Source organism: Carassius gibelio, chromosome B8 (assembly GCF_023724105.1).
Source record: "Carassius gibelio isolate Cgi1373 ecotype wild population from Czech Republic chromosome B8, carGib1.2-hapl.c, whole genome shotgun sequence".
NCBI lineage: Eukaryota > Metazoa > Chordata > Actinopteri > Cypriniformes > Cyprinidae > Carassius > Carassius gibelio.
Window position 1 is genome coordinate 5,690,878 of NC_068403.1, and position 131,586 is coordinate 5,822,463.

At 36.5% G+C, this 131,586-nt stretch overlaps 10 protein-coding genes and 1 long non-coding RNA gene across 12 annotated transcripts; 9 read left to right on the forward strand and 2 right to left on the reverse strand.

Annotated features, from left to right (window-relative positions):
* Nucleotides 1-1,501: 1,501 nt before the first annotated feature.
* On the forward strand, nucleotides 1,502-19,259 carry LOC127963433 (ubiquitin carboxyl-terminal hydrolase 11). Its single transcript, XM_052563353.1, has 21 exons — nucleotides 1,502-1,712; nucleotides 2,413-2,522; nucleotides 3,326-3,456; nucleotides 3,566-3,683; nucleotides 4,533-4,678; nucleotides 4,938-4,999; nucleotides 8,297-8,393; nucleotides 8,480-8,653; nucleotides 8,831-8,989; nucleotides 9,562-9,786; nucleotides 10,497-10,580; nucleotides 10,757-10,851; nucleotides 11,639-11,845; nucleotides 12,374-12,474; nucleotides 12,922-13,389; nucleotides 13,622-13,692; nucleotides 14,632-14,744; nucleotides 14,905-15,054; nucleotides 15,757-15,872; nucleotides 15,967-16,055; nucleotides 17,003-19,259. The coding sequence occupies exons 1-21, from the start codon at nucleotides 1,603-1,605 to the stop codon at nucleotides 17,165-17,167; spliced, it is 2,991 nt and encodes a 996-aa protein (XP_052419313.1). The 5' UTR covers nucleotides 1,502-1,602; the 3' UTR covers nucleotides 17,168-19,259.
* A 153-nt stretch (nucleotides 19,260-19,412) lies between these two features.
* On the reverse strand, nucleotides 19,413-23,822 carry LOC127963436 (ER membrane protein complex subunit 3). The gene is made up of 8 exons (XM_052563354.1): nucleotides 23,446-23,822; nucleotides 22,647-22,704; nucleotides 22,452-22,545; nucleotides 22,282-22,386; nucleotides 21,075-21,156; nucleotides 20,915-20,994; nucleotides 20,606-20,688; nucleotides 19,413-20,044 (listed from the first exon to the last, which is right to left on the reverse strand). Exons 1-8 carry the CDS (start codon nucleotides 23,598-23,600, stop codon nucleotides 19,940-19,942), a joined length of 762 nt encoding a protein of 253 aa, XP_052419314.1. The 5' UTR covers nucleotides 23,601-23,822; the 3' UTR covers nucleotides 19,413-19,939.
* A 179-nt stretch (nucleotides 23,823-24,001) lies between these two features.
* LOC127963437 (protein UXT) lies at nucleotides 24,002-25,848 on the forward strand. Its single transcript, XM_052563355.1, has 6 exons — nucleotides 24,002-24,511; nucleotides 24,819-24,900; nucleotides 25,086-25,153; nucleotides 25,251-25,358; nucleotides 25,478-25,541; nucleotides 25,618-25,848. The coding sequence occupies exons 1-6, from the start codon at nucleotides 24,444-24,446 to the stop codon at nucleotides 25,678-25,680; spliced, it is 453 nt and encodes a 150-aa protein (XP_052419315.1). The 5' UTR covers nucleotides 24,002-24,443; the 3' UTR covers nucleotides 25,681-25,848.
* Nucleotides 25,849-28,012: 2,164 nt separating this feature from the next.
* LOC127963596 (ETS domain-containing protein Elk-1-like) lies at nucleotides 28,013-47,791 on the forward strand. The gene is made up of 9 exons (XM_052563588.1): nucleotides 28,013-28,877; nucleotides 32,261-32,469; nucleotides 34,000-34,389; nucleotides 34,577-34,732; nucleotides 39,754-39,990; nucleotides 40,145-40,274; nucleotides 41,515-41,732; nucleotides 42,310-42,411; nucleotides 43,868-47,791. Exons 1-9 carry the CDS (start codon nucleotides 28,853-28,855, stop codon nucleotides 43,964-43,966), a joined length of 1,566 nt encoding a protein of 521 aa, XP_052419548.1. The 5' UTR covers nucleotides 28,013-28,852; the 3' UTR covers nucleotides 43,967-47,791.
* Nucleotides 47,792-56,791: 9,000 nt separating this feature from the next.
* On the forward strand, nucleotides 56,792-73,825 carry LOC127962922 (leucine-rich repeat neuronal protein 1-like). The gene is made up of 2 exons (XM_052562532.1): nucleotides 56,792-57,056; nucleotides 69,203-73,825. The coding sequence occupies exon 2, from the start codon at nucleotides 69,297-69,299 to the stop codon at nucleotides 71,529-71,531; it is 2,235 nt and encodes a 744-aa protein (XP_052418492.1). The 5' UTR covers nucleotides 56,792-57,056; nucleotides 69,203-69,296; the 3' UTR covers nucleotides 71,532-73,825.
* Nucleotides 73,826-74,883: 1,058 nt separating this feature from the next.
* otud5a (OTU deubiquitinase 5a) lies at nucleotides 74,884-105,179 on the forward strand. 2 transcript variants are annotated; one of them, XM_052563748.1, is made up of 10 exons: nucleotides 75,576-75,694; nucleotides 78,916-78,944; nucleotides 79,093-79,186; nucleotides 94,654-94,718; nucleotides 94,808-94,964; nucleotides 98,399-98,547; nucleotides 101,152-101,337; nucleotides 101,906-102,113; nucleotides 103,141-103,257; nucleotides 104,627-105,179. In XM_052563748.1, the coding sequence occupies exons 2-10, from the start codon at nucleotides 78,924-78,926 to the stop codon at nucleotides 104,746-104,748; spliced, it is 1,119 nt and encodes a 372-aa protein (XP_052419708.1). In that variant the 5' UTR covers nucleotides 75,576-75,694; nucleotides 78,916-78,923; the 3' UTR covers nucleotides 104,749-105,179. The 2 variants fall into 2 exon arrangements, with proteins under 2 accessions (XP_052419707.1, XP_052419708.1); XM_052563747.1 differs by lacking the exon at nucleotides 78,916-78,944 and having other exon boundaries at nucleotides 74,884-75,694.
* A 1,195-nt stretch (nucleotides 105,180-106,374) lies between these two features.
* LOC127964021 (serine/threonine-protein kinase pim-2-like) lies at nucleotides 106,375-110,356 on the forward strand. Its single transcript, XM_052564161.1, has 7 exons — nucleotides 106,375-106,624; nucleotides 106,893-106,993; nucleotides 107,073-107,123; nucleotides 107,623-107,843; nucleotides 107,922-108,091; nucleotides 108,176-108,352; nucleotides 108,913-110,356. Exons 1-7 carry the CDS (start codon nucleotides 106,561-106,563, stop codon nucleotides 109,059-109,061), a joined length of 933 nt encoding a protein of 310 aa, XP_052420121.1. The 5' UTR covers nucleotides 106,375-106,560; the 3' UTR covers nucleotides 109,062-110,356.
* A 1,576-nt stretch (nucleotides 110,357-111,932) lies between these two features.
* On the forward strand, nucleotides 111,933-113,468 carry LOC127962916 (UDP-galactose translocator-like). The gene is made up of 2 exons (XM_052562521.1): nucleotides 111,933-112,091; nucleotides 113,091-113,468. The coding sequence occupies exons 1-2, from the start codon at nucleotides 111,998-112,000 to the stop codon at nucleotides 113,315-113,317; spliced, it is 321 nt and encodes a 106-aa protein (XP_052418481.1). The 5' UTR covers nucleotides 111,933-111,997; the 3' UTR covers nucleotides 113,318-113,468.
* A 4,029-nt stretch (nucleotides 113,469-117,497) lies between these two features.
* LOC127963108 (uncharacterized) lies at nucleotides 117,498-119,091 on the reverse strand. Its single transcript, XR_008154734.1, has 3 exons — nucleotides 118,826-119,091; nucleotides 118,111-118,176; nucleotides 117,498-117,545 (listed from the first exon to the last, which is right to left on the reverse strand). It is a non-coding gene; the product is annotated as an uncharacterized LOC127963108 (long non-coding RNA).
* Nucleotides 119,092-122,783: 3,692 nt separating this feature from the next.
* LOC127964132 (uncharacterized) lies at nucleotides 122,784-124,469 on the forward strand. Its single transcript, XM_052564290.1, has 5 exons — nucleotides 122,784-122,930; nucleotides 123,313-123,378; nucleotides 123,486-123,563; nucleotides 123,686-123,880; nucleotides 123,968-124,469. The coding sequence occupies exons 1-5, from the start codon at nucleotides 122,784-122,786 to the stop codon at nucleotides 124,439-124,441; spliced, it is 960 nt and encodes a 319-aa protein (XP_052420250.1). The 3' UTR covers nucleotides 124,442-124,469.
* A 477-nt stretch (nucleotides 124,470-124,946) lies between these two features.
* Nucleotides 124,947-127,992, forward strand: LOC127964133 (uncharacterized). Its single transcript, XM_052564291.1, has 7 exons — nucleotides 124,947-125,808; nucleotides 125,932-126,141; nucleotides 126,470-126,706; nucleotides 126,980-127,035; nucleotides 127,145-127,303; nucleotides 127,574-127,842; nucleotides 127,887-127,992. The coding sequence occupies exons 1-7, from the start codon at nucleotides 125,088-125,090 to the stop codon at nucleotides 127,990-127,992; spliced, it is 1,758 nt and encodes a 585-aa protein (XP_052420251.1). The 5' UTR covers nucleotides 124,947-125,087.
* Nucleotides 127,993-131,586: the final 3,594 nt, after the last annotated feature.

Sequence of the window (131,586 nt, forward strand, 5' to 3'; positions counted from 1 at the left end):
TCACACATCAATCAGCTGTCAGTCAGAAATATGGAATTATGACTATGACACATTTGCAAGATTCAGGGGCCACATGAAATTTTTGTGCCAGGGAATAGAATAAAATAATTGAAATTATGTTTTCAATGTATTAATGACTTTGGGAATGTGTGTTCTCAAAGCCATTACGGTATTGTCTAGGTATCCATTTTTGTTACCCTCACCTTTTACAGGAAGAAAATAACTAAAATCCAAGCACTGCAGCCTCTAGAACGTGCTTTGTCAGCTTATATTTATTAGTTTGCATTGTTTTTATAAAGAACATTAAAATCTCTTAGGCCTCAAGGCAAATTTCAACATTGCTTGTGCACACACTGAAAACCCAAATGATATACTACAAGATTAATCAGATTAGTTAAAAGGTCCTTTATTAATCAATAAATCAATCAATTTCTGGGTAATGAAGTTATTCGAGTCACTAGTGTCTGTGTATTTTGTCAAACACTGCCATCTTGTGCCAATTACATGGTCCTACAGCCAAAACTTTAGGTTACTTGCATAACCTAACACCTGTTTTTATACAGTCTATGCCTAACACCCATTCTCTGATAACAAGAATGAAGAAATTAAGTCATTTTAATGCTTTTTATTAATCTATATTAGTAATAGCTGAATACATATCATGTAGCACTGTACATGCCAAATTAAATGTCCATTTTAAAGGTTTAAGTGTTTGAATATTATCGTGACATACTGTAACCTACTACTACTAATTTCTTATAAATACATTATAGCTGATTTATGGGGACATTTTTCAGCATTTTACAACAATAATAGTTAACAGTTAAATTAATTAACACAATAATAATTAATTACGAAAATGTATATATTTTAAAATAAATGTATAAATAAATATAATATATACATGTCAGGTAAAAAAAATGTTAGCCTGAATGCACTGTAAGTCGCTTTGGATAAAATCGTCTGCTAAATGCATAAATTTAATTTTAATGTAATTTAATATAATTGTATAAATTAAATTTTATCTATATAAGCTGAATTTATATAGTAATGCATAACATGCTGCACTAAAAATATTTCCCATTTCCAGTGTTTGAATATTATATTATATTATATTATATTATATTATATTATATTATATTATATTATAATATTTAGATATTGATATTTTACATTTAATAGTTAAACGTTTAAGCAATAGCGGTTACAAAAATTAAATGGAAAAATAGTTCATGCATAAATTTGTATTTATAGATTCATAATAACGAATCTATAAATAAACAGTATATATAAAGGTAGTATAAATAAATAAAATCGAATTTTGCTGAATTAAATTGCAGGATTAAATAAAACAAATATCAGATGGAATGTTTAGGATGCATTTTGTTAAAGTGGGAAGATACTGGTCATATCTTTTTAGATTTATTTAGCAGATTTGATCAAACGCTTCTTCCTTTACACACGCCCTCTCGTCGTACGCCACTCCCTGGAGTTCCTAGCAGGGCGGAAGTTGTCATTCTAACCGCTTCCTACTTCCTGCGTCAAAACATTCCGCTGTGTCTATGCGGCTTTAACGGCGCTTTTCGGATTTTCTGAGTGATTATGGCTGCGAACAGCAGCACCGGATCGTCCACGGAGCCACCGGGACTAGAGACCCAGTGGCGGGAGATCGACAAACTGAACCAGCAGCAGCTACGGGCCGGAGACAGCTGGTGAGGGAAACTTCAGACTTAATAACAAACAAACAAACATTCAATAAACAACAACACGCATAAATCATTGACAGAACTCTGTAAAACTTATAACGCTCTAGAGCTTGTGCGGTTCGAGGGTCTTCAGGTTCTCAAGGGTTTTATTGCAGCCTTGCCAATGTGATAGAGAATTAAATGATTCAGATATCAAATTAAAGAAGGAAACTAACGTACAGGTCAGTTTTCAGGCCTAATTATAGATCGGGTTTCCTGGTTAACAGCTTCCTTGGCATCATTAAGTTTTGACAGGTTGCTTGTCTTACCAGATTCTAACACCATCAACTCTAACTTACCCGCTTTAAACGCTTTAACTTCTTTTAATTTTCATAAAGGAAACGTGAACATGATTAAGTTTTATGGTGTCCAAGTCATTAATGCAGTTGTTTTAAGTTTCACTTCCATCTCTAGAAGGTGTGTCAGTCTGTTATGGGAAAGTTACTTTCGGTTTGTGTTTGTTCCTCGGACAGGAAAGACAGAACTGCTGTATTTCCTTCTCGTCCTTCAAGTCAAATGACAAGTGGTTGGTGTCTTAATCCATGTCTGACACTGGCGCCCTTTACAGTTTACATTAAACAGATTTGTCCTAAAGCTCATTAAATGATGCTGGACTGACACAACCAATCAGGATTGAATGTGAAAGATGCATGTGTTTGTATTGCAGGTATTTGTTGGATAAAAGATGGTATGATCAGTGGAAAGAGTATGTACATGCCGGGGACCAAAATTCTTCCTCCTATCCCGGGAAAATTGATAACACTGAGCTCTATGAAGGTAAGTTCTGCTATTCTGTGTGATGTTATACACAATATGCCATAGTAGCACCATGAACCATTTAATGTCTTGTTCTCTGCAGATCTGTTCGCTTAAAGGAGTAGTTCACAAAAAAAAAAAAAATTGCTGAAAAGTTACTCGCCGTCAAGCCATCCAAGATTAAGTTTGTTTCTTCAACAAAACAGATGTAGTTTTATGTCATTTACTCACCAGCGGTTCCTCTGCAGTGAATGGGTGCCGTCAGAATGAGAGTCCAAACAGCTGATAAAAACATCACAATAATCCACAAGTAATCCACACAAATCAAGTCCACTAATTAACATTTTGTAAAGTTAAAAGATACATGTTAGTAAGAAACAAATCCATATGTTAATATGAGTCTATAATCCATAGTTATTGTATAGAGGCCTTTTTTTAGGACTTAGGACTTATTTTAGGACTTGTATTGGAAGCAATGGTTTAAAGTTAAAAATACTGTAATAATGAATTTGCTTCTTAAAAACAATCTTGCTTTACAAGATGTTAATTGATGCAATGAAGTTATTTGCATTACTTGTGGATCATTGTTATGTTTTTATCAGCTGTTTGGAATCTCATTCTGACGGCACCCATTCACTGCAGAGGACCTATTGGTAAGCAAGTGATGTAATGCTACATTTCTCCAAATCTGTTCTGATGAAGAAACAAACTCATCAACATCTTGAACTGAAAATTTTCAGCAAATGTAAATTTTTTGGTGAACAATTCCTTCAATAATTGTGGAGGTAGAAGATGTTTTGAAATACTATGTATGCTTTCTGTAGATCTGGATTCCTATCATCTGAAAGAGAGGCTGTCGGAAAATGAGGACTTTGTCCTGGTCCCTGCAGAAGCCTGGCATAAACTTTTGTCATGGTATGACATGATGGACGATCAACCTCCTTTGGAGAGAAAGGTAGTGTTAACTTTTCTTTCTATTAAAATTAAATGAGATGTTAAATTCAGAATCGGCGGTGTTTGTCATTATTTGAGGATGATGTGAAATCATCTTCTTCTCTTTGCAGGTTGTTGATCTTCCCAGCACTGTTAAAGTAGAGGTCTACCCTGTGGAGATCTACCTCTGTCTTTCTAGCAACATGGAGAGTACTGTATCTGCAAGCTTCAGTCGAGCAGACAAGATACGTGAGTAGAGGTTGTTGATGGATAGAAAAAGAAAAGTATTTGGACACTTAAAAATGACTTATTAAAGATACAGTGCTTTCTGCATTTAAAATCACTGCAATGAATATCGCCACTAGGGCTTCTGTTTTAAATAACGCAAAATAAGTAAAAATAAATTCGGTCCTCTTTCCAGCAACACTGTAAACGATATGTATCTTTGAAGTTTGCATTCTCTGTGCTAAGCTCAGTTTGTGATGTTAAGATCTTCTAATGATGTGTATGTTCTGTTCGCTGTTCAAATTCATGGAATACACTGCCGTTCAAAAGTTTAGGGTCAGTACACTTTTTGAAAGAAGTTTATGTTCTTCGAGGCTGCATTTATTTACTAACAAAACAAAAACAGTAATATTGTGAATTAATATTAACATTTACAATAACTGTTTTCTATTCGAATATGTTTTAAAATGTAGTTTATTCCATTGATGATCAATGTCACATTTAAAAATGATTCTAATATGCTGATTTGTTACTGATTTATTATTATATATTTTTGAATTGTGCATTAATATTTTTCGTACGGGTTCCTTGATTAAATAGATTGTTGTTATTTGAAAAAGCATTAAGAAAAGCATTAAGTTGTTTAAATGTCTTGAAATGTCTTCTTTGGCACACCAAATGTTAAGCTAAAAAAAACTCTGGATTGCCAGTTAATTTACAGAACATTGTTCTCACAGATCTTCTTTTATTTTTGGCATGTAATTATGTTTTGTAAACAGATGTGTGAAACCCCTCAGGATATTGGCAGCCTGGTGTATCTGAGGTTTACGTGTATGTGTGTAAATCTCTCACATGTGTATCTGTGTTTGATAGACGCTATACATCAAAAGATACGGCAGGATTTTAACGTGTCAGAGACTGCTGAGAGCCGACTGTGGATGAGGAGTACAGATACAAGCTCAGAGAGGCTACGCAACCTTAACATGACTGTCCTAGACACCTGCCTCAGCTCCGGCATGGTAAAATACACACCTTCCATTTAAACTCTGGTTATCTGTTATGTTATGTAACCACTTGGGGACATTTACTGTTATAAGCACTGCCTGCAACCTCACCTGGCAGGTTTGTCATATCAACAAACATTGTTACTATTAAATGAATGCTCTATCATAGGCCACCCTGCATGTGTTTGTGTGTTTGTGTGTTTGTGTGTGTGTGTGTGTGTGTGTGTGTGTGTTTGTGTGTGCTGTGTCCTAACACGCTCTGCTCACTCTGCAGACAGTGATTATGGAGATCAGGAATGCGGATGGTACGTGGCCCACATCTAGGCCTCAGATCATGTGAGTATGAAGACACCAGCTTCCTTCTCTCGTGCATTAATGCAGGTTTCCTTTCTGTTTTTGTTTAGGAAAATGAAAAAAGACACAAGTCTAAAGCACAAAATGCTCAATCAACCACGTATGCATCATCAGCCCCATTCATTTACATTGGTTGCTAGTTGTAGTAGGTTAAATGCTTATATCCTATAGAAATGGCAAGCCAAATGTGATCAGTGTAGCACAAATCAACTTTGATATAAGTCAAATGAACTATCAAAAATAATCATTTATGCCTTCTATGCCAGAGTCCAATAAAAAAAATAAACCATTATAGCAGGTTTTAAAGAGTCTTATCATGAGGAATATTTGGTTTTTGCACTATAAATCTTTCAGTTTCCCAAATCAAAAGACCATTAATTGAACCTTGGCTGCAAAATGACTTGATCTGCACTTTCACAACTTTATGATGTGATGGTCTATTACAGTGTCACAAAGCATTGTATTATAGTCAAGACAAATTGATCCATATAGCGCTTTTTGAAAGCACATTATTTCAAAGCAGCATCGTTTTTGTGTCACTACCCCTATAATGCACAGCATGGTTCTAAAATGACCCGTATTCATTTCCTGTGTTATTTCAGTTAGGGATGAGTGATTATTTGCTGAATCTCTGAAAAAAATGCATTTTATTATTTATTATTTCAGGTATTCATTAAATATCTTGTTTTTGATTTCCACAAATAATTATGTTTATTTGTCTTTTCATTGTCATCAAACACTGTTGTTGTATTTCTAAATGAATTTTACACACGCAAGTCGAAAATAGAAACATTTGGTAATTTTTTGCAAGTAGGAACGTATTTACTGCAGAAAACTATTCACCTGCTCCACATTTCACAGCTCAGCATGGCTGCTTTTGTATAATTGATGCATTTAGACTTATTTTATAATTTATTACCACTGAAAATATTTTATGTATTGTGAAATATAACTGGATAAAATGTTTGAATGTTGGGTTAATGTTGCCTTGACCTTGAAATCTACGAGTGAGAAAGAGAAACATGTCCAATACCATTATCTTGCTTTTTGTTGGCATATTCTATTTTAACTAGCAAATGTTAGCTAAGTCAACAAAATGAGTCAAAATAATAAATTATTTTATACAAGGATATATCATTGCTGTCAGGCAGAAACCTAGTTTCTCAATGTTTCATCCTTTAAATTTTTTTGTCAAATCCGTACAATTGGTCACCCTTTATGTCTGTGTTGTGGTCCTGAAAAGTAATTGTTTTGTACATAAAAGGTTTTTGTCTGACAGTGACAATATATAATCAGTATATACATGATCAACTGCTGGTTAGTATAGCTTATTCCAGACATTCTAGAAGATTAACGGCTGAAATGTTTGTAGAGATGCTGAATGATGAGGAAGATCAGGCAATTCTTAGTCCTGAATCAGAGCATGAAATACTTGATGTGACATAGACTGTGTGCCGCGGGGTCAGTTTGGAGTTGTGGGTGTAAATCCAGGTCTCCTAGATGAAGAAGACTCATTTGATGTCTGATGAGTCCTCAGGCCCAGTCCAAAAGATTTAGTAAAAATGGTTTGCACCTACACAGAGGTAGTCCCATGGTGCTGTGGTACAGTGTGGTAGATGTTCACCTTCGGTGCCTACAGATCCACACAGTCCTGCAGAGTTGAGCTCCAACCCTAATCAAACACACCTGAACAAGCTACTCAAGGTCTAAAGGTTACTAGAAAACAACAAGCTGCTGGGTTTTTATCAAGGTTGAAGCAAAACTCTGCAGGACTGTGGCTCTCCAGGGCAGACGTTGGCCACCCCTTGTCTAAACCAACCTTGATTGTGTGTGGTGTGACCAATGCATGACAGCTATTTAGCAAGGAGCTTGTCGTTCCACATAGAAAGAGGTGTTTGGAGGACACACCCCACCTTCAAAACCACATTTACAGAGTCAATGGGAAGATGTGGGATAAAAAAACAAAACACCATCACCACCCAGCCACAGGTTTGCATCCGACAGAAGGGTCAGTCGAAGAGAAAGAGGTGCAGGATCTGCCCCTGGTGTTCAGTGTGAGGCCTTTTTGTAAGGAGCACAAACCTGTAGTTGTCATTTGTGAGGCATGTAAGCACTGAGATGGCAATTTGAGTGTGATTTTATTTTGTTAGTTTTATTTTCATCTATTCGGTCCCATTCACTACAGTTGCACCACAGACAGTTCAATTTCTGTGTTATCGGCCATCAGTGATATGTGTATGTTATGTGCGACAAAGCGACAGATAAATATATTTCAAGTGTTAAATGGGTTGGTCTAAATAACTGCTAAAATAATTATAAAAAAAAAAAAATGTCAATATTGTTTAGTTTTATCATGCTTAGATAGATGGGTCATTTTTGACCCATGTGTGTAAACATGATGTGGTAACAAAAAACCTAGAAAAAAAAATCTAATATTAATTTGTGGTCATTATAAAATTATATTTTGAATATTCATGCATAATGGAATTTATAGATCAGGGAATATTTAATGCTGGAATTAACTGATTTCAAAGATGAAATAGAATAGGAAATGAATTCGGGTCATTTTAGACCCATGTTGTATATTAGAAAGGATTTTCATAGCTTGTGCAACACAGTGTCTATATCATAATGTCTTCTAGTCCCATTTAGCAGATTAGGGAAATAATGTTGTTTTGTGACATTTGGTGACAATAAAAGTATAGTATGCATCACATTACATGAGTGTACTATATTTATGCAGATGAATTTGCATGTACTTATATTTCCAACATTTTATATAGAACTGGACGATAATAAATATATATTTTGTTCTGTAATAGAATTACAATTACCCATGCTGTTTGTTTTCTTTGTGACAATGTAATAATGCAGTGAAGTTTTGTATATAGTGAATATTGCTGTACGTGACTGTACTGTATGCATGCTGGCCAGTGTTATAGTTTACATTAATATAATATATTTTATAGTCCTGGATTATATGGAATGGTTTGCAAAAGTGCTAAAAAAATAACAAATGCCGGTTACACTGAATTCTTAATGATAACCTATCCCTAAATGTCTCATTTTAACTGTCAAATAGAGAAAAATCGAAAATAGTTGTATGAATATAAATTATAACTGGTTGTGCAGCAAAAGGTTTTACTAACATTATAAACCTACTAGTAAGTCACTGTAAGATTCTTAGCACAAAAATGCTGTTTAGATGGGCAGCTCACTGAGCTCTGAAAGTCACTTTTATTGGATATTTGGAACTGATATGGAATTTTGTGTCTCTAGGCGGAACTCTGCTGACGAGGACTCGTATCGAGGGCCTCCTGGAGTGTGTGGCCTCACAAACCTAGGCAACACCTGCTTCATGAACTCGGCTTTACAGGTCAGAGGTCATGGATTGTTGAACACTCAGTCACATAACTTCTACAAAAGGCTTTTCTTGAAATGAATTGTGCATTTCCCCCACAGTGTCTGAGTAACACGCCACCACTGACTGAGTATTTTCTGAGGAACTCGTATCTGGAGGAGCTGAACTTCACCAACCCTCTGGGCATGAAGGGAGAAATTGCTGAAGCCTACGCAGATGTTATCAAACAGATGTGGTCAGGCAGGCACTATTCTGTGGTTCCTCGGGTATTTAAGGTAACGTAGTTGTAGTGATCATCACTATGCATTGCCATTTTGTAGCGCAAAACCACACCAGTGGAGCTGAAATCAATTGGTCCATTTCAAATCTGGTTCGAATTCTAATATTCATAATAGTTTTGCTCCATTAATAGTACAGAAATTAAGCAGCATTGTGTGTGTGTGTCTTTGCAGACCAAGGTTGGCCACTTTGCATCACAGTTTCTGGGCTACCAGCAACACGACTCTCAGGAGCTGCTGTCTTTCCTGTTGGACGGTCTACATGAAGACCTCAACAGGGTCAAAAAGAAGGAGTATATTGAACTCAGGGATGCTGATGGAAGACCTGACCAGGTACCTTTTACACACACACACTAGTACACACCATATTTATCAGTGTCACGTGTGTCACTTTATCGATAGTTCATTTATTAAATGCTGTTGTCACTCTTGTTTACAACCAAACAGAGTAAATGTGAAAATAAAAGTAATTAATTTTTTACTATTTTATTTTATGGAATAATACATTTTTATTATTTCATAATTACATTTCCATGGTTAATAAGTTAATTAGTCAGTATTAGTAATTGTGTAAGTTTTTTCAGGATTGTTGGATTAAAACTTTTTTTTGGCACAAAAACTTTTTTTTTTTTTTTTACTTTTGATTGGTGGTGTATATTGTTACAAAAAAATTCTATTTTGAATACATTTTGTTCTTTTTCATTTTAAAAATTTTCATTCATCATATAATAATAATAATAAATAAGCTTATTACTATTTTGTTTTATCTTTTTTTTACCCGTTTTTCCAGCTTTAGTCTCTGTTAAATCCACTATTGGTCAACCTTTTAAGTGTAACAATGTTTATAACTCCACATCAAAACAAAGTGTTGCTATGGGAATCACATTTCTATTTGTGTATTGCAGGAAGTTGCTGAGGAAGCATGGCGCAACCATTTGCGGCGGAACGATTCGGTCATCGTCGACACATTCCACGGGTTGTTTAAGTCGACGCTGGTGTGCCCCGAATGCAACAAGGTCTCTGTGACCTTCGACCCCTTCTGCTACTTGAGCGTGCCCTTACCTGTTAGTAAGGAGAGGGTCATGGAGGTGTTCTATGTGTCGCTGGATCCCATGGCCAAACCCACCCAGGTTTGTATTAAGTCATATACTTAAAAAAAAATAATAATAATAAATAAATAAAAAATACCAAAATGCTCCGTCACTTTTGGCAGGAAAAGCAGCATATGTGCAGCATGACATACATGTTTATTATTTTTTGATTTCTTTTCATATAATAGAGTTTATTTTCAAAATATAATTCATAGGGGCGGAAATATTTATTTGATCCCCTGCTGTTCCCCGTTACAAAGAAATGAAAGGTCTGTAATTTTTATGATAGGTTTATTTTAACAGATAAAGACAGAATACCAACCAAAAAATCCAGAAAAAACACATCATATAAAGGTTAGAAATTGATTTGCATTTCAATAAGTGAATTAAGTATTGATCCACTTTAAGAAGTTAAGTCATATACTTAAAAAAAAATAAATAAATAAAAAAAAAAAATACCAAAATGCTCCATCACTTCTGGCAGGAAAAGCAGCATATGTGCAGCATGACATACATGTTTATTATGAGCGAGTCCATGCTATGAGTTTGGCAGATGTGAATGATGTAGCACTGCAGGTTTGTAAACAGGAAGCCAGCTGGTGGTGTGTCATGATATCATCAGAACCAGTTTTGCTTAGGGCCAAGTAGTCTGTTGAACAGAGTTTAATAAGGATTCAGTAAAACCAGTGCTTTACTGTGAGTTTTATTCGTCATGATGACTGATAATTGTGTCTGTCTTCCCTCTGCAGTATCGTCTGATTGTACCTAAAGCTGGCCGAGTGATTGACCTGTGCACTGCCCTCTCTCAGGCAACAGGAGTCCCTCCCAACCAGGTTCGAACAAGCATTTTAACTACGCATTTAAAACACTGGCAAGTTGTGTTTACAAGTGGCTTTTGGCTATAATCTTGGTTTGGTTGATGCTGTGACCTTGTATCCATTATAAGTTTGATTTACTACTGATAAAGGCTGTATTTGTTCTGGGCTAATAAATGATCTGCTCTTCACAGATGGCTGTGGCTGATGTTTTCAATCACCGCTTCTATAGGATTTACCAGGCTGACGAATCCTTAAGCTGTATATTGGACCGGGATGATATATTTGTGTAAGATAGAACTAATCTGAGTAAACGGCTTTAAACGTACAGACATGCCAACACACAAATATACAGGTTTTATAAAGCCTGGTTCATTAAGTTTTAAATATTGTATATTTATATAAAAATCAATTTATATATTTTTTTAAATTGTTTTCCGAGCCTTTAGCTTTAAATGTTGTATATTATATAATAAATGTAATTTATGATATGATATATATCTTTATAAAATTATATATACATATTCTTTTTTTTCAGTTGTTGTTAGTGTCTGACTTTTCCAAGCCTTTAAGATTTTTTGATTTCTTTTCATATAATGCAGTTTATTTTCAAAATAGAATTCATAGTGGGGGAAATATCTATTTGATCCCCTGCTGATTGTGTAAGTTTCCTCACTTACAAAGAAATGAAAGGTCTGTAATTTTTATGGTAGGTTTATTTTAAAAGATAGAGACAGAATACCAACCAAAAAATCCTGAAAAAACACATCATATAAAGGTTAGAAATGTATTTGCATTTCAGTAAGTGAATTAAGCATTGATCCACTTTAAGAAGTTACTCCTAATGTCAGCTCGTTAGGTGTATAAGACACCTGTCCACACAATCCTTGTACAATACCACACCATTGGGAAAGACCAAAGAGCTACCAAATGATGTGAGAGACAAGATTGTAGATCTTCACAAGACTAGAATGGGCTACAAGACCATCTTTTAAGAAAAGAGAACAATATGTATCAAAGCTGCATCTTGAGACAAACGGCTGAGTCTAAATGTGTTTTGTGATGTGTTGACGCAGGTATCAGCTGAGCAGTGGTTGTGTGGATAAGGATGGTGAGGAGGTGGTTATGGCCATCTATATGCGTGAACGCTCCCATTACAGAGATTACGGCTCTGGAAGCAACAACTATGGTACCTCCCTGTACGGTCACCCGCTGCTGATGTCTGTGCCACGCACCCAGTGCACACGAGAAGATCTCTACCAGCTCATCCTCAAAAGACTGGCGTAAGTCTAATCAGTCATGCATGTTTGTAACAAGCTAGTTTTCATTAAATATTGGGATTGTTTCGTTTTTAATACGTTGTACATTTTTTAGTTATAAAAGGTTAACGCATACAATGACCATTATGATATAATTTCTACAATAAAACCAAAATAGTCATATTAATATGGTTATAAAATTGTTAGCTGCTATGTATGCCATTAGTCCTGGAAACAAAATTCATAAATTATACAGAACACAGATGCTTTGTATTTTTCCTTTATTTATGCATTTTTTACTGCATTTTATTGATTATTAAAACAATTTGTACATATTTTATTGCCAGTAGATGCATTGAATTATTAGTTTCTTTGTATAAATCTGGTAACTAACTGCTTCAATATGTTGTTATTGTGCATTTGTATTTCAGGGTCACTGGTTTTTGGGTGCATAAATGTGTCATGATCAGTTTTTTTTTTTTTTTTTTTTTTTTTTTTTATGGCTAAAAGTTGGATTGCCATTCATATGTGTCATAATTGTGTCCTGCACAGGCGATATGTCCGTCCCCTTGACCCTTCAGAAGAAGTAGAGGAGGAGGAAGAAGAAGATGAGGAAGATTTGTACAAGGCTCAAACCAATGGAGTTAGTGATGGTATGAATCAAGGAAATGTATACTTTTATTCTGCAAAGATGCATTAAATTCACTAAAAGTGACGGTAAAGCCATTTAGAATTTTACAAAGTATTTCTATTTCAAATAAATGCTGTTCTTTTTTATTTTCTATTCATCAAAGAATTTCAATAAAATACCAGTTTCCACTAAAATATTAATTTTTTAAGTTTCTTAACAAAATGTTTCTTGAATAGCAGATCAGCATATTAGAATCATTTCTAATGATGCTGAAAATTCACAGGAATAAATTACATTTTTAGATATGTTTAAATAAAAACTGTAATTTTAAAGTAATAATATTTCACATAACTGTTATTTTACTTTTTTTATCAAATAGATGCAGTTTTGATGAGTATAAGAGACTTCTTTCAAAATCTTGAAATGACCCCATAATTGTGTGTACAACCAATGGTTCATTTCTGAACAGATGAGGGTGAGGAAGACTCTGAGGAGGCAGGGCCATCCAAGAAAGAGGAGGAGACTCAAGAAAGCGGCCATGCCGAAGAGCAGAACAACTGCCAATCAGAAGCCAGCCCGAGCAGCGACGGGGAGGAGAGAGCTGAGGAGGAGGAGTCGAGCAGCGAACCGGACCGGGGCAGCAGTACAGAGGAGGGCCAATCAGCATGCGGCAGCACTGACACCAACTCCCAAGATGCCACCGACGGGGACCAAAGTACTGGTGTGGAGCCTTTGGCAAAGGAGGAAGAGGACGAAGATGACGAGGAGGAAGAAGAAGAGGAGGCCGCAACTTGTGCTCAGGCAAACAAGAAGCTTCCGGGAAGACGGCGCTACACTGAGAAGCAGAAAAAAGCCCTCTTTACCATTCAGGCGGTGAACTCTAATGGCACCACGGAGCGAGGGATGGGAGAGGCGGACGGTGGCTTCTCCTTCAGCTGTGAGTACATACTAATGAGAAACTCAGTTTATTACAGACACTTCTGATGCTTTGTACAACTTCAGGGTCATGTGCGCACAAGTGAGGGTCATAACAAATTGAGATTGCGTGTCTTTTATCTCTCCGGCTGCTCAATTCGCATCTTTTCATAGACATGGTATCTTTTAACTCTGAGTGTTCGTAAGTAGAAATGTTCCTGCTCTTAATGGCGTGACTCACTGTTTCTGTTTAGCTCAGCCATACATCGCCATCGACTGGGACCCTGACATGAAGAAGAAGTACTACAATGAGAATGAAGCCGAGGTAAGATTGCTAATGAACTCTTTGATCCTTAAAAATGCTTTTTGTCTATTATTGCAATCTCTCATATACGTCTCAATCCAGTCTATTCCATTAGAAGTTTTGTGTCAAGTATTACTCCTAATGCAGTGATGCGTCTGTATTGCATAACCGCAGTCAATTTAGGTCACCTTCGCTTATGTAGAGCTTTATAAAATACAGATTGTTTCAAAGCAACTTCATAAAGCAAGGGAAAATAACAGAATTGATAATATGCAAATCCTGCTGTAAAGCTTTTTTAGAAAGACTGTATTATTCATTATTCAGGTGTGGTCAGTTCAGTGTTGATTCAGATCAGTAACGGTGTAAAGCAGCTCAATTGTGAAACAAGTTCAATTTAGCTATAAGAAGCTCTTCAGAAGGCTTACTGTCATTTTCCAAATCGTGTCAGTTCAGTTAAATAACAGTATAATTGTTGCACTGTTTTATGAGACTAATTCAATTCAGCTGTACAGAAGACAATATTTTCATTATTCTGCTTAAATTCAGTGAAAGTTTTGTTCTCATCCGATAATGTCAGTGCAGTAAAATAAAAAATGTTACTAAATATCAAGTGTTTTAAACCAGCGCTGCATCTTTTCTTTGTCAGGTGTATTTTTTTAAACCGTGGCTCTCAACCCAACGCAGCACCAGAGTTTATCATGTACATAAATATAAACACACATGCTTTTAAAATGTACAAAAACAGGAACCACTGGTCTGCTATCACAGTGATTTTTTTTTAAAGCTTTTTAATGTGCAAAATATGCTTAAATGCAGTATTTATTTGATAAATTTTAATTGAATGCATATCAAAATCCATTATTTCTGTCATCTTTTGTTACAAAACCTAACCTTGAGTCTTTTTCGAGCTATGCAAACTGCAGCATTTCTGTTGCAAACGTGTTTTTTATGTGTATGCAGAAATATATAAAGCATCAGAGCATGGACGTCCCTCACCAGCAGATCACAGTGCAGCTGCAGGAATGTATAGATCTCTTTACCACAGTAGAGACACTGGAAGAGGAAAACCCCTGGTAATCTACTACTTAAACCTATAACAGATTCTGCTCTTTTTATTCATGACCATGAAGAAAGAGAAACCTATAACCATCTGTTTCATGATTACTGTTGTATTTAAAGAGCCTGATTGCTTCCTCCGCACACATAACTCGTGTTTGTTCATATGGTCTGTAGGTATTGTCCAACGTGTAAAAAGCATCAGCTTGCTACTAAGAAATTGGATCTGTGGTCTTTGCCTGAGGTTCTCATCATCCATTTAAAGCGCTTCTCCTACACAAAATACTCTCGAGAGAAACTGGATACCATCGTGGAGTTCCCCCTGCGGTAAGATGAAGACATACATACACTAGGTTTCAAAAATGTGGGTTGGTAACATTTTTACATGTTTTTGAAAGAAGTAAATTTTGCTCACCAAGGTTATATTTATGTTATCAAATGTAAAGCAAAACAGTAATATAGTGAAATATACTTACAATTTAATATAATGTTTTCTATTTGAATATATAAAACATTTAATTTGTGTGTGATCAAAGCTGAATTTCCAGTCTTCAGTGTCACATGATCCTTCAGAAATCAGTCTAATATGCTGATTTGCTGCTTAAGAAACATTTCTGATTATTATTGAAAACAGTTGTGTAATTTAATATTTTTGTGGATACCACGATACAGTTTTTCAAGAATTTTTAATAAATAGAAAATTAAATATAACAGCAGTTATTTGAAAAGGAGGTCTTTTATAATATTTTAATATCTTTACTGTAATTTGGGATCAGTTTTTTGTGTCGTTGCTGAATAAAATTAGTAATGTCTTTCAAAAAAGAAGGAAAACATCTTTTTGAAAGGTATTGTGCAATTATAAATGCTTTTATTTTTGATGTGATGGTGATGGGGTCATAAATGTTCGTTCACATCCTTAAAATATTTAAATTGATGAGCAACTTTTATATTTTTACATTTTCTATTACATTTTCATGTGGTTCAAATGTTGTTATTGCTCTGGTGAAAAGCATCTCTCTCTGACTGCAGGGATCTGGACTTCTCGGGTTTCCTCCTAAAGAAGGCCGTGAACAGTACTGAACCTCCCTGTAGATATGACCTGATCTCTGTGTCCAACCACTTCGGCGGACTCCGAGATGGACACTGTATGCATCAGTTTCTTAGCCTTCATTAAACAGCATGCTCATTTGATTAGTGACAAAAACATTGCACAAACATTTTCCTTTTTCCCCTTTCTAGATACCAGTTACGCCCAGAACAAGGACAACGGTCAGTGGTATTACTTTGACGACAGCAAGGTGACCTATGCAAGGGAGGAGCAAATAGTGGTGAGATGAATGCACCTTTCTGTGGTTTGCATTATCAACATGAAATCAAAATAGACGTATTATGTGTTTTTATTACATTTCCTAGGTCTTGCCGCGTATGACTCACCAGTGCACGTTCTTCTTAAATGAAATGTTTGTTTTTCCTCAAAATACAATAACTTTCTTATCCTCTGAAATGATCGGGCCACATGTGTCAAAAAAACTGGTCTGTTTAAAATGATATCCACAAGAAATGGTCATAACAGTAGAGTAGAGTTGATTTACTCTACATGAACTCATGGTGGTTGCCAGATTGAGATCATGTGATGTCAGGGCGTAATTTAAGAGTTGGCTATAATATCATTGAAAATACAATTCATAAGTTGACTATATAGTGCTTAAGTAGATTTACAAAAGTACATCTAAACATTTACATTTATGCATTTAGTAGACACATTTATCTCAAGTGACTTACAGTGCAATCAGGCTACACATTATTTTACCTTATAAACAAGTCAAACTATTTAATAAGCACAATATGGGGTATTTTTAATCCACAACGATGCATTCAATTTATTAAAAGTGATAGGTAAGACATTTATAATGTTACAAACTGTTTCTATTCATCCAAAAAAAAAATGTAGTGTTTTCAACATTCATATTAATAAGAAATGTTTTTAAGAATGATTTATGAAAGATCATGTGACACTGAAGACTGGAGTAATGATGCTGAAAATATTACAAGAATAAATTATTTTTTTAAATATATTTGAATAGAAAACAGTGATTTGAAATTTTAATAATATTTAATAATAAAACATTTTTTATTTTATTTGATCAAATAAATGCAGCCTTGGTAATCATGATATACTTTTCAAAAACATAAAAAAAACATGCTAAAGCCAAACTTTTGAATGGTGTTTAAATACAATAGGTCTGTAATGTTTACTCTCCGTCTATTCCTGTAGACCAGCGCCGTCTACCTTCTGTTCTACCAGCGCCAAGACAAGATCCGCCAGCCCACCGTCCCTCCACCCGTCCCCTCCTCCAGCCAGCCCGAGAACCACGTCTCATCCCAGACCCAAGATGGCATGGATGGAGCCTCTTCCTGTGTCAGCATGGAGACGGACTGATTTCTATCCACTTCATTCTTTCTCCCTCTCAACTTCATAATCAACAGAAACTTGAAGCTTCGCCTCTGCTCTGACTCCGACAGGAAGTGCAAGGCAGGGGCACCTCTCTCAGGCTGGTGCACGAGCATCATGGGGTGGGAATGTAGATTTATGTGTTGTTTTTTTTATCTGTATGACAAACTCAAGGAAACGGGTTAGGCTGGTATCGTTGGATTCAGAGATCATGCACTGATTTGTCTGCGGCGTGCTTCAGTGACGATGAGAATTCGGAGAATGAGGTTTGCACCACAGTTCATCGTCACCGACGTGTTCTTTATTTTTTCCTAAGCTTGCTTTTCTGAGCTAGCTCAGCTGCTGTTTACTGTGGTGATGTTTGATCTGAACGTACAACCTTCAGCTGCACTGTTTGGCATCATGAATCTGTTTATCTTGTCAAAAGATCTTGTCAAAAGGTGTGGGTGGAAAAATAGGTGGAGGTAAATGAGATACAGCTTTCTGTCCACTCACTCGTGAACTATTTATTTTCGGAATTAATAGATGCTAATGTGGAGTGAGAGATTATAATTCTAAAGGTCTTCCATTTTTATTTTCTTTCTTGTGATGGGTTGTTTTTTCCGTCTCTCATGAGATTTGGAAAAGCCACTCTGTTGCGGGACACAAATGGAGGCCTGTTTTCCAGTGAGAATTAGCTTTTTTATCTTCATTAAAAAGGAAATGCACAGCAAGATATAAATATTCTTTTTGACTAATTGCGTGCAGTTTATAACAAACTCGATAAGAATATTTCAGCAAAGTGCTTTCTGGATAGAGCTCTTTTCGGGATGATTTTTAAAGCACCTCTGTACAGTATTTTTGTATCGTCATAAATGTTGTATTATCTTTGATCATTTGGATCAGATGCTGGGAATGTGGGAGCTTTCATTTTATTTTGTTAATTATAGATTGAATATATAATTGTATACACATCTTTTGATATGAATAAATGCTGACTATAAAGTTGAGGTTAGATCGGACACATTTGGCTTCCATTTACATGGTTTTTCCTCTGAATAAAAGGAGGCGTAGCTCCTTTGGCAACGGGAAATCTACTCCCCTCGGTTTATTCTGACTGCATATTAACATTTCTCAGCTGCTCAGTGTTGTAATTAATTTGGCCCGCTGCGTAAAGATCTTCTAGAAAATGCTTTTTCAATTGCACTTCCCATTAAGTGAAGTGCTTTATTGCAATCCTTGGATTTTAATGGACAGAGTTTATCGCACTCGCACTCTAATGACATTTATATAAATGTCACTGTATACCTTCAGTATGTTCTAATATAACACAGGTGAATCTCACAAAACCTGCCCAGAACAAAAGACATCAAAAACAAAGGAAACAATATGGAATTATTTATTTTCTATTACATTAGAAAAAGAAGCATTTTGACATTTTCATCACAATTTAGCATTCCAAAATTCTGCTAGTATGAAAATGATAGAATTTGTCAATTAAAAATGACCCGTTGTGTTCTTGACTGCATTTGTGAGATTTACGAACCTGTGACGCTGAAATTTCTCGTAATCCGCTTTACAAATAGACCGTTTGTTTCTAAAACAGCTCCTCAAATGCTTGAACTCATCTATTTCTCATCTGCAGTCTTCCATTTTGTACAAGGTTTAATGAATGCAATGATCCATTTAAAAAGAGCTTCAGTTTTTACTATTTTACAGGAATTAAATGGCTTCATTCTAGTATTTATTTCTGAGATCTTTTACTAGTGCTGGAATCAACAGCTTCAGAAAGCCACAGACAGTACAGCCTAATTTCTTAAATGCAGCATGTTTATCAGAGCTACTGTGTGGCCTGCAATCATGCTTGTATTATTTCAGTGAAATCCATCAGATGGTCAACTGTAAATAACTGAAATATTACAGCAACTCAATTGGTTTGAGAAATAGTCTATTTCTGTCAATGCTACGCAAATTTCTAAAGCCCATTTCACAGTATAACACACCAAATTTCTAATATTTGTGATTTTTTTCATTGTGGGGGCATCTTTTGTATAGAAATTACACATTATAAGTTATCAAATAAAAGCTTTGGAGTTTTGAATATTGAGTATGTAGTATTTTCAATCTAGATCTTGGAGCTTTGTAAGTGTTTACTCAAGAGTACATATGACTCACCTCTGTGTGATTCACAAAAATTATCCAAACCAACCATTTCCTCTCGTCTGATTCAATCAAAGACACGAGTACAAACTGATTTCCTCCTCACCTTAGGGTTCCATATAATGTTTATTAAATATCTCTTGTACAGTTACCAAAATAGTATCAGTTTGACATTCAATTTGCTGTTATAATATCTCTCTGACTGAAATAATGGCTTGTAAATAAAGAACTTGTTATAATAATTACAAACCACACTAGAAGAAATCTGCCGGATAGAGACCGTTTAAATCAAAGATGAAAACTAAACTGACATTTTAAGAACACTTTAGAAACAGCTAACCCAAAAATATATTTCAAGGCATCACTTCACACATAAACAGACATTTAAGACATGAGAAATTCTGAATACGAACATCTCTGGCAAAATGTAGATCTACACAGTTTTACAAGAAATTAAATGTTCATGTGCAACACTCACAGTTCACAAAAACAAATTGTAGATGCTTTGCAGGACATTCACATTCATTCAAACAAACGAAACCCTATCAGGAACACTGGAGTCTATGAATCCTGTGTTAAGAACCACATCTCATCAAAACAGGGATGTTTTTACTGTAGTTCTTAACTAAAGAGTCCTCTGAAGTTCAGATCCTGACACATGAGTTCCTCCTCTACGTTCTCAAGGGCCCATCTGTGCTCCACAATCTCCAGAGCTTCCCACTCGCTCTGAAACAACGCGAATAAATACATTTAGAGCATTGCACAGCTTCACACATCTGAGCAGAGTGTGAACATTTTGCTAAACATCTCCTTTTGTGTTCTGCAGGAGAAAGAAAGCCATATGTGTTTACAACAAGAGCATGAGGGTCAGTAAATGATGACCACATTATCTCTCTCTCCAAGTATATCATTATTCCAGTTTGAGGACTATATTAACTCAACCAACACTGAATCTGCATTCCTCAAGAAATATAATATTTTCATAGTCCTGTAATTATGTGAGCTTCAAAACGGCAACGGTTAAGGTTTCGTAATTATGTATTATGAAATTAAAACAACCAAGTTTCCACATTGGCACTGCTGGGGCATGCATCATCTGTCCACTGGGGCTGTAGGCACTGAATTCCCAAGAAAAATTGACTTCAACTAAATTTTGTGTTAAACACAAATAACTGCTGGCATGTGTTTTTCTTAGATGTGCAGGTTTGTCCCAGAATAAATGCATACACTGAGAATGATCACGTCACATAGAAATGGTTTAATTTATGCAAATGATGTTCTACTCGCCTTAAATGCTTTATTAGGATCAGGAGGCATCGCCATTGCGGCTCCCGTCATTTGATCCTGCATAATTCTTGATTGATCTGCAGCTGAAAACAAAACAATAATAAAACAAACTTTTGCTTTAAATAGCTGAGAAAATCTCAGTTTCACATTTGTCAATTTTAATAGCTTTAAATACAATACAACACATTAGGTAATTGTATATTAATTAAATCTATCAATATTCAATAAATTATCTGACTCATTTCATTATATTAAAATAAAATAATCAGTCATAAAAAGGTCTAAATATCAGAAACAAAAACAACTAACCATTGTCTTGTCCAAGAATGAGGGTGTACATGCTTCTGAGGCCAAACACATTGAGAAAATACCATGATGCTGAACTGACCCTATACGAGTAATACATTCAGATTTTATTCAGTTTCAGCTTCTGGCAACAAATAAAACACATCACATGTGAATACTGTACCAGGATGCATCTAGAGAGATCAGCTCAATTCCTCTCTGTAACATAGGCTTGAATCTCAGAGTCAGAGGAAAGGGAACTTTAGCTGAAGGGGAAACAAGCAGCACAGAAAAAACGACTTTGGTAACAATTCATTTAAATTTTAAACTCTTGCAAGTAGAATTTTTTCAGATAACGTTCACTTGAGATTCACTTAGATAAACAGCAGCCACTACAACTTTTGCCATTTTAAAGTCATCCTTTAAAAGTCATTGTATTTTTGTTTGGTAACGCAGAGAAAAAGCAAAAGTAGCTGCTTTAAGAGAGAACAGAAGCCTTGCATCAGCAGTGGACTGAACAAACACGTAAGTGGTAATCCTACTACGGTGGGAGCCCACTTACCCACGTCTGCCTTTCAGAAAATGAGTTATGAATGTACTGGCCAAACGTTACATCACCCAATTAAAATTCATGAGCCGGCTGTTAAGGTTTAGAATGTCTCCCTTCACATTTCAGATGCTACCTACACCCCTGAATTTAATCACACTTACAAATAATTGTTTTAGAAAGAAAACCACATTCACACAGGCTCACTAGATCCTTTTTCCAGTTTATAGTTTTAAGGGAGTTGCTCTCCCAAAAATGTACATTTGCTGAACATTTACTCACCCTGAGGCCTTCCAAAATGTAGATGAGTGTGTTCCTTCATGGGAACAGATTTGGAGAATTGTATCCTTTCATCACTTGCTCACCAATGGATCGTCTGCAGTGAATGGGTGCCGTCAGAATGAGAGTCCAAACAGCTGTTAAAGACATCACAGTAACCTTCTCTAGTCCATCAAAACAAAAAGCTGTGCTTTTGCAAGAAACAAATTAATCATTAAGAAGTTTTTAACTTTAAATCATTGACTTTCAGCTAAAATAAGTTTTCTATCCATAATACCACTTTTCCACAATGAGCTTGAATTTTCTTCACCCGAGGAAGCGTTACTGTAGATTATGGACTACAGCAATGGTTTAAAGATGCAAATGGTACAAACATGAAGCTTTTTCACAAGACATTACTATTTGAGGGACTGGAGTTGTCAGTTCGGCCTGCTTGTGATGTTTTTATCAGCTGTTTGGACACTCATTCCGATGGCACCCATTCACTCTCCAAATCTGTTCCCAAGAAGAAACAAACTCTACATGAACTATTCCTCTAATTCTGACAAATAACAAATGCTCTTACTTGTGACAAAACCAGAAAAGGCCCAATTGATCCATCCTCCAATCAGAATCATTGGCAGCACATTGGTCAGGTTCCCTTTCATCATGTCCGTCAACATGCTGGTGTCTGGGACAGAAGATGCACGATGTTATGATGAAGCACAGGAAGCCATATGTTAAAGTAGCTCTTACCAGTCATGGGGTTTTTGGGGACCACTTTTCTTTTGACCTTCTTGAAGAATCCAGTCTCAGGGTTGTTGAAATAGTGTTTTCGCATGGCAAATGACTGAAATGGAACAGCATTATTGATCATTGAGAGAAACTGAGTTTTATATGTTTATTCCATGAAAATATACTGGGAACTGTTATTCATAAAGTAATTAATACCTGTTTGGGAAGATATTTTCCATTTTCTCTCAGGATGCGGCTGCGCAGCAACACCTGGCTGTGATTTAAAATGAATTAAAATGGATAAATGGATATGTATTAACAAAATAACTTGCAACGATTATGTATAAACTGCAACAGTTCCAATGAGATTATTATAAAGCCTTCCTTCCTTAAATTTTTTTCCTGAAGTTCTAAATAATTATAATCTTAAGAACTTGCCTAGTATTTAATATTCTTGCAAGAAATAAAACAAACGTATTGTTTTTATTTTCATATTTTGTAATTGGGGCAAATTAAAAAAAGAGCTAATGAACATATTTTGGGCAAACTTTCAGAATTTAGGAAATGTCTTCTTTTGAATTAAAATGGATATTGCATAATTCATTATACCTGTTTATTCCCTGATATCCAGAATACATACTTGCATACAGTATTTCTAACCAATACTGAAAATATTGTTTAATCTGCAATCAAAACTTTTAATTTTGCCAAAACAACTTTACAAAGACTGACAACATTTTTAAATTTGTCAATATTTTTTTAAGCAAAATGTAGTATTAATATAATTAAACAACATTTTAAGACAAAACATTTCATTCATTTATATTCTGCCAAGACAACTTCATAAAGATAAAAACAGGTATCGTTTTTAGGTTAATTATTATTTTTATTACAATCATGTATTGAATATAATTAGAATTTTTCTCGATGGTATTTTTTATAGAATTACAGTAGTCTATATATGTGAGTCTGATACCATGTTTTTGGTTAAACACCTGTATGTACAGTATCTCACCTGTCGGACACCTGCTGCAGATCCACTTTCTTGTCGTTATGAATCAATCGAGTGACGTAATGCCGCAAAACTCCGACGAAGAATGTGATGAAGACTATGGGCAAAACGACCCACAGGCGAATACTAGAGTCGAGCAGCAACTCTGGACCTGCCATTTCCTACACCAAAAATAACCTCTACAACTATCTGACACAAATTTATATTAATATTCAAATAAAATTAAAAAAAATGAAGAAAAGTCAAACTATGGTAAAACTACTGCACTTTTATACGACAGTAGCGACACATTGCAGCATGAACATGCGCCCTATCCACATGGAACAGCTGCTTTTTTGACCTTTGAGCTTGTAGCGAATTTCTATTCTTGACTCGAATCTATTAAATGAATCCGTTGAATCGATTCATGCTTATCGAGTCCTCACTGAACCGAGTCTCTTTTGAACATGACAGTTTTAACTCGTTAACGCAATAGAAATAGTCTGAAAGTAAGTAATAATGTTTTTCATATTAACAGTTTTATTTCACGTTTTGAACATATGAGTCGGGGGTAACGTCATATCGTAAAATAAACGTTTTTAACTTGCTCTTTAAGACGAATTGTTTAAAAGAGCTTATTCATAGCAAATGAGTCGCACTTCCCTTCACTACTTTGAACTGTGAGATATTTACGTTTTGTTTTTATTTTATTTTAACTAGAATGATGGACTTGTATTTATATATATTTATATATGTATAAATATATATATTTCTCCCTTAAAAAACAAGTTAGTTTAACGCAATTTCCGGTCTCGAAGACGTTTCCGTGTAACTTGTAAACAAGTGGAGAGCCACGTGACAGACTGAAAGCAGGTTAGCTTCACACAGTCGAGCATTTTCTATTAAAACAAATTAATTTGTCAACACTAATCTTTTTGTCGCTGAATCGATTTCTGATGCACGTTAATATTAGAAACAGATTAAGATAAAATAAATATCGCAACCATCTTTTTTCTGATATCATGACTCCTGGGGCGAAAGTCTTGCAGTATGAGACGTTTATCAATGAAGTATTGAAAATAGACTTACAGTAAGTATCATCGCCTAAGATACACCCTGAAATAGCAATGCTATAATCATGTTTACATGTTTGAACCATGGTAATCCCATGATTTCTTTAAATATGATCTATCGTTGTAACCAGGTATCATTTGAAATGTATAACATAACATATATGAAATGTTATATGTATATGTAAACTCTCTCTCTCTCTCTCACTCTCTCTCTCTCTCTCTCTCTCTCTCTCTCTCTATATATATATATATATATATATTGAGACAAATATATATAAAAAACTGATGGATTAAAATGATCTTCTACTGTTTTAATTCTGACAGGAAAGTATTGGAGCAAAGAGATGCCATGTATGAGAAAATAGCACAATACCTTCAGCTAAAGAACACAATTAAAAGTATTCAGGTATTTTACCTCTGTCCTTTTTTAATTTATTTAATCATTTATTTATTTATTTTTGCTATGTAACATTGACAAACTCTGTTTGCATTTGTTACTTCCTGTCTCTGTTGTTTTCTTGCTCTCATTCTGTATTGAGTGATGATGTGTATTATAATATGTTGCTTTTGCTGTATTTTATTTATCTTTAGGAAACTGACACCAAAGAACTCAAAACTGAGGTTGACCTTGGCTGCAATTTCTATGTGCAGGCTCACGTGTAAGTATTGCAGGTCTGTTGTCTGTGTACTGTGCGTCAATGCCTCTGTCTCAACATTTATGAAGGGCAAACTCATAAAGAAATCATTCCTTTTTAGACCTGATGCATCAAAAATATATGTGGCAGTTGGGTATGGATTCTTTGTCGAATTCACACATGCAGAGGCTTTAAAGTTCATAGAAAAGAAGACTAATCAGCTGACAGAGTAAGAGAGGATTTGGTTTTATATTTTTGTTTTTGATTTTTTTGAAATGTGCATGTATGCCTTTTTAAATATTTTTACCGTGAGATGTTCAAACATTCATCATTACTTGAAAATTTCAGGTATACTGAGGTCCTTACCAAAGATGCAGCAAAGATAAAGGCCAACATTCGCATGGTTTTGGAGGTACAAATTATAAAAATGTACTTACTTGTACTTTTTCAGTTCATTGTGATGCTTAAAAAAACAGTTTTTTTCACAGGGTTTAAGGGAATTGCAAGGTCTGAAAGATCTTCCAGAGGACAGAAGGAGAGAGGTGTTTTAGTACAGTACACCAAACACAGCACATTGTAATAAATTTGCACATATGACTGTAAATGTTTGTTTCAAAAAGTGTGAACTTTATGGCAGCCAGGTTCAGAGGAACATTGCCTTTTAACAGGTTATACTGTTGTTTTGAAAAGTTTGCTGAATAAAAACATTTTCGGTACAACTGTCAGTGTCATTGTGATCATTTTAAATAATTATATCACTGTACACACAATACATTAACACATGACCTTTATAAATTTCTTCATATAAGATTAATATAAGTCAATGGAAAAAAAATAGTTAGTTGAATCTATAAATGATAAGAACACAAACTATGTATAGATTACCCTGTCCACATAATCAGTTCTTCATCCGGTCTATGAGTATGGCGTTCGATAAAATGCTATCAAACTGTGTGTGTGCTTCTTTTGGGATTCAAGATTGCACCTTCATTGAATTACGTGGCAATTAATCGATTATTAATTTAACTATTTTAGCTGTTCTGATTGATGAAGACAGTGGTTAATTTAAGGTTCTGCAGCATCCATGTGACGGCTACCCTGTCACACTAGTAACAGTTGCCATGGAAACTGGATGTTGAATTGTGGCAGCACTGAAAGACTAGCTTCCTGAAATAGATTATTTTTCTTTGTACAAAGACTCGCTGCCGCATTTGGGCACAATGACACACTATACAATCATTATAATGTGACATTGTCAGCACTGGCTGTGGAATTATAGATTTTACGTTTTGAAATGATATATAATTCAGGATTTAGATGGAACTTTTTTGTACATATGATTTCCAGCGCATCAAATAAAAGATGATTTATGCTTGCTGTATTATTGTTTTACCTATGCAGTATGTATGCTTGACATTATTTTTATTTTATACTAAGTCAGAAGTTTTCAGTGATTAAAATTTAAAGGGGTCATATGAGGCCATTTCAATTTTCCTTTCTCTTTGGACTGTGACACGTTTTTGGTGCATAAAGAAGATCTGTAAATCTGCAAAGACTAAAGTCTCAAACCAAAAGAGATATTCTTTATCAAAGTTAAAACTGCCACGCCCCCCAAAATGGCTCATTCAAACACGTGTCACTATGTGGAAATATTTGCGTAATGCTGCCCAAATGTTCACGCAAAGAAAGAAGACGTGGTTTCAGTAACACAGTTAGCGTTGAAGCAGTCATGTCAGGGAGATGCACTTTATTTGGCCTTCCAAAAGTAGATGCATGCAGGAATCTTTAAGATTACTTAAAACAGAACAACAACGCATTTTGACGGATGACCGTTTCATGAACCTAGGAGAGGAGGTAATTCTGACTTTGCTACAACAATGATGCCGCTTCTGAATCATCTACTGTATGTTTTGTTTATTAGTTTAAGTATTTGCTATTGACTGTTCAAATGCGGAGTTTTGCATGTGTGTGTGTGTGTGTGTGTGTGAGAGAGAGAGAGAGAGGGTCACACTGGAGTCAGCTGTCTTACCCATCCGTGGCTTGTGTACTGCAAACGCATACGAGCATCATGAGCACGTGTCTGTCACGCGACTATTACTCTTTCAGGCTTGAAATGATGGTAAAACTAAGGACATTATTAACTGTCTTTACATTTATTTTAGAAGATGAAGCTTGCGATTATGGAAAGGGGCGTTTCATTTACGACTAGTGCTTGCAGTAATCGGCCAGTCACAATGCACTGGGTCAGTTGGCCAATCAGAGCAGACTGCGCTTGTCAGAAGGAGGGACTTTGTAGAAAACAACACATTTGAGAGGCGGGGCATAGAGGACCTACTATTATGTACAGAATTTGACTTTTTTTTTAACATTAAAGCATATCAACACGTTCTGTTACACCAGATACACAAAATAATGATCTTTTAAAAAACATCATGACCCTTTAAATTTAGCTGTATGTTTTTCTGTGTAAAGTTCCAATGTATACTGTGGGAAAATATATATATTATAAATATCTGTAAAATATATTTGGAAAATACTTTGTTTCTTTTATGTTGCATTAAATATTTTTTTAATGCTTACAGTTAGATGTATGTTCGTTTTATATTTATTCGCTCACTTACTCAAATCTAATTAATATATATTTTAATATTTATTATTTATTTTGATTTATTAAAAGTAAATAATTATTTATATAATTTTTATCATAGATTTTTACCATTTGTACAGTTTTTTTTTTCTAAACATTTCCACGGACCCCCTAGCACTCTCTTGTGGCCCCCTGGAAATCCCCTGCATTGTGTTACATGAGTGCAAGCAACATTTCAGCGCAGTCCTGCAGCACCAACAACCTGTGGGTCGCGCTTGTCAATGTGTGTGGGAGAATTTACGCAAAATTATTCAAGCTCGTATGTATTTTTTTTTCTGCGTAAGGATTTTCACTCGACCTTGCTGCTGAATAAAATATCACCAAGGTCTCTTCACTAGAAGACGGCAACACAAAAGTTTTGCTCTCTTTCATTCATTTTGCTCTTCAGCCGACCCACGTCATGCCTGTGCGGTGACGTCACGACCGCACAGGGGACTCGTGGACCAAAGAGAGGTGAAAAAAAAGAAACAAGTAGTCGAGGCGCTCGTGGAAACAGGAAGCAAAAGGGGAAAGCCAAGCAGAGGTTGTTGTTGTTAGAAAAAAAAAACTTCCGAAGGGAGCACTCTGTCTTTTACCTCCCCGTTATTTTGAGCTCTTTAAACTGACAGTGCAGCCAGTCCGTTGCTTGGACACCGCGCGCTGAAGGAGGGAAGCTCGCGCGCTTCGCGCCGAAGTGGATGGACCTGGTCGGGGTTTCGGTTTATTTGACATTCCTCACCGTCCACCACGCCGGAATTAACCCCTTCTTACTGTTACCGTATTGTTTTTATAGGCAGGGCGTGACATTCCACCGTTTAAAAGCGGCCCTGGTCGATTTTACTGGAGTATTTTGACGTTTGAAGAAGTCTTCAGTTCGTCTGACAGGAACGGTGTAACGTTACGCACAGGCAGCCTGAGCTAACGCGAGCTAGCGACTTAGCTGCTAATGTCAACTAACATGGAGGGAGAGGTGCATGTGTTACATAACAACCAAACGCAACTAAACCACCGACTTTTGACACCCAGCAAGCACAGTTATGGACGTGAATTAATCTCCAAAGAATAAAACTGCCCATAAACACATTTATTTGGGAGAGATGGAGTCGAACCCGCTGATCAGCGGTAAGTTTTATTACACTTCTAGGTTGGACATGGAGGAGTGATTGCATTAGAGTTTAATAAAGTGCTCGTTTGTTAAACAATACTAAATACATTCACAACTCGCTCTGTTTTATCCACAATTTATTCGTACAATGTGCCTAATCCTGGTGTGAGTGAGAACGTTGTGTTCTAATCAATATGATTGTTCAAAAGGTATTGTGTGACAGTAGAAATGAGTGGAATTGACACCTTATTTTGATCAGGGTGGGTTACCATACCTGTTTGAAGCCTGATGCACTTCAACTGTGTTCTAGTAAATGTTTTGCAAGCCAAATGTCTGGTAGTGTGTCTACATGCTGTTGTTTATGAATCAAATAGTGTTTGGCAGACTTGTTTGCCCCCTGGTTATTTCTGAACTAACGTTAATCAGCCATCATCAAGTGTAATTTTAACATTTACATTTGGTTGTTTTATTGTGCACTGAATATTTAGATTTTGAGCTGTCAAACAAGCTAACGTTAGTTTGCAAGGGTTCTTGTTTGTTCTTGTATCTGGAAGGGTGGTTTTTAAATTAAACAATTATTATTAATTATTTTAATTTATTATTATTATCATTCGCTCCCTTTGGTATGTAATGTACAACAAGCCCTTTATAATTACTCTGAAAACCTAAAATCAAATGCATACGAACTTGTTTGATTTGTTTGTGATTGTGCAATGCATATGTCAGCATTTCTTTACTGTGTTTGTGTAAATGAAACCAATGTTATCTTATATTAACCAGCAGACCTCATGTAAACCCAAAGAGACCATGTCGACACCTTGATGACCCACCAGGAACTGTTGTGAGCCCCACTTAATCTGTGTATGTGTGTCTTTTAAGGATTTGTTTGGTAATTTAGCTCTGGATTCATTCTGCTCACATCACAGTCCTGTCTGGCTCTCTCCTCCTTTGGGATCCCTATTCATTCATTGGCTATAAGTCATCATGCAGTCTGAGAACTCAAGATAATTGACTATTGAGCATTGAGGTCCCTGAACAGTCTTAAGGCAATAAGGTCTGATGGGGAAAAACAGATCTGTGTTGTTCAGTGCCTATCTTTGTTTGCTTTTCTCAGATGTACAGGCTGATTTATGAGGCATTAGACCAAGGCAAGCTGTGCAGTGTTAGTCCCTTGATTAGTCATACTGGAGCTCTTTAGCTAGAATGTAACACTGCGAGGAAAATTTGGGAATAATAAACATGTAAATAAGACAAATGTGCATCTGATTCTTTGGTTCTGGCTTCACTATGACATATTTATCTTAATACCGTGACCCTTTGGTTACTTTTACCAGTATCTTCTGATGCCAGATTTTTATAATTTTTTTCTTCTGATTAATCACCATTGAAGTATTTGTTATTCATAAAAGCTTTGATGTGTTGTTGTGCTATTGGGAAAATCAGGCTGTTTGTTTTGCTGGCCTTAACTGTTCAGTTCATAAAAAAAAGGCACAATTTATTATAAAACTACATTATAAAGGGGGTGCTAGTCATTGTTTCACACAATTGGCTTTATTTTTTTCAATGGCTGTTTATTGAGGGAAACACCTATAATCACATTCAGGCTGATGTGGAAAAATCTAGTATTTTCTAATCCATTATTTGTCCTTTTTTGTGTAACTCTGTCTGTACTTAAAGCTAATTGATTGATTAAGTGAATTTAGACACCGGAATGTTATAATGTACAAGATTTATTTTGAACTGAATAGTTGATGAAAGCTATTCAGATAGGTTGCTTTAACAGAGATAAGACATGTATAAGAAGGTATATATAAAGGCTATTAAAAGTTAGAATTATCGGACTAAAGAAATGTGATGTCTAAAATATCAAATATTGATCAATACAATTCAGGAAAACAGTCATTAATTTTGACAGATAACTAGTATGTCCTTATATTATCGTTCATCTATAGAAAATTACATTTGATCACATTTTTGTATTCAATTTACAGTGTAGTTACACAAGCACTTTTAATTGTTATATTTTATTATATGTTTATTACTAGGCATATTTTATTCACTTTTAATTAATACTTTGATTTATTGCTTAAAAATGTGCATATTCAGAAACCTTCAAATGTAATATATTTTGTTTATGAATAACAGTGAGAGTTATTCTTCTTTCGCTGTTATTGGTCAAAAGATTTTCCAGCTGTGATTTAAATTTTTTTGTAGAAAATGTCAGTTGCTAATAGTCTACACATTCTCAATGCATAATTACTGTATGTATATCTAGTAGGAAGAGTAATGGAAAGTGTTACAGAGATGTCTTCAGAACTTCTTTTTTTGGGGGGGTCAACCTGTATGGAAATGAGTAATTTCAGCAGTCTTAGGGTCTCGCAGTGAGATGTTGATTTGATGAGTAGTGTAGATAATATGACATTTAAATCCTTAACCACGTTTTTGAAAAACTCCCTGTTTGCCTCTGTGTGTGTGTGTGTGTAGCTGTACAAGCTGTCCACAGGATATTCTTCTGGTGTTTCAGTCCTAGAATGATACCATTTATTAAAGCCATTTTACTGCTAATGAATGCACTCACTCAATCACTTGCAGCTTGATTTAATGACAGAATTAATTAATGATATTTTATGTGCTAGGTTAAAATGGAAACGTGTTCCTTTCATTGTCATCAGCAATTCACTGCGATTAATTTGGTTCAGTGTGCTTAAAGGGTGGCAGGGTCTCTTTTATTCCTTAGAAACTGTTGCTTAAATGCTTTTACCATGGTGATCGTTTCTAAGGTGTTGCTTATGAGTTACGTAAATGGGAGGGGGGGATTTTAATGGGGTTAATTTGCATTTTCAACATGTTCTTCCTGAACTTGTGATACACATCCTTTGCTGATGGTAGCAGTATTAATTCTGGCATATTTTTCCTTGATTTCACTGCAGATATAGGCTAATGTTCCCTCTCCATTTATGCTCCTCCAATCCAACCGTAAAGAAGAGGATTTAATTTACTACCGAGGATGTGAATTTGATTTCATTGAATGTAGGATTCAGTTAATCCCATAAAGGCTGTTTTTTTTTCTAACATGGCTTCAGTTACAGAACATACTTCTCATGACAATGTAGTATGTTTGATGCATTTTTTTTTTTTTTTTACATAGCTAGTAAAACCAATATCTGTTGTTTTCACAGCACTTATGGCTTAATGGGGAAATATAATTTACAAGCAGGCCTTATCACAACTGAAAGATACTGTATTTTGGTGTGTATTTCAGTGAAAGCATTAGTAATTGCAGGTTGTTTTATGTTTATTTAGTACTAACTTGAGGTTTTTCAATTCTAACACATGATACTATGCACCAGTAGGATACAGACACTGCCCATTTATCATAATCTGTTTTTGTGTCTTGTAGCAATGGATCCGTCCATTACATTGTGGCAGTTCCTGCTACACCTGCTAGATGATCAGAGTCAGAAGCACTTGATCTCTTGGACATCTGGGGATGGGGAGTTCAAACTGCTGGATGCCGAGGAGGTGGCCAGACTCTGGGGGCTGCGCAAGAACAAAACCAACATGAACTATGATAAACTTAGCAGGGCACTTCGTTACTACTATGACAAGGTATTTGCAGGAGTAACTATGAATGATGTGAATCACAGACTTAATCGGTTTATTTTATATATACATTACTGTTTAAAAGGTTGGGGTCTGTAAGATTTTTTAAAAGTAAATTATTACTTTTATTCTTCACAGATGCAAAAGTTACAGTAAAGACATTTGTTATGTTACAAAATGTTTCTATTTCAAATAAATGCTGTTCTTTTGAACTTTCTATTTATCACAGAATCTTGAATAAATGTATCACAAATTTCCACAAAAGTATTTAGCAGCACAACTGTATGTAACATTGAAAATAACACAAAATGTTTCAAAGTGATCGTCAAAGTGGCCGGAAGCCGCTGGCGATTGTGGGCGTCCGGGAGAGTTGAAGTCAGGTCAACTTTATGGTAATGAGCTATGATGTGGTTGAGTAGCAACCAATTGGAATGTAGAAGTCCTCCGCTTGAGAGGATTCCAGGGAACGCATTTCTATAAACTTTGGTTCCGACCACATTAGTTCCCAAGCATTCTCACGCTAGAACGCTTGTTTTTCAGTGGGAATGGAATTAATTTGCTCAAAATTTGACCAAATGCATTTAGACTACACTTCAACCAGGACGGAATGTTATGTAGGCTTCGCACAAATTAAGACCAAGGCTAGTAAACATCTCTTATAAACTAGTAAACGTCTCCTATAAACTGCATGTTGAAATTAGACTTAGCACTTAACACAAAAACACACCACACAAATGGCTTTTATTGGTTTATTTCATTAGCAGAAATTTAACTATAATTAAGTTCATTCCATCGATCAATTTCCTACTTTCACATTAAAAATATTTAATGAGGTTAACTTATCCCCTTACGTTACTTGTTGTCAGACAAGATCAACATACTTGTTCCCTTTGCGGCTCATCTGAATACAAGACCAAGCATTCGATCGTCAGAATGTCCACAAATCTTTCCACAGCATTGTTGGCAGGGCAGAATTTTGACACTCTCGCCGGTGGCAGTGTAAACGCACAGTTAGAATAAGGATCATGTGACACTGAAGACTGGAGTAATGTCTGCTGAAAATTCAGCTTTGTATTACAGGAATAAATTACATAATAAAAAAATGTAAAATTATATATATATATGTATATGTATATGTGTATATATATATATGTTTTTCACAATACAGCCCTAGTGAGTATGAGACGTCTTTGAAATAAATGAAGAAATCTTACCAACCCCAAAAGTTTGAACACTAGTGTATAAAACTGATGTACAGTAATACAATTCAGTGATATTAAATGAAACACTATTTACTCAGAATGACTCAATTGATGTTAACCAGTTAATGAGCCTGGACAATATTTTGGTCCATCACTAGTATTAATAAATTCATAAATATTAACCATTAATAAATATGAATAATTCTGGCATTTTTACTGTCTAACTGCTATGAAAAGGATAGAAAAACCTAAGATGGGAGCATGATTTAGTGAGCATGTGCATATTATTTTTGTTATTATTATAGCTTTTCAACAAGCTTTCATACTTCCACAGAATATTATTAAGAAAGTTAGCGGCCAGAAGTTCGTCTATAAGTTTGTGACCTTTCCGGACCCCAACTCTGCTGATGGACTGAAAGGACCTGAGGATTCCCAGAGGGCCACTACAGGGGAGAAATTGGAGCTGTCCATTCAGAGCAAATCTAACACAGGTGCTAACACCACCAACCCATGTCTCTCCAAGAGCCTGCAGGTTCAGCGCTCCTCCCCTAGCTCAGTGCAACGCAGCTCCCGAAACGATTACATGAAGTCTGGTCTCTACTCCACTTTCACTATTCAATCCCTACAGACGCCCTGCAAAACTGCATCCAAATTCATCAAAACGGAGCATGTCCTGAGTGACAACAGCCCCAAACCTGCTCATCTGGACCGCACAGTGCACGAGGTCAGCTTCTTTCTGGATTTCATGTTTTTGATTTAGAGCTGATGTTTTTAATTCTGCAATAAATCCTCTCATATGATATGTGACATTAAGTGAGTTATCATCAGGCTAAAACCTGCCAAACCTTGTTAAACGCATTGTGTGTAAGGTATTTGATTCACATTGATTATGTATTATGTATATGTTGCAGATGCAAATGTGTCAGACAGAAGCACAGCAGGGAACTGCTCAGGTGCAGTCGACTATGGAGAGCAGCAATTTGCATGTGATAGTGACCCACCCCTCCCCATGTGCTACACCTGCCCTCAGCCCACAGACGCCCTCTGGATCTGTCACTGCAACCATGGTATAGATTTGCTCTTTAGCACTCATTCAGACTTTAAATGCTTAAAGCTGTGCTATTTTAGCTAGGGCTGGTCCAGAATGTTCGAATATTCTTTTGGTTGGTTGGCATTAGATTTCTTAAATTTGAGATTCGAATAATCTTTTTTTTTTTTTACATCTAACAACCACTGCATAACGATCTTCATTCGTGCTTGAATATAGCCGCTTTTACACTATCGGGCCAATTGGTTCTAATGACTGTCAGGTACGGTTACAGTTGTATTTCCACGTGAGCCTGGCCTGGCTGGCCTGGCTGGTATGGCATGATTACAAACCGTTCTAGGCCCAGAATTCTTGGCAAAGTTAGACAACCATGCTTAGCTGTACTGTTCGAGTTCTTGTGCGTGATGTCGCCACTCTGTTGCCTGGCTAACAGTTTTTCATAGCTGACTAAGCGGAAGCACACTATTTGATCAAACAGCCAATTAAACAGCTACGCTACATTCAATGTAAAAAGAAAAAAATGTCTGAGACAGTTTGGTCTGTGGAGGAAACATTTGCACTTATTGATATTATGCACGTCATCACCTTTTGTTTTTTTCTTGTTTTTTTTTTTCACGTCAAGTTTTCTTTTTTTTTTTTTGACCTTTGAAATATCAGTTAAAAAAGGAATCCCAAAAACATAAATATCTGATCATCGTCCATATCAATTGAATTCAATTCTTTTCAAGTTTATTTGTATAGCATGTTTTACAATACAAATCATTGCAAAGCAACTTTACAAAATATGTATTTGCTACAATATTCAGTAGTAGCTTATCAGTGTTGATGTAAATGCTGTGGCAAAACTGAGAAACAAAAAGAGACATGATAAGCATAGCTGCTGTTCCAACCAAGCTAAATTTATTAGTAGGGGTGTCACGATTTCGATTTTAAATCGAAATTGATCGAAATTAAGTCACAGTCTCGAACTTCGAATAAAAAAATGGCCCCATGTTGTATGACGGCAAATCAATGACAAAAATATGACAAAAATAACCGAGCATTCAACTGATGCTGGCGCGCGCGCTATATGGCTTCCGCGAGAGGAAAACTGAATCGGATGCGAAGAAACAGGAGCCCGCGAGCTCATTTCAAACTCTCTCGCGCGCGTGACATGTACTCTGCGCGCAATAATTGCCCTCGCGCGCTCATGCTCATTCCCCACATCCTCGCGCTCGATCATCTCACCTCTGCTCGCGCGAACAATTTTATTTTTGTCAGTCGTGGGGCGGAGCTTGCTGTTTTAGTTGTTATCTCAAATGTCATTGGTTATTCCCCTTTTCCTAAAGTCAGTATTCGACGCCTGTTAGAAAATGAATAATAATTCACTTGACTTGACCCATGACTTCATCAGTGGACCAGATACATGCGAGTAATCATTTCTTTTGCTTGTTTAATTTATTTTTGTCTTTAATGTAATTTAATGCATTTTTTATAGAGTAGATCTTTTGTAGATACTTGATTAACTGGAATTCTTCTGATTGCTAGTGATTGCAGTCTTGTAATAAGAGATACACATATTTTACAGACTGTAATGATGCACACACACACACATACTGTACATACATACATAATATATATATATATATATATATATATATATATATATATATATATATATATATATATATATATCTAAATGAATGACAGTGAAGTGTTTAACAAGCGTTTTATCTTTAATCTTTTAAATTACGATACATCGTAATATTTGAAGGTTAGTTTAGTCATTTTTTATTGTTTTTGTTTGTTTTGTTGTGAACTTGAATATCATCTTTTGTGAAGAAGACTGCACTTACAAAAGAGAAACTGGATGGCAGTTTATTTTAAGTTTTCAATTGACTAAAGATATAAGTTATTGGTACATTATGTTGTTAATAAAAGTTTTAAATTTGACAGTGTAATGTGGTACATTGCAAACAAAGGTCAGATAGTATATTAAATAAAAGTCTAGTTTGAAAAATGACCATCTGTGCTTTAAAGAGAATAAATGTAAAAATCGAGAATCGAATCGAACCGTGACCTTAGAATCGAAAATGCAATCGAATCGAGGATTTGGAGAATCGTGACACCCCTATTTATTAGTTTAACCCAGGCTAAAGAATAATAATGCGCATTTGATCAGATACAACTGCAGTCACAGATTATGAGATGCATTATTCGAATGCTTGGTGAAAGATCTAGATTTAAACAGAGAGAGTGTGTCTGAACCCCAAACATGATCAGGAAGGCTATTCCAGAGTTTGGGAGCCAAATTTGAAAAAGCTCTACCTCCTTTAGTGGACTTTGCTATCCTAGGAACTACCAAAAGTCCAGCGTTTTGTGACCTTCGGGAGCGTGATGGGTTGTAGCGTGGCTAGTATGAGGCTAGTTAGGTATGCAGGAGCTAAACCATTATGGGCCTTATAGGTAAGTAATAATAATTTCTAACTTATATGGTGAGTTTAAAATATTCTAGCGGTCCCCCCAGAGTGAGTTTTTTTAAGACGACCATTATTTTAGAACGTTCCCCTTACTGTTTCCATGGCGACGCGTCAGGCTTGTCACGTGACACACTGCGTCTACAATAACACTGTATGAAAGATGGATCGCTTTTATTTATTTTTTCCTTTTTTTATTTAAAATATTCACAAACTAGCATACCATTTCATGAACAATCTGATATTCTGATTCATAAATATGTGTAAATGAGTGTGTTTTGTCGTTTAAAAATCTTTCTAAATGATCTTGACCATAATCTGTAATGTGAGATGGGTGCCACCACTAGGGAAGTCGTGGCCTAGTGGTTAGAGAGTTTAACTTCTAACCATAGGGTTGTGGGTTTGAATCTCGGGCCGGCAATACCACGACTTGGGTGCCCTTGAGCAAGGAATCGAACCCCCAACTGCTCCCCGGGCGCCGCAGCATAGATGGCTGCCCACTGCTCCGGGTGTGTGTTCACAGTGTGTGTTCACTGCTCTGTGTGTGTGCACTTTGGATGGGTTAAATGCACAGCACGAATTCTGTGCATGGGTCACCATACTTGGCTGAATGTCACGTAACTTTCACTTTCATTTTTGTTTGCGGTGCAGTTCAGAGTTGCTGTCAGTCAGATTTACAGAAGGTGAACTCGTCAATCTCTCCCGAAATACAAGTAAAAAGTGGCGGGGTAATTATTTATTTATTTTAATATCGTGAGATCGTGGAGCACAAGAAAACAACACAGTCTGAAGCTGCTCACTGTAGATGATCTTGTTTCTCTCTGTCTGCACAATCGTGGTGATGAAAGTGCCCTAAAAGATGTTATAATGGACTAGTTTCACATCCAGAGATAATGGATTGGATGATGATGTTACCAAAGAGGAAGAGTCCGATGAGAGTCTGTTATATGCACAGGTTTCTAACTACAACGTACACTATTTGTGCTATCAGAGACTATGCCCATCATGATAAACAATGGAAAACTGTCCTCTTCAGGGTAACGTTAGTATTTTTGTGTAATGATGCAGAATAGCGAACGTTAAGTAGAAGTGAAAGTGAAAGCTGTATCACTTTAAAGCCATTTTCTCAATATTAGATTCATGAAAATCATGGCTATCAGCCGACCTCAGATAGCCATAACTTATGTAACGTTCAAGCTGTGGAAAAAATAACTCCGCTTTCATATGGTATCAATTTCACCATGTGTTGGGTTTTCGTAGATCGCATCACATATGTTCAGCCCCTCCCTCCGAAGCTTTGAATATTAGTTAGTGGATTACGTTCGAAGCTCAAAAATGGTATTCAGACCAGCCCTAATTTTAGCCCAGATGATGGTGTCAACAACGTTTGGGAATCGTGTAAGATTTCTTGCATTAAGCTAAATTGTCTTCAATGGCCCGGAGTCAATTATTCCCGCTTAAACTACAGTTACCACACCTTGACGTCGAGCAGATGAAATATTTAAAGGGAATCGTCTGGTTTTTGTACATCTCTATTGTGAGTAGGATTATTTCTTCTGCATCTTATCCAATGCCTCTTTTGCTAGTTCCAAAATGTAATTTTAAACCTAGTAAAGGAGGCTTGAACCATTGATAGCATTCTAATGCAGATATTAATGAAGATATTCGAAAGCGAGTGAGAGAAACAGAGACGCAGAAAGAGAGAGAGAGAGAGAGAGAAAAAAAAAAGAGAGCTTGTGTGAATTAGGCTACCTCTTTGCATCTCTAAACAGCTGGAACTGTAATGTGGTCAAGAGAGCTGCCTGGAACTATGTTTGCCGTGCATTTCCCAGAAAATAATTGCACAACTCAGAACATTCATCAGCCAATCAGATTCAAGCATTCAACTGCCCCATAGTATAAATCAGAATTATTGCACTTTCACCCATAAATACAAATAAATAGAAAGTCAGCTCATACACATGGTTTATTTGGCCTCATGTAAATTTATTAAATTGTAATTTAAATGATCACACTCTTTACATTATAACTGGCATACAATTAAAACTGCTAAAACTCAAAAACAGTGAAATTCTTAATATTAATAATTTATTTCAATTAAAACAATAACAGTGGCAAAGGTACATTTATTCAGCAACCACAATCAAAAACATTATAGTTGAAATTCATGTTTCAGTTTATTACGGTCAGCACTGAGGCCTGCAACAATGTTGCAAAGAAAAAGGATGTCAATTTATATTTTTCTTCATTGTTTTTGTTAATGAAATTGCACTGAATGGCAGTCGTTCAAGTTATATTCACATCTCCATTGTCAGAAATTGCGTCACAGTCAAGTAATCCCTTTTCCCAATTAACAAAATAAAGCACAACATTTTTAGTTGCACTTAAAAATGTTTAACACTATGGAAGAAAATGAGTTACAATCTAGTCCTTACTCATTGAAGCACTTATTGTAGCCTCCTGGAAATTGTTCATCAGATTTAAAAGCTTATGCACCCAAATTCCTGGAAAATACCATAAAGATTGGCTAAACATCTTGCAATCCATTGTGTGCATAAAATGTTGTTTTCAATTCATTCCACAGAATACTCAAGCACAGAAGAGCCAGAATTTGGGTGACCCACCCCAGATCTACTTGTCCGATCCCAGCTCTATGACCTCGCTCATTCCTCTAGCTCATGGAGAATGTGTTGTCAACCCTTCTCAGCCTGTATTTGTGGTCATAAAACCTTTGCCTGTTGGACTGGCCAAAGAGTCCAGCCTCACGCCTGAAGAAGACCTGCTGGAGATTGTCGATTTGGATGACAAAACAGATGTTGAGGTGAGCAGATGTGTCAATTAGAAATCATTCACTGTACATCATCCAAAAAAATATTGAACATGTTTGGTTGCAATGAAATGCTGGAGTAATTTAGCATTTTATTTATTTATTTTTAGCTTTTTATTTATTTTATTTTTTTATTTGCCATACTCAGCCAGTGTCCACAGTGCCTGTCTCTGGAGTTACAGATGCTCCAATCTCTGTGGATGCTCCATCACCCTCCGTGGAGCCAGTGGCGCAGCCTGTTGGAGAAGGGGAGGTGAAAGAAAAGCCTGAGTTACCCGGTTAGTCAAAATTCATGTCATTGATGCATTAGAAAGACGTTGAACTCAAAAGAGCTGGTGAGGCTTGTAGCAGTTTATTTTTAGTTTTACTGTTTATGAATTGCAAGCAAATCTTTCTATAAGGGGAAGCTTATTCATTAGCGTTATAACTAGATATATAAAAGCGACATCAGTTAAGTTCCATTTGAATATTGGTTGCCTGGCAATGAAAAACAGCCTGCTGTTAAGATAGTTAACTACAATACCTATCAAACTTTTGGGATCAGTAAGATTTTTTTATATATATTTGAAAAAAGTATTTTTATGCTCTGAAGACTGAATTTATTCAATCCAAAAATACGGCAAAAACTGTTGTTTTAATATCATTAAATATTACTACATAACTGATTTCTATTTGAGTATATTTTCAAATGTAATTTATTTCTGGCACAGCTAAATTTCCAGTAGCCATTACTTCAGTGTTCAGTGTCACGTGAGCTCCAGACCAAGGCCGATTGATGGTTATTTTGTATTTCTTCCATTTCTGAATAATCACACCAATGGTTGTTTCCTTCTCTCCAAGCTTCTTGCTGATGGTCTTGTAGCCCATTCCAGCCTTGTGCTGATCTACAGTCTTGTCTCTGACATCTTTGACATAGGGCTGGACAATATATCAAACAATATGATAATGTGCATCTCGTCAGTAAAGCAGTTCCGTGATTAGCAGTAAATCCCCATCACATGCTTTGAAAAGGAGCAGCAGTTAACACACAGAGCCGTAGTTCGCTGACAAGCTACGCTATAGCGAGTTCATTATTAAAGATGATTATGAAATACGAAAATGAACTCGATATAGCGTAGCTTGTCAGTGAACTAGGGCTCTGTGTGTTAACAGACGCTCCAAGCAGGTGATGGGGAATTACTGCTAATCACAGAGCCGGCTTTACCGACGAGATGCACATGATCACAGCGTTCGATATATTATCCAGCACTAATAGAAGTATTAATTTCCTAAAAAAAAATTTACTGCCCCCCCCAAAGTGTATATTACTTGGTAGAAGATTTATTATGATTATTAATAATAAATTAATTATCAAATGACAATGTCTTTTATCAAATTGCTGATCCTACCTTTTCATAAAAGCAATAAGCCACTCCAAGCAATGCTTTGCAGTTATTTGACATGGTTATAGGTCAACAAAACCCGCAGTGCTTAAAAATCAATTGTCAATTTTAGCCTCTCATTCAAAACTGTTTTCAGAGGACACCAATACTGCATCAGCCTCCCTCCCAGCAAGCACGCAGGAAGTCCAGCCTCCTAAATCAAAGAAGCCACGTGTGCTGGAACTGCCATCCTCGTCTACGCTGCTACCCCCTGGACTCTCGCTGGATAAGGTCAATGCAGCGGTGAACAGCCTTCTGGCTTCTGGCAGTGCCACAAACACCTTAACACCCACAGTCATCACCTCCCATGCCCTGGTGAGCCATTCAGTTCAGAATTAAGGTTTATTATATAAGTTTTGCTATTTTCACTATTTTGTGGAATTGTATTGCTTATTTTTTATTGCTGCTTGCAATTGCATTTCTAAGACGAAACCCACATGAACTCATTTCAGAAGATAATTATTTTAAGCAGTTGACAGCCCTGATTTAAACACAATGTTTTTTCTTTTACCACATAGAAGGCACAACGAGATGACTGTTAAATGGCTGAGTTTCAGCATTATCTCACAGTCCTTCAGTGGAGTCGTGCTTGGGTGTTTTTAAGAGCTAAATCTCTGTTTATGCCATAGTTTTGATAATTATCAAAAATATCTGTATTTTTTTGTTTTTTGTCTAAGGCAACAATAGCGTTTGTGGGGTATGAATGGATGCTTCACATGTACCAAGCTTTTATTCAAACAGTCTCAATGTGATTTTTAACAAAGCCAGAGCGATATAAATGCTTGTGTTACCAGATATCCAAGAACAAAGAGATACAACACAATGACCTTGTAAAATGGTTCATACGCACACGCACAACCTCTTCAACTCTTTCTCTCTCTTTCTCTTTCAGACTCCAGTGCTGTTGACACCAAGTCCGCTGCCATCAACCATACACTTCTGGAGCACACTCAGTCCAATCGCTCCGCGCAGCCCTGCCAAGCTCTCCTTCCAGGTGAGACTTCCTGTCCACACAGTTTCCGTCCACAGCATGGCAGCAGCACACCATCTGTCTCTTCACACTCCCTCGGCTCATTGCATGGCTGAGAATTTACTCCCTTCCCAAACCATTCATAACCGTCAAATACATTACAACATATACATTTTATATATTCCACCTTTTCCCAACTTTTAAGATTGCCATGGTAACCAATATCTTATTTACATTTGTGCATTTAGCAGACATTGTGCTTCTATCCAAAAAGACTTGCAACAGAGAAACGTGATTTTCCACAGAACCAACCATATTCATATGCAGTGGCATGTTTATTAGAAAGCTAGATTAGGAAATCAACTGGAAAGAAGCTCATGAAAGAGTTTTTTTTTTTTTTATCATAAAATAGTCTTGTAATAATTTTATATTCTGAAATACAATTTCCTGACTTCAAAGAGGAAATTGGTGTATTACAAAGTATTTTTTGGATGATAAATGGTTTGGTAAATTCTGAATGGATCAGCCACATTTAAAAATGTTAAGTAAGTTATCCAGCTATTTCCACACTTGTGAGCACACATTTGAATTCTGTTATTGTGCCTTCACATTAATACTGCAATGCTTTAGTGCAATAAAACCATTATCTTCAATTAGGCTCACTAACTAATAATTTCAATACTCTGCATTGCAGTAAATTCACAATGTTCTCTTATGCTTCTTGCTTTAGTAGACGTCTTTTTGTGCTTCATTTTGAGAAGGCTTTTGTGTTGTAGGACTGTTCCTCAGGAAAGCATGTGAGCATCCTCTGCTGGACAATAGCAACAAGTGCAGAGTTTGGAACATTAATATATTGTTATTTTTTTAGAGGAACAAGTGCCTTAAACCTAATCCTACACAAGTTCCCTCCTTTCTGTCTTGGTAAATGTTCTTCTTGGGCTAGTTTATATTTTTATTATAGCAAAGTGGTCTTTCCAGTTTATTAAGTTATCCATGTCAAGTATCAGTACCAGCTGAGTATTCCAGGTTCTTAGAACTTTAATGTCCCATTTTAAATGCATGCTGTTCATTTGCACATTAATTTATACTCAGAGGGCTCAAAGGTATTGTCTGTGTGCAAAATGTATATCTTTCCATTACTTGAAGTGCAAAACATATTAGCTGAAATAAAATAAATATTGAAAAAACTTTAAACGTTACGATAAAACAATAAAACAACATTTCTCACTTTTTAGTTTAAGTAGAAGTACTGTACTTAAATAAGTGAAACTAAATAAATTAAAAACTAAAACTATAGAAATGTTTATGAAAAAATTTGAATAAAAATGGCAAAATTACTCAAACTTGAACTAAAATTAAAATCAACTCATTCAAAATATTTACAAAAACTAACACGGTAAAGCAGTGATACTAAAATAACATTGCTTTGTGGAGACGGATAGCTTAAGTCCTAATTAACACCTTCCTGTTATTCTTACAGTTCCCCGCCAACGGAAGCAATCAGATCCAGATCCCAGCACTGAGTGTGGACGGCCTATCCACACCTGTCGTTCTCTCCCCTGGACCACAGAAACCATAATTTGCTATTTAATTCCCTTATCTTCTGCTGTAGCCATTGGCTACCTATCCAGCCAATGAAATGCTGAGGACGGCCAATGAAAGTTGGGACACTCCATATCAGGTTCTGCTGTGAGTTGGGCGAGGCCTCTGCTCCAAATCTGCAAGAGGAGTGCGCTCTCAGCCGTCCTTCACAATTGGTTGACGGAGCAGCCCGATTTTGTGCTTGGTGGCATTTGCAGAAACTATTTGATTTTTTGTTTTTTCCTTTGCTTTTGATATGATCATCAACGGTTATTTATTTATTTCTGATGTTTCTTGGTGCATCGCGAGATGCACATTCCCGAATGCTCATGTGAATTTGGAACTTGGAGATCTCACTTCATTTTTGATTTCTCACAATTCCATTGAGTTATGGATCAGACATGCTATCCTTTGATTGAATCAAGGCATGAAATGCCATTTATTCACAGACTGAGTATAGCTTTCTGGGGGGGGGGGGCATGCATTTGAAATCTGCAAGTTAATTTCTTTCTTTGGCATTACATAGACACAAATACATAATATTTAGTATATGACACACTGTTGTTTTAAACATTTTGTGTTTTTCCATGGACACTTTTTGCTAAAGTGGCATTGAAAATGCCAGAGGAATGTCACAGCCATTCCCAGGATTTGAAGAGGTGGAACCAGGGTGGAAAAGATACAAAGAGATTCTGAACGATATCAGGGTCTGGAATGTTTCAATCTTTTTCTTCTATGACATCATTCCTTTTTTTCAGAACTTTCCTCTTGTAAATAGACATTGCACCCATTCCAAGATTTGAAATACTGATTTTTTTTGTTCTTGCTCTCCTGTTTTTGTTGAAGTTTTTTAGTAATTCTATCAAGGAGCCCTTTCTCTGGCAGCATCGACAAAGCAGGCAAAGGTTTCAAAAGTGTCACAGCGAATCTTTGCAGTTTCATGCTTTTTTCTTCTAAAGAAAACGCCAGAGGAGACCAAAGACCAGCTGTTTATATACAATCTATCTTAGCGTCTCTGTCATTTTTTTTTCTGTTAAGTTTTGCATTTTCTCTCGCTCTCGTCTTTATTTTTACTCTGCCGCATCAAAGGGCTATAAGAACCTTCATGCAACCAAAACACTCACACTTCTGACACTGTATATAACTGATACATCTGACTCGCCAGCTAGAAGTGTAAAACTCAATAATCGTTGTATATAAAGTAATTTATGGCAGAACAGGAAGTATGTAGCTTCAGCTGCTTTTGATATTGTTAGTCGTTTTGCGCAGCCTGCCTCTTATGCTATGTTCGTCTGATGTGTTAAAATCACACTCACGGTTGTTACCTCAAAGCTGTCAACAGCTCGACGCGTCAAAGCAGGCAAGCATATATGTTGCAACTGACAAACAAAGCCAACGATTATTTGCATATCTTCTTGCGCTTGTAGTTTGCGTGTGAAGCTCAAGTTTCCTGTGGGGAAATCATGGTGGTTATATATAGCAGTGTACAGAAAGCTGTAGTCAGTGTTTATGGAGAGTAACTGCCTCCACAGCATACGGACTTTTCTGTATAGTGGTTTTTATCATTTCATTTGATCTGAGTTTGCTTAACTCGCATATACATTAACATCCTTATTTTCAATTTTAGGAACATTTGGGCGTCCATGTCTTTCACTTTAGATTATTTTGTCTCTTTAAGTTGGTGCTCTTTGTTGTTTTAAAGAGTTTTCTGCTTTGATATCTGCGTAATTGTAATGAACTTGGGAGGATTTGCTCGTAGCATGCTGCAATTGCTTAAGCGTGTCACCTCTCTCCTGCATTTTGTGCGCCTTGCGGCTGATTTGTAACTGTTCTGTTGTCAGTGAATGACTGTTTGTTTTCAGATGAAGCGCTTTAGAAAAGACTTGAAGATTAGTCAATGTTCACCACCGCTCTTGGTGTCGCTCTGATATGTACCGATGATGTCATGGATGCCCACACGTCGACACATTGAATGTTCTGTTCAGGTGGGCATTTTGGGAGTCGCCCCCTCACATTACTACTCGCCAAGCTCAGTGACCTGATATTTTCATTGGTGAGTTACTTGTGTTTGTTTTACACCATGGGTTGGGCAAATTAATAAGCCTGCAATATCAAATAACTCACTGTGATGATAAATTAAGTGATTTGTGAGTACTACTTACCCCATTCTTGATCTTTAATGCGGTGTAGTAAGTCTGCAGTACTGCTTTCAGCCGTCCTGTCACTTTCCTCTCAAGCTTGTCTGGATCGCTGGGATTGTTTGTGCCTCTGAACGTCTGTGTGGCTATGCTCTGTAATGTGCTGTGAATGCGTTTTAACAGCTGTCTTTGAGCTAAACTCCTCTTATTTCCCTTGCTCTGCTGCTGCTGTTACTTTTACTGTACATCAGCACTGATCAATACAGTGACAGCATACTGTGCGCGGTTCCCCGAAATGAACTATTACATAGTGCTGACTTCATTTATGCCCAGACAACTTGTTTACAAATCAACAAGATTAAAAGACAGAAATAGAGAGCCATATCAATTTAAAACTATTTCTATTTTAAAAATACAGAAAATACAGTTTTTTTTTAAAGTCAAATATTGTAATATTAACGAGCCTTTGTCATGTTGATGAAATTGCTGCCCCCTTTCAGATAATGAAACTAATGCTGCACGTCTCTGGACCTGTGAAGACTGTTTAGGTATCATAATACCACATTAAATAGGTCTTAAAGTTGGATTTTTGGGTATGTGCTTGTCCACTGACTAATTATTTTGATATTAATACCTTCTAAAAAAACTTTGTTGTTTTTATCTGAAATTATCCCAGAATAAAATCTTCATGCGGAGTAATGTTAATCAGTAATATTTATTGTCCTTATAACAAGCAAAGCTCCAGCTGAAATTTTTATTTGCATTCTATTCTCTTATTAGAACCAAAATTGTGCAGAAATTGTATTTGTGCAAGTTTTAATTGTGCAAAAAAAATTGTAAATGATTGTTGGTAACCAGCATGTGTAATGTTCTAGTCACTGAAACCTTTATGCAAATGAAGAAACATGTTACATAAAAAAAGCCATTTATTGAGTAATTGATTGGACCGTAGAGATGTTGGCTGAGAAGGTTTTTCACCTTTTGTGGAGAAGTCTCTAAATTATTTCCTAATACCAGCATAGATTTCGTACCATGTACAAATTTCCATTGTAGGACAGTCGATCATATCAATATTTCTCATTGAGAAAACCTGTTTAATTCTTGTTACCTGCTTATGAAGTCACAAATCCAAGCACCAAACTGGAGTTGATACTTGCGTGGCTCAAAACTGTTAAGACATCTGCCTCTTTTGCTTTTCAAGTTACTGAATTTGAACATCTGCAGTTGTCAGATGCTGTAATAAGTCTTCACCTTTGTTTTTTCTCTTTGAAATGTAATGTGGGAACTGTTAACGTATTGTATGATTCTATATTCAATAATGTGTTGGGAAATCTTGTGCTACGCATATATTTGTGTTTTTTAAAAAGAAGTCTGCTACTTGTGTGAAGAGCGAATACATGGTCCTGTTGGACTCTTGGACTGTTGGGAAGCAGATCTCTGTGGCCTGAGCTCCCTTTCCCAGATGAGAATCACTCTCTGGGAGTTTATTTCATAAAGGGATGGAGAGGCTTTTATTTTTGTCTAAACTGTCTAAATACTATATTATATGTACTGGAAAGAGACAAAACTATTTTTCATCTGCACATGCTACTTTGTTTGTGTATGTGATAGATCTTGTTTTCTAAAGACAAAAGAGACTCGGAACTAATATGAAAGTTATGAATAAAAGGCTATTTTGTTCTTTACGTTTTATAATATATTCGTTTTATCTATCCATCTATCTATCCATTTATCTGTTGTTAATTCCGTGTAATGTTCTATCATATGTGCTATCATTATTCAACTATTTTATGTATCCATTTATCATTCAATCCATTTATCGTACAATCTATTGTTCTACGTAACATTATCACTCTATTCTACCTATCATTTGGTCTATCTATTATTTTATTTATCATCTATCGTTCTTTCTATACTGTATATCTAATAATCAGAAACATTATTACAATGTATTGTTTGCAATTATACAGAAAAAAAGATTTAAGTAATAATGCATATATATACAGTACTGTGCAAAAGTCTTAGGCCACTAGTATTTTCACCAACAAAAATGGTTTTAAGTCAGTTATTTCTATGTTTTGGTGTAGTGTGTCAGTAGTAAATATCAGTTTACCTTTCCAAACATTATTTTTGCCATTAATTGCAATAATCCAGTGAGACAACAGTCAGTGCTCCACACAGAGATCTGATCTCATCATCATTCTGTTCTGGAATAACATGAAGAAACAGAACAAACTGAGACCGACTCGATCCAGAAGAACTGAGGCAATGTCTCCAAGACACTTCAAGAAACCTACCTGCTGAGCTACCTGAAAAACAATACGCAAGAGAATTTAGGACAAAAGCTTTTTTAACGCATAGTGTGGTCACACCTAATGTTGATTTAATTTAGTTAAGTTAATAAAAGTTAATTATTATTTTTGACAGCATTTTTACACAAGTGCCTAAAACTTTGCTCAGTATTGTAGCTCTGTAGGTTTCTTGAAGGGTCTTGGAGAAATATAAACTGATATTTACTACTGACACACTGCAGCAAAACATAGAAATAACGAACTTAAAACCTTTTTTTGTTGGTGAAAATACTAGTGACCTAAGACTTTTGCACAGTATTGTGTGTGTGTGTGTACTATATATATATATATATATATATATATATATATATATAATATTAGTAGGGGTGCACAATATATATCGGCAGATAATTAATGCGCACCTCTTCAGTAAAGCCGTTTCTCTAATCAGCGGTAAACTGCCTCAGGTGGGTGATTTCACATAGAGCAGCTGTTTCTACACAGAGCTGTTGAACTGACAAGCTGCACAAATCCACGTTCGTTATCACCTGACATTATCATTAATAAAGCATTTATATAATAGCATTTAAATATAAAAGCATTTATTAACGGCCGATATTTATCGTGCACCCCTAAAAATATATATATATATATATATATATATATATATATATATATATATATATATATATGGGCCCTTAAGTACAGAATTATTGAGAAAAGATCGCTATATGTTTGTTGCTTGATACAAAAATAATTGCATGATCAAAACAGTCTGAAGAAACAGCACCTGATCAAGTGAAGAGATGAAAATATCTATAAATAATCCCTCTTTTTTTCCCCTCAACCTCAAAATTGGATGAAATAATACATGCCTCTTCCTGGTGGGGGAATGTGAAAAAAAAAATCCAAAACCAAATCCCTGAAGGAGTCAGTTTTGTATGTCATGCCTCCACCGGGACGTCAACCCTTGGGGAGGAGAGAATAGATATTAATTAAAGCCAGGCTAAGACTCAGGCACAGTAGGAGCCCCACACAACATGCTGATTAACCAAACCCCACAATGCTCCTCAAACTGACTTTCATTTCTCCCGAAATGCAAACAGAAAGAATGATGAAAGCATCAGGCTTCTTTTAACGTGTTGACGATGTCTGCGCCCTGAGCTACAGAGAGACAGAAGAGGAGAGAACTGTTGATATTGCGAAGAGATGCAGACGAGGCGAACCTGGAATAACCTTCTGTAGATTAAGCATGTTTTAGAAAGTTTGGAAGTTAGAACTTTTAGTTCATGAACTGTGTTTATGTTCAGGATGACAGCATAATTCTCCCTCTTTTTGTGCAGTGTGTATTCAGTATGATCTACTAGAAACAACCATCTATAACACATTAGCATTGTGCTGGTGAAGTTTGCATACTGTTTATTTATTTATTTTATAATGTGTCCTGCATGCATTTAGTATTCAGCTAGCAGCATATAGAATTTCATAAAACTGCCTCTACAAGACACCATAAATGCAATAGGGATGTAGTCAAATAAAAGTGCCCGACCAAAATCAAATTATTCTTCTTTGTGAATTTCAAATAACAAAGCAGAGACTAAAATAAATTATATTTGAGAGCATAAGGCCTTGTTTTATTGTCCTGGTGCCTTGAGCGCAGCTGCAGATGGCACATAAGAGACCTTAGCATCGGGTCGCTGATTTTTATTGCGCTGAATGGACTTTAGTAGCTTCACGCTGCAGGTTTGCTTTAATTGCACCTCACCCAAGGTCCCACTGATGAAGATCTTCAGTAAGGCTCATTAACTCCCAATTAACAGTCTGTTTACACCACCACCTGTAAGCACTCAGTCTATGTCTGTTCAACATGGATCCACTGCTCAAGTAACAATAATCCAGTAGATTAAATGAACGTGCTCTAGGGTGGAAGCATACGGGGACTGAATACATGACTCCTCTGTTTGGTTTGTTAACTGCTGATGTTTAGCTAACTGCAGTCAAAGCTGCAAACACAGCTCACTATCCTTCTACATGTACACGAAGATCTGATAATTGGGTCGTTCTTATGAGACAGTGCCATTTGTGACTTTTTCTAGCATTTCATTTAAAAATGATTACGGTTTAATTTTTTATTTAAACATGTTCTTCCATATCAGCCTCAAAGTACAAGTGCTGTAAACACTGTAAACTGCCTCCATCCCAGTTTTATATTAGAGTTCGAACAGTATCCAAATGAGACGCAGTGCCTAATATCTCCACCTCCTAATGAAACTTAAGTGAAACTGTAAATATATTGACTGTTTTCAAACAGGTCCAGCTGACTTTTAATATTCTAACATTAGCCCAGTCCTGAACCACCACATTATATTAAAGTAAGCTGGGAATTCATATGCTTATTTGTTCACTCAAACCATGTGAACTAAGAGGGAAAATGCATGAACACATTTCAATAAAATGAAATAGAAATAAAAAAACAATTTAAAAAAAACTTTTTATTATTGTCAGATAATGTAAAATTTATATAAAACTCAAAACACTATAGAATCATTATAGCAACAAAACTACATAGTAACACCCTGGCAAACACCCAGACACTAGAATTGTGCTAGTGAGTTTTGCATGGGTAAAAACCATTTATATTTGTCTTTTAATGCCGTAGAAGCCACTCAGAACACCATAGCGTCTTACACCTCATTAGAAACCACTCAGAGCACCTTAGCAACTCCCTGGAAACCAGTCTAGCACTGCAAAATGTCTTACTTGAAAATGACATAATTTCAGTAACCTGTTAATTATAACCATAGTCCGTCACGACGAGGACACAAATGACACCAGTTCTTGAAAATGACCCAATCGCCACATCAATTTAAAATCTGATGAAATCGTTCATTCTTTAATAATTAATCTGTCATTTCAAGCAGGTCTCTGAAAACCGGAGACAGCATGGTTAGTAAATTAGTGTCTGAATTTCTCTGTGCTACTTATACAATGACCTTTTCCTCTGTATAACAAAATGAGTGGAGAGCAAAGTGGAAGAAAATGAGGCTGCTTTAAGAAAAAATTCATAATCACTACGAATATAACCTTGCATGCATGTCATCGTGCAAAGCCAGACTTCAGATGCCTTTCAAAGCCAATGTGACGCAGAGTGATCCTGGTTTCTCTCTCTCATGGGCTCGGTTCTCCTCGCTCCAGCACTTCTGTGTCCTTTAGCATATACTGAATTACAATGACCTATTTTGTCAATGTCGAGCCCTAACGAGGCAGGGAGAACAGGCAGTCTGCGGCGCGATGACAGTCATTAGAAGCCATGACTGCAGCGAGGTCTCATAAACGCAGCAAACATCTTTACATAAATAACTGCACTCAATCTACTGCGAGCTGAGACGAGATGCTGAAAATATCATATTAATATGCACAGATGTAATATGTGTGTTGGACTCGCTGGAGGTTTTTATTGGGTTGTTAACTTTATTATTGTGGTTATTTGCTTCGTGAGTATAGGATAGATACAAATTGTACATTCTTACTCCTATATGATGTTCGTCAAGGTTTTGAGTGTTGCTATGTGGTTGCCATATGATGTTCTGACTGGTTGCTAGGGCATAAAGTGCAAATGTGAGTGGTGTTTTTCCATGATAAAAATAACCTGTACAATAGGGTTTTTTTGGGTGGTTACCAGGGCATTGCTATGCAGATGCTAAGATGTTCTGAGTAGTTTCTACATAAAGGAAATGTGAGTGGTCTGTGCAATACTCACCAGCATGGTGCTTGCCAGGGCATTGCAATACAGTTACAAATGTGTTTTGAGCAGTTGCATGATTGTAGTGTGTTGTGGGGGGTTATTTTGCAGTTATAAAGGCATTTTGAGCAGTTGCACAATGTTAGTTAATTTCTAGTGTATTGTTGTGCAATTGCAATAGTGTTTTCACTGGTTGCTAGACATAAAAGGCAAATATGAATAGAATTTGTCTGTACAAAACTTTCCAGCACAATGCTAGTGTATTGTAGTTTTTTAACAGGATGTTGTTAAATGATGCTAAAGTGTTTCTAGTGTGTTGCTATTTTGATTTAATAGTGTTGTGAGTTGCTAGGGCATAAAAGACAAACATTAGTGGTGTTTATCTGTGCAAAACTCACCAGTACAAAGCTTCCTAGGGAATTTTACGTGAGTGGATCCTATGTAAACAGCACTCATGCAGGTCTGTTATTTTCATTAAATGGCCTGTAATTTTCTGAACATCAGATTAAGAGCCTAACAATAGATGTTTGAACATTTAGATTTGTTCTGTCATGACAAAACAGACTCCCTCGGTTCACACTGGCCCCTGGTGGCTTTCACTGTGAGTCAGATGCGTGACTGTACAGACTGCCTCATCCTTTCTCTCACCTCATGATTCAGCACTTCATCCCTACATCTGCTCCGACTGTATCACTGCAGGATCGCACGACACAACACCGCCTTGAAGCGCTGCACTGTTCAATAAAGAAAAGTAATAGCATTGAAAGGTTACTTGGCTGAAACACAGCACAATCCTCATGACTGAGCGTGTGTAGGACAGACTTATTTTTGATCGTGGTGTTTACAAAGGAAGCTCACTTGGCTATGTGTGTGTCAGCGGGCCTCTGTCTGTCCCATGGACCAGCCCTGCGGGAATTAATGTTTGCCTGTTTAATCCCTCTTAATCCCAGATTTCAAAGGATGTGATTGTTTTTCATCGAGCATGGCAAAGCTGTAAAATAGCCACAGGTTTCTATTTGAGAGGACAATAATGACAGTTAAAATAGGCTGCACAGCATTTATTTAATACTTTGGCTGCTCTGTATGACACAACATATAGGGCAATCTGTCATTATTATCAAACTGCAACTATAAAAAAATCGCAACGACAACTAAATAAAATGTACAAAATATTGTATGCAACACACAAAAAATCCACACAATATACAAAAAAAATCCAGAAAAAAAAAAAAAAATATATATATATATATATATATATATATATATATATATATATATATATTTACCAAAAATGTAATTTTTTGCCCATTTAAGTATATTTTGGAAATATATATATATATATATACTGTATTAGTGCTGTCAAACAATTAATCACGATTAATTGCATTCAAAATAAAAGTTTTTGTTTACATAATATATGTGTGTATAATGTGTATATGTATTATGTATATATAAATACAAGCACATGCATATATATATTTTTAAAAAATGATCTTTGTATGTTTAATATATTTATGTATAATATAAAATGTAAGAATATAAATACATTAAAATACATGTAAATATTTTCAAAATATTTACTGTATGTGTGTGTATTTGTATATATTATATATATAGAGGCTGGCTGTTCACAGAGTTCTGTGCCCAAGCACATAAATAGAGAGGAGAAAGGAAGGAAAAGATGTGGTAGAAAAAAATGTACAAGCAGTAGGGATAACCGCACCCTGGAGAGGATTGTGAAACAAAACCCATTCAAAAATGTGGGGGAGATTTAAAATATTCTAATAATTTTGCTAAATGGGTTACACTGTTTGTTTTGCATCTGTGAAATGTTGCTGGTTAACACTGAAAATCGTTTAGTTGCATGCGGAAGTCTGTAAAAGTGAACAATCAAAAACTGTGTGCACAGTCAATTATTTTTTAACAGCTATAAAAATTCTCCCACCACTCAGAGAATGTTTATAGATCGAGTAACAATTACTTTTATAATGAAAAAAGTTTTAATAAAGCTGCAAGGTTCTTCTTTAAACTCTCAAGAAAGCCTTACCTTATTCTTTTTTTTCTGACTTTTCAAACTGAGAAATAAGTCCAAATGATTTTCTGTGGTAATCGACAGCTTGTTACAGATACTGCCGATAGATCTTACGTGCCATGTATTGAACCTGGAAGATTTCTTTGATGTAGAGGTTTCAAGAGTGTATTTTTATATCTTTTGTGTATCTTGTGTAAGTATGTGGTGCTGAAATACAGCAAACCTGTAAATAAATAAGTGTTCGGTTGCCTAGCACTTTGAGGTTTTGTCTGAGGGCTCGATTTGTATCCATGGCTCCCTATTAAGCTGCCGGTACAAACACAAATGTCACTTTGGTAAAAAAAAAAAAAAAAAAAAAACCTTCTGTAAAGAACATAAATGTAAATTCAGAAGCTTCTCGCTGGTGTTGTGAAATTTCTTTCATAGACTGACAGTTTATGACCGTATGTGCAATGTGTGAAAAACATGCTGATTATAAATAGAAAGCAAACAAAGGCCTTAATGATCAAGGGAAGGTCACAGATTTCTTTTATTTATTTCTTTTTAATACATGAGAAGAGATGCAGAAACTGAGCCAATCAGATCAGCAACATCTTTCATCATTATCTTTTCAAAATCTGTTCTCAACCCAGTTCTGGTCTAATACACGCTGACCTATGGATCCATCCAGAATGATTTCACACCCATTTCAAAAGAAATATAATATAATAAATCAGCATATTTAATAGTTTATAAAGGTAATTATACTGACATGCTGTTTTAAAAATAAACTATGAGCTAATTCCCTCTTCAGTGAAGACATGATACAATATATGACCAAATATAATGACTCAACAATGACATCACATGTTTTAATATGCTTTACAAGCAATCATTTCTTATATACGGAGATGAAAGATGACTTTTATTGTTATGTAATGATACTGTAAACATGATCTTCCACTGGTAAAAGCCTATGGGTGAAGCTATTGGTCACCCTTGGTTTTGTTGTGTATTTCAAGCTGTCTTCATGGCCTTTCTCCCAAAAGCAGTCAGAGGAATATCTAGTGTAAAATAAAATGCTCAATATAGATACACATAAATGGTGGCTCCTGCAAAACTTTTGTTATACAAAGGTTGGTGATTTTAATCTTTTATTTCATCATCTCATAAAGTCACCTACGATCTCAGTGACAAAAAAGAGAGCGTATTTGATCAAACTGTTATCAGCTGCGGAAGAGCTGTCGAGAGGTGAGGCGTCCCCAAACGTTTCATCATATGAAGCCTACACTTTTAATTATGACTATATAAAACCAAGTACTGAAGCTGTCACAGTCAAAACACATGCGATGACATGTCTGAAATCTGCAAGAATACTGCTGGCAGACACTGCAAGAATAAAATAGGTTATGATAACAATTTTATTATTTTCTGAAATGCTAAATATATATATATATATAGACATTTTATAGGTTTCTGAACATAAAACTAATGTTAAAAAATGAAAACAAATAGAGAAAAATGTTAAAGAAAAAATAGTCCTTGGTTTTAAAGGATGTCATAATAAAATAAAACAAATAAATCATAATGGTAAGCAAAATTCATGACCAAAAGAAAAACAATAAGAAATATGAGCCAAATATATCCTAAATATGTAATTAAATAAATATGAAAAAATGTAAACAAAATTTTTATAAAGATAATAAAAGCAGGTGAAAAAATTTATAAATTATATTATTTTATAATTTATAATTTATATTTGTATAAAAATATCAAATAACAATTATGGTTATAAAAAAAAATACACCAAATAAAAACATATATAAAATAAATATCTAATGTTAAAAAGGCAAAAATAAAAGTAAAAAAAAAATCTATATGTGAAAACATATTAGTTATGTTACACATATTTATAATATGAAAAATCTCAAGAAAAAAAATGATGAAATGATGTTGCAATGAAAAATGATTCCAAATGATGTTACAATAATTGTGTGTGTATGCATATATATATATATATATATATATATATATATATATATATATATATATATAAGAAAAACATATATAATAAAAAATACTAATCTAATTATTATAAAGATTACTAAAGATAAAAAAAGACAAAATAACATTGTAAAAATAACAAATATAAAATATTAATTTTATTTATTTTAAATTATAAATAAACAAAATATATAACAAAATAATATATAAATTAAATTAAAATGAAATGAAATACAAATAATTAAAAATATATAATTTTTATACAGTATAGTGTCATCAAGATTTGTAGAGCTTTAAAATAATGTTTTTCGAGTTTCTAAAAGTGACCGAATTCTTTTGTTTGCTTGGTCTCGAGAGAATAAAAGTGTTCGGGTTATTTCTGACATCATTGGTTTTGTCTGAAACAGAAATACGAGCCTGTATGAGCTCAGCGCTGATGGCAGGGTTATTCTTTATGACTGACGCTGACGCTGCCGCAGGAGCTCAACCTGGAGGCAGAGCGAACACTGGACCATTACATCATTGCTATGGAATAGAACGATGCCCCGCCTCCACGTTCCATTGGCGGAGCCACCTGGTCTCACATTCCCATTGGTTAATGACAGTGTAACGGGAAGCAGCGATGGGGCGTGGCCTCGGCGTGTAAGGGCGCTTCAAATACACAGTAAAAGATGCATAAGGGAGCGATGCTGATGCTGGTGATGCGAGAATAATTTCTCACCGGAGGCAAGCTTTCGAACGGACTGAGAGGGTGATGATGGACTTCACATTTAGGTTAAAATAAGCAAACGCAAGATCGAATCAACTGCCTGAAGCAGAAGTGAACATTTACTCAAATTGCAACATAAGAGAAATAGGTGAGAGTGAGACCCTGGATCGGATCCATCCTACAGTCGCTGGAGGTAAGGGCGTTTCTTAAAAGCATCTCTTTAGCATTCGCGGTTTCAGTTCAGAAGTTACAAACTTACAGATTGCTGGTACTGCTATAAGACAATAAAACCGCTGATATAGTAAGAGTTGGAGGGTTGTGCTCTGAAGTTTGAGCTTATCTCTTTCTTTCATTAAGGTGATAGTCCAATCCTATTCACCTACTCCGGGAAGCATCTGAAGAGATTCAAATAACACAGAGACATTTTTATTATATGCATTTTATTATTAATTTATTATTAATTTAGGCTATTAGGCTAAGTATTGCATTTTTCATTTGGGTCACGCTTTAAATGACAGTTTTGATGTTACAGCTTACACCGCAATTACTGAGAAAACTACATGTATATACTGTGTAATTTTGTCGTGCTGCTTGCATATGATGACTATATGGTCTTACTATATTATTTCTTACAGTAACGCAAGTCATAACACTGTTATTTACAGTTTGAAGTGTAAGTGTTTGTTTAAAATATGTGTAAAATTAGTTTTTATATACCTAGATAGATCCACTGAATCTCCTCACCTAATTTTCAGTCATATCTGCTTTATAATAATACGTTTTATAACAATAGTAATATATAATAATATTTAAATCATGTTCTTATTGATGCATTCTCTTATACAAAAGGCATAAAAGCTGTAACAGGGATGTTACATTTACAAAAATTACACTTTTGTTTCTTATTTACCCCTAAAAGGTACATATTAGACTTAGCACCTGAAGTTTACATATTCGTACCCAAATGGTACATTGTGAAAGGTTGCCACCCCAGTGTCAGCTTTTGTACCTTTTTTCTGAGAGTGTGAAGGAGTGTTTGATCAAAAAATATAACAAAATAACATCAGAACAGAACTGCAGCTGTATTAGTATAATTTCATATCATGCATCTGGAAGATATGATTTAGAAGCAGAAACAGTGCATCGTGACTTAAATCATAGTTGACGACTCAATTTTGGCAGCGTATCCTGAGAGGTGTTTTCTCGTTTAAGTGCCTTGATAGTTGTGTTTGCATGCACTGAACGAAAACGCGCTGTTTAATTATAGCTGCTCTAAATAAAACAGCACAGAAGACCTCTGAAGGAGCAAACCAGAAGAAAATGGCCCGTGGGAATATGAGTGAACGTAGCAGAGACAGCACAGGAACCCTTAACACTCATAATGGATGCTTACATCCTCAGTTCATCTGATCACACACTCCATTTGATTACTAACTGTGGATTTATTTCCTTGGGCTGCTTTCCCTGTTTCTTATAGCTTAATGATAGAATCCCAGAGTGTGATATTATTGCCAAAATAATGAACAAATCAACATCTGTTTTGGCCTACAGTGGTGGACAATTATTACAGTTCATATTTCATAGTACATGCACCTGTTTTTTTTTACATCTATGCATGTTGTAGTCACTTCTCGAAAGAAACTTCAAGGCATGCATATTTTTTTTCAGTAGTTTATGTGTTCCTGAAAATTGAACTCATGACTTTAGCATTAGTGCCGTTCTCTAGCATTAACAATATTTATAAAGATTTAAATATTGTTACATATATTCTTTCAATATGTATTTAAATGTATTATTGCACACACACACACACAAATATATTTTTTTAGATAACCTACATATATGTTTATTCTTTAAAAAATAAATGGATATAGATATTCTTTATGTGAAATGTTTAACAATAATATATTTTTTTATTCATAAAATACAGTAAAATACAGTGTTTGGTGTAATGTATTACTATGTAATTAACTTAACTTAATTACATTCCCCTTAAAATTAAGGGATTACTCTTCATTTTTCTGTTATTTAATTACCATTAAATGAATTACCATTAAATGTTATTGCTATTTAATTATTTGCATTAAATATTGAATTGACTATATATATATATAAATAGTGGATTTAATATAAAAATTATGAATGTTACCGTTTTCCTTCAAAATACTTTAAATACAATATACTTCAGGTATAATGCTGTATTATATCTGAATTATGTATAAACTATAGATACTCTTTATATATAATTTAGCAAAATATTTAAACTTTTTTAGTCAGTGCTTTAATTTTTATTATTTCAATTTGGCATTTTTATGATAACATTATTAAAAATCAGTGTGAAAAACGAGTTAAGTCACACGTAATCTATAAAGTACTCAGATTATATTATCTAAATGTGGAATGTAATGGATTACATTACTAATTACACTTTTGGTCATGCAATTTGGAATCAGTAACAGATTACAATTATTAAGAAATCCCCCCAGCATTATATATGTACAGTATGCTAATATTGCTCTGTGTGTGAGCTGAGGTTGTGTGTTATGTGTGTGTTGAAGTGCGTCTCTCCAGTCCTGAGTGCTGAAAGGGTTGCTGCCGGTGCTTTACATAATGCACTGAAGAGTTTGGGCTGTACACACAGAGGCACCGTTGCATTAGTTTGGAGAGGTCATTGAGAGCCAGCAGTGCTGTGGGTGGAGAAATGCATCAGGTCTTTTGTGGCCCAGAACAAATGAACATGAAATAACTCTTGGACTTGTCCTTGAGCGAGTCCTCCTGTCCCCTGAGAGATGCTTTCAGCTTCATCTCTCTCCATCGCTGCGTGTCTCTGTCGACAGTTCAGCTTATCTGTCTCACTCACTTTCACTCTGTCTCTCTTGTCCTGTCCACTTCCTATCTTATCTTCTTAATCAGAAATGATTCTCGCTTTCACAGGGCGCTAAATGTTCAATTGAACCAAGAACAAAAGTGTCCAGAGGGAAAGCTCCCTGCTGTACAGCTCCATTCACTTACCATTTAGTACCTGGTTTTGTATGAAAAATGTAGTTCCTTTAAACCGATCAGTGAGAATCTGAATAAGCCACACCCCACAGGAAATCAAATTAAAATGGCAGGAAGAGAACAGATGTACAGCTGAAGTGAAGAAATTCTACTTCAAATCCCTCCTTTCAGTCTATATTCAGCAAAATGATACTGACACGGAAAATGAGTCCTGGTTTGCTGGTTCACTTAGCTCAGTGAACTAAAGATACAAAACAAAAGGCATAAGGATATGGTTACAACCTCATTGGACAGCTTTTATGAAGTATATTAAGCAAATTTTCCGAGCATCCCAATCAATGCTGTGCAGGTTGAAACTACTTGTTGCATGTGTATACATACGGTGGTATTTTTACCAGCTGTTAAGAAATGTGCAAAGGAAGTCAAAACAGAGGCAGAAATGTGTATGTTGCACACATAGAGACAGTTGCAAAGAGACAGCGGTTCTGATGCCTTTACTGAACTGGAAAGTGCAATAAGAACCAGGTATGCATGAGCATTCTAGCCTTTTTAGGGTTGCATCTTATGACATCATGTCCTGTTTTGGCTTGTTTAGATGTTTTTGGTCTGTGTTGCTTATAAATATCAGTCAAACTGCAGTAGAATTAAAAAGGTGGATCTCAGTCTCGTTCGTATTGCAGTGTTCACACTTAGTCAAATCAACTGAACTATCTCTAGACAATAACACCAGAGTTTATTTTAATCAAGTGTAAAAAGCAAGTGTAAACATGCCCTAAAAGGCATTCTGAGTTCAGTCCTGAATCGTGCACGCACATCACTGTTTGGTACACGCTGACTCTTGCTGAAGTTTGCTCGTGTTAGGTTTCCAGCCTCAAATATTGCCAAAACTTATCTTTACTCTGTAATGTTTCATTAGAGACATTTAAACAGTGAGTCATAAGTCTGTTTTTTCACTCAGCCCACTCTCCAAGCAACAGTTCTCTGTCCTTTTTTTTTTTTTGACACCAATAAGTATGTGCTGTGTGGTGGGTGGATGTGGATGAGTTGTGTTCTGGGTATTTACATTTAATGCTCTGTGTTTTTTCACCTCAGCAGTGTGGTGATAGGGCAAATAATTTAGTAGGCCCTCCAATTGCATTTATTGGCATCAAAAAAGAAAGCTTTGAATTTTAAGTGTTTTTCTCTCACAAAAATGCTTACGCTGGCGTTTCTTTGATTCAGTATGCATCCTATTTAATTTAAATGCTGCACTAGCTCCAGTACAGCTTTTATTTGACTCTCTTCACAGCTTTGGATGTTACTTTGATGAAATGTATACTGACACTGGCTCACGTCAACAAACTGAATTTTATTAATAAAAATAGGTTTTCTTAAAAAATCGGTCACCCAAAATTTGAAATTTGCTGACAATTTACTCATTTCCAGAGCATCCAGGATATAAATGCATTTGTTTCTTCATGGAAACAGAGTTGGAGCATAACAATTTAGCATTATATCACTTGCTCAATAATGGATCCTCTGCAGTGAATGGGTGCCGTCACAATTAGAGTCCAAGAAACTGATAAAAACATCACAGTAATCCACGATTAATCCACATCTCTCCAGTCCATCAATTAATGTCCTGTGACTTGAAAAGATGTGTGTTTATAAGAAACAAATCGATCATTAAGACGTTTTACACTGGATTGTTGCCTGGTATTTAAAGGAACACCTTAATGATGGACTTGTTTCTTACAAGACATTAACTGATGGACTAGAGTCGTGTGGATTATTTGTAGATTATTGTGATGTTTTTATCAGCTGTTTGGACTCTCATTCTGACGGCACCCATTAACTGCAGAGGAACCATTGAGCAGGTGATGTAATGCTAAATTTCTCCAAATCTGTTCTGATGAAAAAACAAACTCAACAAACGCATCTACATCTTGGATGGCCTGAGGCTGAATATTTTTATTTCCTTTTCATTAAATATTTCTCATCACATTACATCACCTGATGTTTATTAGCCATGGACTGGATTTATATTAGTTATACAGTTTGTGCTGTGTTGGTTATCCACTTGAACTGTAATGTGTAAGTTGATATTAGTAAAACATATTAGTGTGTGAGAAAGTGATGAAAGGTTGAAACACAAATGAGGTCATGAATTGTTGACAAATTGTGACGGCCCAGATGCATCTTTCCTTCACACCAATTAACAGCTGCTTTCCCCCCATTTTTACCCAATACCAAAAGCCAAGGATGATAATTAAAGACCTGCCTGCAGTGCCCTCAATAATTAATAACCCATCCATGAATTTTTCATTGGCTCCAATACGTTTGCAGATGTGAGGGGCTGTGTTCAGGCATGGCAAATAAAAAGGAAAGGAAAGTGTACTAAAAGAGAGATCAGCCCCAAAGGGTTATTGGTTACGCACTCTCCTAATCTCCAATCACCGCTCTACTACAGTACATCTATGGGGAACAACACCATTGTCTTGCTTTCCATTGTTGTACTTTGATCTGATGCATGTGGCCATGTGTACATGTTCATATCATTACATTTTAATGGTTTGCAATAGCACTGCATTGTTATATTCTGTGTACATTACAGAATGTGAAACATAATCGCTTTTAAAAGGTGAAGATCTAGCTCGTGAACATCTGGCTGGATAATCTCTCTTAAATTACAATCTGAGCCATTCATCCAGGGCACTTGGCTTGGTCACTGAGCTGAGTGGCACAACTTTTATAATGAAGAACTGAGTGAGTCAAACAACATCTGTTCCACAATATAGCACTTTATTCATTATTTTTCAGATCATGAGGACACTTTGGCACATGATAGAGAGACTCATGCAATTCAGAGTATGTGTTGTTTGATCGTGTTGTTTGAATGTGAAAACACACACACACACACACACACACACACACACAAACAATTAAAATATAGTGTCCAAACACTATAGACACTATAGTGATTTTTGTTATGTTTTACGTATATGTTGTCGTTGTTGTTTTTTGTTGTTTTTTCAGAATGCATGGCTACTTTATGTAATATATGTATATATATATATTTTTTTTTTTTAAATTCTTTTAATAATAATACAAGTTTTGGCTTGTTAGTTTTGGCAGTGAGCCTCACCTGGTAGAAGCTGTAACTAAAAATGAAAAATATTATCCATAAATTCTGACCTATTAAAATAAATATTAATCAAAAATATTTAGTATTATTGTCAGTGTTATTTAACAATTATATATATTACCTTTCATAACTGAATATATGATATATGATATTTAATAATTTTTTTGAATATCATATATTGAATGTATGTGTGTATATGTATAATGAATATTAACTATTAGAAAAAGTTTTACTCCTTTTTTTGGCAAATGATTATATCTTTTTACAAGGATAGTTCCCACAATTAAAAAGAGATTAATTTTTTTCTGAGGGTAAATTTGCTGTGTATTTTTTCATATTCTTTTCCTTTAGGGTCTTATTACTGTGATCTCTCAACTGTGTATTTGTATTCCAGATTCACTCTCTCATTCACTCTTTCATTCAGCTCTTTTCCCAGCTCTCTCTCTCTCTCTCTCTCTCTCACACTGTGTCTGTATGTCCCATCACACACATATGCAGTAGGAAGCCCCAAGGGCTGGTCCTATTTGCTTCTTCCTGTCAGGTTGCCATGGCATCAGGCAAGGTGGCCCCATTTCCTGCCGTGCAGAGGGGCCGGGGGGGTTACGTCCAGAACGACCGTCCCAGTGTCTAATGCGATCAGACAGGCGTGTGGAGTAGTGTCACACACTACAGCCAGACTGAGACTCACACACACACAGAGAAACCTCTCTTTTGGCCTCTCACACACTCCACCTTTCCTCATCGCTGAAAGTGATCTGATCTCTGCGGCAGCAAGATGGCTGCTGCTTAAGATGATCTGTCTCCAGTCTGTTAAAGGATCAAAGCTTACATGCACTCTTAAAAATAAATGTTCTTTATTTGAATCTTTGGTTCCACGAAGAAACTTTAATATGTATGGAAGCTTTCAAATGAACAGAATGTTCTTTATAGTGTAAAAAAAGTTTCTTTAGGTTAATTAGAATGTTTTTTTAGGAATCACTGAAAGGGGGAACCCAAAATGGTTTGTCTGTGCCATCACTGTGAAAGTCATGTAAGGGTTTGAAATATCACAAAGTAGATCTCTTAAAATCTCAGCTTTTCCTCTGACACAGCAATGAGATTAAATGGAAAGCAAAAGGAGACGTTTTTTTTTATCTGTAGCATTTCAAAGGATATCTCAACAATATTTCTCAACATGAACTCAAATATATCGTATCAAAAATATTAATATGATCTGTGCTGCTAGCTCTATATTCTTAATATATGTCAACATTAGTCTTTGTTTTTTCCCCACAAGAATATTTCCCAGTTGCTCTTAAAATGCACGCGTTGGCAGAATGAAACTTAGCACACAGGGAACAGAGAAGCTCTCTAGCCTTAGGCAAGAAATATACGCAAATATGCTAACGTGGATGTAAATGCTTGGCCAACGCATTGCTGGCATAATAATGGTCTCTTCTGAAAGCAGACACTTGTTTCTCAGCAGTGTTGTTATTGTTAACTGAAACTATTGAAAATTATTTTTAAGCTAAAATTAAATGCATATTATAGCAAATTTAAACTTAAAAAACAGAAATAAAATAAGTTGACGTGAAGCACTAAAATTAAAACCATAAATACATTTTACCTAAATAGAAAACTAATGAAAATTTTATTTCTACACTTGTATGGTATGCTTGTTATCTATCTATCTATCTATCTATCTATCTATCTATCTATCTATCTATCGATCGATCGACAGACAGACAGACAGACAGACAGACAGACAGACAGACAGACAGACAGACAGACAGACAGACAGATAGATAGATAGATAGATAGATAGATAGATAGATAGATAGATAGATAGATAGATAGATAGATAGATAGATATTATGTTTTCCCCGTTAAGTAGACAGGAGCTGTAGTTGCATGACTGGAAATACACTGAAAAAAATAATAAATGCAACACTTTTGTTTTTGCCCCCATTTCTTATGAGCTGATATCAAAGACATATCATAACCATTTATTTAATAATATTAATAATAAAGGGCTGGCTTTTTATTGTGGCCAGTCTAAGGCACACCTGTGCAATAATCATGCCGTCTAATCAGCATCTTGATATGCCACACCTGTGAGGTGGATGGATTATCTCGGTAAAGGAGAAGTGCTCACTAACACCGATTTAGACAGATTTGTGAACAATTTTTGAGAGAAATAGGCCTTTTTTGTTCATAGTAAAAGTTTTAGATCTTTGAACTCAAAACAAAAGTGTTGCGTTTATAATTTTGTTCAGTGTTGACAAGACAAGATGGCTAATAAGTGAACTGAATCACTTTGGAATTAGAATGATTCCTTCTCAGATCAGCATCATTTAGTGAATAATGGACATGGACAACCAAATGTGAGATTCCATCAATATTTTACTAAATGTACGTACACACTTTTCAATAACAATTTCGAATGGATGTTTGCTAAACACTTGACATGACAAATACCAAAAACAATATCATGAAAAAACAGGTATATTCTTCCTGATTACATTATAAAACTCCTACCTTTGCAATTATATAAAGTTGGTAACGATTAATAATGTTTTGACAGTAAAATATGCATAAATGTAAACAAACAGACTCTGTGTGCCGGTGTGATGGTAACAAACCTCAGAACTCAAGGGAATGATAGAGATACCTTCATATGTCTGTGCCATTAAAAAGCTGCCATTAACATGTTTATATGATTTACCTTGCTCAGCATGATTCTCATGAGAGTAGTTGACCTGAAAGAGAGAAAGAACACGGTTTATGCTGAAGTAAGCTATACACCTCTCACTGGGATTGCATACCTGTATTGTGTTATGAATTGGTGTGTTTGCATTCACTTGTGTAGAGCATGCCAACGTTTCACGGTAGCCTATATTGGGATTTCCAATAGCGTTGTTTCAAAAGAAACAGGTTGTACATGTGTAGAAGTGGTTCTAGTGTTGTTAAAATCTGATCTTTCCTACCTGAACCGACTAGGAAGCTACAACAAGCAAAAACAAAATGCGAATGATTGCATGCTCGGTATGAAATGTTTTGGACTTTTATGCACCAGTACAGCACAAGTCTTTGAGGTACATCAGACGTTTGAGGCTCTTTGCAGAAAAGCGGGACACACCCCACCCGTCTGACTGTCCCCTCCCCCGTCTCATCTCGCCCCTCTTCTTCAACACACCTCTCAGGGGAGTTAATTTGTGTGCGACGCATGGAAAGATCAGAGTGTGGCGGGGGTGATTGAGGGTGGGTAATTTTTCCCCATCTTGTTTTCATTTCCAGAGCCAGTGCCGTCTGAGTGCCGTGTCCGTGTTCAGTCTTTGTTTTGAACAGGCCTATCGCTGCACGCCGGAGCACTTTACATGGGCTGAGCAGATTAAAAGACCCCAAGAATAGGCAGCTCATGTCTCTGTGTGAACGTGTATATCACACAGTATTGCGAGCACACACTCTGAAGTCAGAGGTTCATGATGTTAACTGATGTAAAGCTTCTTCATATTATGAAAAGTACTATTTTTTTTTACCACGTTTTTCTGAACTTCTTGTGTAAATAACGTGGTATATAAATGTGGACGCCTGAACCTACATAGTAATTGTCAGTTTAGGACATCATAGTATTTTTTTAGTATTGTGAAAATGCACTTCCCTTATAAAAGACAAAAATATATGGGAATGTACTTATAATTCAATATAATAAACAATGTATTTCAACATATGGGAACTAGTGCCTATATTTTATTCATACTATGATAAATGCATGGACTTGTAAGGCAAGGCAAGTTTAGATATGTAGCACATTTCATACACAAAGGTAATAACATAGACAAAGGTTAGATAAAAAGGAATAAAAATAGTCATAAGAAATATAAATAGAGTAAAAATGATAAAACATTTCACAAAATATTAATTAGACAGAATTCATTATAAGAATATACACAAATTATAAAGAATAATGAATTATAAAGAACTTATTACAAGAATTATCAAAAAAAAACTATATTACTCACTTTATTGTTTGCATAGTTATACATTTCATATACGAAAATATGTGTTATTGTATATAAGAGAAAGGTGTCTACTAAAAATCTATTTTATGATTTTTTTACAATTGGATGACTATTAAAGGCTATTTATACACACACACATAGTAACAAATTGATATTATGAAGTGTATTATTAAATACATTACAATATACAAGTGTAAATATACTGTCACATATTATTCACAGTATGAAAATCAGCAATTTCTTATGTATTATTTAATATATTGTAATATTTTAACATGATATGTAATTCAGTATATTTTCAATATACATTAAATTATTAAATTATTGTTAATATATAGGGAAATATGTGTAAGAGTTCCTTACCATGGTTTCACAGGATGTTTTTTGTTAAGGTCAGATGAGCAGTTAGTATTGAATCAAGCACACAAAAGCCCTCTCCTCTTAGTGTTTTATTTTGCATATGACATAACAGGGAAGTTGCACTTCATTGCATCACTGGGTCTATTTTAATGCACATCCAGGGTGTGTGCTTTGTGATAGACGAAACTTTGTTCCTCTCTGTGATGTGCTTTGAACAAAGTTGTTGTTACACATGGCGCACAATATAAGTGTCACTTTCCATCCACTTAGTATTCTGTAATTTATCAGCTTTCATTTAAAATGTGTCATATTCTCAACTGTTTTTCTTCTGGACCCAGATTTTATATTGGGAATGAAGTGGTGACCCAACACAGAATGTATTAATGTTACAGTGAGCCAAAAATTCATCACATAAAACAAATTAGTCTCAGTTTTTCACACAACCTGACCTGTCCATATACCATCTACTGAGTCATAAATTTACATTTATGCTTTTGAGTCTGATTCCATGAACTTATACATTTGCGTTGCTTTACTGTTTAGACTACAACAAAACTTGTTGTTACAGATGAATTTGTGTTAAAAACATATTGTTTGGTATTGTAATAACATATTGTAGAGTTGGTTCTAAACCACAGCCTTAAAAAGTTTCTGTAAATATTTTTGTCAATTCTAACTACACACAATTAGTGTACATGGTGATTTCAGCAGAATTCTTTGACCTACCAGTTGAAAACCACCATCAAGAATCTCCTAAAGCCCGAAATGCCATTTGTTCTAATTAATTCTGTTGATCTTCATCTTCAATTAAGGATTTGTGAAAACATATGGTAGCACTTTTAGATTTTTGTAGTTTAATGTCTGTGTGAGTCATGCTGTAAGACCTATTAACAGCTCACAGTCTTCGGTTCTTTTCTCGCACCTCCTGCCAGTTAAATTCAGCTCATTTGCACCGAGTGGTATTACAGATGCATAACAGGCCCTAGCATAGTGGGATATCAAACGGTAGTCCATCACTAAAAGCTCCCATTTTAACTGGGGGTATAACTCTTTTTTATGACACTCAAAAAAGATGAAGACAAACGCCACTGTGCATTCTTGTATGTAGGTTGCTTTCACTCCAAATGCCTTGCAGAAGCTTGAATATGTGTCAGGTGGTGCTAAGCAAATTCAAAAGTAGCCAAAATGCTTGAGGCTAATATATGCTCCTGAGATCTCAAATGCCTCTGGCCTGGATATATTTTGTCCGGTGGATGTTTAGAGTGTGATAAAGTGCTTGGAAACTGGTTTATTGTATTGGTGTTCATTTTGCCTTTCCTCCTGTACAGTTACAGCCCCTCTGAGAGCTGTTACACTCACCGCGTACAAGATCGTGCAATTCTTCCAGGCGCACTTACATTTACGGGAAGATGGTATTGAGATGTACGGTGCATCACATTCAGGCTTTGATATGTGGCTCCTTTCATGTGTTTATCGGAGCCTGTGCTTGGCAGGTGTATTTTTGCATGCAGGCTGGAACGATCCTGCATACTTGCTAACGATTGCTTCCTGTTTGACTAGAATGAGAGATGACTGAATAATCAATTATCAGAGTGATCTCTGAGCACTAGCAGGGGAATGAAGTGTAGAATATTAAAAACGTCAATTCTGGATATTTAGTCATTGCAACAAATGATGCTTTGATTTGTTTGTGTGATCTTAAGGAGAGCAGAAATTCCGGTCTTTGTTTAATATTCCTTCTGCAACTGATGCTAATAAATATCTCATCTAAAGTTGGCGTTAATGTCATTTGCACTTGGCTGACATCATATAATCTGCATGATTTATATATCTTCTTTCTTTTTCATTTTGCAGGGCTGGATGAGAAAATTCCTGTCTTCCATTTCGTAGAAATCTTCCCTCCAACTGTCAGCTACCTGCTGGGTGCAGCACTCTAGAGATCCTCAATATGGAGAGAACTGCCATTTCCACTTCACTGCTCACAGTCTGTTTCGTTTTGGCTGTTTGTCGCTGTTCCCTTGCAGCTCCCTTCTGCCCTGCCCAGTGTGTCTGCGAGACCCGCCCATGGTACACGCCTCAGTCGGTCTACCATCAAGCCAAGACTGTTGACTGCAACGAGCTCCATTTGAGCAAAATCCCATGGAATATTTCAGTCGATACTCAGGTGCTGCTTCTTCAGAGCAACAATATCTCCAGGGTGACCTCAGAACTCCAGAGCTTGGTAAACCTCACAGAACTGGATCTGTCCCAGAACCACTTCACACAAATCCAAGACGTTGGCTTGAGTAACCTAAGCCAGCTGGTCACACTTTACCTTGAGGAAAACCAAATTAAAGAGCTGCCTGATATGTGTGTAAAGGACCTAGTCAACTTAGAGGAGCTTTATATTAATCATAATCAGATATCTTCTATTGGTCCTAATGCGTTTTCAGGCTTGGGGAACCTATTGAGGCTTCACCTTAACTCCAATAAGCTTGTGGCAATAGACAGCCATTGGTTTGAGTCCCTACCCAACCTTGAGATCCTAATGATAGGGGAAAATCCCATTCTCGGCCTGCAAGATATGAACTTCAGCCCCCTCTCTAAATTGCACAGCTTGGTTCTCGCGGGAATGGGCCTCAGGGAAATACCTGAGGGTGCTTTCCAAGGATTGGACTATCTCGAGAGTCTCTCGTTCTTTGATAACAAGCTCACGGCTGTGCCAAAGAAAGCGCTGCGCGTTCTGCCGAGCCTCAAGTTTCTTGACCTTAACAAAAATCCCATTGTCCGTATACAGGAAGGTGACTTCCGAGACTTTCCTCACTTAGAGGAACTCAGTCTGAACAACATGGAGGAGCTTGTGACGGTTGAGAGGGGCGCGTTCTCTAACTTACCACAAATGGCCAAATTGGAGATTTATAACAACCCTCACCTGTTCTTCATAGACCGAGCTGCTTTCCTGAAAATGCATGGCATGCGCACCTTACTGATCCACAGTAATGACCTCATGCTTTTGCCCCATGAGATTTTTTCAGCTTTCCCCAGTCTGGATGAAATCAGTTTTCATGGCAACCCACTCAGGTGCGATTGTCTTGCCAACTGGTGGCCCATCCTGGGCAACCAATCTAGCCTCAAAGTGTTGGAGCCCCAAATAACTCTTTGTGCCTCCCCACCACATCTTGTTGGCCAATCACTTCAGGAAGTGGTATCTGCAAGTTGGAATGGGGCAAGCAATACCTGCTTGCCTCTAATTTCTCAGCACACCTTCCCTCCGCAGCTCAACGTCACCATAGGACAGCTTCTAACACTCAACTGCTGGGCCGTGGCAGATCCAGCACCTCAGTTTTACTGGGTGACACCAACTGGAGACAAAGTCACTTCTGAAGCTGTTTCACCTTCCTCCAATGAGGGAGAAGGAATACCGAAGAAGCATCGGATGCAAGAGCAAGGTGCTCTAGAGATTCCACATGTTGAACCTGAAGATGCTGGTCTCTACACATGTGTTGCTTGGAATGCAGAGGGAGCAGACACCCAGAGCATCTCTGTGTACGTGGATAGGAGCAACTGGCGTGGTAGGGGGCCTATTAGAGGTCATCAAGGTGTGCTGAACACCACGGGATCCTTGGTAATCCTAGCAAAAATCATCCATGCCCAGTCTGTGGTGCTCGAATGGAAGGTGCACCCATCCGCCGCCTCTTCCAACCATGAGGTGTCACAACCCAAGTGGCTCAGTGCAATGGTAAAAATCGACAACCCGCAGATTAGCTACACGGCGATGGTCCCCGTAGATGTCCAAGAGTATAACCTCACACACCTCTTGCCTTCCACGGAGTACCAAGTTTGCCTGACCATGACTGGAACAGAGCAGACCCAGCACTCTTGCATCAATGTGACCACCAAAGAAGCCAGCTTTGCTGTGGAGATGGTTGCCCAACCGACCAACGTAGCCCTGGCGGCGGTCATGGGCTCAATGTTTGCCATCTGCATAATGGCTCTGTTGGTGTTCTACATGGGACGCCGTATGAAGCAGAAATCTTGTCACCACTCTCTCAAGAAATACATGCAGCACACCACTTCCATTCCTCTGAATGAACTCTACCCACCACTTATTAACCTCTGGGAGAATGAGACGGAAAAAGAAAAAGAGGGCAACGCTGACCCTCAGAACTCACAGATAGACACTTCAAAAACATACATGTGGTAGCTGCACAGTATATAGAAGAGACATTTTAAACAGTATATGTGCTGTCTTGTACATAAATGACAAGTATGTATTATTGATTTGTCATTGTGAAAGATGTATGTATTTTTAGACTGTACCCTTCAATGCCAAGCACACTTGTTTGCAGTTGTGATTTGTTAGACAGCCAACAGACGTGGGCAGCAAAACACACTATGCTTTTGCATTGCATTGTATTTTCTGAGACTAATTCAATATTAAGCATGCCAATGTGTTAATAATTCATATAATTTATTCATTCTATATCAGCACTAAGCTAATACACTAACACAGATCGACACAATATCGCCTCACACATGTCAAATGCAGTCACATGACATCCAATTCTGGAGTTTTTGCATGGAATCTTTGCATGATATTTTGGTGCTAACAGAGAGTTTGTTCCTAGTTTTCTCACTTCTAAAAATACACAGGCGTGAGAAGGTGATGTAAGCGTGCTCATTGCTCTCATTTGTCTTCAGCTCGTCACAGTTTATCACCTGCGTTATAATGAATATAAAACCTAAACCAAACCTGCCAGGTGCTATGAAGTTGCTGTTACGGCAAACTAATTAGCCGTCATGTGTAATTAATATCTGGAACACAACTGCGCAGCTGTGCTTATTTGTTCTTGCATTGTTAAATAACTATTTATTGAGGAGTGTGTGAAAATGGCTGTGTTTATTAGCACTGACTGAAATTGTATTTCATATTTGATAGAAAAAGAAATCATTAGACTATAATGATCATGTGGTTCAAATGCCTGACATTTACTTGCAGACATTCACCATTGCTAACAATGATGGGGCCGTTCTATGCTTTGCACCTCATCATGCACTTACCGTTTTGATTACCGAGAGATTGCTTCAGTTCTCAGTTAAACATGTTGCCAAACTCAATATTCACACAATTCAGTCTTGGTGTGGTAAATTAGGTGACAAGTGTGAATGACAATTGAATCGAATAAGAAGAATAAAAAAAGAATCAATGTTGTTTTTGTCCTCTCCATATAGATTAATTAATCCTTAAAATACATATGCCACCCTGAAAACTAATTTTAACTCATTTTTAAGGTTTTGACATGTTTAAACCTGTGAGATTTGAGCTTAATCCTGCATCATATCGATTAATACAAATGTTATGCAAAACACATGCTCATGTATTGTTGTTCTGTTTTGAAGGCATATCAGCAAATGACATCTATCCAGGTACTGATGAATATAACCAAACTTTACAGGTGCACTCAGTAATTTTCAAAAACATTGCAACCCTAAAGAAACAATTATTCTTTTTGAAAAACATTAACATTAAATAGACTCCAGTCATAGTGGTAGCTAAATAAAAGCTTTTTTATTTTATTTTATTTTTTTCAATTGGACATCACATGACCAGAAGTAATCACCAGATGAACTATTAGTTACTTTATTGTGAATCTGTACCTGTTTTCTGATACTGTCGCTCACATGATTCATTTATTATTGATGACTTTGACTAGTGCATTTCACACCATCTGAATACTTTAGCATGATGCTGCATTCACATGGCTAAATGTCAGTGTACTGTAAGTCCAATAAAACCATCAGTGCAACATAAACAAAAGAAAAAGATTACTGGGTGCACTTCTGTTATGTATTATTTGAACCAAAGATGAGACACATATTCAATAGTTCTCTCATCACCGTCATCAGTCAATGAGATGTCATGCTATATTTAGCTCTAAAGGACAGTGAGGGAAACTATCTATTATATATTTTTAAACACCTCTTGATTTTCTTTACTTTTTCTGCTCAGTTTTAGAGCTATTTATTGTAAGTGTTGTTTTTATTGTTGTGTATTGTATGATGGATTTTATTTTATTTTCTAATTTAATGGGGTTAGAAAATGCACACAACGTTTAGAATTGACATGTGAGCAGTCAGTTGTGAAATGTTGTTCCTACTCACGTCACATGTTTTTAAGATGTTCTTTCATCACTGACTGTAAATCACATTGTGTGGCAGAAGAGCAGAGAAAATGTCACCTTAGATTAAGCATTAAATGTATCACTACAGCTCTGCCCTCTAGTGGTGGAAGACACTAATGACGTCTTACACGTTTTACTAGTATCTCAGTGAATAGCAGGGTATTTTGTAATAGAGGAATATTATTGTTATATTTCAATTAAGTCAACAATTATGTTTTACACTGTTAAGACGTGTTGTGACGTCCGTGCGCAGTAGTTCAGGAAAAATGACTGTCTGAAGAAACATTTGAGAGAAATAAACACAATATCACTACTATACCGCTTCTCTTTGTTGTTTTCCCTTGAAGATTACTCTTTTTGTACAAACACTCATAGCAGATATGTAAAACTGTGCTTTGCTCTCTTACTTGTTCTTTTTTAGATTTTGTTTAAAGCTAAAAAGGACTAGATCACTAAATATGACACAGTGTACAAAATATGTATAATGTAATATGTATAAGAATTTATATTAAGTTCAATGGAAATATTAACATATTTCACAGTCCACCTGAGATACGTTACCCCAGCATAACATAATTAACCATTCGTAAAATGTCAAAATAATAACATATACCTTAGAAGTTAAATACAGTACCAAGATATAAATTCAGAAATTAAATAAATCATTTTGTTCTATTGGGAAGCAATAATGCTTTTATTGTCTTCTGATACTGTTTTTGAAAAGAAATTGTCAGCTCTATTCTATTCTATTATTTTTTTATTATTAAATATTGCTAAAATAAATTGTTTGCAACCTTTTACCCTTTAAAAAAATTTTTTATCTTTTTTTTAGTGCATTACAGATCCACACAAAACTGACTAAGGTTTAAAATAACATTTTATTAATTTTAAAAAACGGTATAAGGTGCAATGCCTTGTGCTACTGCAGTGTATGATTTTAATAAACTAATATATATATATATATATATATATATATATATATATATATATAATATATATATATATATATAATTTTATATAATATATAATTTTATTGTAAGGCTATACATTTACAAACACACTTTTGCTTATACAGTGTGAAACGTGACCTGGGTTTTACCCATTTTAACTGTTTCCAAGATTAGCACATGGTAATGGATGATATAGCTCCACATGGTGAGTGATGCAGTGATTTGAATAGCACACTCAACATTTTATTCGGGTTAAATAAAAACTCATGATAAATAGATAAGAGGTCATAAATACCAGGGGTGGATTCTAGTTACTGGACCATAAAGTGCTGGCCAGCAAACAAAACACACGAATGAATGAATGAACAATTCAACTGACAGCTTCTGAAGCAGAGGCGGAACAAGCAGCGAGACGGAAATGACGTTGCGGTGTCGTCAGCTGTATGTTGATGTTGTGTGGCAACAGCAGGACCGAGGGACGGAAGACGGTTTGTTTTTGTTCTGTTATCCGCCGTTTTTACCCTCAAAACCGCTTCATATTGAATTAAATTCGCTCCGGGGTGACAGGAGCGAGTATTGCGACTTAAAAGACGCTCAAGTATAAATGTTGGAACGCATTCAGAGTAGTTAAAACGGACACCCTCCCTCCCTGAACGGTCATGACGATCCTACCGAAGAAGAAGCCGAGCTCCTCTGTCGGTGTGTCTGATCACCCCGATGACACCGACCGCCGGACCGGATCTGATCCGCACCAGCACTCCCACGGGGTCCGGCCGGGTTCGAGGCCCCGTGCTTCCCCGCCTCCCTGGTCATATCAAGCCGCTCCGCCACCGTCCAGAGACGACAGGCGCACTGAATCCAGCTCCCGGCCGCAGCAGGCCTCTCCTCCGCCGGTGGGCGCAGGGTCTCCGGTTGGCCCGGGGGATGCGACGGGAATGGCGTGCGTGTCCGGGGGTCGGGTTGAGCTGTCAGGAGGGGTGGGCTGTGGAGGTGGGATGGGAGGGTGCTGCTCGGGGCCTGGGCTCAGTAAGAGGAGGAGACAGACTACCTGCTCCGGTGGGGTGGCTGGTGGAGGGACCGGACCCGGGGCGACGGGAGGAGGCGGCGGCGGCGGCGGTGGAGGAGGAGGAGGGGGTCCCAGTCCCGAGCAGGAGGAAGGAGCCGGGTATAACAGTGAGGATGAGTATGAAAATGCTTCCAGACTACAGTCAGAGGACCCAGCGACTGTTGAACAGGTATGTGGATGGATGATGTCACCTCACAACAATATAGTGTGCTAATTTTTCTGCTTCTGACACTGTTTAGAAACTGGTATAAATTGATAGAAAGAAAAACAGAACAATAGATAGTTTGATGAATGGACACTAGACAGACTGACAGCTTGGTAGATAGACTGGCAAATAAATAAGTAATCAGATAGATAGGCAGACTGATAAACAACTGATGCAGGTATAAGTGAAAATGCATGATGTCTTATAGTTTTATATGCTGTGCCCTGCATTAATTGATTTGTTTCTCAGTATTAGATGCGATACATGATTAGACTTCTTGTAAGGTAATATGGATGCAGAGGTTTGTCTGGGCTGGAAACTAGTGTTTTTAAAGGGGTCATATGATGCAATTTCAGGTTTTCCTTTCTCTTTGGAATCTTACAAGCTGTTTGTGAATGTATACAATCCCTAAAGTTGCAAAGACTAAAGTCTCAAACCCAAAGAGATATTCATTATAAAAGTTAAGACACTTATAACACCTCGTTTAAACATGCCCCCACATGTCTACGTCACTGTGTGGGAAGATTTGCATAACACAAGATTTGCATAACACCACCCAAATGTTGACGCAAAGAAAGAAAGCATAACATTGATTCTCGCTGTAGTGTTGTTGCTGCTGCCGTCATGTCGTGGAGATGCTGTGTGTTTTGTTATGAGCGAAAATACTTTGTTTGGTCTTCCAAAAGAGGACACAACTAGAAAATTAGTGGTTAAATTGTATTTACAACAGTTCAACCCAAATATTCATATGTGTGCAGCATATTTTACGAAGGACCGTTTCCTTCATTGTTGTAGCCTACAATGCCGGCTGTTCAGACTCACTGCTTGTAAGTACTTAAAGAATTTGCCACTGATGATTTCAATGCAAATTTTGAGCAGTGTAGAGGAGCCCTTGTATGTCGTTTCTCCGATCACAAATGCAGACATGGTTATGTTTATTATGTTTATGCAGCGCGATATGCAAAGCACCAGGTAAAAAGACAGTATAAGTCATTATAATCAGAAATTATGTCCCCACTGAATGCAACAAATGCCTCGTTCGTAATGGGTTTTATTGGTTTTGTTTCGTCGCGCTGGGACACGGCATCACAGTATAGTAAGGGGCGTAAAATTTCCGTCACATGCTTGAGGCATTTGGCCAATCACAATGCACTGGATAGCTAACCAATCAGATCACACCTAGCTTTTAGAGGAGAGACAATGCATATAGGAGAAACAATAATGTACATTATGTGGAAAATAATGTGTTCTTTGAACCTTAAACCCCATAAACATTGCATTACAACAAATACACAAAGTAATGTTCTTTTTAGCACTGTCATATAACCCCTTTAAAATGAAACAAGAAGTTTGTAAACTTAAGTAAATGCATTTTTTATAGAAGAGAGGGTCATTCTTTAAAGCTGCAGTCTATAAGTTTTGCCTCCTTGTCGCCATCTCTGTTTGAAAACCTGCAATTGCAGCTATGTGCGGAATTATCTTCCTTGCATGGGTTGTGCTCCGGCACAGCTCCAGCGTGGATTAATCGAAAGTTTTGAGGAGTATATGTGCTGGCCGTCAGTCACCGTACTGGTGTGGATATCCACTGTACTTCAAAATCACAGATTCTAACCTATGTCTTGGAATATATATGACCCAAATAAGAACTTTCACTGTGTATTGTCATCTGAACAAGTAACCAGACTGTCACGTGTTCTGTCCAACTGAGGAAAAAAGCGTTATAATAAATCACGCTACCAGTGGTGATTTAATCTAAATGAGCTCAAATCACATCAAACCATGCAAATTATTATTATTGTTATACTTTATTCTCAAATTATTAATGTTAACATCAGCATTACGTGACTACAGTATGTGAATATAATGTGTATTAGCATGTAGATTTCAATTTCTGTACAGTCTAATCTCTAATTGCCATTTCATATTAAGAAGTTCTTTTAACACAACAAAAAGCAAATTATGCTTCCTTCGAACTGGTTGTCTTTAGAATACAAATCTTGTGTAATCCCAGGCTATCTGTAATGAGAAGCACATTTAAAACCGGTATATGATTTAAATTCATTCACATGTGTTTCATAAACACATAATCCTTTCTGGATTTCACTTGGACTGCAGCTTTAAAGTCAAATGAAATCAAAACAGTGCGTATTTAATTTCTCATAATATAGTGTCTAGGGCTGGGTGATCTCTAATTTTTGCATGTCATATGGTATATATTTATCACGATATTCATTTACCTTTAATGAGGAAGGAAATAATTTCCACATCTTAGTTAGACCTTGAGAAGGAATAAAAGCAAAACTTGTTTCTTCACAATTTAACTCCACTGATTTTATTTACTTATTTCAAACTAATATTTCCCTACAGTTCTGATCTATTTATTTTACTTGTCCATTTTATTCTGTGACTAATGAAATGAAATACTAAACGTTAACAATTGAATTAATATTAATATAAGATGTAATCAAATGAGAATATAACCATTTATATTAAAAAAAAGATAAGAGAATATAAAAAATACATAAGATGTTGCACAACAGAAGTGTATAAATTAAAACATTAATGAAAAAATATCTTCGATGTCTTAGATATATAAATAACTTTGTTTAAATAATAAAATTGAAAGTACAATGGGTTTCAAATTTTTCATGTTGACTTTCACTATAATGGCTCAAACATTTTTAGGTTTATACTTCAGATTAATCTTGAAATTCAGAAAACCTTAAAATATACTCATATAAATGTATTAACACTTTGGCTGTGAAATGATATACTGACTTGGGTTTTCTAACATTTTTATCAGTTATTTTTAAAACTATTTCAAAACTCTATTCCAAAAACCCAGTAGATATTCCAGAGGGAAGCACTGGTTCAAATGCTGATTGTCATCTGGGTTTCAGGAGCACATACAGAACTGGGTTGCATTTCCCAAAAGTATCGTAAGCCTAAGTAGATCGTAGAGAACCTTGGTCTGATTATTTCTACGATCTTTTGAGAAACGCAACCCATTCTCTTGTTCAGACCTATCTTTGCTCACACATTCATCATTTTTTATAAATCATGTATAATGAATGATTGAAGAAAATAGACATTATTGGTATCATCTGCAATTCATGTAGACCAATTTCATGATCACTTGTGATCAACCAAGTTCGGTAAATAAACATGACCTTGTTTGTCTACAGGAGTTTTGATGCTGCTGGTGCATAAAAATGTGAGCTCCTTTGTGATGTTCTTGATGACTTTGATGCGCAAAATAAATGTTACCAACAATAACTTTCTCATTAGAAGACTGTCTGTTTATCGAGCACTTTATAATAAACTCCCACTGTGTCTTTTCCGAAATTCTTCCTCTGTTACAGCAGGAACACTGGTTTGAAAAAGCACTCCGGGAAAAGAAAGGATTTGTCATCAAAAAAATGAAGGAAGATGGTGCCTGCCTCTTCAGAGCTGTTGGTGGGTACACTATTAAACACCTGGTGTTCACCTAAAGTCAAAAGATTTAGTAGACGTTATCTATTTCATCTATTGACCATCATCTAGAACTTGGGTGATTGTCATTTTCAGTTTGGCAAAATGCCATCTAAAGAAACAGAATACCCATGCTTTTGGTAAAATACACAGTGTTGCAACAATACTGTATCTCACAATGCAATGTGCTTAACTTAACCTTTCATTTCCATCGTGACAAATTTAATGACCATATAATCTGTTTTGAGTTTATATTATTTTATGTTAAAAAGTTTGGGATCGGTAAGGTAATTTTTTTTTTTAAAGAAGTCTCTTATGCTCACCAAATCTGCATTCATTTGAATAAAAATACAGTAATATTGTTAAAAACTATTACTATTTTAAAAATAATAATTCCATTTGAATTTATTTTAGAGTGTAATTTATTTCTGTGATTCAGAGGTGAATTTTAAGCTTCATTACTCTAGTCTTCAGTGTCACATGATCCTTAAGAAGTCATTCTGCTATGCTGATTTGCTGCTCAAGAAACATTTATTATTATCAGTGTTAAAAACATTTTCTCACAAAATTGCATTAAAAAAATAAAATAAAAATTATTCCCTATTCACTAGCTAGATGCCACTTGTTTGAATAAATTTAGTGATACAGGGACAACAATGTAGAAAACTATTGCTTACAGTGATTGTATGATTGCATAATGTGCTATTTTACACGCTATTTAAAAAAAAAATATAGTAACAGTTCACTGCACATGATGCAATAAGCTCAACATTAAAATTATCATGGAGTATTTTTAATTTCTTAATGCATGTTTATGATCTTATTCTGCTTGATTCCACTGCAAACTTGCATTCAGAATATATTCTTGGTTTGTTTTTAAAACTAATAGTAATGGTCAACCTTATCTATATAACCTGTTGAGTTTCTGAGCAGCTACCAGAACTTCCCTCTAGGTGGCGCTACTTATCAACATATCTGAAGTATTCAGCACTGTACTGTGTGACACCAGAATATGAAAGCAGTTTTCTATTACACTTCAGTTTCAGCTTAAAACCCCAAGTTCTGACTTTTGTTTCCGTTTCCTGGTTTTTCCATCTGAACCCTTCACGGTGTGATGTTACACCCAAGCCACTATGGGCGTTCACCTTTGACCCTTTTTGACCCTTTCAACATAAATTCAACATGAATGATCAAAGTGGTACAGCAGATGTATTATTAATGTATTTCTTTGTAGTTTGCTTTCTTAAACTGATGATGCACCTAGATACTTTAGTGTATGCCATCCATCAAAATATATACTTTTATTTACTAGGATTTTTCTCTTCAGATATTTAACTACCACCATTGAGTGGCATCTTACCCTGTTTCCTTTTTCATTCTCTCTTTCATGTCTCTGTTTCCTCCTCTTGCTCTGTTAATCTGTCTCTTTATCCTCTCTCTCTCTTGCACACACACATTCAGTTCATTAATCTTTTTCCTGTTTTCATTAATATACAGAGGCCCTTGTGTGAGTTTTACACAGGATTTGATTGACAGTCATGTGATGTGTTGACCTACATGAAGCGTTCCCATCAGGGACACTGTGCCACAGTTCTTGCACCGCAGGTGTGAAACTATCCATCTCCAAACAATCACTCGAGTCAAACAATACACGTTATATAACTGGCCCAATGGTCATAAGGTTCTCACAGTCAGTGGGATCATGATAACCCAGGGCAGGACAGTTTCATACTGGAGGCTGTTGATTTGACGTAATAGATATGAATGTGTTTTAGATAATTGTGGAGACCATGTTGACTTATGACATTTAGTCAAAGGTTCTTTCTTCTGAAATTCAGCTTTACATGGTCATTTTATGCCTACTCTTTTTTTCTTTTTTGAGTGATCTATCCTTTTAAGGCTGCACCAATGCTGTGTTTCCTTTAAAGAGAAGCAAAGCAATATCAAAACTGCTCCTTATAATGTGAGACTTGGTATGTCTTAGTTCTGCTTTCAGAATTATGTTTATCACACTTAATTTGGAATCGACGCAACCAGACTTAACTTGGATTGAATATATATATATATATATATATATATATATATATATATATATAAAGATCCTATTTTCCCTGAGTTGTCTATTTACTTGTTATTCTTTAATGATGTGTGCTGATGAATTTACGATTGTTCTCATCACATAATCAGTCCTGTCAACAAGGCAGCAGCAAAACAGATCACTGCTATCAGATTTTGCCCTTATTTTCCTGGTCAACTCATTGTTTTGTTGCTGTTTTGGTTCTCACATTATGAAAAGATGGGTCAGGAGAGCAGTGTTTTATTCCCATGATTATCTCTATTATACTCCTGTTATAAACAACCTGACATTATTTACTGCTAAACAGTTTGGACTTGGTCATTTTTAAAAATGGTTCGAAAGAATTCTTACCAACACTTAGAAGTGATTACCAAGACTGCATTTATCTGATCCAAATACAGTAAAAACAGTAATATTACTACTATTTTAAAACAGCTGTTTTATCTTTCAATATATTTTAACATGTAGTTTTTTCCTGTGATGCAAAGCTGAATTTTCATCATCATTCCTCCAGTCTTCAGTGTCACATGATCCTTCAGAAATCAGTCTAATATGCTGATTTAATGCTCAAGGATCATTTGTCATTATTATTCATGTTCATGTTCTTCAATATGGTGGAAATCATGAAACATCCTTTTTTAGGATTCTTTGATGAATAGAAATGTCAAAGAACTGCATTTATTTGAAATAAAAATCTTTTGTAACATTATAATTGTCTGTCACTTTTACAGATTTAATGCATAAAAGAACCTAATGACCCCAGACTTTTGAATGTAGAAATAGTTTAGTTTAGTGGTAATCTGCTCGATGTAGAAAGCTTCACTAATAAGAGAATAACATGATTTCTGCATGTCACCTTCAACCCTGTATGACTCTGGATTTTGTAATAATTCAGTTTCTTTTGTTCAACACAGCCCAACCTGACATTCATAGTTCATAGTTTGCATTTAGGAGGCTCATGGCGCTCGCGTGCAAATGCTTATGCAATGTTTGCAAATTGGTTTTGCAAATGATTTTCCAAAGTATTTTATCTCACAGGTTTATATCCTGGGAACTATTCAATGGTAATTTGTGGTGGTGGTGGTGTAGTTGAAAGCCAGTTGAAAGTTTGGACAAACCTTCCTGTTCTTTATTAGTACTGTATTCCATCCATCTTATATTTCATCCACAGGACATTCTTGAAAAACTTTGTGAGCTGCATCCCGGGAAGCTTTTAAACCGTATTGAAGGATTGTGCATACAGTGCTGCACATATATAGACTGCTTTTTTCAGTATCAAGCCTAAAGTTTGTTTTACATTTATGCATTTATACCAAAAGCGACTTTGAAAAAGAAATGCACGTACATATCATTTATATTTGTCTACAAAACTACATTCAAGCAGAAGGCTTTAGATTATTTAAAATCACGAGAAACAGATTATGTCCAAACATTTAACAGGTACATATCAACCCAATTGTTGTGAATTAAGGAGTATAAGTGGAAATAATGAGTGTCCGCTGGCTCCTGGTTTCTGATCAGACCCATCACGTTTCACTGCATCATGGGTATGAGTATGTTTCATTTTTACAGAAAACGAGCACTAATACGGACACATACTTACACAAACACCTGTGTCTTCTGCTTGATAGTGAGAATTCAGGCCCTGCGGTTTCAGTTTTGTTATTACAAAGAAAAACTTTCAAGAGGTTTCGTGGTTTCACACATTAGCTGTTTGATTGGCTGAAACGAGTCGAATCCACCAATCTACAATGTTCAACAACTTTTGCAATAACCCGCTATAGGCCTAATTTTAAAAACAGTTTTGTTGTGAATCACTAAGTCTGGATCACCACATCCTGGTGAAAACTTTGTAACTGTTGTGCAGGGTTTCGTGTTGGGAATGCGCTTCTCCTTTATGATCCGTGGGAAACGGTGTCATGTGTTAGATTCCTGCCCTTGCTCCCAGCATTCGCTCTCCTTTCCAGTGCTGCTCTGCTGGTTATCCAGAGCACCGCCCCTCTTTCCAGAACTCGACCTGGTCTTTAGTGAACGGGGAAGCAGTTGACACCGTTACCAACACACACACACACTGGCTGTTTACTCTCAGGAGTGGGGTGACCTGACCCAGCCATCTAAACAAACATTAATTAGGCTCTTCAAAACAGTTTAACCATTTTAGTTTACTAACTTTGGCCATCAATAGCTCAGCTTCGCAGGTCAGCGGGTTAAAAGGTGCAGGTTTTTTGTACTGTAACGAGAGTCCGTTAAAATGCTTTATTTTTCCAGTCGTCCATTGAAGATTATGGTTACGGGCTGGATCGGAATCCTACACTGTAGGAAGTTTAATGTTTGTTCGGGAAACAGTGCACTTGTTTGTTTTTGACTCGGATTTGCACATTTCTTCTGAAGTGCATTTTATCAAAGACTCCCTCTTTCCAAGCAAATTTCAATATAGTGGGATAAAAGCGCCCAAGTATGTGGGCGGACCTCTTCACCTGGTCTGCAACAGTCTGGCTGTGATGGGAAGTTTGCTAGAGGTTTTTGTATTTGAATAAATATTCAAAAAGTATAGTTATGGCTCTAAAATCTGATTGGATGAGCCACGTTCAAAGTTCAAACAAAAATAGCTGATATGGGTGCACTTTTAACGTCATTTGAATTTCGTACTAATATGGTCTTATCTACAGTTATGCTAATCAGCTTGATTACTTTACAGAATAATTGCCTATGCTGGAGAAAATCATTTGCAAATGTTATATTTACAATGCTTGTTATAGTTAACTAAAACTATTAAAAATAGTTTTTGGCAAATGAAACGAAGCTGAAATGAAATAGAAATAGAAATATTAGATGAAAAAAAGTAGTTATTTCAAGTTATTTAGTTCATATTCGGGTTATTTTAAGTAAACTAAAATGAATAAAACTACCTACTACTGCAATAAAAATTAATTTAAATATAAAAAACGTACTAAAATTTAAATGAAAACAAATAATATATCAAATAAAAGCCTATTCAAAAGTTTAGCTGTAATTCACAGCCTGCTGTTGCATCTTGCTTTTTTTTTTTAATGCTCTCAAAAAACTTTTGTATGGGATATTGCAACAAAACCCTTTTATATTCGTCATCTAGGCTTTTTTTGTCCACTCCATTTCCTCAGAATTGAGTTTATATATGTGTACTTCCTTTTGTCAAGTCAGTTTTTTTTTTTTCACTTTCCCCTTAAGCAAGGTGCTATTTCAGGAACAAATGTTATTTTCTCTGATCTGTCTGAGGCGCCCCGGCAGACGCAGGGCTAAGAACAGCCTTACCTGAAGCAACACTAACCTTTACCTCGCATGTCTGAATCTGTAAATAAAAATCCCCGTCATATGCAAAGCGCATTCCAATGTAAGCCCTGTTTATTTTCCCTTGCACGCACAGCAGGATCTCTTCCAGATACCTGCTTCTGTAGTAAACAAAGCTGTCTGTGCCCTGCCATGAACCTCTGACAGACAGCTCGGCTGCATTCCTCTCATTTTGCACTTCGTCATCTTGTTGTGATTGTAGAGCAGATGCCACAAATGCCATAACATGATTTGACGGAGCGAGTAACGCAAAGGTGTGGCTGAAATTCCTTTTTCCCAGATTCATCGGTGGCGTCTTCCCACCTTACCCTTGGGTATAGGATCGTTCACACCAAAATGACTTTAATTGTATGCATAGGAAACACACATCATCTACTGTACTGTACACTGTGCACTTATGTGATGCATCGTGTACCCAACCATCTAGTTTATGAATTTTATAAGGGCGTTATGTCCACCAGCATCAGAGTCTGATAATGTTTCCTCTTTGTTATATCAGAAAAACTGCTACAGTTGAGGTCATGAAATGTCAAAAAATACCAAACTTCATTTATTTATTTTTTGTTAATTAAGCACATCATCCGGATTTTTGAAGTGCACTTTTAATTTGATCATACTATTTTTGCTACGAAAAGGTTTGAAACGATGTTAATGGTGATATTTTAATTTATAGGTGAATTATGACCTTTAACTCCACTACTGAATGTCATTTTATTATAAAACTTGAAGTAATCAATTTTAAGCTTTCATAAATCTCCAAATCAGTCACAAGAAGGTCAACGCACTGGATATTTGTGAACATGAAATGTGAAAAGCATAGGTCAGCTTTCATCTATCTGGTCCAGCTTAGTATTCGACTCCCAGAGATCATGCACTGTGGCTTTGTGGCAAACATGGAGCAAAGTTTGAAGTCATGCTGGAATCAAGGGTTGATCGACATTGATCAACCCCTTCTAGGACAGGAAAGTACAGGTTTCAACATAAGCACTGCTCACGTAATGTCTTTTTATAGTTCTTGGTTTCTGAGAGACGGGAAATGGTCTAGAACTTGAGGATGTTGACTAGTTTGATCCAGCGTAAACCAATAAGTCTGACAATGAGCTGTAGAGCAATGGTCAAGGAGCACATTTCGATTGAGCTATCGCAAATGTTGTTTATAATGTCCATTGAACCGAAAAAGGTTTTGAAACTCAGTTGTAAAATGGTTTCAATCACTTGACTTGCAGACTGTGGTTGTGATAAGACCGTCTGCACCCTTTAACTTAGTTTTCTTGTGAACTTTTACACATCTGGATGGCAGATGCTCAGCAAGTATCTCCAACTTTTACCTAGACACCACCAAGAGCTGCATCTTCTCTTGCCAATGTACAGAAAACATCGTCATCACCATCTCTTGGTGTCATTTCTTACAAAACCAAGCTGTTGATGAAATCGTGTAGACACACAATTCAAGTCTGGAGTTTATGCTGGATTTTCAGTGGTTCACGATGACCTTCATGGAGTGTGCCAATTGTAATACAGTCTCATGAGCATGAATGAGTGTATTTGAATGTCAGTGTGTTTCTGGAGCAGTAGTAAGCTCTGTGTTACGCAACTCCCTCATGATCACCAGCTGACTTTTCTGGCTCTAATGTAACTCTGTTAAGTCCGCACATAAGCCATTATTCAAAATCTAACTGTACTTCCTTAGCTATGGAAAGCACAGGCTGTACTTTAAAAATATGTATGTGATCTGATGCCCCAATGCTCTTGAGAATCAATATGCATTGATCTATGCGGTCATAATCTCAAATTCATAACATATTAGGGCTCATGAAAGTGAACAGAACACACGGTAGTCAATAAGGTCACTGAGTGGAGATAATTTTGGGCCTGCTGTAACTGGTGCCTGTTTTTAGAGTACTGCATCAATTCATTTGTTTGAAGAGCATGTTTACTGATCGTTTGTGTAAAGGTGGACGTGGCCTGTCAGATGATCTTGTGAGCATTTGGAGTCAAGGAGCATACGAGAGTGCAGGTCAGAGCGGTGACCTTAGCTCTTTCTGGATGAACTCTGCAACTCATGTTCCACACAGTCATATTTGGACACACAGGGCATCAAGGTTTAACCAATTTTTTTCCCAGACATGGAAAATATCCAAATGATGTGTCATTAGTAACCCTTTGAAATAATCAATAATAATTTTTTTTTTTTTTTTGAAAAGTGTAAAAAAAATTGTTTTAAGGTCAGTGACAATTGTGACCGGTGGGATGATGTGTGTACTGCATTAACATATTTCTGTAGTCAAACTCTTTATGTATCTTAGCCCAGCTATTTAAACTGTTTGATCACATTCAATGGTTACTATTATGCATAAAAACCCTTATACAACTTTGATAGGAATCCTATAGTAAAAATATCAGTTAAGTTAAAAAATATCTGTTTGCGTTATGAAGCAAAATTGTGAAACAGCTACAGGAATAGGTCACCCAAAAATAACATATTTACTTGAGATCATGTTAAATTTGTGTGGCTTCGGTTACATATAATACATATTACATATAATTCTCCTGATTATGAATCAGTGCTAGGCTTTAAAATGGCAAAAAAGTACTCAAGTCTCGTATTATCTTTTCTTTTGATTTGTACAGCATATTCCAGTACTTCTAAGGTCTTCTAAATCTTTGTGTAAGGACTAGACTTAGATTGAAGCCATTATTTACTGATGCTGATTATTGCCTCTTTTGGGCTTTTAACCATTTTGAATAGATCATTGAGTAAATCTGATTTGTGACCTGGATCAAGTAATTCAATTAAAAGATCCGACTGAAGTGAATGATTCATTTATAAATTAGACATGATGCTAGGGTTGAATGTACATGAATGATGAATTAAATTATCAGTCTGTTTCTCACACACAAAAAAATCATACAACTTAAAATATGTAAGTATATATATATATATATAGAGTTAGAGAGAGAGAGAGAGAGAGGAGGAGGACTAAATAAATAATGACAATATATATATATATATATTATCTTTTGTCACTATTTATATCTTTTATTATGGTTGCTTTTTATGAAAGCTTTCCTTTAATGTTAAGATTGCATGCTTTTTTCATGCAGATCTCGACAGAAAAGCCGGTTCTGTGATTAGTAGTAAATCTCCAACACGTGCTTTCAGATAGAGCGGCATTTACTACACATAGCCGTAGTTCACTGACGAACTACTCTAACAGCTTTGCGCAGTAAAAATAGCAATCCAAACATTTGACACCACAAGAAAGCTTATTTTTCTATTCCTTAAAAAAATAATATATTTAGATTATACATTTGCATTAAAAATATTTAAGTTACACAATTTGAGTGAGAATTGAAAATTGAATATTTTGCTTCAGAATTTGCCTTCATGACAGCAGCACTTGAGGTGACATGAAGAAAACCTGATAATCATGTTCTCCAGCATGATTGGGATTTGCTGATGTTTAGCCATAAAATGTAAAAGTTTATAATCTTGAGAATTTCTTCATTTTTTTTTTTAAAATCCTCCCAGATTTTGTAATGTGGTTTATATTTTCAGCCCTATCAGTTTGGTATACAATCATGGCCATAAGTTTTGTGTTTTGCAAAGTTTGCTGCCTAAACTGTTGTGGTGTTCATTCACATTGTTTCTAGAGTATATTTTGTAGAGTGATTAGATGCATTTTAAATAATTGCTAAAAGCTTCATTGGCCAAAAAATGAACTTTTCACACACACACACACACACACACACACAAAAGCTTATATTAATTGACTAATAATTTCAGTAGCACATGTGAAAAGTGTAAATGAGTACAAGTCAGGTGAAATCACTATCATTCTAATTAGATTGTAAGAGCAGACTGATTGCTATAAAAGGAAGGTAGAAGCACTTCCAGTCATTGTGTTCTTGTTAGCAATGGTTAACTCCAAAGAAAGACATGCAGCCATCATCACTTTGCATCAAAATGGCCTCACATGCAAGGAAATTGTTACAAGAAATATTTCACCTGAAAGAACCATTTACCTGATCATCAAGAACTTCAAGGAAAGAGGTTGGACTGCAGTGAAGAAGTCTTCAGGACGTCCCATAGAATGCTACCATGAGTCAGTCCTGTGTTGTGCCAACAGTAAAGCGTCCTGAGACCTGTGTGGGGTTGCTTTTGAACTAAGGGAGTGGGTCACCATAATTCTGCCCAAAAACACTGCCAGGAATAAAAAATGCAAGTGCATTCATCCAGCAAGAGCGACTTCTTCCAAAGATCCATGAGCAATTCGGTGATGATACGTTAATTTCCCAGCATGATGGAGTACAATGCAAAAGTGATAAATAAGTAGGGGTGTCCCTGACTAAGGATTTTCATAGTCGAATCGGAATTTTCTAATCTTGCTGATATTCGACTAATAGTCGAATCATATGTGTTTGGGGGCAGGGCAAAATACATGGAGTCAAGTCAGACATTCGACAGCCATAATTACTGATGTTAACACACAGGGAAAATGTGTAACAAATGCCTCGCAAATACAAACGGGGTAAATAATGTTTTATGTTTGGATTAGAAGATAATTAACACTAAACGTCAGTGAAACCCTAACAATTCGCAATTTTTACAATAGTGATCTCATTATAAAGTTAGCCTATATGACAGTAGTTATTAATGTTCTGCATTTCTGTTTTGAGCTGAAGATGACCAGTAGTGTGAGCATTTGATAGCAAGGTTTGAATCAATGGGATTAAACTCATAATTTCATATAGAATACGCTTCGTTATTAATACAACATAACATTAATATCAAGACTGATAGGCTATCTGCAAAAAGAGCCCGAATGCACATGAACATCTGCGGGGCTCTGAATGCGGACTCCTTTTGTGGACGCGTTCTTCATGAAACAGTGTGCAGAAACACAGCAGCTAAGCTCTAAAAATTCACAGCGTTTTATTATAATAATGGTAAGGGTGTGACAGTCCAGTCATAGTTATTAATATTCTGCATTGTAGTTTGACATGCTCGTGCTGCGAGGTAAAGAGATAATCACCATAGTACTACAATGAAGCGCTTGACTCAAAACCAAATGCATCTTATATCAGGTAAATAATATATCCACGATATATATATATACACACACACACCGGCTGAAATCACTTGTACTCTACCTGTTGAAAAAATCCATCTCTGCCTGTGTCAGTTTGAGTCTTGGTAAAGTTTTAAATCCCTGCCGCCAAGATGCTCCTCTGTCGGTCACGGATTATGGAAAGTGAAACATAAATCTATAGAGGTGGCTGGATTTATTCACACACTTTAAAATATTTATTTGAAGCTCCTTTCGTTTCAGATTCTTATTCACGGCTTTATCATAATAGGCTGCATATTAACTTATTGGGAGAAAACGGCAAGTTCAATGTGAAATCAGACATTTGAGCGCTCATATATAGTCAGAATGGCATAATCAATAACACCTTGCGGATATTCGACTGTTAGATTGGTAGTCGAATCAGGCTCCTCGAATCAAAGCATCAAATCTTCAACTATTTGGGGTCACCCCTATAAAGAAGCGGCTTGAAGACCTTTATATCTAAATTTTTTATCCATATCAAAGGCAACTCCCCATAGAGAACCTGTGGTCAGTCCTTAAATGGCGAGTGGACAAGCAGAAGCTAACAAATTATGATCAACTCAGAGAACCAATAAGACAGGAATAGATCGCCATCAGTCAGGATTTGGCCCGGAAGCTAATATCCAGCATGCCAGAGTGCATTGCAGAGGTTATAAAAGAAAAAAAGTCAAGACTGTAAATAAAGGACTCATATTTTTTTTTCCAATAAAAGCCTTTAAAACTTATGATATGCTTATCATTGTTTTTCAGTATACCGTAGAAACGCGTGGAAAAATAATCTACAAATACTGAAGCAGCAAACTTTGCAGAACACAAATGTTTTGGCCATGACTGTAGGTTCTTGGTGTTTATACTGAACTGTCTTTTCATTTTGGCAGTTTGTGTTTCACTTCATGGCGTCCATACTGTTTACATATGACACATTTCCTGCTGCTGAAGTATGTGAATGGAGTTTCCTAAACTTACGTAGGTTGTGTAAAGTTCCTGGGAATCTTCAAATTCGATTCTTCTAATTCAGCTCATTGTGATGTCACAGCGGCTCTGCTTTTTGAGGATTAACCTTATCGATGACCGCCAAACCTCAGGGGCGGGTCTAAGCTCTCTCTTTTGTAAGCTGGGCCTGCCTCTTTCTTAGAATCGAGACACTATCTGTGGCCTACATTAGTGGAAGTGAGCTTGTGGTTTTGCTCTTGCTTGGTGGACCTCTGCTCTTCTCTTTTCTCATGAATTCTATCAGCGGCATCGCTCTTTCGTGGTAGACCTACCCAGCAAGTTTCTCTATTCCGCTTTTTTTATTCACTGCCGATCTCTTCTCATCAGCGTGTCCACTGGCTGCGAAGAGGTCAACCACTTGCTTTTAGTGTTGGGAAACAACCTTTGCTGAGTGATCGTTGCGGTGGGTTAGTCATGTTTTCACTGCTGTTGAGACACAGTTATGTGAATGTAAACAATAAGGTTTGTCTGTGTTCTGTTTGTTTGCGTGATCATCAGAATAAATTAATTGTATCCTTATCTCAGAGATCATTAAAATTGATCTATCAATCAGATCAAAATAAAATATTTTTTTGTCTGTTAGAAAGTCTATCAACACAATAAAAAAAATAAAAATCCTCTAGGTTCCAATAAATAAAGCACATGTTATAAAGGGTGCAGCTTGCATAAAATGAGTGTAGACTTATAACATGTATCTTGGGATCAGAATATCGCATGGCTAGATTTACACAAAAAAAGTAATTTTAGTTTTTTGCAAGAAAGTAACTTTTAGTACTTTTATTCAGCCGTGATGCATTAAATGGATTAAAAGCGACAGTCAAGACATATATGATATTTTAAAATATTTATATTTCAGATGTTTGCTGTTGTTTTGAGCATTAGTGTTTCATAGTTTTACGTAAGTCTTAAGCAGCACAACCATTACCAACCTTGATAATAATAAGAAATGGTTCTTGAGCACCAGATTAGCATCAGTAATTACATGTTAAATATATATTAAAATAGAGCAGTTATTCAAAATCATCATAATATTTCACAATGTCAGTGCCAATAGCCTCGTGGGCATTGGCATAGTGTCATTGCACAATGGGCGTCCCGAAGTTTGAATCACAGCTCGAGGACCGTCCCCATAACTGCCCCCCTCACTCTCTCTCCCACTTTGCTTCCTGTCATCTCTACACTGTCCTGTCATAATAAAGACAAAAAATATTTCACGATATTTATTAATTGTACTTTTTGGACTAAATAAATAGTCTTTGTTAAAATAATTTGGGGCACTTGTGGCATAATAGTGAGAGAGTCGGACTTGTAACCTGAAGGTTGCAGGTTCGAGACTCAGATCTAGCAGGAATTATAGGTGGGGGGAGTGAATAACCAGGTGAGACCCTCGAGCAAGGCACCGAACCCCCAACTGCTACCCGTGTGACACAGCAATATGGCTGACCACTTCTCCGGGTGTGTGTGTGCACTTGGATGAGTTAAATGCACAGCACAATTTCCAAGCATGGGTCACCATAGTTGGCCACACGTCACTTTCAGTTTTCACTTTCAAAATAAGAAACTCTTTCAAAATATTTTAGAAAACCTCTCCATTCGTGATATTTAGAAAAATATTGTAAAAATGGGCACTTTTGACTGGTCATTACACCAGAAATCACAGACAGACTATAGAAATCACTCAGAACACCTTAGTAAATTCTTGGAAGTGGGAAACCTTTTATATTGTCTGAATAAGTATTTATTCAGATTTGCAAAACCCACCGCCAGTGATGCTTGGGTGTTCCGATTTGTTTCTAAGGCATTGCTATGTGGTTAATTTTTGTCCCAGATCAAAAGAGCCTTAGAAACGTTTGATCACATCTCAATGTGCCATGTGACCTTTATTCATGTCCATAGCGTGGTTAAGGATTAAAAATTGACACCATTTACTCACCCTCATGTTAGTCCCAACCTGTAGAAGATATCTTGAAATTTTTTTTTTTTTTGTCAAAAAACGAAAAACAAGTCAGCATGGTCCAAATGTGTTTGGACCCCAACATTCTTCAAGATTTTTTTGTGTTTCACAGAAGAAAGACAGTCATACAGGTTAGGAACGACATAAGAGTGAGCAAGTGATGAGAAAACATTTTGGGTGGACTACCCCTTTGAAGTAAGCAGGTTTGGAAAACCCTTAACCCAAAGTATAAATGTTGAAGGTGTAATTTAGGTCAACATATACTTAAGGAAATATTTTTCCTTCATTCTCCTAAATGTTTGTACATGTAAAAGTTCCAGCTGAGTTCACAGCCCCACGTGGCAGCACCATCGTAGTAAAGCTGTTTGTTATTCAAATTTGGGGTGAAATCAGGAAAAAAAGAAGGCAGGTGTTTATCATCATATATGAGTCAGAATAATGCAAAGGAGCAAAGGGAAATCCCTGGCTCTCCCCCGCAGCACCCACTGACAACGGGTCTGATTATCCACTTCACTGTGCTGTAATGAATGGAAAGGGTAAGACAGATGGAAATACCAACATCAGTCCAAATGGGGAACCAAAAGCAGACCGAATCTCCAGCTGCTGTTTTCCTCCTGTGTTTAAACTCAGATCTTCCTACAGTTTCAAATGTCAAGGTCCTGATTTTAACAAATGAACCTGTGTCTAACCTGCCCACTGAACCTATATAGAAAAGTACAAAAAAGGTTTTATTGTTCTAAATGCTCAATGCATCTTTACTTGACAAAAAGAATAGAAGTGGCTTCGGAACTAAATCATAGTGTTGTGCCAACAGCATTCACCTTCAAATGAAAAGCTCCAAGCATTCATAAATTGGCAAACTTGGGGAGTGACATCTATAGCTAGCTTATGAAAACAACATGGACCTGCCAAAAAATGCCAACTATTGTTCATGTTGGGAACAGAACGACTTCTTTCAGATCAAATTAATATCCTAAAAAGTACAGATCATTCAGTCAGTGCCAATTGCAGAGCATAATAGCAGTAATGAAAACGTTTTTGCTGTAGGATATTCGACTAGACGTTGAACTAAACCAAAGTTTCTCCACCAACAACATGCTCTTTCTCACACCCTACACTATTGTATCAGATAACATATAGGCAAGTTAACAGGGCCTCTTCGGGGAACTAAAAAACTGCAAGTGTCTTTAAATAAAGCACCTGTATTGGTGCGTTTTTTTGAACTTTCATTTAAAGATTTTTTTTATAGCGAGGCGAGTGCAACTTCCTCAGTCTGTTCAGAAGTGTCACAATAGAAGTGGGCCGATACTGCGAAAGAGGAAATTGACTAAGAGATTCTCAGAATCTTTGCGGATAGTGGTCATGTGACTAGCCGGAATGAGCTTTGAGGCTAAGGCTAATTTGCATATCGCTTTCGAAAGTAAAAGGTGTTGGTCTCTGAGCGGAGCTCGTGCACCCGTTTGTTTACATTTGCACCATCTTTGGGCCCCTTGTCTTGCTTTGAGTCACTTGCACATAAATGATTATGATAAAGGCCACCAAAAGTGGCGCTTGCGGAATGAAACATGTAGTCTTGCACGAATGCATGCATCACAGAATTTGTCTGTCAAGCCCCTCAAGATTACTCAGTGGTTACTTGCACAGTTTTTTTTTTATACGGTGTTAAAAGCTAACTTCATGCAACTATAATAACTAACATGAACAATATTGTTTTTAAGTTTTGTTTTTGTTGTTATTTTTATGCTCTAAAAGTGAAGACATAAATGTAACAAAAATAAAGTTCACTGAAAGCTGTGTAGCATGAAATAAATGCAAAAATGACATTGTGTACATTGTTACATAACTAAATCACTTTTTATTTTGCAGAGACACTACAATAAATGGAAGAAAGTGCAATAAAATGTTATTAACTGTTGTAAAATGAATACATGTAAAGATCATGTTGTGTTTATTTGCAAATAAACCTTGTATCATCATTTTTCTACAGCTGATCAGGTTTACGGAGACCAAGATATGCACGAAGTCGTCCGCAAACATTGCATGGATTACTTGGTATGTGAATTTCTTTGGGATTCTCAGAGTATACAAAACCTGTTCATGGTTTAATTAAATTCATGCTTTCTGTATGATTTAACTTGCAGATGAAAAATGCAGATTATTTCTCAAACTATGTGACCGAGGACTTCACTACATACATCAACAGAAAGAGGAAGAACAACTGTCATGGAAACCATATTGAGATGCAGGCTATGGCAGAGATGTATAATCGACCAGTAGAGGTTTATCAGTATGGCACAGGTGAGTCAAATTTGCATTACAGTATCAATAAAACTGAATTAAGTATATTTCACTATATACCCCCATGAAGGTAACTTAGTAAATAGCGATGACGATTTGAAAATTGTTTAATGGATTTATTGGTATCGCAAGGAATTATATTTACATTTACATTTAGTCATTTATCAGATGCTTTTATCCAAAGCGACTTACAAATGAAGACAATGGATCAATCAAAATCAACATAAGAGCAAAGATATGCAAGTACTATAACAACTCTCAGTTAGCTTTGGATAAAAGCAGTACACATAGCAAGGTTTTTTAAATTATATAATAAATTATTTAAAAATGAAAAAAAAGATAAACTAGGATAGAAAAAGCTAGTCTTAGAGGCCTTTTTTGCTTTTGTTAACTGTATAATAAACAAAAAAAGAAAACAAATGGATAGAATACAAAAAGATTAGAGAAGCTAGTGTTTGTATCTTTTTTTTTTAAGAAAACAAGCTGTTAGTAAATAAATAGAGTGCAAGTTGAGGGTCAAATAAAGATTGAAGAGATGTGTTCTAGCTGATTCTTGAAGATGGCTAAGGATTTAGCTGCTCGGATTGAGTTGGACAGGTTATTCCACCAGGAGGAAAAGTTTATTTTAAGTCCATGAAAGTGATTTTGTGCCTCTTTGGGATGGCACAATAAAGCGATGTTCACTTGCAGAACACAAGTGTTCTAGAGGACATGTAAGTCTGAAGTAATGAATTTGCCTAACTGGATGGTGAAAACGTGATGAAACAATGGGTTTCGTGGAACCACAAGCAGGTCTGTCTTGGCATGGTTGAATTGTAGGTGATGGTCCTCCATTCAGCAAGAAATGTCTGTTAGTCTAGCTGAGATGCGAGCAGCTATTGTCAGATCATCAGGATGGAATAAGAGGTAGAGTTGAGTGTCATCAGCATAGCAGTGATATGAAAAGCCATGTTTCTGAATGACAGAGCCTAGTGATGCCATGTAGACGCAGAAGAGAAGTGGTTCAAGAACAAAGCCCTGAGGAACCCCAGTAGTTAGATGTTGCGACTTGGACACCTCATCTCTTCAAGATACCCTGAAGGACCTATCTAACCGCGTTTCCACAGCTGGAAATATACCCAGGAACTAGGGACTTTGGGCTGATTTATTCACAATTTATTCGGATAATTTTCAAAATATTACTATTATTTTGTCATGAAATGTAATTTTAAAAGTATTATAGTATGTTATCAAGTATGCTGCTGTTTGCAGAATTACCATCACATGTCACCAGACTATTTGCCTAATCTTCACGGTACTTTAGACCACGGTGAAAACGCAGAAAGCAACAGGTCTGGGGGGAAAATAGTTCCTGGGGAAAAAAGTTCCTGGTACAACTGCTCCGGGTAATCTCGGTGGAAACGCGGCATCTGATAGGTAAGACTCAAACCACTGGAGTGTGGTTCCTGAGATAATAGGAGCCCTTTGCTAATAGGGTTGACAGGAGGGATCTGGTGTTTAACGGTGTCATATGCAGCGGACAGATCCAGCAAGATAAGTGTTGAATTTCGGTTGAATGTCCACTTCTGAAAACATGATTGCTGTCAAGGAGGTTGTTCTGTGTGAGAAAGGCAGAGACTTGGTTGAACACAGTTCATTCAAGTATTTTTGCAATGAAAGGAAGAAGGGAAACCGGTCTGTAGTTCTCTAAAAGAGATGGGGAGAAACACCAGTGTGAAGGGATGTGTTAATGATGTGAGTGAGTGCAGGTACAACTGCAGGAGAAATGGCTTGAAGGAGATGAGATGGAATGGGATCAAGCAGACAAGTAGTAGGATGATTAGAAAGGATGAGTTTGGATACTTCTGTCTCAGAGAGTGAAGAGAAAGATGTGAACGATTGCATGTTTGCTGTTAAGATGTCCTTGACAGATTGAGGTGTGGAAAATTGTGCACTGATGGTTTTAATTTTATTGATGAAGAATGTGGCAAAGTCGTCAGCTGTTAGAGTTGATAATGGAGGGGGAGGAGGAGGACAAAGAAAGAGGAAAATGTTTTAAAGATCAAGTGAGAGTTAGACGAATTGTTAATTTTGTTATGATAGTATGTCCTTTTAGCAGTGGTGACATTAGCAGAGAAAGTATGGCCTGGCCTGGAAAGACAAGGGACAGACAGTGTCTAAACAAGATGGAGTAGAAAGTATCAGTAGCACTGTTAGCATCAAGAGATTATAACTGTTTAGGGGGAGGAAGCGAAGATGAAACCATAGCAGATATCCTGGAGGATGAGAGTTAGCATAGGTTATGTCAAATGATGACATGTGGAGGGGTATGTGATGAGTCAGGAACCATGTTGAGATTAAGAGTAAAGAGGAAGTGATCCGAGGTGTGCAGTGGAGTAACCAGTACATGATCAGTGGAGCAGTGTTGTGTATAAACAAGGTCCAGTTGGTTGCCTGATTCGTGAGTAGCCATAGATAAGCACTCTCTCAAGATCAAAAGAGGCAAGCAAGATGTAGAAGCCTGCAGCCTGAGTTTAATCTAGGTGGATGTGTAAGTTTCCAAGCATAACTAGGGGAGTACCATCCACGGGTAAGGTTGAGAGCAGCACATCTAATTCATCCGAAAGTTACCTTGTGGTGCTGGGGGTCAATAAACAACTACAAAATGGATTTTAAATAATAGTAATAGTTACTGAATGTGATTCAAAAGAGCTGTTAATACCCAGATATTAATTTCCAATCGTTAGAGATAAGCAGATCTGTACCTGTGGGGTACAGAGTGTGGGGAAATGAGAAATTACTGGAGAGTGCTGCAGGAGTAGCAGTGTCCTCTGGTTTGATCCACGTCTCTGTCAGGGTCATGAGGTTTAGTCCTGAATGATTAGTAATAGATGTTATGAAATCTGCTTTGTTTACTGTAGAGTGACAATTCGAGAGACCAATAAAAAAAGAAAGTAGTGTATTATTGTGTTGCCTATAGTGTGTGATGCGTGGTCATAATAGTAGGGATACGGAAACACATAGTAAGAGTTGGTCATAAAAACTGAAACAGAAGTCAAGCAAGGTGAAGAAAATAGAATGAGTCAAAATTGATCCATTGCCAGTGTCCCTGCATGGTGAAGTCACACGGTCTTAACACGATTGCTGCTGTGACCGCTGCCGTGGTATACTAACCTTTTTCATATCAATTTGATATAATGGGAATTTAATTAATCTAAAACACACTTTATTGTTTATCACAACAAAGTGCTAATCAAGTGCACAACACTGACATGTATGCAATACAGTACGAGACCAAACGCAACTTCAGCGCGTCTCAACACAGTAAACAAAACAAGCATGTCATATGTTTAACAGTCTTTGTGGTGATGCATGATGCTCTTATATTGATGCACAAGTAAATCTGACTCCTTGTTCTTTGTGTTGCTAAATGTTATTTTGATGGCTTCTTTTAGAACCAATCAACACGTTCCATGGCATCCATCAAAATAATGACGAGCCAATCAGAGTTAGTTACCATCGGAACATTCACTACAACTCTGTAGTGAATCCCAACAAAGCCACAATTGGAGTTGGGCTCGGACTTCCTGCCTTCAAACCAGGGGTGGGTATCTGCAATATATATATACGTTTTCTTCTAAAATTTGATTTTTTTTAAATCAGACTTCTATGTGTAGGTTCAGTAATGAATAGGTTCTGTTCATTGTCATTGAAGTAAAATGACTGAACCTGCACATAGGAGCATGATAAAAATGCTAATTTAAGAAGAAAATTTCAGACAGCACTTAAAGGCTTTTGCATTTGAACTCTTCATATATGAGTCAAGTATTTTTACTGACTACTTTATTGGGACCACATTACATTGCTTTTAAAAAGTGTACAACTCACTGTATTAAAAATAAGTAACAGACATTTAGTAACATGGTGTGATCCATTAACGAAGAAGTCTTTTTTTAAGTGTCATTTAGGTGAGAATATCCGGTGATTGTTTGCAACTGTGCTGTAATTTCAATGTGAAATATGCGAATTGCTCTTGCACTTTGGTGTTACTATTGTCTATGTGTATTCTTGCACGTACACCTCAATCTGCTTGTGCAAGAACAGCCATTTTTTAACATGTTTAATTTTTAGAAATGCAGTAATGACCTGTATTTCCTATTCAGGAATGTTCAACAAAGTCATTGTGGGTTTGTGAATTAGGAAGTCCATTGAAAATACTTTCTCGTCAGATTGTTCCTCCCATTGACTCAGGCAGTTCCTACTGAATTTGCCGACAGTTGTCATCAAAGCCACAAAGAGACAACAAAGTGTGACCCGACTTGTCCCATTTCCCAGACTGCTCTGGGTGGAAGAGGGGGGAAACATTCCACATGTCGGTGGTTTCGGGGGAGCCCTATTAACAGCACACTGTTTTGTTTACGTGCCACATGCCTTGTGATAATTTAAGCCGGGCAGATCAAAGACAAATCATGCCTTCCTATCAAAAACAGAGGCGCAGTGTTTGTGTGTTGGAGCTCTCCGACTAATTTGTGGCTAAGAAGGAATGCTGATATGAACATTTCTATTATCACTCGCCTAAAGTATCGATCAATAGCTTTGTAACTTTAACAACATGGAGGCAACATTGTCTAGAAAAGCTAGACAAAGTTTGGTGGAGGAAATGCATTATATAGTTAAAAAGTGTGTTATTTCAGGCATTTCACATGCTTTAAGATCTGGCTCCCCCATATAAGTTAGTTTAGTACAACAGACTGTCCAGACGGGGAATGATCCAGTACACTGTCCAGACACTGGTGAACTGTTCCAGAGCAGAGGACATGTAGCACAGTGAGAACAGCAAGACAAAAAAGACATGCATCTAAAAAATCGGTTTACAGATATACTCTGTTCCGTGATTGACCAATCAGAATCAAGTATTCTACAGCGTTGTCATTATGTTCATTAGCCTAAAAATGGGTAGTTTACAGTGGCTGTCAAATGCAGATTATCCAATCAGAAACCCTCTGTTTTATGAGATGCATTCTGTTTTTCTGAGATACGTTGATGATGATGATGTCCATCATCTACTATTAAGTGTTTATAAAAAAAAAAAAAAAAAAGGCTTAAAGCTCAGTATGTACTTATCTTCAGGGCTCTTGAGCAGAAGGCATTCGCACCTGTCACCTGAGGGGCAACACTGTGGCTTTACCCCTCCTCTGTATCTGTCTCTTATGAAGAAAATGACAGACTGACGGCAATAAGCATAGTATGCATACATACTATTTTTGTCACAACTGGCTTGACGGGAGTTCAGCGCTCGACGTCAGGTTTTTAAAGACACCATGATTTTGAAATAATTATTTTTATAAACTGTCTCAAGATGGAGCACGTTTCACTTTTTGCACTGTCTTGCACTTACTCTAGAGTGAACAAAAAAATCTATCATTGTTTGTTTAAAGAAATCATTTTAACAATGTGCTTCTGAATTGAATAGTCATTTTATCTGAGCAAACAAACAAACATAAACGATTTTAGAAAGATGTTTTTGAAATAGTTATTTTTATAAAGACTGTCTGAAGATAGAGAATTTTAAGTTTTTTCCGTTCTGTCTTGCACTCTAGAGTGAACAAAAAAATATTGTCGTTTGTTCTTTCATTCATTCATTCATTCATTCATTTTGTCATTCTGTCTATCGCCTTTTTTTAGTTGTTAATTAATTTATTCTTTCTATCTATTGTTCTATTATTTTTCATTTATCATCTATCTATCTATCTATCTATCTATCTATCTATCTATCTATCTATCTATCTATCTATCTATCTATCTATCTATCTATCTATCTATCTATCTATCTATCTATCTATCTATCCAGCCATTCAATTTTTCACTGTTTTCAACGTGTGATATAAGAGACAAAACTTTTGGGACAAAAAAATTACTCAGTGCTGTGATTGACCAATCAGAATCAAGTATTCTGGAGATGGTCATTAGTCTAAATATAGGTTGTTTACAGCTGCTGTCAAATGCAGCTCCTCCATTCAGAATGCCCTCTGTTTTATGAGATGCGTTCTGTATTTCTGAGATGAAATTAGATGACTTTTAGAAAATGATTTATTGCTAAATTTTCATCTTCAAGCTGCTTGAGCAGAAAACATTCTCACCTGTCACCCAAGGGCAAAAATGTGGCCTTTAACCTCTCCTCTGAATCTGTCTCTCCGTCTCTGTGCAGTTTGCAGACCAGTCACTCATGAAGAATGCCATTAAAACGTCAGAGGAATCCTGGATTGAGCAACAGATGCTGGAGGACAAGAAGAGGGCCACGGATTGGGAAGCCACTAATGAGGCCATAGAAGAGCAAGTGGCCAGAGAATCGTACTTGCAGTGGCTTCGAGACCAGGAAAAACAGGCACGACAGGTGTGGAACCTGCCCGTTTCATTGCTAATCCAACTAACTACCTAAAGTCATTTGTCATTCCATCAGAAGCTGTGTTTATATTCTAATCAGTAGGAGTCAGGTAGTTAGCATGCGACAATTACTTAACAAAACCTTTGGCGTCATAAAATAATCGCTGGTTTAATGCTGGTCTCAAAGGAATTATTTCAGAAAGTCACAAGTTAGCTGTGATGAGTGCTTCATCAGTTAAGAAACGCATAGCTAAGACTATCGGCTACGCAAATACCTGCAGCTTATGTGGTTTTCGTTTTCACACTTCAGCCATCTGTGAAGAAGTCCATTCTTCACAGAAGCTATAGGCTTTCTTATAAATCACTTCTTGAACTGACTGACAGCAGTGTATCAGAAAGAAAGAAAATGAGTCATTTTATCTAAGCAAACCAGTTTAAGAGATTTTACATAAACCTACTTTCTGTAAATGTCCTTGTTTAAGAACGTTCACTATTTTGAGTGACAAACTTTGAAGATACCGAGTGCCTGTTCACTTATCATTTGTGAATGAACGTGTTTACTTTTGTGACTCCCTCAGCCTCGTAAGGCCAGTGCTACGTGCAGCTCTGCCACGGCTGCGGCCTCCAGTGGTTTGGAAGAATGGAATGCCCGATCCCCACGACAGCGCAGCTCCGCCCCCTCTCCGGAGATCCCTGATCCTTCGCACTCGGACACACCCGCTAAGCCCCCCTCCCCGGCTGGAGCAGCCCTCGCTCTATCCAAGCCCCCATCACCCTGTGCACCAGGTCTGTTTTCATTCTTCACAATAAGGACAGTGACCATTAAAACTATCAGTTTAACTGTGCGATACATTTCCTCCAGCAAGCCAGTTTATAGGGTAAATGCCACATGATGTTCATGGTTAATTGAACTGATTATAAGGAAACCTATCAAAAACATGTCCGAGTTCAAAATCTGAAGGAATTAAATGAGAAATTATATTTTTGTGCAAAGAAAGCTTATTTGTGCAGTTTAAATTCTGTTAAGTACTCTACCATTAGAAATCTCTTCTGCTCAACGAGGCTGCTTTCTTTGATCAAAAACAGGAATATTGTGAAATATTATTACAATTTAAAATAAACATTTTCTATTTGAACATATTTTCAAATGCAATTTATTTCTGTGATGCAATGCTGAATTTTCAGCATCATTCAGAAATCATTCTGATATGCTGATTCAATACTCAAGAAACATTTCTTATTTTTATCAATGTTGAAAACAGTTAATATTTTGTGAAGCATGATCATTTTTTCTAGAATTATTTGATGAATAGAAAGCTCAGCATTTTTTAAAAAATGGAAATCTTTTGTAAGATTAAAAATAACTTTACTGTCACTTCTGATCATTTTAAGTCGTCCCTGCTGAAAAAAAAAAAAATTGAATACATTTTTCCAAAAAATCTTGGTGACCCCTAACTTTTGAACGGGAATGTATATAAACATAAAAATATATTGAATATTAATATAAAAACAGTATTACAGTAACAGATATGCATGAGAATAGTAGTGGTATAATAAAGAGAATGATCTTTAAGAGTGATCATTAATTAATTAAAAACTCTCAAAACTAAACTGTCCAGATGCATTACAGTAATGACTATTTGTGTGTAAATATACTTCATTTTAATGTCACTATGCAAAAAAAGGTTTTTAATGCAATTTGTTTTTGTGGTCTTTTTATGGAATTCACCCCGAAATCACTGAGAAGCGACATAGGTCTCTGTACTTAAGTCCTTCAAAAGAAAGATTTTCTGTGTTCTGTCTCGCTGTTTAGGTCCCAGTAACCAGGCTTGTGTTGGACCAGACAGACCCACCTCATCTTCTCTGGTGTCTCTGTATCCAGCACTGGGCTATCGGGCCATTATGCAAGAGATGTCCCCTACTGCTTTTGGTGAGGAAGTGAAATCACACTTGCCAATCTGTCCTGCCTGATTCAGTATGAAAGAATCCAGGGCTCAGGAATGCCATGTTAATCACGGCACTCGCTCGCCTTCCTCATGCATCTCACACAACCTGAATCTGTGATGTGATCCATGTGATTCAGTGTGGAGCTGTGTGACTTGTACCCAGCACTCATGCAGAAAGCATCATGTACTGTACGGTCATTATGTGCAGTTAAATACACTTGATTTCAGCTGAGTATCGGCACACCCCAGCTACTGTTGACATCAGCATAAAGAACTTAAGAAGGTGCAAATAGGGAGGGAAGGTTCTTGACAGTTGTAACTCTTGTAAAGGATATGCATCAGTCTGAAAAGATGAAAAGATGGACACCTACTCATTCTTTATTATTGCTGTTATGCACATTTAATAATAGTAAAGGTGTTAAAGAATAAAAGACTCTGTAAGTTTCTATGTATGTTGCACACTTGGTTTGTTTTTTCAATATCATCAGCCTTAAAAATTAGATCGTTTTTAGATTTATAAAGAAAATTTTATTTTAAGACACTTCTGGTCAAAAGCTTCGAATAATTCAGATGTTTTTCTCTTCTGCGCAACAATGCTGAATTTATTTATTCAAAAATACATAAAAAAACAGTATCATTGTGAAATATTATTACAAGTTAAAAAACTGTTTTTTATTTGTATATATTTGAAAATATTTTTTTTTCCAGTGATGCAAAGCTTAACTTTCAGTGTCACATGATCCTTCATAAATCAAATAAATTAATCATTTTATTCACTAAAGATGTATTAAATTAACAAATTTATTGATAATGACATTTACTGTGATGTAAAAAAATATATGTTGCAAATAAATGCTGTGAACTTTATTCATCAAAGAATCCTTAAAAATATTTCACAAAAATATTAAGCAAAAATAATTGAGCAGCAAATCAGCATATTAAAATGATTTTTGAAGGATCTTATGACACTGAAGAATGATGCTGAAAATTCAGCTTTGCATCCCAGGAATAAATTACGTTTTAGAACATATTTAAATACAAATAAGTTATTTTAAAATGTAATCATATTTCACAATATTACTGTTTTTACTATATTGCTGATCAAATAAATTCAGCCTTGGTGAGCATAAGAGACTTATTTCACATTAAAAACATTGTAATTATTCCAAACATTTTTACATGTAGTGAATACAATTATCTATAAAACTAATTTCAAGCATTTGAGCAGAAGCCTTCAGATAAGAATTTCAGCCATGTGTGTGAAATGTTTTGACTTGTGGTTTATATAATATGCTGTGTTTTTATCTGTGTCAGCAAACCATATTGTGTTTTGGTGCTCTTGTTTTGCAACAGGCCTAACAGACTGGGAAGATGATGAAATATTGGCGTCCGTCTTGGCCGTGTCACAACAGGAATACCTCGACAGCATGAAGAAAAACGCCATGCATAGAGAACCTTCTCCAGACAGCAGTTGATAAAGGAGGGTTGAGGCACATCTGCATCTGAAGCAGGAGGCAGATACATGGGGATCAAACCAGTCACATTCTTTCCATCATCATGCAGTTCACATTGTCCACCCTTTCCTTCCCCCATCCACCCACCCATCCATCAGTCCATCACTGGCCTCAGCCATCCAGCAGTGATGGCCCATTGTTGTGATACTCACCTAACCACTCCTTTTCTTTCTTACATCATTCACACCATCATTGGACTCCTTTAGGTGCATGTGAAAATAAACATGACTGATATCGATATAAAAAACATGGAGAAACGAAAACTTATTGAAAAAAAGTCATACTTTATCCTCTTAATTAATTGATTAATATAATCTTGTTTTATTTTTTTGTTTGGAATGAAAATGCTCTTTTTTTTCTTGGAATAAAAAAGAACTTTCTGAAGAAATATACTTATTTGTTGTCATCCTGTTCATACAGTCTTGATTCATATTTTTTGAATATTTCACTATTACTCTCAAATGTGGAAAACAGTTTTATTAAAGAATGAAGTGTGTCTGAATAGTTGGGTATATAGATATGCATGCAAGTTTAATGCAATGCTGCAAACTACCAGTCCAGAGTCTCAAATGATTACTAGGTCATTTAAGTCGGATGAGTGAGGTATTAATATCTGCTTATAAAGCATTATCATACACCATCGCTTAGCTATAAAAGTTCTGTTTTTCTAGGTATATCATCATGGAGACAAAACCACATTCGATTTTGTAAATAGCTGATGTGGGACTGTCCCACATGCACAGAGCATGCTAAAGCATGAGTCATTATGCCCTTCAAACTAAGATCATCCCTATTTATATGGCAGATGTGCACAATATTTGTGCTAAATGACTGGTGTTTTTTTTTTACTTCAGTTTTTTTATTACTAGTAAATAACCCAATAGTGATCAGTATGTTTTTTCATTCCTTTTTTTTTTTTTTTTTTTTACTGGTGACTAGCTATTCAAGTAATTAGAATGTATTACTTGGGTACTACTTCATTTCTCAATTCAGATTCAATCTGAGTGTTTAAAAAAAAAAGGGGGGGCACATTTTTCTATATAATTCTATATGAGGATCTGGGGGTTAGATTCACTTAAATGTATCTGTTCCACTTTTTCTAGTAGTATTTTTCTCTAGTCGTATCCATATCAGTTATTTGTACCTAATTATAATGAGACACGAATATCTGTTTAAATTGTTACTAGTGGCATTTATCTCTGCTAAATGCTTTTTTAAATTCTATTCTTAAAGTATATGAATGGTTATTTCATGGGTTTCATTAAAAAATTCTATTAGAAACAGCTGGAATATCTTGCCTTAGTGCATGAGTGAATTCAAAATTTAAGCGTTAAAAAGGTCAAAGGTATATCTGTCATCGCGCGCGCGCGCTCTTTCTGAAAAACGTTGAGCGCAAGAGCTGGGGAGATTTTAGAATTTTAGCCGTCGCTCATTAATATTCATTTATTTTAAAATTTTCAGCGCTGTGATTGGCTGTCAGTTCAAAACACTCCGAGCGTGTTTGTCGCGATTGGGCGGGTTCGCTAGAGTGGGCGTGTTTACTCGTGTAAACTTAAAACATCAACAAACTACGAGATGATTCAGAAGTGTGCGAGTGTGTTGAAGGAATCGGTCTGACTCGCTCACAGCAAACGGCGGAATTTGAACTAAACTGAAAACAGATTTTGACGAACCGTAACAGAGTATCATGGATATGTTCTGCTGAGGCGGGAGCACTGTACTTACTGACGATATCACCTGTTCTCAGAGGTTTTATTCGTATAAAAACAGAAAATGCTGGATAAAAGGATTGTTGACCTGCGTTCCGATCAGCTGGAAGGCTTGAGAGCAAAAAATGGTAAGTGCATTGAAATGCGAAGACCGAAAAAGCTAAAAAAAAAAATATATATATAAAGATCTGTTTATAAGGCTATGTTTGAATTCGCCTTTAAATTATTTTGAACTTTACCAACAGTTAAATAATAAATGTTGCTTTTAAAGCTAAATTGTACATTAACCCAGAAGCATAATTTAGAATGACCGACATGCATTGTTATGTTATATCTTTTTGTTATATGCAACATTGTTATGTTATATCTTAATTACATTTGATTGTGTACTTTCAGTTAAGGAGCACTTTGAGAAGCAATACAAGATGGGATCTCTTCTGGGAAGCGGCGGGTTCGGTTCTGTGTTCTCCGGACAACGCATTTCAGACGGACTACAGGTGAGAATTAAATACTCTAATATTTCGTGCATAAATCTTCATAAACGTATCCTCTAAATTACTTTTATTATCATTTTAGGTCGCTATCAAACAAATATCCCGAGATAGAATTCAGCAGTGGGCCAGTCTGGTGAGTAATCCTTAATATTTAAGCAAATGTTTTTTTTTTTTGTCATACAAATAAAGCTACATTAGTTAAAATTTGAAAAGACAAACAATTAAGTCATAGACACAGGAATGATAGCGCCCTCTTCTGATTGTTTTGGGTTTTACCGGAACAGCGTCGTCCTTGTACAGAAAGTGACGTAGGCGTGACGCCATGGGTTTTTCAAAACACCCTAAAAGGGAAACTTAAGTGGACTTTCCCAAGTGTATCAGAGCCAGTTTGATAGTAATAGACGATACATATTTGGTTTCAAAACAAGAAGAATATTTATAGGTCCAAAATATGTGACAGATAAAATTGTAGTTCCCCTTTTAATAACCCAGGGAGAAAAACAATTTTACACCTGCAGTACCTTATGTGGAACTTTTCTAGGGATTTTTTTTTTTATATAACATATTTTCCGGTGGAAAATAATCAGAATCCAAGGTTAAAAATGACCATTGTTTTTTTTAACCCTTTATAGCCTGGTACAGCAATCAAAGTCCCTATGGAGATTGCTCTCCTCCTGCGTCTCGGTGGAGAGTCGGGGTCGCTACCCTGTCACCGCGGCATCATCCGGATGCTCGACTGGTTTGAGATGCAGGGTCAGGGATACCTCATTGTGTTTGAGAAACCTCAACACTGCCAAGACCTGTTTGACTTCATCACTGAACGTGGGGCCCTGGAGGAGCCCATTGCACAGAGGTGTGTAAAAGCAACAGTCTTTTGACATTCAATTCTAGCAGTAAGCCACAATGCTGACGAAAACTGTCTTTTTTTTAGATTCTTCAGACAGGTCATTGAAGCCCTGCAGTTCTGCCACTCCAAGGGAATTGTGCACCGGGACATCAAAGATGAGAACATCCTTGTAGACACCCGCACCGGAGACATCAAAATCATTGACTTTGGATCTGGTGCTCTACTGAAGGACTCCATTTACACTGACTTTGAAGGTAAGGCGGCTTTGGTTTGATTATTGTATATGCATGAATATAACATGAATGTGGAGCGGTTTCTAATGACCTCTGTCTGTTTAGGCACCAGAGTCTACAGCCCTCCAGAGTGGATCCTCCAACAGTGTTACAGCGCTCGTCCACTCACCGTGTGGTCACTGGGTGTACTTCTGTTTGACATGGTGTGTGGAGACATTCCCTTTGAGCGGGATGCCGACATTGTAAATGCCACTCCGAGTTTCACTAAACGCATCTCCAAAGGTGAGCCACAAACAAAATAACATTTACTTTCTTAAAGAGACAGTTCACCCAAAAATGAAAATTCTATTATCATTTACTCACCCTCACATTTTAAACCTGTATGACTTGTATTTATTATTATTTTTATTATTATTAAGTGAATGGGAGCCAAAACTGTTTGATTACCATAATTTTTCCAAATATGTACTTCTAAAATGACATTCAGTTATAACAGTGTTCCTTTTTGAATGAACTATCCCATAATAAAACTTTTTCAATAAAATTTAGCATAGACTTATTAAATTGTTTCCTAATATATAAAATCGATACAATTAAGTGGATAAAATAGGTCCTGCCCTTTTACTCTTTTTTTTGTACGTCTATAACTTGCAAATACTTCACATTATGGGTATCAAATGGGTTGCAAATTATGCAGTTATGTAATCAAGCAGATTTGTTACTTAAGAACATTCACATTTGCACATTTACTTATAACAAAAAACATGAGCGTTACAGAGCCAACAATCTTTGTAGTGTACAATCCCAGCCAGGTTTATTCAACATGTATTCTTTCATTTCAGAATGCCAGTCTCTGATTCACTGGTGCCTGGCATACAGGCCGGAGGATCGGCCTAGTCTGGAGCAGATTTTGCAGCATCCTTGGATGATGGAGAGCACTGAGGACATTGGAGATTTGCAAGCGGAAAGCAATATTAAGCCAAGCCTTTAAATCCTGAAGGACTTTGGACTCGATTCAGAAATTTCACACACACTGTTTGGTTTTACACACTGGACTCTCTGAACTCTAGTTTCTGGCTTCTGGATTCTTCCTTATTTATTTTTGTTTGTTTGGCTGCCTTTAATGTTCATTTCATTTGGACTTGGGATCTATGCTTCAAGATGCCCAGAATAGCCCTGGATTGCTGCAGGTTTACTTTAGGAATTAATATTTCCCACGACTACAACCATCACAGCTCAGTGCAACTGTTTTTATTTATTGCGGATTATTTATTTTTTTCAGCCATGTAATAATTTATTTTTGCAAGAATTTCAGAAGCAGTAAACTGTGTTCGTCTTGACTGTTTTCTAACTGACTTAAATGACAGTAGGTGGACTTGCAGTTATTTACCAGACTGCCATGATACCTGGTTTTACAGGTTTCTGTAGTACAGTGACATTCTCTCCCTGTTCTAAGGGGTTTCAAAAAGACCTTGGATCTGCTTTCCAGTCTTTTTGACGGGAGGCCTGGCGGAACAATAATTCAGCCTCATGTGGATCTGTTCCCATTTATCAACACACACTCTCAGAGAAGGTGCGACAGAAGAGAAGAGGAACATTCCTGTGGATCCTGTTTACTCTAAATGAACCAATTCCCTAGATGGATTCCTCAGAGCCATTACTAAGGCTTTTGGTTTCTGTCTGTATTGTTTGTGAAATACCTGTGCTGTAACTTAAATAATGTCGTCAGGATGCTTTGTACGGAACAAACTCAAATATGTGTCATTTTGTTGGAAGTTCCCAAAGATCAGCATGTTAACTAATGTGAGGAGGGTTTGAACCACTAACCCCTGTTGATGTTTACTAAAAAGGGCCTATGGGAATTTCCTAACTGTCTGATTAAACACCAAAGAAACCTACCTTACTGTCTTATGTGAGATAAACATGCATAATGCCAGGTCTGGATTAAGTAAAGCAAGACATTAAGTTATTTTCTTTTGTATTTGGATCCTAAACAGCATTGACATGTTCAAATTGTTTGATTCAAGACTTTAAAACTGTACAAATTGGACCTTTCCCAACACAACATGTAATGCATTCATGTAAACACTGGGGTATTTCTGATACAGTCAGCTTTCATTTTTTGTTATATAAAAAAAATCCTTGCAGTTTTTGCTTGGGTTGGCACAACAGTTTTGCTGTAAATACTTGTGTATTCAACAAAGTGCTGTGGCTGTTGTCACATGATGTTTAAGAGATTCTATGAATAAAAAAAATATAGATGTGAAATATCTATATTTAAAGAAACACCTGTCTCGTCTTTTCTATTGATTTTTTAAACTCAAGCCATACCAGTGATGATAATTTTCTATTCATCATCACGTTAAGGGAATTTTTAAACAGGCTTCTCTAAGTCCAACCATTCTAACTAAGTTAGCAACTTTGTTGGTTGCAATGCAATTTCCCATTGCCAACCAACTAAGTTGCTAACAGGTTAGCAACCATGGTTTTGGGAAACGCACCCCTGGTTAGTTCTTCCCGACAAGTGAAGAAGGAATGTTTTTATCATGTTCCCGTACTTGCTTTATTGTAATGACAGTTCTGACTTTTCCACATGGTTTAACGCCTCCTACTGACACAATGAATGTACTATACAAGGACACAAAGTGTGCCACGCTAGTCCTCAAAAGTGAAGCCTTCATTATCAAATACTCCTTTTGTTTTTTATTTTCTAGTTTGTGGTCCGGATCATGTCATCTGCACGTGAAAAACTGTTTTGAGACTCGTAGCAGCAGATTCACATGTTGTTATGCACTTGTGTTTGTGCTAGAAAAACTATCCAAGGAAAAAAAAATATATGTAGGAAAAAATTCTACAAGTATACAAATCTCATTGCAATAATTCCCATACTGATTTGCAGATTTTGATGCAGGTGTGTGAATGTGTTTCGCACTATATTCACTGCAGCAATAGGAGCAAAACTTGAGAGCGTACAAGTTTCTTGATTTGTGATTCGTAGGATTTGTGCACCTGCAGTGGAAGATTCGAGAAAGTGTAACTATTGTGTTGTGTTTGTGGAAGAGGAAAAAAATCGACAAGTTTGCATCTTTTGTCTGTGACTTCAGATTTACTCATGTACACATGTGTGGCTATTCTCTACAACTACAAATCCCTCTGTCACAGACGCTCAGTTGTTTTGCACCAAAAATACCTTCATATTCATGACTGAAAATCAGCTTGGCGTACTCTCACCCTACATTTGGGAGGGAATGTGGGAAAGAAACAGACACCATTCGTCTTATTAGTCGATATGTCATCAGAATGCCACATTAGTTGCTTGCGATGTCTCAGAAAATTGCAACCATATATATATATATATATTCACACACACACACACACACACATATATATATATATATATATATATATATATATATATATATATACATACACACACACACACACACATATATATATATATTTATATATATACATACATATATATATATATATATATATATATATATATATATATATATATATATATATATATATATATATATGTGACTGCAACTATGTGGAATGTATTAGGTGCTGCTGCCACCTAATGGTTCCTGTAATGCAGTGCAATAATTCTTCTGTGCAATCTGTACTTGTTTCCACCCACAACATTAGTAGGGTCGTGAACTAAATATAAGTTAAGCAGAGGTTGGTACACTAATAAATTATCAGATTAAGTTAAGGATTAAAAAATTAAATGGAAAATTAAAGTCAAAGAAAAAGTAAAAAAAAAAAAAAAAACTCCCACGGACAGTTAGGGGAAGTGATTTTTTGGGGATTTTAACCCTGCTCTCGACATCATCTGATGTGTTCCACAGAGCAGCGGAGGGGAAATTATTAAATTCTGTAATCGTCAAAGTTTGTTGACAGATTGGTGTTCAATGTTTGATGATGGTGATGAAGATGATGGCAGCAGCAGCAGTCAGTGAAAGTCCACACAGAAGCACTGAAGATAAAACATCCACCCGAAGACTGAATGACGGTAAAAAATAATTTCATCCTCTGTATCTCTCTTATTTAAACATCAGACTGCTTAAAGTGTACATTCAGCTTTGTATTGTTACAATGTCGGTGTTACAAGTAAATTATCAATGTGTATTATTTTGCGCGTTACCTGCACCCAGATAGCCTATCCATATTTATTTGTCAGTAAAAGTCCAGGAGCAATCAAAAGTTGTGAAAACTACAGATCCTACTTCCGCATTTTTTTCCCCCGCTCACGGATAGTCTGCTCGAGCCCTGTGCATTATGGGTATTGATGTTTTTGTAACTTTTTTCCCCCGCCACAAACCCTTTTAACGAGTCCTTAAAAGGGTAATTCACCGCAAAAAATAAGACTATCGTGTAGAACCAAATATATATATATATTTTTTTTTTGCGGTGAATTACCCTTTTAAGGACTCGTTGCTTTGGCATCATGATAGTTACATATTTGTCCCCCATGTACTTTTTTTGTGTAATGATTACATGGTACTCCATGGTAGTTTAAAGAATACCATGGTGCGTTTTGTATTCGAACAAAAAGTTCTAAAAAGTACCATGGCAAGTATTAGCCTATCATACAACCCTTATGAAAGTACCATTTTTTTTTTTTTACTTTGAGCTTTATAGTGTGGAGCTGCCATCAGAGAATGGGATCATTGTAAAACAGAAACCAGATAATCACGTCAATCTCCAGAAACCAGACTTGTTTTTGTTCCTTATTTTCTGGGATATTCATATCCTCAATCATATTTTTGATAATACAATGTTTCTTGATTTAATTCTCATAATATTATTTCCAAGTCTAGGGCATTGATAAATTAACTTGGTTGCCTGGAAATAGTTTCTGCATGCATCAATGTGAATATCCAGTGCAAATGAATTCATCTGTTTAGGTGTGTCTTGAACTGATGATAGTGACTACCTACATTCAGAGAAAGGAGAAATGTTGGCATTTGTCAGTGTTTAGATCTGAATATCTTTCCTGTGTGTCTTGCAGTGAAGGTAGTGAAGTTCATCAGTCTGGTGATTCTGGTGATCCAGAATGTATCGCTCATCCTCAGCATCAGCTACGTGTGGACGCTGTCTGATTTCTTGGCCACGTCTGCTGTTGTGATGGCAGAGATTCTTAAAGTTCTTACTTGTCTGTTTATCATCTCGATGCAGAGGACTGGTGAAGCAAGCTTTTATGACATTGCTTGGGTTGGCACAACTGTTTCAGTGTAAATATTTGTGTATTTTGACAGTTGTCTTAAGATGTTCCATTTAATCGATTTTATAGATATATATGTTTTGAAAGAAACAACTCTCTTGTCCATTATATCAAAATTAGTGGCAAATATGTATGTACTGTCTTTTTTTGTCAAAAACAAATAAACACTGCAATTATGATAATAGTTTCATTAATTTTTGTCATATAAAATCGCTTTATCACATCATAGGCTACAATTGAAATCAACTGTTAATGAATCTGAAAAATGTCAAATATATCAAAAGCTATTCAATTTAAGTTAAATTCTAATCTGAGTTCTAGGTTGAAATGCAGATTGATTGTTTTTCTGTCTGTTACTAATTATTACTATTATTCTGACGTTTGATTATTCTAGTTTACTCTTTATATTTACTCTTTCATTCAGAGGTTATGACTAATACTATTTAATAGGTCGCCCATGCTTATACCATTCTTTAAATAGTAGATCTGTATAGTTCCGTACAGTTACCTGTGTACAACTTAGTTAAAGCTCAAAACAATAATCAGCGATTATGACCAGTACTATGACTAGTACCCCATAGTTAAAGCTGCAGTAGGTAACTTTTGTAAAAATATATGTTTTACATATTTGTTAAACCTGTCATTATGTCCTGACAGTAGAATATGAGACAGATAATCTGTGAAAAAAATCAAGCTCCTCTGGCTCCTCCCAGTGCTCCTATTGCCATTTGCAAAAAGTCATCCTCTCCCTGGAAAAAACAACCAATCAGAGCTGCGGTCCGTAACTTTTTTTGTGTTCAAAATGTAGAAAAACGAACATAATAAGCGAGTACACCATGAATCCATTTTCCAAACCGTGTTTTTAGCTTGTCCTGAATCACTAGGGTACACCTATAATAAGTGTTTATATTCGGACTATTTTAGATTGCTTCAGGGATACCGCGGCGGAGTAACCCAGTACCTTTGAGATTCTTCATGGACATAAACAGAGAGAAGTAGTTCCGGCTACAATGTTCTTCCGCAAGACCCAAGCAGTTCTGTTTATTAACCGCTAGAGCGTCTAAAGTTCCCTACTGCAGCTTTAATGTAACTGAGTACAACTTAATTAAAGTCAAGTAGTTAGTCAGAAATCTAGAATCTCACCTGATGTGCCCCATGCTCCATCTAACCTGAGATATAGTGCACTTAACCCTGGACGCAGATTTGCCGAAACATACGCCTTCACATAATCTACTTGAGAAAATAATTTCAGAGTAAATCAAATGTAACAGTTTATTATCAGTCATTTAAATATGTTTTATGCCAATTACACAGCCAATTCAGATATATCAGCTCAATACAAAACATCACTTTCTCAAAGATGAATCTAAGAGTAAGATGCATATCTGACTTTTAGAAAAATACATGGTATGGAGTGTGTGAATATACCCAGACCAGAACAAAGAAATCTTCAAATCAGTCATAAAAACATAAAATACCTTTTTGGTAGTTATGGTCTTATAAACCAAAAGGTCACAGTCTTAGTTTTGGGGATGAAAACAAATGATTATCGAAGATCTTTATTGGGACATCTTCCACATCAGAAGAACCGGTTTGGTTTATTCTTGCCTGTTCTGTTGATGCGAGAGTGAAACCACCTTACCAGTCACACCTGAAGGATTTATATTGACCACACATAAAACAGCTTGAACACTCTAAAAATGGCTGGGTTAAAAATAACCCAATTGGCAACCCAGCACTGGGTAAATATTGGACAGAACACATGCTGGGTTAAAGTAACCCAGCATGCTGGTTTACACATTTTAACCCAGCATGCTGGGTTATTGAGAAAACCCAAGATAGAGTCATTTTTACCATTTGTGGGTTTGCATTTTTATGATTCTGGGTTATTCTTGCTGGGTTATTCTCATAATTTCACTTTTGCTTAACAAAGCAATCATGGATTAATAAATAATGAAGAATACAGGTTATTTAGACAGTTAAAAAATATTTTTAATGCCATCTGACATTCAAAAATTTGTACCAATGACAAACAACATGGAATTTTCCCTTTTTTTGTTTCCAGCAAATGCAAAATAAATAAATAAAAATCACAGAAATACAGTTGCAATAAATAAGAAAATTATTTCTGAATGACCTGTGTCTAGCTGTTTAACTATTACATTTTGAGATTTTTAGCTATTTAAATACACAGTGAAATGACATTGACAATTAACATTCTTTAAATTTAAATGTAAAATCATTTAAAGATGTCCTTAAATTTATATCAAGTATATAAAGACTCCTACGTAGGTAGATGTGCACTGCTTAGGGTAGTTCAACATATAGTTCACCCAAAAATGAAAATTCTGTCATTTATTACTCAACTTCATGTCGTTACAAACCCGTAAGCCCTTCGTTCATCTTCAGAACAAAAGTTAAGATATTTTCGTTGATATTCGAGAGCTTTCAGACCAGGGTGAATAATTAGTGACAATTTTCATTTTTGGGTGAACTATTGTCAAACACTTAAGCTCTGAAGCAAAGATCTACACCTGAGAGCAGTGTAGTCTGCTATAGAGCCTGTCTATGGAAGGACAATTTTCAAAAGGAATTGCTAATCATATTTTCAATTGCGTTTTCCACATGTGACAAATTGTGACAATACTAACACAATTGCAAATCTTGAACAAAAACACTGTTTCAAAAACACTGAACAAAAATTACGGTTTCAGTTTTCATGAATGCACAGTGACTGCCAAATTTCAAATGGAAAAACAAAGTCAGTTTGTAGCTGTATTTTCCATGTATTATGAGTAATAAGCCTGTCATATTGATCAAATACTGCATCATAGCAGCTTTACAGTATTAAATAGGGAAATAGTGTGTAATAATGCAAAGGGACAAAAGTAAACACTCAGTTTTCAGTTAAAGTCAATTCGTCATTGATTCAGTGATGTATCGTTCCTCTGTGCAATCAAGTCGATGATATCGCTTGATCTTAATGGTCCCCAACTTAGGAAAACCAAGGAACCGAAACTCCATCGGTGACAGAATGGAGAAAAAAACCTTGGGAGAAACCAGGCTCAGTTGGAGGGCCAGTTCTCCTCTGACCAGACGAAAACCAGTAGTTCAATTCCAGGCTGCAGCAAAGTCAGATTGTGCAGAAGAATCATCTGTTTCCTGTGGTCTTGTCCTGGTGGTCCTCTGAGACAAGGTCTTTACAGGGGATCTGTATCTGGGGCTCTAGTTGTCCTGGTCTCCGCTGTCTTTCAGGGATGTAGAGGTCCTTTCTAGATGATGATCTCCATCTGGTCTGGATACGTACTGGATACGGGTGGCTACGGTGACCTTGGAATAAGAGAGAAACAGACTAATGTTAGCATAGATGCAACATAAGAACAAGTACATGAGGTTTTATGAATTACCATGCCTGTTTTTTCACTGTGTCGCACATGTTACCTGCCAAAACTCAAATGGAATCTTTAGCATCTGAATTTCCAATGCCTCACATTGAAAACTGTCAATTTTTGTCAGAGGTGGGACCCTACTATGGAGAGTGTTTGTATTGGGAGGTGACGTCACTCAAAGACAACTGTGCCAAATGCTTTGAACAATGGAGGTTAAGGCACTACTAAAGGCAGCTGCCGCTCCGAGAGATGTGTGATAAAGAACAGACAGTGCAACCCGAATCTCCCTATATTCTTGGCACCTCACACAATAAATAATTCTGTCATTTTTACCCCAAATGCAGCTACTATCCCCTGCTAACCGTTAGAGCCACATGGTACTATTGGTCAATATTCACCATTAACCAAATGCTTTTCACCTGAGGTATAAAATATAGGGTAAGATGCAGCTAGGTAAATAAGAGTAGAACTGCAATGTTGTTTGCTGACGTGCATCAGAGTGCAAACAGTGAGAGATTTGGGGTAAAAACTACAAAATATCTCCCAATACAAACACGCCCCATAGTATAGTCCCACCCTTGACACAAATTGACAGCTTTCTGTGTAAGGCATCTGAAATACAAATGCTTTTCAATTGAGTTTGGACTATTTCACAATGTATATGTCCACATGTGGAAAAATACAATTAAATATACAATTTGCAATTCCTTTTGAAAATAGTGCAGAATATCCTTACCTGTCCATTGATAATGATCAATACCTGAGAGATCTGCTGTCATTTTTAAATCGCCACGACAATTGTATGTGGTTTTGTGGACTCTGCTCAGTTAAGGAATTCCATGTTTGTTCCAACCTTTAAAATAAAGTTTAAAAAAAAGAAAAAATACAAATTGTTTAATAACAGTGATTCAGTTCAATTAACTGTGTGAAGTTAATCATGAAATTGACCCATCATGATTATGAGTTAAATTCACCTATGAGTTGGTCTACAGAAGCAGAATATGCTCTAGTGATTGGCTGAAAGGTGTGCTTTCAAACTGTCTAATCAATGGGATGTTCCAGTCATTATAAATCACAGTTTTATGTTAATATGCTGGCTATATCAAACACACACAGTCACTGGCACAGATGAGATCACACTGCATGCGCGCACACAGACATTTCTATGACAAGTCACGTAGGTAAAACAGTCCATATATAAAAACTTATAGATGTACCAAAGTGATAAGGACAAGTCAAAAACACGATCTGGAAAATTAATATATGATGTTTACGCTCATAAATTAGGTACATTCTGGTGCAGCTTTAACTATAGCACGAAATAAAAATATATGTGCGTTTAAGTTACGTGAGGGTTAACGTTAGTTGATTATCACAGACAAACAATTATGTAAAATGTATAATAAACACGAACTTACCGTTAGACGCCTCAATAAGACTGCACTCAACGAGTTTTTCTCTCACAAATGTATCCATGCGCTTTTCTGACAGGAAAAAAACACATTTTGAATTATAACCACATACTTTATAAACTTTATAAACCACAAAAGCATCAAATCACTTCACTAACGCGGCCAGCGTCACTCGCTGTGCGTTCGCGCACTTTGAAATGCCCTGAGACGTCGATTCTTTTCCGGGAATCACTTTGTTCGAGAATTACTGAACCGGTTTACTTGAACTGGGTCGTCGGTTCTTTTAGACCTGCGGTCCGACTATATTGTACGTAATTTGTATGATTTAAATGTCGATATGGACAACTGCATGCGTTTACATTAGAGCAGAAAGTCGTAACGTTATTCACTTTTTGAACTCATTTGACTCACTTAAATATCAAATTCGCTTTTCAGTGTCAGAAACTACTTTTTCCTCTATTTTCACAGGTATTCGCATATTTCAGCCATCAGTCACTGTCTGAAACTTAATAAAACTTTATTAATCTGTCGTCTCAGATACCTTAACACGATTATGCGAGTCGCGTAACATAGGTTGGCCGTTTGAGGTAACGTTAAACAGTTCATCATTTAACGTAAATAATGTTGGCCTGTAGACGTTTAACAGTATTGTTGCTGCAAAAAAAAGTTATAATTCTGCCAATTTAAAATAATTATTATTGAAAACATTAAATAAACTTACCTTAAAACAGTTGAAAGCCGTGGCTTTGCCCCGTTGTTCTTCCAAAGTGACAGTTGGGGAGCGATTTAAACATCTTCAAGGCGCGTTAAATAACCCAGCGCTGGCCTGAAACAACCCAGCGACGCAACCCAGCAGGTTTAACCCAACACCTGGTAAATTGAAACTACCCAAAAGTGTTTAAAAAGAAATTAAATAACCCAACAAAATGACCCAACAGACTCAACCCAGCATTTTGGGTTAAAAAATAACCCAGCCGTTTTTAGAGTGAAACAATAGATTTGTGAAGTTTGCATGACTGACTGAGCCCTGAGGGGATGAAGAGGAACCAGTGCATATTAGAGTTGTGACGTTCGCGAACGAACCGATTCTTTTGAACGGCTCATAAACATGAACGATGGGAGCCGAGTCGCGACTGGAGAGGAGCCGTTCTTTCTATCGTTCTTTTTTCCTATGCGTGTTCATACAAATGAGCTCCTCCAGGAGACAGAACAGTTATAGGGGGAGGGGCGCACCCAGCGCAGGCCAACCCTTTATAGCGTGATGATATTAGTTATTAGTTGTGCATGCATTTACATTGCATTTTGTGTTCATTTAAAACTTATTTTAAAATCATTAAAAATGTTCTTTTGTGATACTGTACTTGTATAGAAATGTTTCACTAAAAGCTGTTTTCCACAGACATTCATTGCAGCCCACTTTGTTATTGTTCATTGACTTGAAGGGGCTGATGTCCTATTTGCAAAGTTTACAGTAGTAATAGTATGTAGTATGTAGACATTTCCATTTTATTTATTCTAATTTTATATACTTAAAAAAAAAATTAGTTTTCTATCAAAATGTTCTTGTGTGATAACAATGTTCTTGTGTGGAAGTGTTTGTAGTAAAAGCTGTTTTGCACAGAAATTCATTGCAGCCGGCTTTGTTTTTTATGTTTATTTGTGAGTAGGTATTGTATGAATAACATAAGTCAACGTAGTTTTACACACACACACACACACTTTGTACTAAAGGTAAATCAAAATAATGATGTCACTGTCTAAGCAGAGGGATTTGTGCAACCCTATGGAATATAGTCGACACATGAGAAATGAGGTAATAATCAATATTTCAGAATAATTCAAACTCAGATATTGGTGTGTGATATCTGAGCTTTAATTATTTGACTACAAATCTCACCTCATAATACCTCCCAGTGATTATTTCCAGGATAAACTGAGATGCTCCCAAGCTGGCTTCTTAAAACTGACTAAATATTTAAAAAGAGCCAAAAGAGCCATTCTTTTGAACGGCTCTTTGAAAGGAACGGATCGCGAAGATCCGGATCCCCTCAAAGAGCCATAAATCCCATCACTAGTGCATATGTGAGATGGTGGTGTTGGCGCTACCTGACAACCACAAGTCTGTAAAATTAATCCAATAGTATGCCGACTTCTATCTTTTAAAAACCAATCACGTTATGACCTCTATCTTTTGAAAACCAATCACGTTACGACTTCTATCTTTTATAAATCAATCACGTTGCGATCTCTATTTTTCCGCGTCCAATGAAATGGCAAGGTCTATTTCTCATACACCAATCACGCACGTCCTCGCCAATTGCATGTAATCTCCGCTCAGGTAACGTTAAATTATTTACATTCCGCTAATGTATGTTATTTATATCTTGATATGAATGAAATGGTTTAGGATTTTTGTTCTTTAGGAATAGCAAGATTGGCCATGTAAATTAGCCTATGATTACCGCTTGATACTACGTAACGTCAACTGTCACTGATGTGTAAATACTATCTATTAGAGCTCGGGCGTAGACGTCATGGAATGGTGCATTGTGGGTAACGGCGGCCATTTTAGAGGCATCGCAAAGCAGGTTTGTAATAAGATAATAGCCAGTCTCCAGAAAAAGTTATAGAACGTGACAAAAAAAGTTGCCTATACCTATACGGACAAACTTAATAATGAAGCCAAACAACGCTACTTAAAAAAAAAAAGAGGTTGTAGGCGGAATCGATCCCTATGAACACATGAAAGTTTACCAAGCCTCAGTTTCCCTGATAATTTCTCCTACCGGGTCTGTGGAGTGAGCGCTTACACCTCCGATCAATTTAAAAATGTCACTTTCACTTTTTAAAAAGTCACTGGAGGCTCACCTGCAGATCACAAATGGATCTGCAAATTAAACGTGGAGAAAACAATCTTTCTCACTAAGGAAATGTTAACATTAACCAAGCATCAGTGGTGACACACACACACACACTTATCAGATTCTGCGAGCTATGAAGCTTGTCTATGCGGGTTTGTTACACTTCAGGAGTAATTACTCACCTATCATACTTGCAAAAATCCACTGTTTTCCTCCGGTAGTTCTTTAATCCGGTATAATATTGACGAACATTCACCTCAGACACAACCCACCATTCACCAAAACAAGACGCTTAACTTCCTATTTTGAAGTTCGTTCCAGTTTTATTTATTTATTTTTTTTAAACAAGTTGTTCAAATTTGTTAAATACAGTCAGCACAAAAATATCAAAAAGCAAATTAAGTTCAGGATTGGGTCACAAGAAAATGTTTAAACAAAAAATACAGACACTAAACTGAGTCCCTTACTGGCCAAAAACTAGAGAAAGCGTAATGTGTTTGTGTCTGAGTTTGTGTGTGTGTATGTGAGAGAGAGAGAGAGAGACCATACACAACATGTCTCACCATAACTATGTATTATAATATTATCGAAGGTGATGGTTTCCCTCTGTACAGCGGCGACCCAAGCCATCTGACGCCTCTTGGTGATTTCAGACACCTTGTGTTTTTTTTCCAAGTAGGAAAATGTTGAAAACTAATATGATTCACGAGGCGTTTGCCCTGTCGATCATGAAACCGATTACAGCAGTTCACAATACAGCAATACTGAACCATTTTCCAAAAAATAATCAAAATTAATGACCAAATGACCAACGTTACCTAATGCCTACTATACAGTACATCTACTTCTGTACCGCGACTCCCACAATGCATTGCGACGTGACGCAACGATCCCGACCTCTATTACGACCGGAGCTAACGTAACTGTAAATATGTCGAATTTAACCGAAGTCTTCTCAATGAAAAAAAAAAATGCTTTTTATTTAATTGTCATAAGGTTCCACAGCTTTTTCCAAATGCGGCATTTGAACACACAAAATAAAATTGGAAAATGTTAATGTTTTGTTTAACTTTTACACGTATGTTATATGTTTGTACATATGTTATGACCAGTCAAAAGAAGTGAATGGATAAGTTTATACATTCAGGTTCATGCCCTTATCACATGGACACAGTTGAAAGACCACAATATGTTTAATCTGAGTATTTGTTTTAGTCAAATTAATCCATAATGCTATATATTTATTTATTTATTTATACTCATAAACGTGTTGTATGAGCCTAGGTCATTGAGACATACAGCCATAATAGAAAGATCTATCACAACTTGTTAAGACTCTATGTAATTGTTCTTATACTTTTATTCTTGTTATAATCTTATTATATGTATTTTTTTATATTTGTACAAACATACACACATACATACAAACATATATATATATATATATATATATATATATATATATATATATATATATATATATATATTTATTTATATATATATATATATATATATAAATGTTATATAATTGTTTTGACATTATATATATGACTGAATTGTGCAATTGAAATGTTTCCTCTTGGCATGAATATAGCCCCTGCTGCTGACATGGCATTAAATAATAAATAAATAAATCACAACATGTTATATGTAAGATAATATGTGTATTATAATGAATTTATAATCTGCTATAATATGGCGGTCGTTCTGGACCAGAAACACAACTAGCTATCATGAAATGAACACAACAGGAGGGTAAATGCTACAGGCTACAATGGCAGTTAGTGTAACGTGTTATGTAGTGTTTCAGGCAACAACATGGCTTCAGCTAAGTCTCACAAAGGCATGAGTAATGCTGAATGGCTTGCGCGTCTGGAGAGTTTTGCCCAAACAGGAGTTTGGCCATCTACGCAGGGGAATAGACCTTCTCCCCGACAAAAAAGATGGCATGAGATGTATCAGAAGGTAAGTTATGCAGCTAGATTCATGGGCAAACTAACAAACTTTTTTGACAATACATTGTGGTATTTTTATTTATGTGTATGGTTAAGTAATTACATGTAAATACAATGTTATATTGATATAATTATGATGACTTATAGCTGTTTTGAGATCCAGTGTCAGAGGTATAATTCATGTTCACAGATAGAAAAGTGCCCTCTGCAAATGAGGGGACAGACCACTCTTCTGAAGGAAGCTCAGACATGTATTTGTGGCTTTCACAAGGTAACTTCAATTAGCCTGGTTCAAGTTGCATATATAGATAGATGTGTTTGCAACATCAATGTGTCTTTATATCTAAAATCACATTAGGAAGACTGTTTTGTACTTTATGCATGTGTCACAGGTTCATCCACACTCTGTCAGTGATGTGTCATGTCCTGCAAAGAGACCTAAACTGACATTGTCAATGGTAAGCAGACCACACTATTGCATGCATCACTGCAGATACTGAAACATCTCAACCTTTAACTATAGTGTTAGGGTTTTGTTATCACTAACCATGACAAATCTTTTTAGTTTGAAAAGTCAAGGTTTGGAGGCTCACATGTGGCAGCAGCAAAACCTAATTTGAGCACCCAGAGGAAAACCTCTCAGGTTAATATTAAAAGACATCAAGACTTTTATAATGTCATCATGACTTTATCACTATGTAATTTTAATGTATTAAAAACATGGCAATCCCCTTAATAAATTATTCATAATGTTTGACTCCACAGATGTTAGAGCACTCCAGTTCAGCTACAGTTTCATGTCCACCCTCTGATCCTCATCCTCCTCCATCCCCCAAACCTCATCAGCCCGTCATCCAGTCCTCCTCTTCCTTCTTCCTTCCTCCACCTCAGAGTTCACAACGCATCAAAAAAACAGCAACGCCATCAACTGTTTCTGAGAATACTGTTGTGAGGAGCCCAGTAAGATCTCATTCAAAATATATACATGTCTTCATCATTTAATGCTCTCTTAGCTTTTATTTAAACCAGTGTTTTTTATAATATCAGCAGGTCTCATCTCAGCCAGAAGATCTCCCCCTTCTGTGGCCACAGACAATGCCACAGCAAGACCAGAAGTGGGTGTCAGAAGCACTTTTTAGGGTTGGTGCAAAGGGAAAGCTGGAGCTGCGTGAAAACCTACAGTTGTGGTATCACCCCCCACCACCAGCCCTGTTGTACCACCAAGCTCCAACACCTGATAGGTTTTTTTTACAGCGTCTCTTGCTCTGGATGCCATATAAGCTGTGGAAGGTGCGGCTCCAGTGTACTAACCCTGCCTGTGCCAGGCAACAGCTGTGTGGTGGTGGACTGCACAGGAGGGTACGACAGGTGTTAGACATTGACAGATACTACAACCTGGTGACAGAGACCCTGATCTGCACCAGGTGTAGAACCAGCTATCTGTCCTGGAGTCATGCTGTGCTGCAGCAGTTGGACCTGGCCCATCGATCTGAATTCAGGGTCATCCTCACACGCAAGTAATTATTTTGCAGTCATTTTCACTTATGTGCTACCCTTTCTGATAAATATTTCCTACAATAATTAGATACCTTATAATAAGATACTTAAATGAATACTTTTTTCCAAGGTATGCCTGTGACATTCGGGTTCTTCGCTTGCTGCATGAGAGGGGCATGGGGAATGGCCCAGTGAGGATCATCGGCCAGCTGAGAGAGAACCACAGTGAGGAGTGGTTGAAACGTGCGCTTCGGTACACATCAGAGTGTGTGGCCTTTTTTGATAATCGTGGCCTGCATCCGCTGCACTTCCAGGAGCCACCACCACTTGCTTCAGTACCCAGCTACAAATGGCTCCTCACTGTATATAGTCAGGACATTCTCAACAGGCTCGATCACATAAAGGCCAGCATAATATCCACGTATGGATCAATCTTAAAAATGGATTCAACTAAGAAGGTCAGATAAGCTGCTTAATTGACTGTACCCTTATCTATAATGTATTGTTAGACCAAGAGAGCTTTATTTTTTTCAGTGTAACTGATTTGGATGCATGTTGTATTATTTGCTATGCTTATTGTTTCTTTCAGATCACCAAGAAGTTGAGCGGGCCTGCGAAAGGCACAGCACAGTGGCTTACCTCAGTGGGCAATGAGATAGGTCAGGTGCTGATGAGTGTCCTGACTGCGAATGAAGGGGCTGGGTTAGACCTCATGGCTGCAGGGCTCATGGAGCGATACCGGAGTGCTGGTGTTGATCCTCCCACTATCATTTATGTGGACTGTGATTGTTGCAAGAAAGTGGGAGAGACTAAATTGAAGAGGCGGTTCAGCGGCTGGCCAGATGTCATCGTCCGCCTAGACATTTGGCATTTTATGCGACGTCTGGCAGTAGGGTGCACCACTGACGCCCACCAGTTGTACCCTACTTTTATGGCAAGGCTGTCATCCTGTATTTTTGAGTGGGATGCAGGGGATCTCACTCTGCTGAGACAGGCCAAAAGGGAGCAACTCATCCAACAGGGCTGGCCTACTCTGTCGGAGGAAGAACTGGACCATCATTTAACTAAAGCTGAGCTGCTCCAGCACTGCAGGAGGAGAACACGGGGAGAAGAAACCACTTTCCGCCTCCTTGATATGCTCATCAGAGAGCTCATGGGTGGCAAGGGGAATGATGCTCTTGGTGTTCCTCTACTTGACAGTGTGAGAATGCAGCACATCTGGAATGTCCAGAGGCGGCACATCACCTGTATCCAAGACCCTCCAAATGTGCCGCTCTATACTGAAACTGGAACTACAAGCAAGGGTGGGGTGGTTCTAAAAACCTATCGTTGTGCCAGAGGCTCCACATCCCTGGAATCATTTCACTGCCACCTAAGCAGATTTATTCCAGGTTTGTCATGTCAGAATATACCACATTTTGCCACTAATTCCTGTTTATCAAGATATTTGCAGATTAAATTTTATGTTTTGCATTTTCTCAAAGCAATATTTGGCTTTCTATTTCTTTTTCTAGGGAACAGCGCAAACAGCCTGAACTTCCAGATTTATCTCCTGGAAGGTTTATTACGCTGGAATCAGGACCGGGCTGAAGCTGCTGTTGCAGATGGAGGTTCAACTCTGCGCTCTTACACAGGGGAGCTGGTTTACTCTGTCAATGAGAACTACAATAAGTTGTATGGCAGGAAATTGGTCCCTAGCTTCACTCCACCTGCAGTATACACAGGTAAAAATATTTTGATAAATGCAGCTCATGATGTAGCATGTTTTGGGTAAAATTACAAGTGCTTTTGGACAATAATAATGTAATTTTGACATATCAGAGAAAAATTATACTACCAGAATATTTATACATTATTCTGTGTTCTAGGTTTCAGGGCAGAAAATAAAATACATAGTAGAATATAGAGTAATCCTGTCTTTTTATGATACCCTCTGAATTAGATATATATTGTTCATACAGAAGTGGACAACAAAATATTTACTGCATTTCTAAATAAACCTTTCTGCATAATTTCCATTAAAAATGTTTCCTGTTACAAATATTTCCTCAGGGGAGCTCATTGGAGTACAGTACTTGTTGAGGCAGAATAGTCAGCCCCTGGAGGACATGTGCCCTACCTCTGATAGGACTTCTCAATTGCTGGAGGAGATAGATGTGGAGGAGCAAGTGGAAAAGGATGAGGGTTTCATTGATTTCTTTGGAGAGGAAGCCACAGTGGCAAATCTTGTGGCATCAGATGACTTAGTCCTTTCAGGTCCACCAGTTCTACCAGCTGCACCAGTTCCCAGTGTCCAGGCTCCTACAGCTGCACCAGTGCCCAGTGTCAAAATTCCACCACTGCCCAGTGTCCAGACTCCACCACTGCCCAGTGTCCAGACTCCACCACTGCCCAGTGTCCAGGCTCCACCACTGCCCAGTGTCCAGACTCCACCACTGCCCAGTGTCCAGACTCCACCACTGCTCAGAGTCCGGGCTCCTTCAGCTGCACCACTGCCCAGTGTAGCTGCACCACTGCTCAGTGTCCAGGCTCCACCATTGTTCAGAGTCCGGGGTCCTTCAGCTGCACCAGTGCCCAGTGTCCAGGATCCTTTAGATACACCAGTGCCCTCAGCAATGGTAAAATTTCCTTTTCTATACGAATTGTCACTCATTTAGTTATCTGCCATTAAGCAGTAAACTTACTTAACAGCATGTAAATACCTAACCAACAGTTATATATTTCCAGGCTGTTGACGAACACTGCATTCCTGGAATGGACCGGGTGGATGCATTGGCAGAGTGTCTGGTGGAGCTGCGCACACAGACAAGCCTCACACTTACCAACCAACAAGTTGCGACCATTGTGGGTCTGTGGCAGAACCTGGACAAATTTGATAAAGACAGGGTGGTGTATGCTGCTCGTCATCAAGACAGGCTACTTACAGGACGTTTTAGGTCCCCAAAAAAGAAAGCTGTCTTCACTCCTGGTGTCGACAGCACAAAAAGGTGTGTTTTGGGTTCTAGCGGCTCTCCAGCACAGTGGCCTAATTGCTGTCGCCTTGTTGAAATGATTTTCATAAGGTTATGTAACATCCACCGAAGCCCCAAGAAACAGCGGACAGAATCTCTGTCTAGATGGGATCTCATTCTTCGTGATTACAGAAAAATTCGGCAGCTAATCCTGAGCAATGGAACGGTGATGAGTGACACAACCCTTCAGCTAGTTGAGGTAAATCAGAGGACCCTTACGACATGGCACAATAACCGTTTAAAGGGTCAGGAGGTCTCCTTGCTGTTGCAAGGGCTGGACCTTCCAGAGGCACGTCCAGTGGCTTTGGATGTTTTGCCTCCAGCACGAGTACAGCCTGTTGTGCCTCCACAATATAGCCACCAGTTGCATACCTACCAGATGCCACCAGACACAGCTGGACAGGCAAAGACAAAGTTTAGAAAGATTGCGCCCTCAGCTATCTGTACATCTGCCACAGCAACTTCAATCTGGCCATCAGCCGTACACCCTCAGCGTTCAGCCACGTCCAGCCAGCTAAGGACAATTTGTCCCAGGCCGACAGCACCACACCCTTTGGTTCCTGACACACCCACTGCCCCTGTTGTTTCTCAGATGTTTCTGGTGCCCTGCCCAGCCCCATTTTCCACCATTAACCCTGGAGCAATTTCCTCTGAGCCACCTGCAAATGATACAGCCACTCCAACCAAACGATCGTACAATTGCACTGTAAAAGCAAATTCGTGCAGAAAGTGTGGCCAATTTCATACTCAAGAAACTGGCCATAGCCAGTACAAAGGCAAAATATATTGCCCTAATAAAGAAACAATTACGAAGGAGCAGTGGTTACAGATTATGAGAAGATAACTCATTTATTTATGTGTGATACATTCATTTTGTTCTCTTGGTTGGATCTGTTCTGTTTTTTATCTTCCAGCCATATTTAATGTTAAAGAGTTATACTGTGCACTTTTTTTATCTTGTATTATTATTATTATTATTATTATTATTATTATTATAAACATGTGGGTATGTATGTGAATACACTATAATACATATGGAAATATATATACATATTAAATAAAGTTAAACTATTATTATTATTATTATTATAGAAAGGTTTATGTGTAGAGGAAGCAGTATAAAGTAAAATACCAAAATGTGTAGATTTTGATGTATATATTTATATATTTTTTTGTACTTATTTTATATAGCGTGTGCACTTAAAATTCTTAATTTTATATTGAATTTAGTACTTTTCCTACATTTTTTTAAATATGTATATAGTTAATAAATATATTTCTCTTTGACTGGTGTGTTGTATTTATTTGTTTTATTGAATGTAATGACATTCAGTTTACAGTTAAATTCATTGTCACGTGTAGCTTTGCAGTAAGTAATATGATACAATAAAGTGTGAATGCCGTAATAAGGAGGTTATTTTGTCCCTACTGCCACAGGAAATGATTGCCTTAATAAATGCACTTGGACTAATGATAATGATAATGAGGATAAAATAAAAATCAATCTTAGAAACGAAAGAATCATTAAATCAAAAACATTACTGTCAAAATCAATCTTAGAAACGAAACAATAATTAAATTCAAATACATTACTTTTAAAATCAAACTTGGACACGAAACAATCGATTTACGATTTTTAACAAATACACGCATAACTTTATGTGACAGCGTGGATTCGAACCTTCGATTTCCTGAATTTCTCGCGCTTCTCTTCCTCCCTCTCCCCTCTTCCCCCCCTTCTTATACAGACAATTGTTCCCCAGCTTCCAGCTTTGGCGGAGTGGATAAGACACACGTCTGTGGTGTGGGAGACCCAGGTTCGAATCCACTGTGAGACACCAATGTGTCCCTGAGCAAGACACTTAAACCCTCTGGGGTTCTTCATTTATGAGTCACACTCAGGACCTTCGGGTCAAAAATGACCCAGAGGGCGGGATTCAGGTATACTTTTTTTCAGTAAAATCAATCAAATGTATTTTTGTTCAATAATATTTTTTCTTTCTTTTTTGGTGTTTTGAGAGAATTTTATGATAATAATGAATTTTTATGCAATAATTATGATCCATTTTTTCCCATTGAATATAATAGAAAATTTATATATATATGTATTTTTATTTTTATTTTTATTAATGCTGTATTTTATTTTAAAGTACAGCCAAGGCCTATAGAAAACAATTTTTGAAATTAGATTGGTGCCATCTGGTGGACAAATTAAGCATTTTTATCATGCAATAGCACATTTTTACCACTATAGAGAATTTACAGCTCTCTGTAGAAAGGCTTGTGAATTCTAGTGATTTTTGCACATATTCGCCTATTTATTTCAGGTTGTGGATTTTAATATATAATCACAGATTCTCAAAGACTATTTTTGTCAAGTTTTTTTTTTTTTTTTTGTTTGGTTGATTTAAATGGTAATTTCAAGTGCCAGTTTTACTTTATAATACAGTCAAACCTGAACATTGCACTAGAAAGAGAACAAATGGAAAGCATTTTGTTACCCATTGTTTTAATTCTAACTTAATAAAAAAAATTACATTATTTAAATCATAACATATTTTTATTTACCTTTTATTATAAACATTTCCATTAAAATTATTTTTTGCAATTCAATGAACAGTAACTCTTCAAAATTGCCAACAGCAATTATGAACAAAAAACAAAAATAACAGCAAACGTATAATCATTTTCAAACAGTACATGTAAATGGAAAATAGAAAAATAAAAAAAGTGTCACGCTGGGCCTGGGTCGCTCGAATAGGCCTGGAGGTTACTAGGGAAGAATTCCATCCTTTGACCTTACTCTGTTTGTGCGTGTGTGCGTGCGTGCGTGCACACGTGCTTGTGTGTGTGTGTTTGTGTGTGTGTGTGTGTTCAAGAGAGAGACATGGTGTGTGACTTTTGCATTTTGGATCCAATGTCTCCCCTTTATTTGATTCATTGATTTTATTTCACATATTCTCACATATCTCTGTTACAGTTTCACCAGTCTCATATTTCCCTATGTGTGTGTGTGTGTGTGTGTGTGTGTGAGTGAGTGTGTCTATTTTGCAACCTTGATGGCTTACAGCCTCATGCTTTTATTGCTGTGCACTTTATTTCTTACATTGATGAATAATTTCTTTTATTTCACACATTTCCCAAAATTAGCTTTTGCAATGATACACTTTCATTTGTGTGTGTTTTGTGTGTATAAGTGTGTGTGTGTGTGAATTTTTTTGTCTGTTTTGCACTCTTGATGTTTTAGAGATTCACCCCTTCACTGTTGTATGCTTTTTTTCTGCATCGTGGCTGATTTGTAGATTGTACACACAAAAAAACTCAGTATTTTCATATTTTTGCAAATTTCCCATTCATTTCCTATTTCGGGTCATTTTTGACCCGAAGACCCTGAGTGTGACTATTTTTTTTACGACCTCTTAGACTTTTAAAATCCTGTCCCCAATTTTCTTGGGTGTTCATATACCAAGTACCAAAAAAGTCACCAAGTTTCGGACCATTCCGATGAAGCTACGATTTTTAACATTTTTTAAAAAAAAAATTTCGGGTCATAAATGACCGAAGAACCCCAGTTAACACTTAGAGGCGTGCGACCTCTGACATATATAGCAATTGTAAGTCGCTTTGGATAAAAGCGTCAGCTAAATGAATAAATGTAAATGAGATGTGTTTTCTCACATTTTCTCTCAGTGAGATGTCTGTATTACTGTGTTTTTTGTATGTCTCAGAAGATCAAAGTGTCTGATATTCTGTAATACTTAAACTGTAAACTATAGGATTATCTCTTTTTTTATTTAAATGAACAGACATTATAAGATTATATCATATTTTAATTTAGAATTAGCAATTGATCATTTCAGACTCAGTTGTAAATCATGCAATGAAAAGACTACAGAAATGATTGTTTGTTTCTGCTATTTAGAAGTTCCAAAACATACCTGAGAGACAGTTTAATGGATTTGTGTTATATTTAATTATTGTTTTTCAACACTATAGCAATATTTTAGTCACCTGTTTAGTCCATACATTGGTGTCTATTAAGTGTTAAAGTTAGCACATTTAATTACTAATAAAGCTAATAGCCTATGATAATTCTAATATACAAATGTTTTTTCGAATAGTGCAGTAATAAAATAATATTCGAAATATTATATTATC

What these genes read in the sequence shown, in the direction of transcription:
- LOC127963437 (XM_052563355.1), top strand. Translation starts at nt 24,444, where the DNA reads ATGACTCCTGGGGCGAAAGTCTTGCAGTATGAGACGTTTATCAATGAA. An exon ending in TTCTATGTGCAGGCTCACGT is followed by an intron (nt 25,154 to 25,250) that starts GTAAGTATTGCA and finishes ATTCCTTTTTAG; the next exon opens with ACCTGATGCATCAAAAATAT. An exon ending in AAGACTAATCAGCTGACAGA is followed by an intron (nt 25,359 to 25,477) that starts GTAAGAGAGGAT and finishes TGAAAATTTCAG; the next exon opens with GTATACTGAGGTCCTTACCA.
- LOC127962916 (XM_052562521.1), top strand. Translation starts at nt 111,998, where the DNA reads ATGATGGTGATGAAGATGATGGCAGCAGCAGCAGTCAGTGAAAGTCCA. An exon ending in CACCCGAAGACTGAATGACG is followed by an intron (nt 112,092 to 113,090) that starts GTAAAAAATAAT and finishes TGTGTCTTGCAG; the next exon opens with TGAAGGTAGTGAAGTTCATC.
- LOC127962922 (XM_052562532.1), top strand. Translation starts at nt 69,297, where the DNA reads ATGGAGAGAACTGCCATTTCCACTTCACTGCTCACAGTCTGTTTCGTT.
- LOC127964132 (XM_052564290.1), top strand. Translation starts at nt 122,784, where the DNA reads ATGGCTTCAGCTAAGTCTCACAAAGGCATGAGTAATGCTGAATGGCTT. An exon ending in GGCATGAGATGTATCAGAAG is followed by an intron (nt 122,931 to 123,312) that starts GTAAGTTATGCA and finishes CATGTGTCACAG; the next exon opens with GTTCATCCACACTCTGTCAG. An exon ending in ATACTGTTGTGAGGAGCCCA is followed by an intron (nt 123,881 to 123,967) that starts GTAAGATCTCAT and finishes TTATAATATCAG; the next exon opens with CAGGTCTCATCTCAGCCAGA.
- LOC127963596 (XM_052563588.1), top strand. Translation starts at nt 28,853, where the DNA reads ATGGAGTCGAACCCGCTGATCAGCG. An exon ending in AGAAAAGCCTGAGTTACCCG is followed by an intron (nt 40,275 to 41,514) that starts GTTAGTCAAAAT and finishes AACTGTTTTCAG; the next exon opens with AGGACACCAATACTGCATCA. An exon ending in CTGCCAAGCTCTCCTTCCAG is followed by an intron (nt 42,412 to 43,867) that starts GTGAGACTTCCT and finishes TTATTCTTACAG; the next exon opens with TTCCCCGCCAACGGAAGCAA.
- LOC127963433 (XM_052563353.1), top strand. Translation starts at nt 1,603, where the DNA reads ATGGCTGCGAACAGCAGCACCGGATCGTCCACGGAGCCACCGGGACTA. An exon ending in TCATGAACTCGGCTTTACAG is followed by an intron (nt 8,394 to 8,479) that starts GTCAGAGGTCAT and finishes TTTCCCCCACAG; the next exon opens with TGTCTGAGTAACACGCCACC. An exon ending in AACCAATGGAGTTAGTGATG is followed by an intron (nt 12,475 to 12,921) that starts GTATGAATCAAG and finishes ATTTCTGAACAG; the next exon opens with ATGAGGGTGAGGAAGACTCT.
- LOC127964133 (XM_052564291.1), top strand. Translation starts at nt 125,088, where the DNA reads ATGAGTGTCCTGACTGCGAATGAAGGGGCTGGGTTAGACCTCATGGCT. An exon ending in ACAAATTTGATAAAGACAGG is followed by an intron (nt 127,304 to 127,573) that starts GTGGTGTATGCT and finishes AAAATTCGGCAG; the next exon opens with CTAATCCTGAGCAATGGAAC. An exon ending in GCTGGACAGGCAAAGACAAA is followed by an intron (nt 127,843 to 127,886) that starts GTTTAGAAAGAT and finishes CATCTGCCACAG; the next exon opens with CAACTTCAATCTGGCCATCA.
- LOC127963436 (XM_052563354.1), bottom strand. Translation starts at nt 23,600, where the DNA reads ATGGCAGGTCCAGAGTTGCTGCTCGACTCTAGTATTCGCCTGTGGGTC. An exon ending in GAAAATATCTTCCCAAACAG is followed by an intron (nt 22,546 to 22,646) that starts GTATTAATTACT and finishes GTTCCATTTCAG; the next exon opens with TCATTTGCCATGCGAAAACA. An exon ending in CATTCTTGGACAAGACAATG is followed by an intron (nt 20,689 to 20,914) that starts GTTAGTTGTTTT and finishes TTTTGTTTTCAG; the next exon opens with CTGCAGATCAATCAAGAATT.
- LOC127964021 (XM_052564161.1), top strand. Translation starts at nt 106,561, where the DNA reads ATGCTGGATAAAAGGATTGTTGACCTGCGTTCCGATCAGCTGGAAGGC. An exon ending in AGGCTTGAGAGCAAAAAATG is followed by an intron (nt 106,625 to 106,892) that starts GTAAGTGCATTG and finishes GTGTACTTTCAG; the next exon opens with TTAAGGAGCACTTTGAGAAG. An exon ending in CACTAAACGCATCTCCAAAG is followed by an intron (nt 108,353 to 108,912) that starts GTGAGCCACAAA and finishes CTTTCATTTCAG; the next exon opens with AATGCCAGTCTCTGATTCAC.
- otud5a (XM_052563747.1), top strand. Translation starts at nt 75,119, where the DNA reads ATGACGATCCTACCGAAGAAGAAGCCGAGCTCCTCTGTCGGTGTGTCT. An exon ending in ACCCAGCGACTGTTGAACAG is followed by an intron (nt 75,695 to 79,092) that starts GTATGTGGATGG and finishes CCTCTGTTACAG; the next exon opens with CAGGAACACTGGTTTGAAAA. An exon ending in TTCCTGCCTTCAAACCAGGG is followed by an intron (nt 98,548 to 101,151) that starts GTGGGTATCTGC and finishes GTCTCTGTGCAG; the next exon opens with TTTGCAGACCAGTCACTCAT.